General features: G+C 38.7%; 2 protein-coding genes and 1 long non-coding RNA gene across 3 annotated transcripts; all 3 read left to right on the top strand.

The window, feature by feature from the left end:
• Nucleotides 1-44,372: 44,372 nt before the first annotated feature.
• On the top strand, nucleotides 44,373-127,099 carry LOC149265410 (protein kinase STUNTED-like). The gene is made up of 6 exons (XM_089403729.1): nucleotides 44,373-44,465; nucleotides 125,457-125,883; nucleotides 126,012-126,260; nucleotides 126,432-126,592; nucleotides 126,745-126,821; nucleotides 126,913-127,099. Exons 1-6 carry the CDS (start codon nucleotides 44,373-44,375, stop codon nucleotides 127,082-127,084), a joined length of 1,179 nt encoding a protein of 392 aa, XP_089259855.1. The 3' UTR covers nucleotides 127,085-127,099.
• Nucleotides 127,100-127,185: 86 nt separating this feature from the next.
• Nucleotides 127,186-127,610, top strand: LOC149265409 (uncharacterized). Its single transcript, XR_016251250.1, has 2 exons — nucleotides 127,186-127,312; nucleotides 127,519-127,610. It is a non-coding gene; the product is annotated as an uncharacterized LOC149265409 (long non-coding RNA).
• A 250-nt stretch (nucleotides 127,611-127,860) lies between these two features.
• On the top strand, nucleotides 127,861-129,739 carry LOC149265408 (protein kinase STUNTED-like). Its single transcript, XM_089403722.1, has 7 exons — nucleotides 127,861-127,939; nucleotides 128,083-128,208; nucleotides 128,380-128,540; nucleotides 128,693-128,769; nucleotides 128,861-129,008; nucleotides 129,111-129,260; nucleotides 129,467-129,739. Exons 1-7 carry the CDS (start codon nucleotides 127,861-127,863, stop codon nucleotides 129,737-129,739), a joined length of 1,014 nt encoding a protein of 337 aa, XP_089259848.1.
• Nucleotides 129,740-144,179: the final 14,440 nt, after the last annotated feature.

Genomic DNA, 144,179 nt, shown 5'->3' with positions numbered 1-144,179 from the left:
TCTAACATTGGCTCCAATGGGGATGGTAGCTCATGGGAGGTGCCAAGAACGACAGATATCTGGGAGAGATAGACAGTGCCTTCATCCATTGGGCTATGGAGTCCATTATTTTGACAAATTAACACAAGACTCTTGACTTATTTATTGACTGAAACTTGACTGAAACCGACTCAATTATGAAACCAAAATGACTGAAAGACTGACTCGACAAACTGAACCCAAAACTAAAATCTTTCTTTAGAATTATAGCCTTCACTTTGGGCCCCAAACTGAAGAAAAGACCACAACAGACACTTGCAATGAAACTGAAATCAAATGGTATTTACGGTGACAATATAAACAACAGAAACAACTCAGAAATGATATCGCTTGAGCAGCCGACCATTGACCGGCCCTCCTAGACAATCTTCCCCGTTCATCTCCTTCAAAAGAAAGGCATTCTGACCCCGATACCCTGCAATCTTAAAGGGACCTTTCTAGAGATTTTCAAACTTATTGTGCTTGCCCTTTTCCTCATTCCTTGCATCCCATTTTAGCACCACATCATCCAACTGAAATTTGTCTGCCTTTGCTTTTCTGTCATAAATTTTCTTAATTCTCTCCTGCAGCTTAAACGTGTTTTGAAAAACTTCTTCCCGTGTCTGCTGCAAATGGATCATTTGATTTAGTCTTCTCTGCACCAGATCATCTTAACTACCAGCCTCCTAATGAAGTTTGACTACCGGAGCTGCGAGAGAGGTAGGAAACACTGTATCAACACCATAAACTAGCTCAAAGGGGGACATACCAATTGATTTCTTCTGACTCACTTGATCTGCCCAAAGTGCATGGACCAACTTCTTATGCCAACTCTTCTTGTTTATTTCCAACACCTTTTTAATGATGTTAACCAAATATTTGTTGGAAGACTCCGCCAATCCATTGCCTTGTGGATGATAAGTGGTTGAGTGCCCCAAAGTAATGTGATATTTATGACAAAAATCAACCATCATTTTTGATTTGAAAGCTGCTGCATTATCAATGACTAACTTATTTGGGCAACCAAAACGAGACAAAATATTATTCTCAAGAAATGAAATTATTACCGCATCCGTAGCTTGTTTGGTGGGAATTGCTTCGATCCATTTCGTGAAATAATCTGTCGTCGTGAGGATTCAGCTATGCTGACCTGAAGAAGCAGGATGGATTTCACCAATGAAATCCAAACCCCACTGCTAAAAAGGGGCACTCACCTCAATGGGCTTAAACGGAAATGGCTGTAATTTCCGCCTTCCTTCAAAAATTTGACAGTTATGACAACTCTTGACAACCTTAAATACATCAGCAAACAATGTTGGCCAATAGTATCCCACTCTCAAAATTTTATTTGCCGTAGTTTTTCAAAAAAGGTGATTGCCACAATCTCCTTTATGGAAATCCTCCATGACCTGCTTCGCTTCTTCTTCCACCAAACAATTCAACAAAACACCATCGGGATCTTTCCAATAAAGTGCAGAATTCAAAATACAAAACTTAGCAGCCTTTAACTTAAGAGTTCTAGCTTTGTTTCTAGCCATACCAGGTGGTGGGGACAAATTCTAAAGCACATATATGATATCTGAATACCATGGAGAAAGAAAAAATATCTCAGATACCTGAAGTGACGAACCTTCCTCATTCTCATCGGACATAGCAGCAATCAGATTTATGTCTAAGACATGCAAATTCGATTCAGCCATTAACTTTGCCAATCCCTGTCCTTTAACAAGCTTTGTGGGCTTTATCTCCACATCATACTCCAGCAAAGCTGCAATCCACTTGCCTCGTCTTCCTTCTGGATCTGTTTGTACCAAAATATCTTTGACAACAGTGTTAGGAACATAAGCCAAAATATGAGAATGCAGAATATATACCCGAAAATCTTTCAATGCTTTTACAAGTGCAAGGGCTTGCTTTTCAATGATGTTGTACTTCAAGGCTGCATCTCTTATAGTTCGGCTGAAAAAAGCAATTGGTCTTTCGTGCTCATCTTTTTTCTGCATTAATACAGCTGCCATAGTATGCTCCAAAGCAAATGAAAACAGTATAAAATCCTGAGTGTAATCCGGGCTGATTAGAACCGGAGCTGAAGAAAGAGCCAATTTTACTAGATTGAAAGATTTTACAGCCTCTTCGGTCCACTTTACTTGGCTGTCCTTTTTAAGCATGTTTGTAATCTCTCTTAGGTGTTTAGCAAGATTAGGCACAAAGTGGCGTAAAAAATTCATCTTACCATTAAAAGATTGAATCTCCTTCTTGTTCCGGGGAAGGTCAATTTGCTGAATCGCTTCTACACGTGCTGGATCAATACGAATGCCATCTTTTGAGATAATGTGTCCAAGAAGTTTTCCCTCATCCATGACAAACAAGCTCTTCTTCGGATTTAGCGACACACCATATTTTATGCACTTTTGAAAGAAAATTTTCAAATGATACATGTGTTCTTCATCTGAATTAGAAAACACCGTCAAATCATCAAGGTACACAACCAAGAAGACATCCTTCTCATTTGCGAAAGCCATATCCATTGCCCGCTGAAATGTGGCACCTGCGTTCTTCAAACCGAAAGGCATTTTAGCGTAATGAAAAGTCCCCCACGGAGTGGTGAACGCTGTTTTGTCTCGGTCGTCTTCATGGACCAAAATTTGGTTATATCCAGAATAACCATCGAGTAGTGACATACGAGATGCTCCAACTACTCGCTGAAGTATGCGATCCATTTTTGGCAGCGGATAATTGTCCTTCAATGAAACTTTATTGAGATTCCTAAAATCAATGCACAAACGAATCTCACCTATCTTCTTTCATACGAGCACCAAATTAGATATCAAATCAGAAAATCTGATGGGAACGATGATATCTGATTTGTACAACCTGTTTACCTCCTTCTCAATTGATGGCAGTAGTTTTGGATTTAGTCTTCTCAACTTCTGTCTGAAAGGTTTCTGGTTAGGCTTAATAGGAATAGTGTGCTGAATTATATTGGTATCATATGTCTTCAAGTCAGAATAGTCCCAAGCAAACACATCAACAAAGGATGACAACAAACTGATATATTTGGCCTTTAACTTTTGTGGCAATGCTTTGGACAGCTTTACCATCTTTGGATGTTTAGCTATTCCAATATTCACCTCTTCAACTCCCTTCTCTGTTGGCTGCAATGTTGGTTTGCGGGCTATGTCATCATGATCAAAGAGTTCCTCTAAAGGTATCAAGCCTTTTGGAATAATATTATCCTTAAGCTGCAACACTTCCATTTGATTGATCTGCACATCATCTTTACCATCATCATAATCTACATCAATTGAGGTATCTTTAAACTTACCCTTGTTTTGCAGAAAATCATCAATCTCCTCGTCATCTTGGAAGACTTGCCAATATCTCTGATTGTCTGGGATAGTTGGACGATGTTTCACATGGATTTTGAATTTATTACTTGAGTTCATAGGAATCTTCAAATTATTCGCTGCCTTAGCAAGTGCATCTGCAATACTATTTTGAATACGAGTCACACACGTCAAGGTATAATCTGAAAACAACTTTAGGATATCTAGAGCAGCATTTCGGTATGCCCGCATCCGAGGATGCTTTGCTTGATATTCACCTTTGACTTGCTTAATCACCAATTTGGAGTCACCATATACAACAATCCTCTTAGCATTCAGCTTTCTTAGAATTTTTAGGCCAATAATCAAAGCTTCGTACTCAGCCTCATTGTTTGAACAATCAAAAGAAAGCTTGTAAGAACATACCCGCACATTACTAGGCACTTTGTTCGGAGCAGAAAAAGGACTGTGTACCCAAATACCAATTCCAACACCATCATTTCCCACTGCTCCATCGAAATCCATGGTCCACAGACCATCTTCCTCTTCTTCTAAGTGCTGAAACTCTGTTTGCTGTATTTTTTCTGCTTGCTGTCCATTATCTCTATCTGATTGTTGAATAGTATTTTCCTGCTCTTGTCCTTCTTTCTTCAAAACTTCTCTGAAATTCTTTGCTATTTCTAAAATATCATCTGGTACAACTAACTGACTATCAATATCATTGATGCTATCTGAATACAAAACAAAAGACTCTAAATCTGTATGTACATAATTAATCGGATGATTAATTGGTTTCTCCTTGCTTGTAATCATGTATTTCATTTTTTGTTCCCGATACAGTTTTCTCATTTGGCCAAACATAGGAATTGTTGCATAGGAGAAATCTAGTTGTAATGTCCCTTGCAATTTTGCTCCCCAGGACCTGGAAAGAAGCATACCAAACCTGGGAGGAATGTCTGCCACAACAATATCCATCAAGACATTCTTTGTTGGAATTTGATCCAAACTTACAACCAAGTCTTTAATGAGCCCAATACATCTCACCCTGCTAGAATCAAATGAATAAAGATCATGGTATTTCCTAGTGATGTCCAAACCCAACTTCTCCATGATAGCCTTCGACATAAGATTGTGGGAAGCGCCAGAATCAAACATAGCATTATGCAACACAAACTCATGCAATCTCAGACTGATATAAAAAGGAGGCACATCACTGTCTAGAGACTCACCATTTAATGCTGGTCCAAAAATCAGTTCAAGTTGATCATCTTCCACACTCACCATATCAGACATTGGGTCAAAATTCAAAATTTTAGAGACTTGACCTCTATAGCTGCTGTTCCTCATTAGTTCAGTCAAGGGAATGGATACCTTCAATTTAGAAATTTCATTTTCTAAACTAAAAGCAGAAGTCTTTTCTACCTCTTTGGCTGGAACATCTTTCCTTTCAGCTTTATCTTTTGATACAATTGGCTGATTTACTCTTTCATTTGCTGGTGGAGACTTTCTAGTAGTAGGATCAGCAATTTCCTTTCCTTTATTTGGTACAACAGGTGGCTCATTCTTAGATGCTGGAACTTCCTTTCTCTTCTGGATTGGATTGATGGGGACATTTCTGTTTCTAAGTGAATACTGACATTGCTGGGTGGACAAAGCATTCATATAACCTCTCTGATACTCATCCGACTCCTCTTCAAGAGCTGTGTCATTTGCCAAGATAAAATCTGCATCCTTCTATACAGCTGAATTTTCTACATACTCATCATCTTCAGTGATAAAGGTGGGCATATCATCAGGAGTAAAGAAGTGATTTTCTTCTCCTATTACATTGTCTTCATCATTAGATTCAGGACCAACAAAATTCTGCTGAAGAGGGATCTTTACTTGTTGTTGTTGTGATGCCGGTTCTTGTGCTCGCTGCTCATGCTGTTTGATCATGAATTGAGGTTGCTGCTGGCCACGAAAATTAGGATTCCGAATCTGCAGTTCAGGCTTATCAAGTGTTAACCTTTCAATCATCTTTTCTACCTTGCGGAGCACTTGGTCTGAGGTAGAAGCTTCTTCCTTTATTGAGACTCTCTTCTCGGCTTTCAATCTAGCTCTCTTGTCATTCAGATTTGCCTCAACACTAACGGCAATTTTCTGCATTTCTTCTAAGGTAGCCAGATCTCTCTCTCTTAATTGATAAGCCATGTTCAGATCAAAACCATCTGGGAACTTAAGCAAAGCTGACTTTCTAGATGGCCTTAAATCATCAGGAATTGCATTATAAACCGCATTGAATCTAATACAATAGTCTTGCACAGACTCACCAACATTCCGCTTGATCTTGGTATATTCAGAAGTGATTTGAAGAGGATCTTTCTTTACTTCCCAGCGATCCAAGAACTGTCTTTGAAGCTCTTCTAATGTGGGAATACTTCTAGCTGCCAAAGCTCTGAACCATTTTCTTACCTCACTGCCGAAAGTTTGCACAAATAATCTCATGGTCACGTTTTCTGCATCAATCTCATGAAGATCGAAGAAATCTGTCATTCTTTCCACATGTTGCTGAGCTGTGGTACCATGAGGAGTGCCATCAAACAAAGGAATTTTACTCTGATAATCTGCGGGCATGTCATCCAAAACTTGAGGCAGCGTGAGAGGTGAAAAATGAGCAGCCATTGCTCTTGATGGATTTGCAATCGGTCTTGGTGAAGTTAGGGGAATGGGTGCAGCTGATGTGTGAGGTGTATGAGGAGGTGTATGCGGAGGTGAAACAATCTTGGGTATTTTAGGAGTAGAAGGAGTAGATGGAGGTGATACGACTGCATATTTTTGATCAGAAATAGTAGGCTACGGGGGAAGGGTAGGAATGAAAGGAGGTTCGGTGGGAATTCTTGAACTAGACACAATTGCAGATGACCCAAGGGTTGCAGAAGCAGTCTCTAAGAAATTAGCAATATTAGAAGCCGTAATTGAAGTCTGGAGCTGGTTCAAAATGTAATCATCAATGGATTTATTAGCCCTTTCAGTTTCAAGATTTCGAACAAACTCAGGATTTAAGACAGTGGAAGCGACAACGCTTTCAGATTTGGTTTCAAACAAAGACAACTCAAACTGCTCATCAAATTCTTGATCCTCAAGATACTCAAAATCAATAGGACATGACTGAGCTTTGAACACGGGAATGATAGAACTTCCTTGGCGAATGATTCTTGGAATAAGGTTAGGATTTTCGTAGATAGGAGGGGGATCAGGATCCAGATTTGCTCTGGTATGTCTTCTGGAAGCCAGTGTGTTTTTATTTCAAGAAATCAAAGGGACATAAACAAATTGTTCAGCCTATCAAATTCTAAACTTATCATCCAAAAGCTTAGAATTATTAGATATACTAGGGTGATATGTAAGTTAGACACTCCGTTTATGGACTAGACCAGAGATTGACTGAAGTAGTGTTTATCTACTTGCGCTAATGCAAAACAAAAGCGTTTCGAAGGCTACCTGGCTAATCTTCAGGCTCCATCTGTAGTTTATAGAATGAAGAATACCAACAAACAAATAATTTAAGTCCCCAGTATGGTCGCCACTATGTTAGAGCCTAGATTTTCATCAGGCTGAAAAGGCAAGGTTCTAGGTCCACATCAAACCACGCTCAGCCTCGTAGCTAGCCATACGAGGACAGGAGAGGGCTCTCTCCGGGTCAATCTCAGCAAAATATAATCAGATGCGGCTTGAGATGACTGATTTAACAATTAATCTTAGGCTAGGTATGAAGTGCAAGGTTTTGATTTGATTTTTTAGAAGTTTTGTTGGAAAAAGGGAAAGGCAAATTTGGGTCCGGGGATGAGGCCAATTTTTTGCAGAGTTCTGGTTGGGGCAGGGTAGGCAGTAGTTTTGATGCTTGAGATTAAATGAATGGACAAAAAATACTGCTGAGGAGCTGAAGAGGGCAAGAGGATACTGAGAATCCTCTTCAAACTGAAGAAAACATTGAAAATTAAACAAATTTTAAGGCAGAGCACAAGAAGCTAATGGATTCTACCTTTTGTCACTCATTTGTTTAATTTCAGAAGCAAAGAGAAGGGAAATGGCATACATGAAACATCAATGAACTTACAAGTGCATGAAGAAAAACACCATCAAAACACACAGCCATAAGGATCCCAACAAGTGCTGCAAAACCCTGGTCTTTCTTTTGCCAAAAATGCAGAAATCAGATGTACAATGGAGTGCCAAGCAATCCCAAGTGTCCAACCCTGAAAATGACTCAAAAAATACATGATGTAGACTAGCTCAACCCATTCCCATGCCTCTAGGGGTCAAGATCATCATTCTAGGAGGTGTTTCAACCAATTCTAAACAAAGCACTGAAATCTAGGCAATCAAACAACTTGCCTCTATATGGTAGGAAACTGATTCATTCATTTAATTTTGACTTTTTAGTGAATGAATCCTCTAGAACAAGTAGATATGTACCAAAATTACATCATGGTTATGAAATTAGATCATGGTGGATCAAGAGTTACATGAAAAAGTGAAACTAGTCAAAACTGGGCGAATTTCTGAGTTGTACAGTGAAAAATAGGCAAAAATCCTCTATGCGCTGCGCCTGATTCTCTATGCCTTGCACCAGTTTGGAGCTGAATTTGAGGCCCTTCCTGAAGTTCAAATTGAGCTCATGATAGCTGGTTGGAAATCCTTGCCTATCTACTTTCCAACCCATGTGGAAGTTTTCAATTTTGAGTCCATTTGCTTCTCCAAAAATCAAATCTCCTAAGATTGCTTCCGGTGTGTCAAAATAGGGGCAGTGAGGTCATTTTTTTGGGTGTTTTTGGCCTCTTGAGGGCTCAAAACCTGCCCAATTTTCCTGGCCATGCACAAGAAACCAAATTTTTTCATGCCAAATCCAAAAATGTAAAGTTTTTGAGATTTAGAGCCCTCTATCAAAAGCGAGCGCCACGTGGTGCGGCGCATAGGGAGGCAAAACTTGTTTTTTAGTGCAAAAAATTTCAAAATGCCAAAAATTTCTCCAAATTTCTTGAAATTTGGGCTGGAACTTCTCTATCAAGTGTCATGCTAGGCTAAAGAGGCTTTGGCCAATATCTAAAGACGATCATGCTCCTTTTGCCTCTTTTGCTTCCTTATTGCCTTCTTTAATTTTTCCTTTAGATTCCTTATTCGTGCCTTGCAAACCTTGTTCCGTGCCATGTAGTGGAAAGCCATGTGTCTCAACAATGATTTGTCCCTATCGGCCTTGTCCAGCAGTCTCTCTAAGTGGATGTTGACTCTTTCGAGCCAAGACTCCCGATCATCATTAATCTCTTGCTCTAATGAAGTGAATTCAATCCTCCTCCTTTGGGCATGTTGATGATTCTCCCTGATGTTTTGTAATTCCATAATCACCTGCTGATCTTCAAGCTTCTTATTCCTTTGCTCCAAGTATTTTATAGTCCAGTTATCCCTCTCCAAGTTGAGGGACAAGGCTTTGATCTCTGCCTGCTGCTCCTGGATGATATCTCTAAGGTTGGAACTTTGCGGGCCCATGTCTGTATCGTCATCCTGAATGAGAATGAAGTCAGTCTCTCGTTCACCTGAAGGCCCCTCATCCTGCATTGGCCTCTTGCCTTTTTCTTGTACCTGTGGTGCTGATGTCGGAAGTGAGGCCCCTTCCACACTGGGTGGAGATAACACTTGCTTTGCTGCCACAAACAACTACCTGGTACCCTTCTGATAAGTAATGAAAACCGGTATAGTAGCAGTGTGTGGATCATGGCCTTCATGCTGATGAGAAGGTCCACCTGTCTCATGCCCAGCCTCTGAAGGTCCCTGTGAAGCTCTGAAGAAGTCACGAGAGATGAAATCATCCCAAGTGATGCCCTGTAATCCAAGCTGATGAACCACCAAAATTTTGATGAGAGCAAAATGGCAAATACTGTTGAACTGCTGCTGAGGGGTCTTGTGCTGCACAAGGGTGGTCATCCTCTCTATGTTTCGGCATATGAAATAAGGAATGTTCATCATACATACCTGGGTGAAATGCATGAACAACGTGATGTGATAAGCATATAAATGAGAGAACCAGCCTTCACAACTGAAATACTTCATGATTAATTTCATTAGTGGAGCATATTCATCTTTAAGATATCAGAATGGAAACACCCTCTTGAGCTGCCTCAAGAAATCGGGTTTAATATATGGCTCATAATGCTGCCGGTCAATCTTCTGCCTCTTGTTCCATGGTTCTCCAATGTTTGGTATGCCAGTTGCTAATGAAATGGAATCTGGTGTTAGTGTAAAAGTGACACCAACTAAAGTGGCTTGATCACCATGTAAATGCAGTACAAACAAACGAGCCAACTCGTGATGAAATTGAACATTAGCAACCTTCTCACAAAACTCATAACATGACTGATGCTGAAAACAGGAGATGGCAAGAGGGCAGGCCTGTAATTCAGTAAGGGTGGTTGGTTCTTCTCTGATATGTCTGCCACCTCTATGAGGCCTCCTGGGTGCATGTCCCTCCGTGGGTGAGTCACTTTGGGTCTCCACTCCATAATCAGATGAATGACTGGATGACATAACTGCTGCTATACAAATTGACTTAGAGAAATAGATGCTGGTGTATGAAACTGTGTTGGACTGCTCTTTAGTGATGTGCTTAACCTCTGTCACCAAGGGGAAAATAGTGAAACAAGGGACTACAAAGGGAGGGGAAAACAGTGAGGGATTAGGGACTGTTGGGATAAAATGAGTTAGGGAAATATGGGAGAGTTTGGGAATTTATGCATAGGGTTAGGAATTTTTGTATAGGGTTAGGGTTTGAGGTTTTGGGTTTAAGAATTTGGGAAAGGGAATTTGGGAGAAGGAATTAATGAGCTTAAGGGGATAGGGAAACTTAGGAAATGATGAAAACAAGGGACCAATGGGATGAGGGAGTGAATTTTTGTGACAAAACAGTGATTTTGAAACATAACAACAAGTTTCCTTGAGGTAATTTAAGAGTTAGGGTTTGATGTTTTTGTTTAACCATTACCATCCATCAACCATCATACCCTATCACAAAATTGGATGAAACACAAAGATGGAGGCTCTACCTGGTAAATCTGTGTAAATTGTTGGAAATTTGGAACATTTCTTAACAGTTTCGGGCCTTCAGCTGTGTGCGCCGCGCATCCCCATTGCGCTGCACCTGTGTAAAAATGCACTGAATGGTCGTGGCCAGTGCACCGCGCCTCCTGCTCAGTGCGCTGCGCTTCCAATGTGCAGTGATTTTTTTCCCAATATCCTTACTTGTTCACAAAAACTAATTTGAATTGCCTCCTATTTTCTCTTGGAATGAAAATGAGCCTTTAACACTGGAGACATGTTTTATACATGAGCTTTTCAAATTCATTTTGCCAAAACCCACTTTCATAAAGTTTTGCAAATAACTTTTATTTCAACCTCTGTTTTTGGACTCTTTATTTCTTTTGGAATTTTTGATGAACTTAATAACTTGAGCTTTGCTTGATTTTGCAGGTGTTAGAGCTTCTTAGGCTAAGGAAAGAAACCAGGGTGCAGATGAAGAAATTTGCAATGAAGAAAACAAAATTTACATGATTTTGTACAATAAATGCTAAATACTCTGTTTTTTTCCTCAAAATAGAGTTTTGAGGAAAAACACATTTGCGAACACTTGGCGATGAAATTTATTGATGTTGAAACATCCTCATGGCTTGCTGGCAATTATTGAACACTCTGACACATTTTTGACAAAACCCTAATACAACCCTAGACCTAAGTGACCATGAAACCCTAAAGACAACTTTTGCAGTTTTCAAGATAAAAAGACTGTATATGTTATTTTTTTTAAATGAACACACACACATGAGCCAGCAGGCAGATAACATGAGGGGAATAAGTGACAAGGCCCTTCCGTCAGACTATGGCATGCCCCCTAACGAAATGCAGATGAATGAATTGTATGAGACACCTAAAAAATGAAATTCAATAAGAGAAATGATCTCTGACGGAGGGATGTAAAGACTGACTCTAACACCATGTTTCATTGCTTAAGAAGTATGTTAAAGGTGTTGATCACGTGATTGACTGGTTTGCATTATAGGTGGAACCAGATGGATAATTCCAGCTGGAGCCTCAATGTATATTGCAGAAAAAGGTACTCATGCTCCGGAGCTAAGAAATCGATCAAGTTAAGCTGTAATGGAAGCACTTTGGCCCTGATGAAGCCACATGGGAGATGGTAGATCAGATGCAGGCTATGTATCCTTCCTTTTTTTTCAGTTGAGGTAAAGCAATTTTGCCGTGGTTTTTTGGTATGTCTTGGTATATGTTTTGGTACATGTTTGATGATGTTTTGGTATATGAACATATGTATATGGATGTAAATACTGCCATGAGCTATGTTATAAAGCTCCAATAAGTGGTATGGGTGTCATGTCATTATGATGTTATGCCTATTATGTTGGTTGCTTCTCAGTAGGTTGATCATTGTAAATACTGCATCGAGCTAAGTTATAAAGCTCCATCGACATTATATTTTGCTTACAATATTTTTGTGGTTATAGGTGTTGTTGAACACCGATGATGGTGTTCCCCCAAGGGGGAGGGTTCTGTAATAGCCCTAGTGAAAATTCCATGTAATAAAATTAATACAAGAAAAATAATAACCACGGTTGATGGGACACTTATTCCGAGTTGAATATTAGGCAAGACATCCTAGTGTGGGTGTTCATTTGGTTATTAATGGCTAAGGAAATTAGTAAGGCAATGACTAAGGCTTTGGAAAGGAAAAATGACATTTTTGGCACATTTATTTATGAAAATAATGGAAATTAGGAGAAAAGGGAGGTGAAAGTTCACTTGTTGCATGCGAGGAGGAAATTGAAGGAAAATAATGGAAAATGAAGAAAATAAAGGCCTCACTCATAAAAAGGCTTATGAGGATTAGTTGGTAACCTTTTGTCAAATCAATTTTGGAGCTCTCTCATTATTCTCTGTCTCTCTCATACTCTTTAATACTTATAGGTTTCTTGGAGCACTTTTGGATCAAGAAGGCAAAGGAATATTAAGAAAGCCCAAAAGGACATAAGGATCAACAACTACAACAAGATTTACTTGCAGGTACCAAGTTGCATGTGTGTTTTTCTCACTAGTTTTGGAATGCATGACATATGCATGTGGATTATTGGTAATGATTTGTCACTAGCATGGAGGATTGCCTGGATTGACAGTGGATTTCCTAGCCTTGCCATTTCCTGGATAGCCATGGAGATTATGGGTTTATTTTCCTTGTTTCTTTTGGTTTGTTCTCATGTTTCCTTAGCTTGGGTTGAGTTATTAATTCCTGGAAGCCCTGGTTGGACAAACGCTCTAGAAGTCTTGTAATAGCTTGGGTTGAGTTACTAGTCCTGGAAGCTTTGATTGGAAAAATGCTTTGGAAGCCCTTGGTGGGTTGAGTTACTAGTCCTGGAAGCCTTGGTTGGACAAATTCTCTAGAATCCTAGTGACAACTAAGGGTTGAATTACTAGTCTTGGAAGCCTTGGTTAGAACAAACACTCTGGAATCCCTAGAAGGCTTGGATATAGATGAATCTGATGATGGGTTTGTGATGTCTAACCGTGAGGTGGAATCATTGTTTGATGGGTTAAGGTGGATGGCCTCCGGAAGCCCTGGATGGTTTTGGATTGATATGTTCTATGATATCCCACATTCATGCTTGGAATATGGCACGGGGGTGAATGGATGAAGAGGGATTTGGCTCAACCATTCTATGGTCAGGTGGAACGTGGAAGTCCCATCCTGAGTTTGGAGTTTTCATCATCAATATGAGGTTGTTTATTTTTGTATTTCCCTGAGTATTATACTAGTTTATTTGTGGATCATATGGCTATGATTTCATTGGTATTTCTATTGCTATTATGCTGGTTATATATATGCTTTATGAAAATAGCTATGTATGGATCTCATCACGTTTTTACTTTTAAATGAATGAAAAAATGTATCAATGAACTAATGGATGAAATGGAAGTCAATGTGTTGAGTCATCAATGTCTCTTAGCGATTCTCAGCTAAGTATAAGACCCCTATGCTCAGATATTCTATTTACACATGTAGATTACATATTCATGATATGTTTAATAAAATGTCTATCATGGCTATTAGGGGTCCAGTCAAGGTCTTATTCAATTAAATAATTTTGCATTGTCATTTCTGTGTTATCTTATTTTTATGAAGATGTCATTATATTCTAGGAAGTTACCTGGGTTATCGACTTGAAAAAGTGGTTCAAATCCCGAGAATGCTGGCATAACACTGTGCAAAAAAAGTCCTTGGATGTTCGCTAGTAGGCATGTGAGAGCATCTAGAGGTCCCTAGACACTGACATGCCCATAGCATGAGAGCGTCCTAAGTTCAAGTGGTCCAAAAGCTCAGTGGGACCCATGGGTTGGTTGGTAGAAAGGTTGGATTGGTTATTGAGGGTCTTAATGCTGATATTGAATGTTTGTATGGTGTGTTTCCATCGGTTCCACTTACCTAACATGAATTAGGAGGTCAAATCATATCATAGTGGCCTCTTGTCGCATGTTTACCTTAACTGTTCGGTTGCTTGGGTAGATGTGGGAGGAGGGTGTTACATGAATGTTTTCTTTTCTTGATGAATTCTCAGGTTAGAATCAGGTTCTAGTAGTAGAACTTGACAGATTGAAAACTACATTCCGAACAAAGTGGCAGACATTCACATTTTGATGAAAACCATTTGTGTTGGTCAATGCTGGTGCAACATTCCAACATGCAATGGACATTGCCTTCCACAAACTTATTGGATAGAGCATAGTGAGCTACCTCGATGACGTGAAAATATTTTCTAAATAGAAGTCATAACACTTGTGCCATTTGAAGAATATTTTTGAGCGATGTCAAAAATATGGGATATCCTTGAATCCCAAGAAGAGTATCTTTGTAGTGCTCAAGGGTAATATCCTAGGACACATCATTGCAAAAAGTGGGATCAAGGTAGATCCAGATAGGGTTCAGACCATCACGCAGATACCCCACCCAGTGAAGAAGAAAGTCATGCAATATTTCTTGGGGAAGATCAACTTCCTCCGAAAGTTCATCTCTGACTATGCTCAGATTGTTAAACCAATACAAGAGATGATCAAGAAAGATGCAATCTATAAATGTGATAAAAGGGAAAAGGATGCGTTGATTTGTATTAAGAAATCTATATAAGAAGCACCCATGTTGTACAACCCAGACTTCAACAAATAATTCTTGCTCTACACATTCACTTTTGATACCTCTCTTGCTACTGTGCTCACTTAGAAGGATGAGTTGAACAAAAAATGACCTATCTCCTTCATGAGTGCAATCCTGTAGGGACCAGAGCTCAATAACCCCACCGTGGATAACCAAGCTTATGCAGTGCATAAGGCAGTAAAGCACTTTAGACCCTATCTATTGAAGAACCATTATATTATATTTTTTCCACACCCAACAGTCAAGTCACTGCTTATTCAGCAAGAGTTGGGTGAAAGAAGGGAAAATTGGATGGTTGGATTATAGGAATATGATCTTGAAATCAAGCCAATTCACACCATAAAGGGTCATGGTATTTTCAAGTTAGCAATAGAAGTAGTTGATGCAAAAGAGGAAGAAGAAGAATTCACAGGGTGGGAGTGAGAGATCGAAATGTACAATGTTGAGCGAGTCTTCCCCTATTCAGACATAAAATATTTGTACGCAAATGTGCGCCAATACCTTGAGAATGGTACTGTGCCCTCTCACTTCTCTATGCGACAAAAAAAGGCACTCTGACTTAAAGCATTGTCATATTCGTTGGTGCATGGGGTGCTGTTCAGGAAGCAACACAATGGGATATTTCTCAGATGTTTGGAGGCACATGATTCATAAAAGGTGTTACGTGATCTACACGATGGACCAGATGGGGGACACTTCGTAGGAAACATTGCAATGCACAAGGTCATGTGGGCTGGTTTCTACTAGCCTACATTATTCAAGGATTCTCATGCCTATGCGCGCAAGTTTTCAGTTTGTCAAAGGTGTGCCGACATAAATCAAAGGTCAACAACCCCACTATAGCCCGTTGCAGTGGAAGAAACTTTCCAAAAGTGGGACTTGGATATCATTGGGGATATTTTACCTCACTCATCAAAGAAACCCCACTATATATTAGATGCTACAGATTATTTAACGCGATGGAAAGAGGAAGTTCCGCTAAAACAGGTGAACGATCAGGAAGTCATCAACTTTTTGCAACATAATATTATCTCCAGGTTTGGCATTCCTATGTCACTTGTTTTTGACAATGCAACATACTTTTCCTCATTAAATATTTATGATTTTGCATTGGAAAATGTTATCATATTGAAACATTTTGCTAATTATTATCTGTAGGGAAATGGTCTTGTTGAATCCATGAACAAGAACTTGATCCCTATTATAAAAAAGACCATATTATCTAAACAACGAAACTGGCACTTTTGTTTGGTGAATGCCTTATGGGCTGACCGTGTCATGCCTAAGCCTTCTATGAATACCTCCCCTTACTTCCTAGTGTATGGAAAGAAGCCACCCCCCTACCAAACATCTACTTGCTCACTCTCCAATTGTCACAAGAATCCCAAGGAAAACCATGTATTCTAGATCAACGTAGGATGGAAACTTTTCACAAGCTAAAAGAAGAAAGGATGAAAGGAAAAGAATTTTTTTCACTTCACCAGAGTCATATCAAGAGATGGTTTGATATAAAGTATGCAGGGAAGAATAACTTCAGTGTGGGTGACTTAATCTTAAAGTGGGACAAATCCCATGATGACAAAGGAAAACACACTAAGTTTCCATCCTTGTGGATTGGTCCTTACATAACCCACGGAAATATTGGCTAACACACGTATCGTCTTTAATAACTTGATGGGAATATTGAATCTCTCCTTATCAATGTCCAAGACTTAAAACAATACTTTCAATGAAAATCTGGGGCTGTGCCATGCACTATGTACATAGTATTTTGTTATTTTCTATTTACATTTTTGATTCAATTTTGTGTTGTTTTGGTCATGTAAATAAGTGTTATGCCTTATTACATTGTGGCTTTCAAGTATGTGTGTGGTTGAAGTTCAAAGAGTCTTGTGACACTATAGCACTTGGCTAGTCTTCTGTCCATCTTCCTTGTGTTGGTTGTATCTTTTGGCTGATGAATTTCTAATAAAAAATACTATCCTTCCGTAAGGAAATTTTTGGTCCAACCTTGAACTTGTGTCAAGTTTGGAAACTTCATGCCTATACTCAATTTTATTCTTTGGTGTTTTCAAGCCCATCCAACTAGTAGAAAGGGATAAGGGGAAAAATCTAAATAGGAAAACCTAAATCATAGGTATTTATATGATTATCTAAAGGAGAAACCTCTTATACTCTCAATAAGTTAGAATCCATATAGAAATTACCTTCATACGAATTCTAAAACACAAAAAATAAACAATAGCGAGAGAATAACACATAAAACAAATATACATAGAGATTTTCCCTTGGATCCCAAAACTGGGACTACCAGATTGATTTTTCATTATTTACCTTTCAATGTTACAATACATATATATACATGCCGAAGCATCCAATACCATGGACTGAAAACCATCATGCCTAAAACCATGTGTGAAAACCATGCACAAAACCATAGGTAGGTCCACCCACCTAAGCTAGTCATGGAAAGAATATAACACAACCCAAAATTCTCCCACTTGTTGTTTTCTTTCCACAGGGGGCCATAAGAGAGCTTAGTCATTTATCCAGCCTAGCAACACCCATTGTTTCTCTACACCAAGAGAACTTCTCAGAGCTCATAGATTTTGTCAATGCATCTGTAGTATTCTTCAAAGTGTCCACCTTTACCAGCAACACCTTTTTGTATTCTATCATATCCCTCACAAAGTGATAATGAACATCAATGTGCTTTGTCTTTGAATGATATGTAGGGTTCTTTGCCAAGAAAACTACACTTTTGTTGTCATAGTCTATCCTTATAGCTCCGTGTACTAACCCCATACTTGAACACAATCTCTGCAACCAAACTGCTTCCTTGCTTGCATGAGTATGTTGGAAATAATACTGGGGGGGGGTGAATTAGTATTAGCAATTTAACAATATTTCATTTCCATAAACAGATTTATATATGCTACTTCTGTTAATGAAACCTGCGTGTATACGCAACTGTGTTTATAACAACCAGCGTATACCTTGCAATCTTATAATTTAGTTAGTTGATATTTAATTTGTGTATTAGAACCATATAACTACTAATCAGATGCAGTAAACAGAACAAGCAATCACACACATGAACACAAGATATAAGGTGGAAAACCAATGTGGGTGAAAACCACCTGTTGCAATCGTCTCAATCTTTCTTTAATAAGAAACTTCTTTTACAAATTTTGTACTGGTGCAGCCTTATACCAGTACGCAGGCTTCTACCTGCAGAAGGCTACAACCTTCTCTCATTCTCCAGCTTTTCCTAGAAGGGAGCTACAACCCCCTTAGCTCTTGTACTAGCTGATGTGTTTACTAGTACGTAGGTGATGATCTACAGAAGGCTACAACCTTCTCTTTTCTTCCAGGGACCACATTTCATAAATTTTCAGACTGGATCCATCAATAACATCAATCAAATATATCTACATCAATCAATCTCCTTTTCACCAACCAAAACTGAGTCAAATAATCACTTTTTTGAACGCTGTAACCAGAACACAGTAACAGTAACCAGTACCCAATGTAGAACCCAGAACACTGCAATAGCAAGCAAAGGTAGCTAAAACATATTTTATGAGACATACACTACTTCAATGTGTCAAACTTTCATTCATACACTGTTATCTGAAGGTAGATCTGCGTATACACTGTTTTGAATTGCTGAACCAGCGTGTAAACGCTCCTTTGCTATACTAAACTTGCGTACAGATCTATAAAACATGATTTAAACTTTACAACTATTTAGACATTAGTTATACCCAGATCATCAAATTTACAGATTACGACATGTGCCAATTATAAAATATAAAAACCACACAAATATACTTCTCTTCAAGCTTAAAGATCTTGACCCATCAATAGAACTTATCCCTCTTCAAGTGCTTAGGTTCCTCCTTGATTCGGATCCAGCTATGCGTCATAACCCAATGACCAATATTCTATATCTTGCTCTTCATTAGATATTCAATACTTGAGTGCCTTTGCCTAATGATCTCCTCCTCCTTTTATAGTCTTAGGCCTTACTTAATACCATGGTCCAAAACCACTTTAAAATCAATACCTTGGACCAAATATATATATATCTATCTATATATATATCTTGGGGTCAATACTTCAGACAAGATACCTTGGACCAGTACCATGGGTTAGAATACCAAGGACCAAATACCACGGACCAAAACCAAGTTTTCCAACATGTACGCGCTTTTCCTTACGTGAAAGTGCGTGTATATGCATACGCGCCTTTTGGTTTGTGAACTCCCGTGTATACGCAGTTTGGGGAACCTGCTTATATCTCTTTTTCCTTCATTTTGTGAGCTTGAACTGTGATCTGTCATCTGAGTGAGTTGCCATCAAGGACAACAAAAGTGTCATAGCGCCAAACCTGTGTCATAATGCTAACAATCTCCCCCTTTGGACTTGATGGAAACCCCAAGTCACTCTCCCCCTTTTTCACCAAGGGCAAAGGGTTATGCTCCCCCTGAGTACATGCTGAATTCTCTGATATGCTGAAGTGTGCTGTTCATGCTCCCCCTGACTGTAAGAAAGGTCTGCAAAAAGATGTTCTACAAGAAGAACATGACTCTATACATCATAAATAACCTTCCTATCACCAAAGAATCATACGTACATCCAGCTCCCACCCAAGTGGGGATATGCCAAGATTGACTCATCTGCCTAACCAAGTGGGGATACATCAAAATTTTATACATGATAAAACAAGAACATTAAATCATCCATCCCAGGCATAGTGAGGAAACAATATAGGTCATTACATGACCATAACATAGAGACAAAAGATATAAAATAAGACTATGATAGTCATCAACAACTATCATCAACAGCATCTGTCAATCACCATCTAGACCAACAACCATGATCTTCCTCTGCATCTATTCCACCTGAATAAAAAAAAAACTGTGAAATTATACCAAGATCTTCTAAGGTAATGCCAACAATGCATTATTAGAAGTATATGCACCCCCTGAACCTGTGCCAGATGATCACTGTCAGAGCCATATCAGACTCTTTTCATCATGAGTCTGGCCCACTGATATTCTTCAAACCAACATATACATGGCTGTATCCACAACAACCAACGTATGTACGTGGATACGCTTCATGAAACTCGCGTACAACCACTGTTCTCTGAAACAGATAAGTGTCAACAAAAAGATGATGCAACAACTACTCCCAACTTCTGTTTGAGGTATTCAAATGTCTCTCCGGGCAGTGGTTTGGTGAATATATCACCAATTTGTTCCTTGGAGGGAACATACTCCAATTTGACCTTTTGTTCAAGCACTTGTTCCTAGAAAAAATGATATTTGATAGGTATGTGCTTGGTCTTGGAATGCATGACTAGATTCTTTGAAAGACTGATTGCACTTGTATTATCACATAGAATGGAGATGGGTGGAGTACATGTGATCTGAATGTCTTGCAATGTTTGCATCATCCAAAGGAGTTGTGTGCAACAAGATGCAGTAGCCACATATTCTACTCAAGCTATAGATAATGCAATTGAACTTTTTTTCTTGCTAAACCAAGACACTAATCTGGAACCCATATAGAATGCACCACCACTAGTGCTTTTTCTATCATCCACGCTTCCTGCCCAATCTGCATCTGTGTATGCATGAAGTGTAAGATTTGTGTCCCTAGGATACCATAAGCCAAAATTTTGAGTTCCTTGAAGATATTTGAAGATCCTTTTGACTGCTTGTAGGTGTGATTCCTTTGGATTTGCTTGGAATCTTCCAACTATTCCCACTGCATGCATGATGTCTGGTCGAGTACCTGTTAGATATAGCGACTACCAATCATGGATCTGTAGGTTGGTTGATGTACTGCTGCTAATTCATCATTTGCGCTGAGGTTGCATCCTATTACCATAGGGGTACATACTGGTTTAGAATCTTCCATGCCATATTTCTTCAAGATCTGCTTGAGGTACTTGGTTTGCGATAAAAAAAATACCATCTTTTCTTTTGTTGAACTTGTAAGCCAAGAAAATATGTGAGCTCACCAAGCAGGGACATTTCAAATTCTTTCTGCATTACCAAGGCAAAGTTTTGACTCATGGCTTCTTCATTGCTACCAAAAATGATATCATGAACATACACAACAAGTATTAGCAATTTATCATTGTCAATTTTTATATATTGATTGCTATCAACTGATCCTTTTGAAAAACCTTGTTGATGAAGGTATTTGTCAAGATGATAATACCAAGCCCTTAGAGCTTGTTTTAGACCATAGAGAGCCTTTCTAAGTCTGCATACGAGTTTTGGATCATTTCCAAGGATGAAACCATCTGGTTTCTCAATATACAGTTCTTCTTCTAGGTCTCCATTAATAAAGGCATATTTTACATACATTTGATATACTTTGAACTTCTGAAAACTACAAAAGAGAAAGGAACATTCTTATGGCTTCAAGTCGAGAAACAGGTGCAAAAGTTTCTTTAATGTCTATACCTTCTTGTTGAGCATACCCTTTACAAACAAGTCTGGCCTTGTTTCTTATAACTTCTCCATTTTCATTCAGCTTGTTTTTGAATATCCATTTGGTTCCTATGACATTCTTATCATTAGGTCTAGGAACCAATTCCCAAGTATTATTCTTTTCAATCTGCTTAAGTTCTTCATTCATGGCCTTGACCAAACATTCATCTTTGCATGCTTCATTTACATTTTACAGTTCAACGGAGGAAAGCAATGCTAGATAGCTTGAAGCTTCTGTAATAGTTCTTCTTGTCTGCACTCCTGCCTCTTTCTACCACAAAATTTGAGTCTCTAGATGATTCTTCTGAACATACCTAGATGGAGTCTTTTCTTCTACCCTTATTTGTTCTTCTGGTGCCTCATTGGTTTCTTCTTCAGAATTTGTCTGATTTGATGTGGAAGGATAGTCCTCATCTTCTTCATAATCTTTGGTTTTTACCTGCTTTGGATTTTTTCCTGCTTCATCAACCACAACATCAATACTTTCAACAATTTTCCCAAGTCTTTTATTATAACACTTGTATCCTTTACTTCTGGAAGAGTAACCAAGGAGAATGCCTTCATCTGCTCTAGGTTCAAACTTGCCAAGTTTTTCATCAGTCCTTTTGATGTAACATTTGCTTCCAAAAACTTTGAATTATTTTACAGTAGGAGTCTTACCATACCAAAGTTCATGTGGAGTTTGAGTGCTATTTACCAGACGTTTGTTTTGTTGAGAATAATGATGGTAGAAAATCTAGCTTCTTCCCAGAAGGTTGCAGGAGTTCCAGACTCATCTAGCATAGCACAAGCCATTTGTTGAACAGTTCTGTTCATCCTTTCTACCACTCCATTTTATTGAGGAGTTCTTGCTGTAGAGAATTCCCTTCTTATTCCATGTTCTTCACAGAAGTCGAAGAATTCATCCAAGGTAAATTCCCCTCCTCGATCAAACCCGAGGCATTTGATTTTGCGATCTGATTCATTTTCAACCAAAGCTTCGAAGGCTTTGAACTTTTCAAAAGCTTCGTCTTTATGCTTTAGAAGTCCTATCCAGCACATTCTGGTAAAGTTGTCAATGAAAAATATGAAGTATTCTTCTCCACGAGGTGACTTTTTCCTAGATGGACCACATAAATCAGTGTGAACAAGTTCAAGAGGCTTACTAGTTGATCCTTCCTTCTCAGGGAAATGTGCTCTGGTTTGCTTACCAAATTGACATGATTTGCATATTGTGTTTTCTGGAATGCTGATATCTGGAAGATCACAAACAACCTTGTATCTGCATGCTTTTCTTATTTGAGGGAAGCTTAGATGCCCCAATCTTCTATGCCATAGCCAGTGTTCATCATTTTTGCTTAGGTAGCACTGTTGTTGTCCCCCCTTGAGTATGTACAGGTTGTTTGGAGTTCTTACACCTTTGATCACTGTTTCTCCTATATCAAGCTCATGAACAACACATCCAAATGATCGAAATACTACCTCATTTCCTTGATCACACATTTGACTGACACTCAATAGCTTATGCTTTAGACCATCTACATACATAACACTCCCAACTTTAACCTTTTCTTTTAAGAGACCATAGCCTTTACCTTTTATGACTGTAGGAGTGTCATTACCAAATGAGACCTTCTTTTCCTTTTCTAAGGTATTATATGACTGAAGTTTTTCTTTATCACCTGTCATGTGTTTTGAGCATCCACTGTTGATATACCACTGATTTTCTTGTCCTTCTGCATATAAGGCTATTCCACATCTTTCTATTTGCGGTTCTTTCTTTCTCCATGTTTTGGGACCCAATGAAGCTTGCTCCTTCTGAGATGTTTGCCAAAATTTACTCCTGCATTCAGAATCTTCATGACCGAAGTTGTTACAGATAGAGCATTCTATTTCATTTTCAAGAGCAGAAAAGTTATTGTAGGTCCTTTTCATGATCCCAGTCACATTCCTTTGATTTCGTGCTTCTCTAGTCATGATGGTCTTGTAAGCAACACATTGAGCAACTTTGTGTCCAAAGTTATGCCATGAAAAACATTGGCCATTAAATAAATTCCTGCGATTATCAAATCTACTAACCTGATGATTATAGTTTCCATTGACATTCATTCTTGAAGCAAATTGAGACTGATTTACCTATGGTTGGTTATAGCTTCTGTTCATCCTTGAAGTAGATTGAACCTGATTTACCTGATGATTTTCTTTATGCCTTCGCTGACGATTGTCAACCTGTTCACTTCTCCTTGTTGCATCAAGATAGATTTTGGAGGTTGATGGCTTCTGTGCTTGTGATGCTTATTCTGTATATCCAAGACCTGTCTTTATCAAAGGAGAATGCTGCACTTTGATGATTTCATCTAAAGTTTCTGATCCTTTAGCAAATCTAAGATTGAGAGCTTTTGTTTTCTCAATATCTTTTCTTAGACCCACAATTTCACATTCTAACTTTTCATTGTGTTTTTCCCTTTCAACAAGTTGGAATGTCAGAGTATCTATAATCATACTCTTTTCTTCTAAATAGATTTTAAGTTTAGAAATTTCTTCATTAAGACCATCTTCATCTAAAGCATCCAAGAAATCATCATCTTCAAAAGCCATCAAAAGTCTATAATCATTACCATGTTCATCTTCATCACTATTTGATAAGCCATTGCTATCTTCATGTGTATAATATCTCTTCTTACTTACATTCTGTTATCTATTCCATTTTTCCAGTTCCTTACCTTTATCCAGCTTATCTTTATGAGGACATTTGGTTGTATAATGACCGACTCTTCCACACGCAAAGCATTTGAAAGGTAGTTTACCTCTGAATCTTCCAGAACCCCATTGAAGGTTCTTGAAAAAGTTTGCTTCTTCCTCTCCTTCTGAAATGTGTCCCGATTCATTGAACTCTTCTCTTCCAGAAGCCTTGAATGCGGCTTCTCTCATATATGATGGACCCCCTTTTCTCATTTCGAAAGCAATTAGGATTTGGTGTAGCTGTGTCATAGTAATACTGCGAAGATTCTGCTTTTCTTCTATGGCAGAAACTTTTGATTCAAACTTAGAAGACAGGGATCTCAAAACCTTTTCAACTACAATAACTTCTTTTATCTCTTCACCCAAGTTTTTCATGCAATTAACAATCTCATCTATACGTAAGAAGTAATTAGCTATACTTTCATCATTGTGCATTTTGAGAGTTTCATATTGAATTATGAGAGATTGTAGTTTTGCACGTTTTACCTGATTGTCTCCTTCATAGCTTAGAACAATCTTGTCCCATATTTCTTTGGCGGTTTTGATCTGCATAACCTTGAAAAATTCTAATTGTGACAAACTCTCCAATAGTGTGTTGACAACCTTGGAATTTGTTTCATACTACTTTGTACCTGTAGTATCTGTAGGAATTGCTGATGGAAATGTGTATCCTCCTTCCACGATTTCCCAAACTTCTGTTCCATGAGATTGAAGATAGGCTGTGGTTCTTACCTTCCAATAGACAAAGTTGCTCCCATCGAAGATTGGTGGTCTAATGGATCCCTCTCTTTCGTAGGTACTCATGATGATAGATCTTCCTTCAAGCGACTAAGCTTTTCTTAAAGGACCTGCTCTGATACCAATTGTTGGAAATAATACTGGTGGGGGGGGTGAATTAGTATTAGCAATTTAACAACATTTCATTTCCATAAACAGATTTATATATGCTACTTCGGTTAATGAAACCTGCGTGTATACGCAACTGTGTTTAGAGAAACCAGCGTATACCTTGCAATCTTATACTTTAGTTATTTGAACTTTAATCTATGTATTAGAACCATATAACCAGTAATCAAATGCAGTAAACAGAACAAGCAATCACACATATGAACACAAGATATAAGGTGGAAAACCAATGTGGGTGAAAACCACCTGCTGTAATCGTCTCAATCTTTCTTTAATAAGAAACTTATTTTACAAATTTTGTACTGGTGCAACCTTATACCAGTACGCAGGCTTCTACCTGCAGAAGGCTACAACATTCTCTCATTCTGCAGCTTTTCCTAGAAGGGAGCTACAACCCCCTTAGCTCTTGTACTAGCTGATGTGTTTACTAGTACATAGGTTCTGACCTACACAAGGCTACAACCTTCTCTTTTCTTCTAAGGACCACGTTTCATAAATTTTAGATTGGATCCATCAATAACATCAATCAAATATATTTGCATCAATCAATCTCCTTTGCACCAATCAAAATTGAGTCAAACAATCACTTTTATGAATGCTGTAACCAAAACACACTAACAGTAACCAGTACCCAATGCAGAAACCAAAACACTGCAATAACAAGCAGAAGTAGCTAAAACATATTTTATGAAACATACGCTACTTCAATGTGTCGAACCTGCGTTCATACACTGTTATCTGAAGATAGATCTGTGTATACGCTGTTTTGAATTGCCGAACCAACGTGTATACGCGCCTTTGCTATACTGAACCTATGTACAGATCTGTAAAAGATGATTTAACCTTTACAACTATTCAGACATCAATTATACCCAGATTATCAGATTTATAGATTACGACATGCGCCAATTATAAAAGATCAAAACCACACAAAGATACTTCTCTTCAAGCTTAAATATCTTGACCCATCAATAGAACTTATCCTTCTTCAAGCACTCAGGTTCCTCCTTGATTCAGATCCAGCTATGCATCATAACCCAATGACCAGTATTCTAGATCTTGCTCTTCATTAGATATTCAATACTTGAGTGCCTTTGCCTAATGATATCCTCCTCCTTTTATAGTCTTAGGCCTTACTCAATACCATGGTCCAAAACCACTTTAGAATCAATACCTTGGGCCAAATACTTGGGGTTAATACTTCGAACAAGATACCTTGGACCAATACCATGGGTCAGAATACCAAGGACCAAATACCATGGACCAAAACCAAGTTTTCCAACATGTACACTCTTTTCCTTGTGTGAAAGTGCGTGTATACACATACATGCCTTTTGGTCTGCGAACTCGCGTGTATACGTAGTTTGGTCAAGGGGAACTTGTGTATATCTCTTTTTCCTTCGTTCTGTGAGCTTGAACTATGATCTATCATCTGAGTGAGTTTCCATTAAGGACAACACCTGTGTCATAGTGCCAAGCCTGTGTCATAATGCCAACAGAGTGGCTGCCATGTATTCTGCCTCTGTAGTTGATAGTGCCACTACATATTCTTTCTTACTCATCCAATTGATTGCACCTCAAAATAGGTTAAACACATACCCACTTGTAGATCTTCTCTGATTCGGATCTCTAGCCCAGTCTGCATCAAAAAATGCACGGATATTGAACACTCTGTCCAATCCTGGTCTTCCTTGGTAGCACAAACCATAATCACTAGTGCCACACAAATACCTAACCTGCTTCACTGCTGTCCAGTGCACCTTCCCTGGTTTTGATATAAACCTGCTCAATACTCCCACTGCATGTGCAATGTCTGGTCTAGTATAGACCATCACATACATCAAGCTACCGAATGCACTTATATATGGAACACGGGACATGTCCTATTCCTCTTCTTATGTCTTTGGACACTGTTCAACATATAACTTCACACCTATAGGAATAGGAACCTTCACCAGTTTACTATCCTGCATATTAAAACTCTGTAGTATTGTCTCAACATACTTCCTCTGGTTTAACTAGAGCTTCCTCTTTGCCTGATCTCTTTTAATTTCCATGCCCAAAATATCGTTTGCAGCACCAAGATATTTCATGTCAAATTTGGAGGAAAATTGGGTCTTCAAATCTTCGATAATTTCTTTGTCATTTCTAACCGAAACATATCATCCACATACAAGACCAGATAAATAATATGGTCACCAATTAATTTAAAATACACACAGTGATTTGATTTTCTTCTGGTGAAGCCAAGTCCTCATATAAATGTATCAAATTTCTGATACCACATCCTTGGTCACTGTTTTTATCCATACAAAGACTTCTTTAACTTGCATACTAGCTCTTTCTTACCCTTCACTGCAAATCCTTCAGGTTGCTTCATGTAGATCTCTTCTTCTAGATCCCCATGAAGAAATTTTGTCTTCACATCCATCTGTTCCACCTCAAAATCAAAAGCAACAACAACAGATGAAAGTAATCTAATAGAAGCTACCTTGGAAACATGAGAAAAAATATCACCAAAATCAATTCCCAGCACCTAGGAATGACCTTCTGCTACCAACTGAGCTTTGTATTTGTCCACCTTTCCTTCTGCATTTTCCTTCTTATTGAACACCCATTTTCTGCCAATGGGTTTCCTTCGAGCTGGCAACTCCACCAGATCCCAGGCCTCATTTTTGTGCAAAGATGCCATTTCATCAACCATGGCCTCTTTCTAGAGTTTTCCATCCTCTGAATCTATTTCTTCCTTCATAGTTTTGGGATCATCATTATTAATAGATAAAGAAAAATTTGAACAAAAATCAGATGGACTATACCTTTCTGGTTGCCTTCTTTCTTGAACTGATCTTCTTACAACTGGAGTTTGTGGATGTTCATCTTCTGATTCCTCTTTTGTTGTAGAGACTGATTCTTCCTCCTTTAGCTCAAACTCTATCTTCTTAGGTTCCTTTCGTTGGACTTCATGTTTAATAACATCTTTATCCTCTCTAAACACCATATCTCGGCTGTACATAACCTTCCTTGTCACTGGGTTCCAAAGTTTATAATCCTTTAAACCATCCTTATACCCAATAAAGATGCACTTTCAGATTTACTATCCAACTTTGTTCTTTTCTCCTTTGGAACATGTACATATGCATCACATCCAAATACCTTCATATGTGAAAGAGAGGGTTTCTTACTAGTCCATACCTATTGTGGAGTCTTATCTTCCAACACTGATGAAGGTGATCTGTTGACCAGGTAACATGCAGTCTCCACCGCCTCTGCCCAGAATTCCTGTCCTAACCCGACACCACTGAGCATGCTTCTTTCCCTTTCCATCAATGTCTTGTTCATTATTTTTGCAACTCCATTTCTCTTAGGTGTGTATGGAGTATTCTTCTACCATGCTATACCACACTTCTTATAGAATTCTTCAAATTCCTTCTTGCAAAACTCTCCATCATTATTTGTCCTCAGTACCTTTATCTTCTTCTCTGTCTGGTTTTCCACCAGAGCCTTAAAATCTTTAAGCCTGTCAAAGACTTCAGATTTCTTCTTAAGGAAATATATCCATGTATTCCTTGAGAAGTCATCTATATATGATACATAGTACACAAACTTACCCAATGATGAAACCTTCATAGGTCCAAACACATCACTGTGCACAAGCTCTAATATCAGTTTCACCCTCTTACAACCAAAGGGGAAACTTACCCGATTCTGCTTCCCATATACACAATTTTCACAGAAATCAAAATCCAGAGAGCTATTAGTCATACCTTCTACCATACCTTTACCATGAAGTATTCAAAGGCCCTTCTCTCCAATATGTCCAAGCCTTTGATGCCATAGCATGATCTTTTCTCCAGAGACCACTATATTTTCTGCTCCACTTTCAGGAACCATAAAACTGTTGCACCTATAAACAACAGTGCTACCTTGCAGCTTGTACAAAGTTCCAATCCAAACTCCCCACATCAATACTAGTGCTCCCTAAACCATCTTGAAGGTATCCTTCTCGAACACTGTTTTTAAACCTACATCATCCAACTTGCTTACAAAAATCAGATTTTTGGCCAATGCAAGAATATGCAGAACACTCGGAAGTGTTCTAATCCTTCCACCTTGCAAATTCAACTTAACTTTTCTACGACCAATGATTTTAGCCTTACTGTCATCCCCCAAGAAGACATCACCACCATCATATTTCTCATACTCACAGAACCACTCTCTATGGGGAGTGAAGTGAAAGGATGCACCGGAGTCAATCAACCATGCCTCATGATCTACATGTGTACTTGAAGAAGCCAAGTACACATTTCCACCTTCATCTGAGGTGGTTTTCACTTCTGCAGAAGGAGCATCATCAGATCCCTTTCCTTTGTTAGGAGCTTTAGATTTACAGTCCCTTTTGTAGTGCCCTTCCTTTCCATATTTCCAGCACACCTTTATAGGTTTTCCTGGAGATTTAGATCTCCCACTCGATGACTTATTTTTGTTTCTGTTCTGGGACCTTCCTCATACATACAAGGCATCACCATTCTGGCTCTCCATATTTTTCTATCTCATCTCCTCCATTAGTAAGTATGAGACTATTTCACCAAAATACAAGGCAGTTGCATTGCTACCTATTGCAATAACCAGACTATACCACGAATCTGGTAGAGAACACAACAAATTGACGCACTTATCTTCATATGAAATTTTAATATCAACAGATAATAACTGACTTAACACAATATTAAATGCGTTCATATGCTTTGTCACCGAGTCTCCATCTTTCATCCTCATGTTATACAAGTTTTTCTGTAGGAACAGTTTATTCACCAGAGACTTAGATTGGTAAAAAGTCCCTAACTTGTCCCACAAATCCTTAGTCATAGATTCCCCTGATACATTCAATAAAACTGAATTTGAGACACACAATCATTTTGTTCTCTTTACCTTCTGATCCAAATTCTTCCATTCTTCATCGGACACTCCCGTTGGTTTAGTACTCGGATCTACCACGATCCACTAATCTTTATCTACCAACATATCCTCCATCTTAAGTTTCCATAACTCAAAAATTTGACCATTAAATTTCTCGATCTCTATCTTCTTACTTCTTGCCATCTTCTTTCACTGCCATAATTTATCCCGCAGATCTCCCACTAAACAGGGTCTACCACAGGCCCGAGAGAAACCCCTCAGCAACAAAGGTGTCCCCTTGAAGCTAAAACAACTCTAATACCAAATGTAGGTTTTAACCTCGTACAAAAATTGCCTGCATATGAATTCTAAAACACAAAAAATAAACAATAGTGAGGGCATAACACATAAAACAAATATACATAGAGATTTCCCCCTGGATCCAAAAACCAGGACTACTAGGTTGATTTTTCATCATTTTCCTTTCAATGTTACAATACATATATATACATGCTGAAGCATCCAATACCATGGACTGAAAACCATCTCACCCAAAACCATGTGCGGAAACCATGCACAAAACCATAGGTAGTTCTGCCCACCTAAGCTATTCGTGGAAAGAATATAACACAACCCAACACTTCCACCCCAAAATAAATAAGTGCCTATGCACAGTTCTCTTTAAATAAATTAATAAAGGCAAAAGAAGAGAAAGGCTTCCTACACAAAGAGGTGAAGCAAGAATCTCCACTAGGGTACTGTAGGAATTTACAGGGTAAGTTCCACAGAAAGAATACCAAAAGGACACCGCTCACAACCAGATCTCAAATCAATACACCAGTATTTTTGACGTGGTTAAAACCCTCAGAGTGCAAGGAGGGAAACAGTCCACGACCTGTCCCAACGTGGGTACTACAGGAAATTTATTAATCAAAGAATGAAAATTTACATAAGCTTCTCTCATGCACGGATTACCCGAACAATGACCCTCCATGCGCTTTAAATAGAACTCATGGACCAATCGGGTGTCAAGCCACGGATCAAGTGTCGGTAATACCGAGGTGAGAGTGAACCGTCGGATCACTACATATCGTGACCGTCGGATTGTAAGTTACAAAATGTACAACGGTAAAGAAACACACTTTACCTAACTCTAACCTAACTCTATACTAGACCAAGTTGAACTTAACTATATCCTATGTGTCGGAATATCCTAACATCCCCCCTTAAGAACAACTTGGGATAGGATTGAAGGATTTACAAATATGACACAATAGGAGAAGGAAGGAGGCACTAGAGCCTATCCCCCCTTAGTGACAACTTCCTGAACTCCAAGCATATATCGAAGTTTAGTGAACTTCGCCTCTGTGAGAGCCTTTGTGAAGATGTCTGCAACCTGATCATCTGTTGGACAATATTGCACTTCAAGAACATGGTCATGAATGAGCTTTCTGATGAAGTGCATGTGTAGTTCAATGTGTTTGCTGCGCTGATGCTGGACTGGATCTTTGCATAGCTGAATGGCACTTTGATTATCACACCAAAGTGTGGTTGGATGCTGCTGCTCAAAGCCAAACTCTGATAGGATCTGACGAAGCCACAAGGCTTCCTTACTAGCTTCCACGACACCACGATACTCTGCTTTTGCTGACGAAAGAGAAATGGCAGCCTGTTTCTTACAAGCCCATGTAATAGGTCCTGAACCAAGAGTGAAGACATAACCGGCAGTAGACTTCCGATCATCAGGGTCACCAGCCCAATCAGAATCAGTGAAACCAACTAACAGAGGAGCTGCTTTGGCACTGTAATGAATCCCAAACTGTACTGTACCTCGAACATAACGAAGTATTCTTTTAGCTGCTTTCCAATGACTTTCACGGGGGTTTTGCATAAAACGAGCAACAAGGCCAACAACAAAGGAAAGATCAGGACGAGTATGGGTTAAATACAAGAGTTTTCCGACAAGTTGACGGTATAAGGTAGCATCAACTTCAGGAGAAGTACAAGAGACTGAAAGTTTGACTCCAGACTGAAAGGGAGAAGGGGCTGGCTTACAGTCTTCCATGTGAAAATGACGAAGAATATCACAAGCATACTTGGACTGGGAAAGGAAAATACCCTCTTGGGATTGCAAGACTTGAAGACCGAGAAAATAGTGTAAATGTCCTAAGTCTGTCATTTCAAATTTCTTTTTAAGGCTGGACTTCACATGGTTTATAAGGTTGGGATCACTACCAGTAAGAATAAGATCATCAACATAAAGAACAAGGATGATAAGAGAGTTGCCCACTTTCTTGGTGTAGACAGTATTGTCAGAATGACACCTAGAAAAGCCAGATTCTAAAAGAAAGCTATCCATTTTGGCATACCAAGCCCGAGGAGCTTGCTTGAGGCCATAAAGGGATTTCTTAAGTCGACAAACAAGGCTGGAGTCTGTTTGTATGAAGCCAATGGGTTGTTCCATATAGATTTCTTCCTGCAAGTCCCCATGCAAGAAGGCAGATTTAACATCCATCTGATGGACTTCCCATTTTAAAGAGGCAGCAAGGGAAAGAACAAGGCGGATAGAGTTCATTTTGGCAACAGGGGAGAAGGTTTCAGTGTAGTCAATGCCTTCAACCTGTGAAAAGCCCTTAGCAACGAGACGAGCTTTATGTTTATCAACTTTCCCATCTGGTCCATACTTGGTTCTGTAAACCCATTTACATCTAACAAGTTTGCGTCCCTTTGGTAGAGGAACAAGATCCCATGTATCATTTGTCATTAATGAATGATATTCTTCATTCATAGCTGCTTCCCAATGTGGATGGCCTGAAGCTTCTGCAAAAGTGTCAGGATCATGATTTACTGGAGCTTGAGCCAGTAAAGAAGAGGCTCTTTCAAACTGAGAACGTGTACGTCGCTGATCTGTAGGATCACCGGCAAGATCACCTGCTGCATCCCGAGTAGCACGGACCCATCTTGGAAGTTGAGGATCCTGAGAAGGTGGGGGAGGATTATCATCCTCGCTTTCATCATCTGAAGAAGAAATGTTTTCAAAAGTAGAAGAGATAGGAAGAGGTGGCACATCCGCCGGACTAGGCTCGCAGGCCGATTTATTTTCATCAAATTTTACATCTCTTCTAATGATAACATTTTTGGACTTAAATGGAATAAGTCTATAACCTTTTACATCTTCAGAATATCCAACAAAAGTACATTTCTCACTCTTAGGTTCTAAAGCTTTATGCTTTTCATCTGGAATATGGGCCCATGCTTCACTTCCAAACACACGAAAGTGACTTACATCTGGTTTAATGGAACTCCAAGCTTCTTCTGGAGTGATATTCTCTAGAACCTTAGTAGGAGTGCGATTGATTATATAATTTGCACAATTAATTGCTTCGGCCCAAAAACTAAGACTGAGTCCTTTAGATTGCAGCATACAATTAGCCATTTCCTTTAAGGTGCGATTTTTCCTTTCAGCTACACCATTTTGTTGTGGAGTGTATGGAACAGTATGTTGCATTTGAATTCCATTTTCGGTGCAAAAGTTGATGAATGTGTTTTTAACATATTCTCCACCATTATCAGTTCTTAGCTTAAGAATTTGATGTCCAGATTGTTTTTCAACAAAGGCTTTGAAGGCCAAAAAAGTGTTAAATACTTCGCTCTTGAGTTTTAAGAAGTATACCCAAGTGCGTCTGGAGAAATCATCAATGAAAGTTAAGAAGTACTTGCAGCCAGAGAATGAAGCAACAGGAAGAGGACCACATAAATCACTGTGCACAAGCTGTAAAGGGGCTGAGGCGTGCCAAGAGGCACGTTTGTCAAAACTGTCCCGATGATGTTTTCCGAGTACACATCCGGAACAAACACCATCTCTGCAAGATACCATAGGAAGACCTGTCACCATATTTTCTTTACATAGATGCTGAAGGGAGCGATAGTTTAAGTGACCAAATCGCTCATGCCAAAGTTTGCTCACTTCATCATTATGAGCAACAAATACTGAGGGAAGATTGGATGACCCAAAGTTGTGAAACTTATACAACCTTTTGGAATCATCAGCAAGACCAGTAGCTAGAATCTGTTTAGGATCTTTTAGATCCTTGATTACAACATCATGAGGTGAAAATTCAACAATTTTACCTTCACCTGAATGAGTTATCTGATAGACAGATAGAAGGTTGCAGGATAAGGTTGGAACACATAATACATCATTAAACTGACCATTGTCTAGATGAACAGTTCCAGTCCCTACAACATTAAGAGATCTATCATCACCAATATATATATTTTTGGTGTTACAATCATTTAAAGAAGAAAACATGGCTTGGTTTTTGGCCATGTGACAAGAGGCTCCAGAATCAATGAGCCACTCATGAGAATGAGAAGAAGAAGAAGATACATTTAATGCATAACCAGACTGAGATGATTGACAATGACATGCAGAAAGTGCCATTCCGGAAGTTGAAGTTGAAGTAGGCTCCACATGGATGTTATGTTTCTTCATTGCGGCTTCCAAGGCTTCCATCTTCTTAAAGCATTTAGATTCTAAGTGGCCATCTCGATTACAAAAGTTACAATGTCTATCAGTCTTCTTCCATTTGTTTTTATTGGTCTTATCATTTTGCTGAAATGATCTTTCATTTTGAGGCTGAGATGGTTTAGGACCATTCTTTTGAGGATATGACTTCTTAGGATTCTTTGAATTTGGTTGCTGCTGGGCGGCTAACGCTTTCGTGGAAGAGTTTCCAAGATTAAGAAGACCAAGGTGTAAGAGTTTTTCTTGTTCTCTTATTAAGGAATCACAAAAGGAGTCAAAGGAAGGGGCCTTGTAGTCTTGTCCTTGACAAATGAAAGCTTCCCTTGTAGAATGGAAAGTGGAAACAAATACAGAGTAGGCTGGTCCCAACTTAGTAAGGATGGAATAAATAAGGTTACCATCTTCTTTCTTAACTTTAACACCTTCCAAGAGATATCTAAGGGTCTTGAATTTGGACAAGAAATCTTCAATGCAAGAAAAATTATTAGGATCCAAAGTAAGCAGCTCATTTTCAAGTTGATGGGCTCTAATTTCATTTTTAATCCCAAAAACTTTAGCAAGTTTTTCTAATGCTTCATGAGGAGTCTCAAGTCCTGCAATGTGGAATCTAAGATCAGGAGAAATAGACATCCCTATCAAACCACGTGCTTGATCTTGTCTATTTTCCCATTTTGCCGCCTTGTCTTCATCTTTTGGTTTCTTCTCTTGGTTTGTGGCTATTCTGAAGAGACCTTTACTTCTAAGTAAATCTTCCATGTATTCTACCCATTGGAAGTAGTTAGTGCTGTCAAGAATGACTTGGCATGGACTTTCCATTTAAAAAAAAAACTGAAGCTGAAGATGCTGAAAGTAAGTGTTCCAACGGATAGATCTCGAAAAAATAGGCGGTTTTAAAAAAAACGGCTCTGAAAAAGGCTTCCGGATGAAGAAGTTATGGCTTTTTGAAAAACATTGTTGACATTGCCGGCAAAGTGCGCGAATGTGCGGGAATGAAAAAAATCCGCCCCCACAAAATGAAGACTTGAACCCAAGACCTCTACTCTCTTAAAATAGCTTTGAACCAATTGATCTATACAAAAAATTTGAGAGAGAGAGAGAGAGAGAGAGAGAGAGAGGGGGGGGGGGGCCTTGGTTTGCGTGCTTGCCTTGAGAAAGCTCTTTTTCCCTACAAAACACAAAACACAAAACCCAACACGAATATGCAAAGAAAAACGAACCTTGCGGCTCGAAGTTAGCTTTAGCCAAAAAACTAGAAATTTAAAAAAAAAAATCTCAAAGTTAACTTTAGCCGAAAAACTAAATATTTTTCTCAATGTTTCTGATTTTCCGAGATCACACTAAGGTGCAGGGAAAAGAGCATACGCATGAGAAAAATCCTTCCTTTCTGTTTCTGATTTGCCCAGATCGCACAGAGTCGCAGGGCAAAGAGCATACGCAGAAATGAAAGGTATAGATTCGGTTAAAAAAAAAGGATAAACTGAGACCGAAATAAGTAGAGAGAAAATAACAGTAAACTGCAAAAGAAACACTGTATACCTCCCGATCTGAAAAATGACGCAGCTAGGGCTACCGGAAACCTTTTCGCGTGAAACGAAAGGGGTTCCTCACTGGAACAGATGCTCCGAACGCAACAGAGCAGTCCTCTCGGCCCGAAAGCAGTCAGAAACATCAGATCTAGGAAACGACAACCGCATGCAGTTCTACCGGCTTCAGATTTGGATCACCAACGGACGCGGCCCTCAAATAGCTCCGATACCATGTAGGAATTTACAGGGTAAGTTCCACAGAAAGAATACCAAAAGGACACCGCTCACAACCAGATCTCAAATCAATACACCAGTATTTTTGACGTGGTTAAAACCCTCAGAGTGCAAGGAGGGAAACAGTCCACGGCCTGTCCCAACGTGGGTACTACAGGCAATTTATTAATCAAAGAATGAAAATTTACATAAGCTTCTCTCATGCACGGATTACCCGAACAATGACCCTCCATGCGCTTTAAATAGAACTCATGGACCAATCGGGTGTCAAGCCACGGATCAAGTGTCGGTAATACCGAGGTGAGAGCGAACCGTCGGATCACTACATATCGTGACCGTCAGATTGTAAGTTACAAAATGTACAACGGTAAAGAAACACACTTTACCTAACTCTAACCTAACTCTATACTAGACCAAGTTGAACTTAACTATATCCTATGTTTCGGAATATCCTAACAGGTACTGCCCAGGCTTGCTGGCACTATGGTTATGTTTGTGTTCCTGCATGACTTCGTTGGGGTATTTTCTAGGCGGGCTGGCAGTGGAAAAACACCAGAGAAGAAAAACCATACTTTGAAAATTTTAATCTCGCAAGCTAAACATCCCTTCCCAATTCAAAGCACTATGATTTTGTTGAATCTTATATTGTGTCCAACTGATAAGGTATAGAGGGGACCATTTCTACCCATGGGGTAAGTGGGGAAGCCAAAGTAATATGCATGATGAATCAATACTTCGTGAAGGACTAAGGCCCTACACATAAGTAACTAACCAAGATAGAGAAGCTGTAATTCAACCAATGTGTCGCCAAGTGTTGTAGCGACTGCAACACCCTCCAAATTTTTGGCTTGCATTCAAATTTAAAGGCCTTCCTTGGTCTGTCCCTTGATTTTTACAAACAATTAAGATCATTTCATGATATTTCCTAAAGGATTTTGTTGCCTTTTGATTGGTGGATCAGCTGTTGTCTTTTGGCATGTTTGACTATTTTTCCATGCTTGTGAATCCTTTCTGGAAATTTTGAAGGTTAATCTTTGTGTATACGAGTTTTCCTAGCTATGTAAACACCCATCACACTCATACACAAAGTTTTGAGCAATGTCTCACAAGTGTCGTCACAGTCGTCCTAAAGCCTATCTCAAGTGTCACACTTGTCGCTTCTTGTTATGAGATAGTCACATAGAGGGAAGTGCTTCCATGTTTCTCTGGTGGTCTATGTTGTCATGTCATCAAAGTATGCTAAGTGTATGATCACAAGTTCAAGTTCATCACAAGTCTATCTTCCTCCTACACTTAGCCATTCTTCCAAAAAAATCTTCTCAACTGGACAACTCAGTCTCACTGGACCCCAACTGAATTGCACACTGCGTAGTATTAACGCTCAGTGTTGTAACCTTGCTGCATGGAACTGTACAGTGCACAGTCACTATCCTCTAGGGCAGTTGTACTACGCAATTCCAAAGCTTATCAACCTTCCTTGACCCCCAGAATTGCACAACGGTTCCTCCTAGTCTGACTTGAACTGCACACTTCACACTTCCAGTCCTCAAGCTCTTCCCCTTGCCTGCTGGAACCCTGCAATGTGCAGAGAATCAAACCTCCCTTGGCCTCCAAAATTGCGCAAATGTCCTCCCTCAGCCTAAGCTCACTGACCTCAAGAACTGTGTAGATTTTTCCTCCATGTGTATCAGCTGCCCAGTCCTCCTTACCTTTGAAAACTGCGCAAATCTATCTCCCAAGATCCCATCCTACATCACCCACTATCTACCTAAACTGTGTAATCCTCACTCCCAGTGTCCACTATGCAATTTTCCTCCTCAGTGAGGACTGTGCTAAGAATCCTTAGTCAACCTTGAGCTGCGCTTTACATAGTCCTAGTGATAAACCCCTCTCCTTGTCACTTGGAACTGTGCAATGCACAATTACTGGGCCCTCTCTCCCAGTCTGTCACCTTTACCGAGCTCAGTTCATGGATAACAATGTATCATATTAGATTAGGGAGTTTTCAGATTGATGTCGTCCCATCATGAGTGAATTGTAGGAACAAGTACACTGTCAAATCATGGCGAGATGATGAAAAAGGAGAAGATGGAGGAAGCATGCCTAAAGACTCACTTGTAGCTGAATAGAAAAATGTACCTACTAAGACCAAGCAAAAGGAACACAAGTGTGAAACCAGCGTCCAAGACCAAATATCATTGAAGACCCCACATCATTAAGCTATGCGGAAGAGAAGATAAAGAATATCCAAGAACACATCCATCACTCAACAACAACGACTTGACATTGCCACATTATCAAGCTAGTCCATGTCAGCAGTGTCATGTCGAGTCGTGTCATAAGTGTCATATTCCACATGACTATTATGGGCCATGTATATTGTAAATCAAAAGTATTGTAAAGTGGAAGTCCAATGGACACTCTTGAATATGAAGAGTCATGTAAGTTGAAAAGTCATTGGAAGTTGAACAGTCATGAGGGTAGTCAAAGAGACAAGGGATAAGCATCACCCATTGTTTATATATACTCCCTCATTGTATGAGAAAAGGATTTTTTACCTTGGCTCCTCCAGCAAATCATTAGAGAGATCAGTTAGTTCTTTGAGGAGAAAGGAGTGGCTCCAACATCCCACTATTGGGGCTAGTGATGTACACTGTAAATATGTGCCTTGGAACTTTTTCTTAATTACAAAACCCTTTTTAGGCGAACATGTTTTCATGCATGAATTATGAATGTTTGTAAGACTATTTCGTGAAAGTTTGTATTTCATGTTTTCTTTCACATGTACTAATATAGTTGAACTATTTTGGTTATTTTAGTGCTTATCTTGTTGGGAATGTGCTGTAATGGTTGTCACTGTTGTCTCATCCTTGTGGACTATTCCGTGGGATACTATATAGAACTTTCCTTTCTTATCAGTTATAATGACCGTCACATCCACTATGGATTATTCCGTTCGATTTTAGATGAATCTTCCCTTGTTCATTGGTTGTAATGATTGTGGCATCTGTTGTGGACTATTTCGCTGGAGGTTGGACAAGAATTTCTGGTTCATGTGTGTCTTTTCCTGGGTGGTACTATTACCTCTCACTTAAGGGCTCACTTTTCTTCCCTCTTTTAAATTGAGAGAACATAGACATAGTTGTGTTGCACACTCACTAGGCACACTCACTTTGATTTTCAAAGCTACCATTGCATCACTCTCTTGTGCTGACATCTAGAGCCGAGGAAAATCTTTAAGTATTTGGCAACCAAAACTTTATACTAGATGGGACTCCTACACCAAATGATGTGATGTCTGATTGGGACTTCATATCAGGGAGATCCCCTGAATGTTGGTGGGTCCAACACCATCAACAGGTACCAAAGGAAGAGTTTTTAAATCAAATTCATGGATAATGAGCTAATTTTGATAGGAAGTGACCTGCCGCAAGAGGGCCTTGATGTATCCCCCATTAACAAAATGAAATCGGTATCATGATTCAAGACATAATGAATTTGATGTGGAACTAGTTCAAGAACATAGACATGGAATGAAGGCTTAAGAGTATCATAACTGAATGAATTCTCTTGAACACACCGATAACATTGAATGGAGTTGGCAACATTGACCCAAAACCAAAAATGGAGGCTCTGAAATGGTATGATGAACCAAAAGACAGGCATATTTCCCAACCCAAAAACCATGGAGATGAAATAGTAGGGTTTCATGTTCAAGAGTGGCTCACTTCCATAATAGGTGGAGTATCCCATTTTCCCAATTTCCCGAACCATTGCTGGTCAATACCTTTTTATTTTTTAACAATCTTGAGGAGGATAACATATGCTTGATTTGTAGGTTGATCCTTGACATGAATCCCTCTGAGTATGTTTAATGAACCTTGAGAAGGAGTGGTTCAGTCCCGTCATGTTCGATAAGTCCATCACTATTTGATGTTTTTATGAGCCCAACGACGGTTCAACTTGACATGTTTTTCATGTTTAGAGAGTTTGAAAAAGAGGCAAAAAAGAAAAATCCAAAGGTTCCTTTTCGTAGATAGTATCTTGAGTTCGAAAAGGCAGAAAAAATACTCAGGAGAACCTCTTATCCATGTTTGACTAAGGTATTCTTTTTTCATAGTTAGTGTATCTCACTCCAGAAAAGGGTTAAACTTATACTAAGTAGACATCTTTTCATTTACTTTAACAAGTTCGAAAAGGTAAGTGTTTGGAAATATTTTCATGATTAGGGAGTCTAAAAAGAGTTGAAAGAGGAAACCAAGGGGGTTCCTTTTTCTTAGGTTTACAGAGCCTGAAAAGGTGATAAAAATATGCTCTTTGGTCAAAATTACTTGTTTCAATCCAGACATCGTCAAATATGTTAAAATAGTTGTCACCTTGCTCAAAACACCACCAAAAGATTAAAAATACATGTTTCATGATAAAAATGAGTCATATTTAGGTCAAAACACTAATAAATTAATAAATTAATGATGAAAATGACCATAAAATAGGCAAAAGGTAACTCATTTTTACCATTTCACATTTACCTCTTGGAGAGTGAGTTTTGAGTGTTTTTGCCCCAAATCTTCTGCAACTGATTGTGACCAATCCAGTGGATCATTTCAAGTGTTGTCACTTCTAGGTAGGAGCTAGAACCTTTCTCTTCCTTTTCATGGTTCCATTTTGTGATTTCATGCACATTTTTCAAGGTTTTGAGGCCCCTAGGGCTCTAATTTCTCTCCCTAGGTACAAAACACCCTAGAAGGTCGATAAGTGTGTTGATGAGGAGGGAAATACAAAGGGGGAAACACTATAATGCACTATTTTCCCTTAGGAGGGTGCGTTGGGCACAATAATAAACTTGGTTTTGCTTGTTTGCCTCAAAATTTCACTGGTTTTTTGCATGAAATTCATCCTAATGATTATCCTTGTGATGTTGCAGGTGTTTATCAACACAAAATGGCCTAGATATGGAGGGAAAGAGAACATGAAGAAAAATATTTGACTGCAGGTAATGACCCCACTATAATCCAAGCTTTAAGAGATTGTGGACTCTTAAAATTCTTCGAGCTTCCTGGTATGAGGCAACACATAGAGTTATTGAGGTATCTTGTTCATGCATGGGATGTTCAAGCGCAAGAATTCAGACTTGGTGCATAAATACAATAGAAATACAGGTAGAAGATATATATTTCTTGATTGGTATGTCAAGGCGAGGTTCCCCCATCTCTTTGTTTGGTTCAAGCAGTGGTGGAGAAACAATCAAATATTATGTCAGTGCACGTTATCGAACGAGATCCCAACCAACTAAGGATGGAAAATTTGACATTAAGGATGTAGTGCCTTTTCCTTTAAGAATGATCTTATATATTATTGTTAGATTCGATGGTAGTGAATCTATTCATGTGGAAAATAAGTCACATATGTAGTATGCTCTAGAATTTCTGGAGTTGATGGTATTCAACTGGAGTGAAGGGGTACTGGTAAACATGAAAGAGAAATTGACTAAAGAAAAGGATGGGCGGATAATTTTTTTTGGCTATGGTTCGATTCTGATTTCTTTTCCATTAGAGCGGATTCCATTGCTTAGGCCACACCATATCGTTCTCAAGCCCTTAGATCCAAGAGTCCCATGAATGAGGAGATGGGTGGATCTCATGTCTAGGCATGCAGGTCCTTCATCAATGAGTTTCACACCTATCTTCTTTAGCTAGTTGCACATGCAACTCATTATGATAGAAGACTATCCATATGCAGGGATGGAATTCTGTAGAGACCCGAAGCTTACACTTCATGATGGCAAGCGATGGGGTGCCATAGGTAAGACATTTTGACCATTTTTTGTATTTTTAAGTTTTACAATTTTTTGTGATTTTTGATGTATCCAAGACTAAAATATTGGTTTGTACACATGCAAGTATTGGACCCATTTAACAAGTGGGATATTCTTGTCTTCATCGTGAAGGAGACCCATAACAGGAACCAGTAGCAATACATGTTGCTGCAGTAGGATGAGAGGTACTGTGGGATATCAATGGGGCTGAGACCTTAGCAGAGGTTGAGAATCATATGGAGGGGTTGACCCATGGCATTGATGAGACTAGGGTTGACGAGCTCCCTATGAGACTGCAACGACACACTATTGTCATGCCTAGTCGTATTAGTCAGCTACTATGCAAGATGGCTTGCGCATGGACATGCTACCATGAACACTATGATTATCTACTAGGAGGCTTATAGCTATATTTCGACTGAATGTACATTTTAGGCCATGCAATGACATGTGTCTTAGGCACAAATTTTGTAAAACCAAAAATTTGATATATATATATATATAGATATATAGATATATATATATATATATATATCTTCAATGTTTCTTATGGTTCTATTATTTAGTTTCAACCTGATGTGATGTGTATTGAATTAATTTACATGTGTCACAAATGTCTATCTAAAACATGATTAGCAAGTGCATCTGTCAATGTATTTAGATTTCTAGAAATATGTTGATATTGGATGAAATCAAAATATATTTCTAGAAGGAAAACCCTCATGAACATGCAAAACATAGTTGGTCTTCTAACTGAATATGCATTAGTCAATTATAGTACTACAAGCTATGAGTCAAGTATGATGATTATATGATGAATACCATGAGAAATAGTGTCAGAAAATAGTTCGATCACTGCACTATACTCAACTATTTTATTTGTAAAGCAATTGATAGAAATGCCTTGGAAACTCACTAATTCACCATTTGGAGTATATATAGCCCATGTTGCAGAAGAGAGGTTCCAGGTACTACGATTAAAACCATCAGCATAACCAACGTATGGTTTGAGGGATGCCGACATATGAAAACCAAATATAAACAAGATTAATAGAAACCTAGGAAACTCTGAAGGGAACACACTGCAAACACACTCAATCACACCTATATACAATATGTACACAATGCACTACACAAAAACTCAAGCATAGTATTTCTTTAAGTACAACCCATTTCTAGGTTGTGCTAAGGGAAATCCATCAAAATAAACTAGCTCATAGGCCCCTTTTGAAACAACACATTTGACAATATATGGACCCAACCACATTGGATCAAACTTCCCTGATCCTAATTTATCGAACTATTGATTGTATAAATGAACAAGGTCTCCTTCCGAGAAGACACAAGGCTTGACACTCTTGTCATATTGTGCCTTGATATGTTTCTTATGGGCTTCATTAGCCATATCAACATCTTGCTGGGTTTCATCTAAGTGAGTCAGATGTAAGAGAAGTTCATCTTCCGCGAAAGTGGTAGGAAGGAGTTTGATTGCAATTTTGAGGGATGGAATTTCACATTCAATTGGAAGGATTGATTCCAGACCATAGACCAATTGGAATTGTGTAAATATAGTAGCAACCATAACAGAAGTTCGGTATGCCCACAAGGACGCATAAAGAATGAGATTCCAGTATGATATATGGACCCATATCATACAATGAAGCATCAATTTGAGAAATTTATTAATTGCCTCAAGTTATCCGTTTCCCTGAGGGTAGTAGGGAGTGGAAATTTCATGGGAAAATCCCACCTTGGAAATCAGTTCATACATCATGTGATTGCAAAAATGTTTTAATGGTCTATAACTACAGCTTGCAGAACACCAATTCGTGCAATGACATGGTTGAAGAAAAATAAAGCAGATGTTTCGCCGGTATTGTTATATACAACCACCGCCTCGCCAACTTGGTGAAATAATAAACCGCTACGATGATATAGCCATGCCCCCCGATTGAGTGAAGTTTACATGTCATTAAATCAATGAACCATTTCACAAAAGGACCAATGGCAATAATAGGATGCAAAGGAGTGAGTGAAGCACAAATATTTCAATAAAAAATATGGCATGCATGACACTTTTGGACAACTAGGATACAATCACAAAATATGGTGGGCCAAAAGTAACTGGCACTTAAGATATTTTGTGCAGTGGCATATCCAGATAAATGATCACCACATGCTCCCAAATGGTATTCATTTTAGACTTTATCAGCCTCCTCATAGGTGAGGCACCTTCGAAAAACCATCGATATTGCAACAATAGAGAGTGCCACCGATTATAATATAATGTTTTTCTTGATATTGGATATGTCACTGGTCGGAGTGAGAAGTATTCGACTAGAAAGTCTGGGTCTAGAGATATATGAGAATGTATCCATACCATGGGTTAAATGACGAGATTAGAAACAATGACTCATTGGAATATAATCACTAGATGTCTTTTTAATTTCAGATTTGGGAAGGTCGCAAATTAACTCAGCAAAAAATAGGGATTTCTTCGATTTGGATTTGACGAATTCCAAATCGAACACTTGTAGGATGACAATACACTTATATTATTTCCCCCCTAGTAACTATCATGAGAGGATGCACATCATGGGATTGTAATATGAAACAAACATACTTTTTCAGAGCAGGATGTAATGGCGAAATCTCTGGACAACTTCAACAATTTCCAAAGCTTACTACTTGACATGGGTGTAGTTGACTTCAATATCATTGAGATTCTGATTCAAGTAATAAATAGGATGTTCAGTTCCTTCATCATCCTCTTGAACCAATACCATATAAATGGTAGTACATGCCACAACGAGGTACGAGAAATAATTGCATTGGTAATCAGGGGGGTATAACAAAGATGCCCGAATTAGTACATCTTTCAAGGCATCAAACACCTTTTGAGTAGTCACCCCAATGGAAGGGGACCCATTTGTTTAGCAAGCAAGTAAATCCTTTGGTTAGTTTGGCATAATATGGAATGAACCTCAGAAGAAATTTAGAGTTCCCTTGGAGTCATTGAATCTGGAGAAGGGAAGAAGGAGTAGGCAAATCAATGATCGCTTGAACTTTCAAGGGATCAATACGAAGTCCTTGTTTTGATATAAAAAATATGAGAAGATGACCGAAGCTTACGCAAAACATGCATTTGTGCAGATTGAGTCGAATGTTATAATGTCTACATCATAAAAATATGGCGCTAAGGTGCATTAGGTGATCAACCCAATGTTGTGGATGAATAGGAAAATCATCCAAATAAGGTTGCAACATATGTTTGATGTCATGAAAAGCATAATACATGATCCTCTAGAATGTATCCCCAACATTCTTAATCGAAAAGGGAGTTTTTTATACACATATGCCGTAGGGACAAATGAATGTAGTTTTATGTTGGTCTACCGGGAGAATATTGGTTTAATTATAGCCATAGAAACAATCCATAAACGAAAATATCTCGTAACCAACACAATAATCAACGATATGGTCAATGAATGGGGTGGGATAGTTGTCCTTTGGATAAGCATGATTGATGTCCCCATAATCGACACACACGCAGATCATTCTTTGCTTTTTCATAACATGAACAATATTAAACAATGAGTCAGTTAAAGGTACGAGATAGATGAAACCAACTCGTAGAAGTTTTTCAACTTCGACATCGATAGCAGTGACCTTATTTCGATGAACAGGGCAAAGGAGTTGCTGCAATGGTTTAGCATCAGGATACATTTTAATTTTGTGCAAAACGATGTTTGGATTGATACCAGGCAAAAAAATCTTTGAATTCCTAGAATAGGGCTATATAAGTCTTGACTTGATCGAGAGAAAGACTCATTGATATGTATATTTTTGATACTACCAAGGTTAATTGAAATTTTGAGATAGATAGTCTCTTCAATGTTCAACAAGTTCTTCTCAGAATAAACATCGTAAATAGATGCATAATTCGTAGATAACTCAATGACATTAGGTTGATAAAGCTCAATAAGATTGTCTTCAAAGGAATCCAGCAAGGAGGAATGATGATGATGATGATCCCATGGTGTATCATCCAACATCATGATCTCCATGATGTTCTCGTTGGTGGAAAATTTATGAGAGAAAGAATAAGACGACGTACCATAATCTAAAGAATGATCAACCCAATTAATCAAAGAGGAAAGATCAGAATGAGCCACGCAAGCTAAATGGATGGCTTCATAATCTAGACCAACAAGGCTGAGTGCAAACAGACACCAAAAATATCAATATTAGATGAATCTTGTACTACCCATGGATCAAATGGAGTAGTATAAGAAGATATCATATTAATATAGGAAACTAAAGTAGATTTTTGAGGCAGTGGGGGAGGAGGAAGTAAAAATTTTCCCATGAGAGAGGAATCCTTAAGGAGTTTAACTCCAACAAGATAATATGGGTGAGGGGTTTCCCGCATAAGAGGGACACTTCTAGTAACTGATGAATCAATGGAAAATAAAGTGAGTTGATCAATGGCTACGATACCTCCTTTATGAGTAAAAGAATAAATCCATGCATGACTGAGTAGAAGATTATAATATAGAGGTTGTCGATAACTTCGACTTCTACTAATATAGTATTTCCACCTAATTATACATGTAGGGAATTCAAAATCCCACATGGTTTATAAGTTCTTCCATCAAAATCTTTCAAAGTGGCTGGTGATTGGCTTAATTGGGGAGAACCAATAGCCTTCCAGTGAGACATGGACATAATATAGGTTGAAGCACATTTGTCCACAATGGAACGATGAATATTCTTACCATAAACAACAACTTGGATCATGAAGACTAATTGAGTTGGAAGTCGAGGTGCATGGTTCTCATGGTTAAAGACTACTAGGTTGGAATCTGAAGGATCAATACATCTAAATTTTGAGAACAAAGCCCTCTTTTGGGCAGGGAAATTTTGTAACACCTCAAGAGTAGACATAGCTGATGGACCCTGAGCCAAGTCCTCAACTATTTTATAATTTTGAGCAGCTCTTGCATAATGGTTGAATGTCAATTTATGGATAACACCCTTGGGAAGATTAATCATTAATTTAGTAGGTACAACATTTGGAGTAAGTTCTAGTGGAGATGCATGTTATCGGGAAAACTAGTGTCCATTTAGAGCTGCTAGTCCCACTAAGATGGGTAGCTATCTTAGAAACAAAAAAACTAAAGTCACTTGTGTTTTCCTTTATGAGAGATAGATGAGAGAGAAGCAGAGAGTACCAACCGCAGTCTTTCACTAGTCTCCTTGCTCGTTTCCTCTCTCCCTTGATAGAGATTTCGCCACTCCTTTCTCACTTGTCCTGCTTCAAAGAACACATGTAGAGTAAAAGTAGCAAAATACCATCAAAGCATAGAGATATATAACCATAAACAATGTAGGATCAGATGTACATTAACCATAAATGCATATACAAATACAAGGTTTAGAGATATACAAGCATATGGAGGAAAACTCAAATAGCTTTATTGATAAAACTAGTAGAAGAGAGGATTACAACTAGGCTGTCTGATCCAGCATCATCCTCCCAGCATGAAAGCCCTCTTCACCTCATACAAAGCAAGATCACCCAACAATGTCTTCAAAGAGAAAACAACAACACTTCATTGCAAATTACAAAATTCCAGCCCTTTGGATCTCTAGGATGAGGGATCCATATATAGATGTTTACAGGAGAGTGAGTCAGCTTCTGTGATTTTTATTAGTGTCATTTCGCTGATAGTTCTTGGTTCCACTTGGAGATTTCATGGTCTCTTACTCATCCCTAGGAGAATTCAGAGAGGCAAGTGTCAAATGAGCAGTTTCTATAAGATTCTTTGACTTTCCACCTAGCAAACTGCTTCTGTCATTTATCTGCTCTCGCTCATCGCACCCTACAGAAGGGATTTCCAGTATGCATCACACCCCCGTGTGTAATAGGTGAGATGCACCGCACCTATGCATGGAGCAGTCTATATGGTCCAGTTTTGACCAGTTATGAGTAGTTTTTCATGGAGAACTTCTAGGAGATGATGTAATCAGCTGACCTTGTTCCTTTAGGGTGTGAAACAACACTTTTAGGGGTTTAGAAGCCCTTGGTTTATGGACATATGTGATTGGGTTGCAGTGCCCAAATATGTCTATAACAGTTGCCCCCTAAAGCATGAGGTCATAAATCTTTTGATGTCGGGTGAAATGCTTTATAATGAGGATCCAAGGTTTTTCGAACTGGAAGGTGACCTGTAATAAGATACAATACAATATATTATCTTCACAATATTTTCATGATCTAGCTGAGGCGGGCATTCCCATGCTCATCTTTATAAATTCATATTCATGTACATAAGACAGACAATTGTCTGTGTGCCGGATTGATGATTCTGGTAGAGCCATCATCCTTTAGTTTGGATGATTATCTGTGCAACTGTGATGTACATTTGATGTCTTTATTTTCCTGAATATATCGTAGCCCAGATGGATGAAACTAGATCCAGGGTCTTCAAACTCGTTCAATCTTCGCCCGAAGTACAAGTCGATCCATGTGAAAAGATGTTCTGATGTCGAACATGGAAAGACATCGCCTGATTACCAACCAATGATGTAAGTTGTTAACAGGCACGAGAGGAATCACCGATAATGATAATGACCCTCAATGTACTGTAGTACAATTCACGTGGTGTGAATACATGAGTTGATGTCAAACACCATGCAAAATCTTTTGTTCGAAGGCCATTGATGTAAACCTGTCGTCGGAAGTGAGAAACTTGCCATTGAGGCATGCAAGCTTCAAAAAAATGAAAGGGTTGTTCCTAGGTCGACTTCTTGGATAATGTGCTGATGTCGACAAGAAGTGACCCGTCGTAGGAGGGCCTTAATGAATCCCACATCTACGACCCAGAATAGAGAAAATGATTTTGTGGAGGTGAAAATGATATGATGATAGAAGGTTTAGGGTGGTGGTCATGAAAAATGGAGAGTGAAGGTATTGCAGTGGATGAGGCGTTAGCTAGGTTGGTGAATTCTCTGAGTGACTTCTCTTGAACAGACCAGCAACACTGAAATGGATTGGTAGCATTAACCCCAAGGTGGATGGTATGAAAGACTAATGGTGATATGACCGGTGAATGGAATAACCCAACCTGACTCAATCATGGTGATGAAGTGAAAGTGTCATGTTCAAGAGTGACTTGCTACCAATGAAGCTATTCAAGTTTTCTTCCCCTTTTTCCCTAGTCATTGCTGACCAGTACCTCTTTATTTTTGTCAAGCTTAAGGAGGATAACATATGCTTTTTCTATAATTTTCCCTTCGGGCAACCCTGTCACTATGTTTTAACGAGCCTAGCGACAGCGAAACTCGCTCTTGTCTGCGTGGACAAGTTTGTCACTATTGTTTTAACGAGTTTAACGATAATGATAACTTGGTCCTTTTCAATTTTAGAGAGTCTAAAAGGGACGTAAAGGCAACTCCGGTAGTCCTTTTTTGTAATGTAATCCCTTAAGTCCAAAAAAGTATAAAATAATATGAAAGGGATGACTTTTTTATAGTTTTAACGAGCCGAACAAGACAAGCGCTCGATCTTTTTGTGTAATGATCCCTTAGGTCCAAAAAGATTAAAATCTAGAGGAGGGATGGCACTTCCAGTTGCTTTAACGAGCTGGAGAGGCCAATTGCTCGGCAATATTTTCATATTTTATGAGTCATATGAAAAGAGCTTAAAGGAGACTAGTTTTTTGAGGAACAAGTGATGTTTTTTGGATTGCAACTGGTTCTAGGTAAGGTTTGGAACTTTTCAATCATGGCAGTGTAAAGAAGGTGGCTACTAGAATCACTCATCGCAACTGTTCCTCAAAAGGGTAAACAATCAAATGGAGGCGTATGATCGGTTAAAAAAGAGTGGAGGTGATGGTAAGAGCACGACCAAGGTTCAAAAGCTGATAATTGTGTGATCGCAAAGATTATTTACTGAAGGTGGGTTGATTTTTTAATAAGCTTAAACTTTGGGGGAACATTTGCTCATTGCTAGGTTTATTTTTTAACGAGCTTCAACTTCATGTAAAACTGCTCATGGCTAGGTTTATTTTTTAACGAGCTTGAACTTTGCGTAAAACTGCTCGTGCCAGTCGTATAATAAGGATGTCTCATTGATAGGTTCATTTTTTAGGGGGCTTGCCCCATTCGAAACTTTTCTCCTGAGCCTTTCATTATGCAAGCTAGGAATGACCAACCTATGAGTTTAAAGGGTTAAGAGTCTACAATCTAAGAAAATAAATGGTCACTTTTCACTTGCATTCAAAAAGGTTTGCATGCCCCCAAGTATAAAGTAGAGTTTCCAGGTCACCATATGGAAGTTCTTGCATTAGCAAGATTGTTCCATCCGTGTCGCAGACAAAACACTTCCTTGACAATGTCCATCAAAATGGACAAAGGTGACTATTGTCAGTGCCAATCACATAACCTTTGACAAGGGAATCTTTTTCCAGCCTGATCCATTTTCCTGAATGGACATGATTGTCAAACTAGTCATATTCCTATGCGGAAACCTACCTTATATCTAGGGTTTTCCTATCGAAGTAGACCAGGGCGCATGCCTCCTGGATTTCATTCACAATCACCGAATCACTTGTGATCATTAGGTGGATGGATTGGAGATTGATGAGAAATTCCTTGTGCTAAAAGACTAGTTAGGGATGGCATTTGACTAATAGCTATGTTTGAACCAGGGAACGAAAGCTGGTCTACAAGCTGGACCAATCTGCCTTCATGTGGAAAACACATCACTCAAAAGAGTGAGGAAAAGATAGCTCCCATGCTATAAATGTAGTCACGCCCAAGGAGTAGATTGTAATCTAGAGGTCCTTGGACTACCATCACGTTTAGATGAACTATTTTCCTTCTCAAAGTTATAGGCAAATTTGGAAGGATCCCTAACGGTCGATGGGTTCTTTTGTTGAAGCCTGTCAGGTTTTGAATCTCAGGTAGAAGCGATGGTGAACCAAGCGCTTTCCAAGAAGTTGAGGAAAGGATACTCACAAAAGCCCCTTCATTTACGATAGTACCAACCATGATCATTTTGTAAGCTTGTACTATGATTCGGAATGGTACATTAGATGGTAGGTGGGGTCTGCCTAGTAGATTCCAATCGAAGGAAACGACTAGATTGCTTGGAGGTGGGACCGAATAAATGGCCGGATAAACCTCTGACGAACTTCCTTCCTATGGTAAAGGAATGGGTAGATTTCACCCATGTTCATCGGAGTCTATGTTTACGAAAAGAATTTGAACGGTGTTGTTCTCATTCTCTTTGGTGACATTATCATCTGAAGGTGGACCCTCTAAAGACAAGATTGGATCGACTGCCATCTCAACCTGTTGAATTTGGTCCGGTGTGGACTCAGAGGGTTTACCTTCAATGATATGTGCTTCGACCGACAAAAACGGTGTGCCAGTCAGATTTTCAACTAGCGATGGACTCGGCAAGAGTTTCTTGTATCCAAGAGGAAGTCACTGCAGTGACGCAGGACCGTTATCCAAGACTCTTTTAGCTTCATCTAGAAAAGGACAACGGTGGAGGACATGATCACCTTCACACAGTCTACAAGGAAATTTAGATATTCCTTTCTTTCTGTTGGCTTCATTTTTGCTAGTTGATGGTGTGCTTTCAACATGATCATCAGCGGTTGAAGACACCAGATTGTGCAAGTGGGGAGACCAGTCTCTCTGGATCCATGGGATGTAGGGACAATCTTGATGATAGTGGTCTCCCTTGCAAATGACACATGGAGATTTAGGTTTGGAAGGTGCAGTGTGTGGATTTTCTCCAGACGATGCATGGTTGCCCCCTTTTGTCGTTGGATTCTTCTTCTTCTTCTCCTTCCCTTTCTTCTTCTTAGTTACTTGGTTTTTAGCGTTACTAGCTTCACTAAGTAAAGAGGAAGAAGGAGAGGGAGAAACAAATGAAGTAGAAGGTGGAGGAGCAACTTCATCTGGTGGCTGATTGGATTGCTGAGGAATTGTGGCGTTTTGAATGACAGAGGTCGAGAAAAGCCATACTGGCAGGCCAATTGTGAGTCCTGGAAGGGACAATGTGGCCATGTGTGGAGCACCAACATCTCCCCAAGAGGAGAAGGGACTAGGATTTCCCCCAAGGGGAAATCCTTGATTGGTAGACTCCATTTTCTCAACCTAAGATCAACGAGGGAACATTGACATTATTTCGATTAAAATAAATTTTATGACGCTTTGACACAACTTGATTTTTCAATTTTTAAGAGTCGAGAAAAAGCTAAAGATGACTCTAGTCGCCTTCGATTTTTAATAAGCCTGAAGTAACAAGTGCTCAGATGGACCTTTTCTTTTAAGGAGTCTGAAAAGGAACGAAAGTGACTACTCTGAAAATCTAGATAGAGGGATTACCAAACCAATCGCAAAACTGCAGAATACTTTTTATGGTACGGCAATCAATTTTCCCGAATGCTGTGTTCAGTGCATTGCGATCGATAGGGTGGCGGACACGGCTTCCTAAGGATAAAGAATGTAGCCTATTGTGGTCTCCCAATATATACTCGATGGCACATGGGAGCACAAGTCTGTACTGGCACTTGTCGTCTCAAAGAGGAGGAATCACCCAACCTATGATGAAAGCAATAGCTACCAGGCTTTACGACGTCAGAATATTTCTCTAGCCTAGACTTCTAAATGTTGTGCGTTAGGTTCCAAAGAGTTTTTATGTTCATTGAGGTTTATTTTACAATTGATCTTTCTTAAGAAGTTTACCTTTAAGGTTCACCACGTGATGTAGATATACAATTCCTAAATATGCAATCTAAGATGATAAATAGTCGTTTACTTTCTTATTGCAATGAAAATCCTAGCTACTAAGGAAAGAGAAATGAAATTCTTTCAACATAGAGCAGAGAGCACACACTAGATGCACTTTTCCTAAATCAACTTTAGCATGCAGTCTTAATGTAAATGCACATGCATGTATTGTTTTTTAGTTTCCTTAATGTGAGAATGATAAAATAAATCTAAGTATAGATCTGAGCTATCTTCTTTCAAAGTGACAATACTAACACTTTTATTTTCAAAAAACGAAAGTAAGGCCAAGACGACACTTTGCAATTTCAAATTTAAAATTGCTTTTGACACTTGAAATACTATTATTTCAAATCAAATACAATAGCAAAAGTGTAATCGACTATATAAAAGAGGAATGCATTGCGACACTCTTTTTCTTGACTAAAAACGACACTTGCGACACTTTCAAATCAAAAGACGACAGTTCGATTAAGCTACTATTTGCAAAGGAGAACTGTAAATGATGAAAAATACATAAAAAACATTCACAATTCCTTCTAATGGAGGCTGAATAATGCAAAGGAAGATGGTTTCAACAGAGATATACTGATCATAGACAGTAAAAATACTGAATAAAGCTGAAGACAATGAAGAAAAAACCAAAATGTAGAGGTAGAAACAGTCTCATTCAATCATCGCACTTGTAACACAGGGAAACAGGGATGCATCTCACCTGAAACACACAAGAGGTGCGATGCATCCAGATTTCCAAGAAGAGACAGTGTGATGGTCTAGGGATGAGACTGAGCTTGGTTTTCACTCACAGTTTGCAGCTAAGTTAGGGGTTTAGGATGAGCTAATGATTGTTAGTAAACAGAAAGTATAGGGACTGATCTAATGAGGTTATTTGAGCTACCACTAGGGAAATTAGGATGTTTGCAAGCTAGATGTTCAGTTCATAAACGAACCCAGAGGTTGATTGAAGCAACATTGATCTACTTTGTAGTTGCATAACAAAAGCAATTCGAAGGCTAACTGGCTTGACTTCAGGCTCCGTCTGTGGTTTATAAAGAAAACAATAGTAACAAACAAACAAACTATTCGCTCCCCAATGGAGTCACCATTTTGTTATTGGGAAAACTAGTGTCCATTCAAAGTTGCTAGTCCCACTAAGACGGGTAGCTATCTTAGAAACAAACAAACTAAAGTCACTTGTGTTTTCCTTTATGAGAGATAGATGAGAGAGAAGCAGAGAGTACCAACCACAGTTTTTCACTAGTCTCCCTGCTCGTTTCCTCTCTCCCTTGATAGAGCTTTCACCACTCATTTCTCACTTGTCCTACTTCAAAGAACACCTGTAGAGTCAAAGCAGCAAAATACCATCAAAGGATAGAGATCTATAACCATAAACAATGTAGGATCAGATGTACATTAACCATATAAATGCATATACAAATACAAGATTCAGAGATATACAGGCATATGGAGGAAAACTAAAATAGCTTTATTGATAGAACTAGTAGAAGAGAGGATTACAACCAGGTTGTCTGATCTAGCATCATCCTCCCAGCATGAAAGCCCTCTTCACCTCATAAAAAGCAAGATCACCCAACAATGTCTTCAAAGAGAAACCAACAACACTTCCTTGCAAATTACAAAATTCCATCCTTTTGGATCTCTGGGATGAGGGATCCATATATAGATGTTTATATGAGAGAGAGTCAGCTTTTGGGATTTTGATTAGTGTCATTTCAATGATAGTTCTTGGTTTCACTTGGAGATTTCATGGTCTCTTACTCATCCCTGGGTGAATTCAGAGAGGCAAGTGTCAAATGAGCAGTTTCTAGAAGATTCTTTGAGTTTCCACATAGAAAACTGCTTCTGCCATTTGTCTACTCTCGCTCATTGCACCCTACAGAAGGGCTTTCCAGTATGCATTGCACCCCCTTTGTGTAATAGGTGAGATGCATCGTACCCTATGCATGGAGCAGTCTGTATGGTCCAGTTTTGACCAGTTCTGAGTAGTTTTTCATGGATAACTTCTGGGAGATGATGTAATCAGCTGACCTTGTTCCTTTAGGGTGTGAAACAAAAATTTTAGGGGTTTAGAATCCCTTGTTTTATGGACATATGTGATTGGGGTTATAGTGGCCAAATATGTCTATAACAATGCGGTCGAATTAGTAGTTTGATTAGTAGCCTTACTATTTAAAGGATTCACATTACCGTAGTCCTTACTTTGGGTAGCCACCAAAATATTGTTCTTAGGCTTAGTTGAGGAAAGAATTAAAACCAAGTTAGAGGAAGTAGGGTCCCGAGCAACCAAATTGGTCTCTTGATTTGAAAATGGGTCTGTAAACACAACGGGTGTAAGGGACGATTTAAGGAATTGATTCACCTCATCCCATTATGGAAAATCACAAGTGAAATGCTCCTCATTACAGATTAGAAATGGGTAACGATATTTCCTCTTATCTTCAAGAGAATAATTGTTTTGTTTATCCTATGGAGCATTTTCTTTATTCCTCTTGCATTTTCCTTTCTTCTTACTTCCTAATTGCATATATTTTCCTTTAGATGCTTGAACGACATTGATCTCGGAAGTAGAAGCCACAGGAGTGGAAGGAGGGTTTTGAGTAGTGACAAAAAGTGTTGAACTATATGGTTTACTCATCGGCTGCTGGATGCTTGAACCAATCACACCATAAAAAAATGTGATTCTTTAACAGGAGTTTGAGAAACAATGTAGGTAGTTCGTAGAGCATCTGGTATCTTATCATATAGTGTGCTAGATTGGGTATAAATGAGACCCAAGTATTGGGCATGAGCGAAAACCTTTTCTTCAGTTATGACTCCACCTTTGGCTACATCTTTTTTGATAGATGGAAATAGAGAATTAAAGAACCATTCAACTAAAAATTGGTCAGGAACAAAAGTCTTAACCAAATTATAACAACGATGCCACTCATGAATATGATTATAGATGTGAGTAGCCTTATTTTGTTTGAAATTGATTAAGAGTTTGGCTCTAGTCTCATATGTGATGGGTAACTGGAAATGTGTTAGTAATGTAGTAAGAAAGGTGCTAAAGTTATGAAACGAAGCTCAAGGTAATTCTATGTACCATTTAGCTTCTGTACTAGTGAATGTACGCTAGAAAATATGCAAACAAACAAAATCATCATTTAGAGAGTTTGAATAACACCATAAATGATAAGTCATTATGTGTATGGATGGGTCTTCTCCGGGATTTCCATTGAATTTAGGAATATCAGAAGGAAACTTGGTAGGAATAACCGACCACCAAGGAGAATGATCATTGGGATCATTGGTGAGCCTGGTGGAGGATATCCTGGATAAGAAGGGATATCCTAAGAAAAATGTATCTATGCCCCAGGATACAGAGGATTTTGATATCTAGTAGACACATAACCCTGATGTCTAATTCCAAGATGACCTTGCAAAGGTTGAAACGATCGACTTTGGACTTGCTGATCGCAGCGTATATGAAGGATACCTTGATATGGTGGATATGGTTTCTCTATGGGATTTTGCATCATCCCAATGTAAGGTGGATTTGGTTGTGGTTGTGTCTATGTCATACCATACACATTCTGACCTAGCTGAGATTGAGGAATGGCTTGCCCAAACTGTTGCGATTGTAAGTTGCCTTGAAGAGGTTGGGTATATATGGATTGAGATGCACCATATACTAGTGGAATGGGTTGAGTTAAAGGTAAAACCTAAAAATGTTGGCTCACATTCATTTGAGTTTGAACATGTTGATACATGGGTTGTTGAACATAAATATGAGGGGTAGATGGAACAGGTTGAGAGGCTAAAGATGAAGCCACAATTGAAATAGGTTGAATAGCAAAAGTAGGTTTGAAAAAATTAACATCCATTCTTGAATAAGGAGGACTATTTTGAGGATTATCACTAATTAGAGGAGATGGAAATAAACCTACAATATGTTTCCCCCCAATCGAAAGAGGAGGGTAATACAAAGGCAACTGCCCCCCCAAGAGGAGGGTTCCTAATAGGAGATGGATTGGGATGTTATAAATAACCATGTCCACTAAAATAAGGGTTATTATGCTTCTAAACTATAGGTGTAGATGAAGAAAGAGGAGAAAAATATGTAGCACTCATTAATAGAGTGCCAAACGACATTCCAGATGTAGATTTCATGGGAGAGGTCCATGGACTAGATGTTGCACCAGAGAAGGTACCAAACAAGGATTGGTAACCAGGTGGGATAAACGAGCCACCACACAAATGTGCCTCTCGTGTCATTACAAAAATGGATTAGGTTGCAACTTGGGTTTTCTCAACCATGGTAGCAAATGCATGCTGGGAAACCAAGGCAGACCTAGTCATGGTTAATCCCAAAGACAATTTCCAAAGGAAACTTAAAGGTGAGTTGAAAGGAGAAGAATCAGATAAAGGAGAATGAAAAGGAGTATGACGAGACGGAAAAGGATGAGATTGATAAAAATGAGTCCCTACTCGAATGGGAGAGGAGGGTTGAGGCTCTTCCTATGGAATCTCTTCGATACTTACAAGACCAGGTGGAAGGGGTTCACTGTTAGGTCCAAGATATAAAGTTTATGGTCGTGTCTGAGGTAGTGGAAGAGAATGAGAAGGTCTTGAAGTGATATATGTAGATGGCTAAGGTACCTCAAGCTGTATAACCTTAGGTTTAGCTATATCTGACTCAGGAAAGCCGGGTTCAATAACCTTAGGTAAATATATTTAAGGTGTTTCAGTTTCAATTGTGTCAGATTCACTAGCCAATGGAGGGGAAATATAAAGCTATGTACTTACAAGAAAAGATGATTCTACTAGATATATCTTAGATGAAGGACAAGAAGTAATAGCCCTTGAAGTACTACATTCAGTAGTCTACATTTTCTTATGCTTATGACGATAGTCAGGAGTTGTTGCTCGTGGAAGAGGAGGCTTATTTTTCATTCTATGCGAATGATGGGGTAAAGGCTCACGTTCTTCCACGTTGGATTAATAAATTTTAAAAAATAACATAAAAAATAAATCAAAGAGGTAATATAGGCATAAATGTTTACCAAGCAACAATGAACTATAATATACAACCTTGGAAAACCAAGGATTTAGATATGGGCAAGCAATCTCCCCAAATTTTGTGTTCGGTGTATCACAATGTTCAAGGCAACTGACTCGGTTACCTATGGTGAGGATATTAACCTATGGTGGAATTCCAAAATATACTCAATGGTACGTGGAAGTGCAGTTCGTGTTAGTGTTGTCTAATACATAACCATGTGATGAGAGAGTTCATATATACTTTTCATGCGTGGAGTGCCATCCAATATACCCGGAGGTACTTGGAGAATGGTCCGATACACTTACGTACATGGAACAAGATTCCACCCCTGGAATACAACGCTGGAAAAAATGACAACTCCTATGTTTATAGATGCTAAAACACGTCTCTAGCCTAGACCTATATATGTTTTCATTAATGTTACAAATTCTCCTTAGGTTGATTCAGTAAATTTTAAAGTTTATCTTGATTTAAGTTTCGGTTTTCAAGGCTCACCATGAATTTCACCTGAATATCCTAAAATGAAAACTAGCATGATAAAATGAAACTTTTCATTTCAATGAAAATATATATATGGGAGGGAAGAGAACAAAGAATATGCAACATACAAGATGCAACAAACAATATTGTTAAGAAATTCCCCTAATGAAATTGTTTCTAACTAAAATTTTCACTCACAAAACCCTAGATCTAATGCATGATGCATAAGATTTTTCTTTTCAGTTCCACTTAATTTTCTGATGAAAACTAAGATATTTTCCTAATCACTAATAAAAAATTATTTTTAGAACAATGACTGAAACACCAATTCATCCAAGCAATCCAATGATCAAGAAATCAGTTTGCTAATGACCTAATGACAAGAAGAAAGTAAAACATAAACAAATTCTTATGGAAGGCACTCTAAACCAAAAACAAACAAGATGAAGGATTATGAGAGGGATAAACATACTTAGGGAGACAAGGAAAACCAACTGGAATCATGTCAATTAGAGAGAAAAAACACAAAAAAATGATTTTTTGTATGAAATAGGAGTCAGTGTAGGTGGAAAGAGGCTAGCAGTGCTTTGCAACACAGATATAAAGAAGGCCAGGGTGCTTTGCAACGATCTTTCAGCAAACCAGGGGGTGCACTGATAAAGGAAAAACGATTTTTCTGACACAAAAATCAAATTTAGTTCAATGACAGGTCTTCTTACTGTTAATTCAAGTTGAGTGATACACCAGAGGTCTGTTCAAGAGGTGTAACAAGGGAAAAAGTGAAGGAAACCACTAAGGGAATGAATTGATCCCTAATAAAGTCACCAATTTTTTATATGAAATCTATGACTGCAGACATAAGTATCTTCCCTAGACCTAGTGGCTTGGTCTAGAAAAACACTAATCAAAGACTATAAAGTTTTTCTTAGAAGAATTGGAGAATGGAAAGATGCTTACTTGTGATCCAACTGTATCTCTAATCACTATAATTAGAATCTACATAAACAAACACCACAAGCCAAATATCTACGACATCTATGTAGCATTATCCAATAATTTTGTTCAATGGATCAACATAGCATTAAAATACATGTACATAATCATAACATAACACATGTAGGAAATAAATATACTCTTTGTATTAATATGAAAGGGAGCGAGAGTTTACAACAAAAAATGGAAGCTGATCTTGTAGAGATCCTCCCAAGTTGACTTGTCCTTCCTTGCCATAATGTACACCTCAAAGCCACCCAAACGCATATGAATGCTAACTCTCTTATGATCAAAGAAACGACATAAGGGTATGATCTCTAAAAATGGAACCTCTAGCTTGTGTATGGCAGTAAATATATAAAATAGGATGGTATTTTACGAATTAATATCCATTTACCAATCTAGGCTTGAGATCCACTCTTGATGGGAGGATGAGCTCAAGGGATAAGAGGTGAAAACTCCAAGATAGGGGAGATAGGATTCAAAGTTCTTATCCAAGGTAAATGGTTGTAACAACTCTCGAAAGCTTCTGGAAGAGGAATCTTCAAGATTCTTTTTAGTTTTCCTGAATTTCTAGAATCATTGCACCCTCTCCAAGGGCAAACATTCTCTGATAAGAGCAGGTGCAGAACTGAGCAACATGATCCTGAACATAGGTCCATAAAGGGACAGGGTGCACTGGGCCTTAAACGAACTAGAATGAAGTAGTCAAGGTCAAAAACTCAGGGATTTGAGAGAGTCATGCTTAGCGATTTATGTAGGGATGATGACAAGGTGTTCATGGATGTTGATTGATCCAGTTTTTAGGCATATTGACTAGATGTGACAAAATGGTATATAATAGTGGGTACCCCTAGTTTCAGTGGTAGTACTAGTGATAATTACATTGGACATCATGAAAGTAGGAGAGAACATAGGAGAATCCTGAATTGAAGCTTCAACAAAGGATACAACCAACTGATCATCCCCAAGTAGGGGATTAACATTGAAACTAGAAGTATATGGGATATATTTGACCTAAACCTGATTTATAATATCCTATGAATATAATGCAAATAGAGTTTAGATAGGGACACAACTTCTAATATCACAAAGAAACCCTTTAGTTTCAAGTTCCTATTCTAATGGTTATCCCTCCAAAGGAGGGTTCATTTCCTATGTATCAAGTCTAATTGGTTTCAATGATAAAATATTACATAGCCTATGCCTCTAAGGTGACGGATCCACAATTTCAAGAGAAAGTATGTGAATCCTTCTTTATCCATGATTTGATATATTAGCCACCTTGGAAATGTAAAATCATAAAGGCTAAAATATCTTAAGGAAAGACAAGAGCACATAAAAATAAACCAAAAATTCCTAGAGCAGCAACCAAGCAAACAACTCTTTGATATTTCCACTCTAGGTGATTAGTATGGGACACCAAAATATAAAAGAGTGGATATAGGGTCTTCTGGAGGAAATCTTGGGATGATCAGGGTCCAAGTCCTACTAGAAAATATATGAGAGGCAATTATGATTCCCTATTGATATAGCCTTTATTGGTGTAAGTACTAAATACATTTTTTTTGCGAGGAGCCCTTTAGGAGCACTATAGCAGTGATACAATGTTTGCCTCAAGTACCAAAAGTGTTTCCCCATGCAATCACCTAGGTGGTACCTAGGAAAGATAACTAATTTTCCAACTCATAATTAGATCCAAGAGGGATAGTCATGGGTAGGCTTTCATACAAGTAGGATAGGGGGTATCTCTCTTTCCTTATCCTCACACAACCTAGTATGTAAGTCCTATGTTACAGAGCATCATTGGCAACCTATACAACACTAGACTTTGCACTAGTAAATCAAATTCTATGTTTGGTTCGAGTGGTATTGGAGAGTTAACTCTACACACCTATTCCAAGGCCCTAATTAAACCTATACCAATTGGTTTTCTAAGAAAAATAAAAAGGTATAATATATTTTAATTATGTGTTGCTTTTATTTGACAATTACTACTCAAGGGTAAATGAAATATAACTAGTGGCGCTTTAGACTCAACATAAGAAATAAAAGTAAGAAAATACTAGCTATATGCAGGCATTAGTTCTATTTATTCAATGGAAATCTTGATTGTATTCAATAAATGTAAATTCTACAAAATACAATGCAAGTTTTTCAAATTACAATGTAATTTTTAAAAACTAGAATGCAAGTTTTTCAAACTACAATGCAAGCTTCACAACCTACAATAAGAGTTTTTCTTTTTCTGTAACTTTTGATGAAAAAAAAAAGAACATTTTTAAACAATCATGATCAATAAACTAAAAGTATGATTCATAATACCATAAAAATCAACTTTCCCTAAATGTAACTAAAAAGGGATGGGGATGCAACAAGTGCAATACAATGCAAGAATTGCAATAAATATGCAACAACTGCAATAATAGTGCAATAAATGCAAGCACATGAAATAAGTTCAACCAAGCTGCAAGAAGTACAATTTTATTTGCAAATGAAAAGGATATTGAGAAAAAGTCAATGATTAATTCAAATCAAATGCCAAGAGTGCAAAATACTTGTAAACCAAAGGAACCTAAAATGCTCAACAAGAATTACAAAATCTCTAATTGTTTTTCAATGTAATGGCATGAAAATGCTCAATAAATTTCTCTTTTTAATTTATTCAATTGAAATTTAATGAACTAAAAGTGAAAAGGAAACTACGAACAATAAAAAAGTAAGATTTTTATTTTTTAAGTTTTAGTCAAAACAAGAACAAAGAAAAATTTAAAAGTACAGGGTAAATAAACAACCAATAAACAAGGGAAAAGGTATAAAGTATCACCGAGAGATCAATCAACTAAAACCAAAGGTATATTTGGCTAGAAACACAACCAAATCTAGCAATAGCCAATCAAGAAACCTAATGAAAGAAACAAAACCTTAAGGGTAAATAGAAGCCCAAACCCTAGGTTGATATCAAAACAACTTGTAAACACAAAGGAAAAAGATCCAAAATTTGACTTTATAGAATAGAAAGTAATAAATTCACATAGAAAAAGACTCAACCAAAATCAATAATTTCTCTGGAAACCATTGAATAGACAAGAAAGTGAAAAATTTCTTCACCTTTAGGAGGGATACATGACTGCTTCTCAAGTAAAGTGCATGAATACACAACTTTTATTGAAACAACACATTTACATACATGGATGTTTCCAAAAGAAGTAGCCTATACCTATTGTAAAAGGAAAAAAATAAAAAGAGAAATCCTAGTTATGAAATATTAGGTTATGTTAGAGGCTAAATAAAAATACAAATGATTTATAAATAAAAAAGAAAACTTGAGCAAAACCCTAAGAGTGTCAAACAACCCTACGAGAGAAACTATAAGAAGTTTCTTCCCAATGGAGTCACCATTTCCATTGAGGGAAATCTTCCCTTAATGTTAGGGTTTAGAACCTTAGTAGAGAAAACAATAGAACATCAGGAAAAAAACCCAAAAACACATGCAAAAAATGAAATTGACAATAAACTACTAAATAGAATACATAGGAGCTTTGATGTTTTTAGTACATCCTTTTTCCTTTTCTTCTTCCACCGCCCTTGATCTTCAGGTTTACAACCAACATAGGTGGAAAATAACCAAATGAAGAATAATCAAAGTATAAATGTATTCATAATGTTATTTCAATCAAATATTAATGCATAAAATGGAAATTAACCACATATAACAATGTAATAGGAACAAGAAGATGCGTTTCTCTATTATCTATAAGTAGCAATGGTACAAACACATGTACCTGTTATTGGATGCACAAACTACATGGAATTTCCCTCCAAATTCACCCTACTTGGGAAAAATAAGGTCTCTTGTTCTAGTCTTGTGCATTAAAGAGTGATGAAGGATTGATCACAATATAGGGGAGATATGAGGAAGACTAGGAAGCTAAGGTTTCCCAAGGGAAATGGCTTATAAGCATAGAGAGATGGACTCATATCATAAGGAATTTGTCTATAGATGGGATATTATAGAAACCAATGGTTTTTATCATCCCAAAGGAATCCTTTTATATCACAAAAAAATGGTTGGGGTGATTAAGGCACGAGTTGTAGCAAGTGGCTTCCGGTTTAACCATAAACCATGAGAAAAAATGCATGCGCATTTTTTTTTTCATTTTGTAGGCATATGCAAGTTTGTTTAGAGGAGTTGTGAATATAAGCAACTTTCTTTGATGATAATTTTAGACATATGCATGATTCCAGAGGAATAAGTGCATATGAATTTTAGAAAGTATTTTTCAATGACTTTTCATAGAAATTCAAGTTTGACATAAGTAAAAAGGGTAATAAATAGGCCAATATTGCATCTCAAAGAAAGGTGTGACAAACTATCCTATAACAATGTTGATTGGATTTCTCTATGAGGATCATTCCATCCTTTTCCAACAAACACATGTCTGTGCCTTAGTGCTCTAGAAATATTGGGAAAATATCAAATATCCCCTACAACTAGTACTTTAGTTTCCACAATGACCAGTAATGTTTTTTAGAAAAGAGTCGAAGGAATTGGAGGTTAGTATCCCCATCATGGTTAGGACTAAATTTTTCATCTTTATAAATTGGGAAACAAATTTATAACACAATACGACAAATACTTCACATATTTGATGTGATTTCCTTAGGATTATTAACATACAAAGATATAAAAATAAACTTCCACTTCAATGGAATATAGAGGCCCATTAATTAGAATAGTACCTATTCTTCTGAGTTTCTACTCATTTCTTAACAATCTTCATCATTGGCTTTACTAATTGGAAAGTTGAATGAGATAATAGGTCAACATTCTGTACCACTGACGTGGCAAGTGACTAGGCATGGTCAATGATGGTCAACGACAGATCACAGAAAGATAAGTGGCATTGTTTGGTTGGGTTATACAGGTGGTGTGTTGGCACAATATGATTGGTTTATTTTTGGACCAATGGAAGAATGCCACGTGGAAAGCTCGAAGTTTTCCACATGGCACTTCCCAACAACCTAGGTAGGCTTCAACACAGTGGAGAAAATTTTTAGTTGGAGGTCGGGTCGAACCCGGGACCTCAGGCATACCATCCACAAGTCCTAACCAACTCTGCTATCATCGTGGTTCTTACCCCATATGCTTTCCACATCCATTTAAAGTTTGGAAATGTTAGAGTGAGTGGTTAGGAGGGCCAGCCCATAGGCCAGCCCTCAACATGTGATCACAACAACATAAACCACGTAGTCACAGTTACAGTTAACTCCGGCAGACAATTCCAAAAATGCTAACATTTGTTGTTACCCATGTGAACGCAATTGTTATAAACCCAAACGGTCAACCACTCCAATGGCTCCGGCTCTAGGAGTTAATGCAACATTAACTCCACATTTGAACACCACGATGTAGTTAATGTTACAGTTTATTTGATGGTTTCGGTGAACTCCAAAACAATTAGCATGTGTCTAGTTCCAACGGTAGTTAAGGTTACGGTTAACCTAATCTGTGTGATTAGCACTAAACCATAAATTAAACTCGACATTAACACTAATTAGATACAGTTTAAAATGACAGAGGTTTTGGTAGTGCCCCAAATTTCGGGCATGCCTCCATATTTAGCGTGCTAATTGGAGTCATTCCATATTTATCGGAACTTTTCTAGGAAAAGACTGACTGAGTCACGGAGAAGGCAATTTTTGACCAAATTGAGCTCAGGAAGAGGTGTTCTTGGCTAATTTGGACATTATGAACACATTGGTGTAGGTATCAAGATCCATAGAGATCTTTAAAACAACATTTTTCCATATTGAGCTAATATAGGGGCCCAAGCCATGGAAGCTGGACCAAGGAGATATAGCCCAGGAGGGGTGAAATCCTTCATCAAAACACTGTATTAAAGTGTCCCTTCAATGGTTTGATATACTTTGAATGTATTTTATTCAATATTTTTTTTGAAGCTATTTTTCTCATGAATGTCATTTTAAACTTAAGTAAATTTACCTGTTTACATGCACAAACCACTAAGGAAACCCCAGCACAAGAAGCAATAAGCAAGCACATGTTTAGATATCTATAATTGATATTAGCACAACAAAAAATAATCATTCAAAAATAGATCAAGTTGGTATCAAAGGAAAGGTTGAATTTCTTGATTGCTTGAGTTTGTGCAATTAGGGTTTTGATGGTTGCAAAATTGTGATTCTTACAAGGTTAAAGTTGCAAAAAGGAGAAGGGAACCTATTGGTTGCAACTCCCGAGGTAATGCCCAGAAGAAGGAGAGCCACAAGGCCACACTCTCCACCACCCAAAGTTCCAATTCCAACTGCACTTGAAACTCCTCAAGTTTTGCCTTCAACTGAGATTGAAGAGGTACAAGCAGTACCAATTTCTGAGCCTGAAACCACATCCATTATGTCTAGATAAAGAGAGGCTTAAGGTCCTTCTTCAGAAGAGGAATAATTCAAGAAATATTTCTTCACTTTAACTAATATAGTTAAAGTCTTCTATGAAGAGAGGAACACTAGAATGGTTGGAGAGAGTTTGAAACCTCCACATGGAGAAGGAAGCTCAGAGGATAAAAAATATGAGAAGAAGGATTCAAAAGGGAATGGTGGAAATCCACCTCTATCTCCCCCATCCTCATCATCTTCATCATCTCACACAACATCATCTTCTACTACCACTACTAAAACTACCCATACTCATTCAAACACCCCAAAAGGAAAGACTCCCTTACTTAAATTGGACATAAAATTCAAACTTCCCATGTACAATGGAGAGGTGAATGCAAAAAAGTTGAAAAAATGGATTCGATAGTTGGAGGCATACTGCATAATTTAGAACCTTCAAGAAGACAACATAAAAATCTAGTTGGCTTCATTGAGGGTAGAAGGAGCATCATTAGTCTGGTGGGAAGCAAAGACTCAAGAGGAAATGTGAATCCACAGTAAGATATCCATTACTTGGGTTGAATTTGTTTCTGTATTTAAAAGATAGTTTTATCCTTTACCCTATATGCAAAAAACCATTATGAGTTGGAATAATTTTAGGCAACTCAAAGGCCAAACAATTCAAGATTATACACATGAGTTTAGGAAAATGGATTTTTTGTTAGGAGTGAATCTGAATTCCCAGGATACACTGCTGAAATATATTGGGGGTTTACATTCCTATTTGAAACATACTATCCTTATGTTCAATCCAAACAATTTAGATGAGGTATGTGTGCAAGCCATGCACCTTGAATCTAGAGGAAAGAACATTCAAGAAGAGGGTAGTAAGAGGAAGCCATTCAAGGGTAAATAGAAAGACAAGGGTGGAAAATGGAAGGGAAAGAAGAATGCAAGTGTGATGAAAGAAGGGGAAAAAATCACATGCAAACATTATTCCAAAGAGGGGCATGGTGAAGCCCACTGTTGGAAATTACATCCCGAATTAAGGCCTAAGAAACAAAAAAATAAGGGAAAACAAAAGATGACCGCTACCACACAACATGACCTTGGTTCAGTCTCTGGTGATGAGACCAAGATTTAAACCATGGTTACAAAAGGAAAAGAAACTATTGCAAGCACTAGTTCCTCACATAGTCAAAACAACACTCGAAATGAAGAATCAAGAATAGAGTTGTTTCATGTAAGAGTGATTTAAAATCATATAAATATTGATGCATTATTTGATAGTGAGTCACAATCAAACTTGATTTCAAAAGACTTGGTTAAGAAACTAAACCTTGAAACTTTACCTCATCATAAGCCATATCCATTGGGTTGGATAGTTAACAATGCAAACTTACAGGTTGCAAAGAATTGTTTATTCAAGTTCGCCATTACTGAAAAGTTCATTGATGAAGTTGAGTTAGATGTGGTTCCACTTGACATCTCAGGAATCATTTTGGGTAGTCCTTATTTGTATGATAGGAAAGAACTATTTTATCACCATGACAAGAAATACATATTTCTCAAGAATGGGTGGAGTACATTATGAGAGCGCATCACGAAAAGCTGAACATTTCTTTTGTTAATGCAGGGCAAATGAAAAGACTAGTAAATGCAAGTAAACATTTTGTGCTTCTTGTGATCAAGAAAAAGAATTATATTTATTATGAATCTTTTGAAGGTGTGATCATAAATTGAAATCTGATTTGTTTGATGTGGTAAGCAAGCATGGCGAGATGTTTAAGGAACCAAAGGGGTTACCTCCCAAGAGGGGAACTCAGCATGAGATTCAGTTGCAACATGACGTTCCACTTCCAAACATTGACATGTATTGCATGTCGATTATGGAGAGAATGGAAATCAAAAATAAAATTCAAGAATTGTTGAGCAAAGGTATCATATGCACATCTACTTCGCCATGTGGTTCACCCATTGTCTTGGTGCCAAAGAAGGATGGAACTTGGCACATGTGTGTGGGTTTCCATGCATTGAACAAAATCATGGTAAATAATCATTATGCACTCCCAAGAATTGATGATTTTCTTGATCAGTTGAGGTATGAAGAGTATTTCACTAAGTTAGACTTACGAAGTGGTTATCATCAAGTTAGGATAGCTGAAGAAGACATTTGGAAAACCACATTTAGAACCAAACAAGGACAATTTGAGTGGCTTGATATGCCTTTCGGTCTTACAAATGCTCCAGCTACTTTCATGAGGGTAATGAATGATGTATTAAGACCATTTTTATATGATTTTTTCCTTTTCTACTTAGATGATATTCTCATATTCAACAAATCCATAGATGAACATGTCATGCATGTAAACAAGGTACTAGACGTCTTGAGAAAAGAACAATTGTGTCTAAAGATGTCGAAGTGTGAATTTGGCAAGACTTCTTTAGTTTATTTGGGACAAAATGTTAGGGGAGGTGAGTTGAAGATCAACCCCTCTAAGGTTAAGGTCATTCTGAATTGGCCCAAGCCTAATACAGTTACAAAGGAAAGAAGATTTTTAGGGGCAACACAACATTGGAGAAAGTTTATTGCTAATTTTTCTTCCATTGCAACTCCATTACATGCATTGACAAGTGTCAAGAAAGTATTCCATTGGGGAGATGTACAAAAAAAATAATTTTATGCTTCGACGAAAAAGATAAGTACAGCACCGGTATTGGCTCTTCAAGATCTTAGACAACCATTCAAGATTCAAACAGATGTAAGAAATTATGCCATGGGAGCAGTTCTATTGCAACATGGTAAACCCATTTCATTTCATTATGAAATATTTAATGGAGCTGTAACTAACTATCCCACCTATGACAAATAACTTTATGCATTGGTACAAAGTGTTAAGAAATGGAAGCACTATTTGATGGGGAAGGAGAACATCATCCATACAGACCATCAACCATTGCAGTATTTACAATCATAGTCAAAGTTGCATTAGTCACGACATTTCAGATGGATTGATTTTCTACAACAATTTCATTTGGTTATCAGGTATGCGAGGCACACACTTCATTGATTGCTGGACACTTTGGTGTAGGCAAGACAGTAGTGAATCTTCAAAGGTATTGTTATTGGCCACGCATGTTGGATAATGTTTCTCATTTCATAAGAGGATGTTCTTTATGTGCTACAAGTAAGCCTAGCAATAGGAAACTTGGTTTATAGACTCCACTTCTGGTACCTTCACATCCATGGGAGAGTATCTCAATGGATTTTGTAGGAGGTCTTCCCTTGTCAGGGAAAGGTCATGATTACTTGTATGTAGTTGTAGATAGGTTCAACAAGATGTGCATACTAACACCATGTAAAAAGCAAATTACAATTGAACAAATGACTCATATTTTCTTCCAAAACATTTGGGTTCATTTTGGTCTTCCTACTTCTATTGTAAGTGATTGAGATTCTCGATTTGTTGGGAATTTTTGGTCAAATTTGTGGGACATGATGGACACAAGGTTGAAGAAGAGTACAACCTTTCATCTACAAATAGATGGAAAAACTGAGGTGGCCAACATAACAGTTATTAATCTTCTTAGAGGATATTGCAGCGAACATCCCAAGTTGTGGGATGAACAATTGCATTACATACAACATGCATACAATAGGGAAAAGCATTCTTCCACAAATACATCTCCATTTGAGGCATGTTATGGGTACTTGACAAGATTTCCATTGGACTTCATCTCTAAAAAATATTTCGCCATCGATGGTCATAGTGACATTGATAAGGCAAGGAAGTTCATAGAGAAAATTCAGTTGATACATCATGCAGTGCAGGAACAACTTGAGAAAAGTTAGAGAAATTAAAAAGCAAGGCATGACAAACACCAGGTTGATCATAAATTTCAAGTTGGCGATGAAGTTTGGTTATATATTAGCAAAGAGTGAATTCAAGGGGAAGGTAAAAATCTTAAACCAATTCGTTATGGTCCTTTAAAAATTCTGGAAAAGATTGGTAACAATGCATTTAAGCTTGATTTGCCTCCTTATATGAAAATATACTCTGTTGTTGATGTTGAGAATTTGATATTATTTGAGCCTCCTCCTTTGATTTATGATCAAGGAGAGCATGTTCAGCTGCCATCAATAGATGATTTCTCACCAGAATATATATATGAGCTTCATCAAGATCTCATACTTGACAAAAGAATTAGGACTCTGAAGACAGGGGATGTCGAATACCTTAGAATGAGACTCAAGGGACAAAGGCCTTCTCAAGCCAAATGGTTACAGATCGAGAAGGTGAGGGAGATGTACCCTCACATGTTGAACAATTGATAGTATCTGCTGGGGTCAAAAAGGCTTCTAGTGGGGAGGAATGATCAGGTGCTCAGTATTTAGCTCAAAAATCAAAGTTCTCATAATGTCTCTAAACTTGAACAACCGCGTCCATATTGGAAAAATTATCCCAACACAACTTGTTTCATAAAAAACTGAGTTCGTATGAGAAAGTTATTATGTTCTGATCACTTTCCTAAACAGCCGAAATTTAAAAAAAAATTCCCAGTCACTGTACGGTCAGCAGTAAATATTACTAACATGGCAAGTGACTAGGAATGGTCAATGACAAATCACAAAAGGACAAGTGGCATCGTTTGATTGGGTTATACAGGTGGTGTGTTGGATTAATCTGATTGATTTATTTTTGGACCAATGGAAGAATGCCACGTGGCAAACCTGGAGGCCGCCACGTGGCAAGCCTAGAGGCCGCCACGTGGCACCTGCCAATTGCCTGGGCAGGACTCAACACAGTGGAGAAAAATTTTGGTTGGAGGTTTGGTCGAACCCGCGACCTTTGACATATCATCCGCAAGTCCTAACTAACTCCGCTACCACCATGGTTCTTACCCCATATGCTTTCCGCATCCATTTAAAGTTTTGCAATGTTAGAGCAGGTGGTTAGGAGGGCCAACCCGCAGGCCAACTCTCCACATGTAATCACAACAACACAAACCACACAGTCATAGTTACAGTTAACTCCAGTGGATAGTTCCAAAAACACTAACGTTTGTTGTTACCAATGTGAACGCAATTGCTATAACCCCAAATGGTTAACCACTCTGTCAGCTCTAGCTCTGACAGTTAATGTGACATTAACTCCACATGTGAACATGATGATACAGTTAATGTTACGATTTATCTGACAATTCCGACAAACTCCAAAACAATTAGCATGTGTCCAGTTCTGCCAACAGTTAAGGTTACGATTAGCCTAATTCGCGTGATTAGCGCTAAACCATAAATTAAAATTGACATTAACACTAATTAAATGCAGTTTAAAATGGTGGAGGTTTTGGCGGTGCCCCCAATTTCAAGCTTACCTCCACATTTAGCACACTAACTAGAGTCATTCTAGATTTAGCAGAACTTTTCTAGGAAAAGGCTGACTGAGTCATGGAGAAGGAAATTTTCGACCAAATTGAGCTCAGGAAGAGGTGTTCTTGGCTAATTTGGACATTCTGAACACATTGGTGCAAGTATCAGGAGCCATAGAGCTTTGTAAAACAACATTTTTCGATATTGAGCTAATACAGAGGCCCAAGCCATGGAAGCTGTACCAAGGAGATGTATCCCAAGAGGGGTGAACTCCTTCATCAAAACATTGTGTTAAAGTGTCTCTTTGATGGTTTGCTATACTTTGATGTCTATTGTTCAGTATTTTTTTTTGAAGATATTTTTCTCATGAATGCCATTTTAAACTTAAGGAAATTTACCTATTTACATGCACAAACTACTAAGGAAACCCCAGTACAAGAAGCAATAAGCAAGCACATGTTTAGAAATACATAATTTATATTAGCACAAAAAAAAATAATCATTCAAAAATATATCAGGACCATAGGAGTAACCAAGAGTTTCAAGGGTGTCAAAAGTAGCAAGTTTGTAATGGTCTTTGGTAGGATTAAATTTGATTTCTACTAAGCTAACTTGTCAAGTGCTTCAACCCCTTGCTCATATTCTGTGCCACTTAACCGAAATTTTGTCCCCATATGCACTTAATTAATCATTAATCAACCTCATAAAGTGCATGGTTCAATGGAATTGGTGTTGTGTTCTATGGTGGTATTTGTATGTCATGTTGTGTAAAATATATTTTTGTAGCATAGTGTATAAAGGAACATGTAATTATTAAATGGGCTGAATGAAAGGGATAGACTGAGCTGTAAACTAGTATTGGTCTCGGGGTGGGGATTTAAAACTTGAGTAAAGTTAGGGTGGAGACAATATCTCTGGAATCCCTGTTTCCTAGAGAGCGGAGACATTGATCTTTGGAATTCCTATCGCATAAAGGGTGGAGACATTGACCTTTGGAGCCCCTTTCTAATTAAAGGGTGGAGACATCGATCTCTAGAGTCCCTTACTAATTAATTTGTGGGGGGGGTATACATCTATGACGTCCCTCAACAGTGATTGGGTGGATGAGATTGCCTCTTGAATCTTAGTAAAGTTCTAAAACGTTCTATAGGGTAGAGGTAGTATAAACCTCCAGAATCCCTGGTTTGGTCCCAATATCGGGGGTGACAACTTCATTATCCAAAAAATTTCAAAGGATGGGAGGAGAACTAGGGACATTATGCTCATGGGATCAAACACCTTAAGATCAAGGTCATGTTAAGAGAAGTAATTTTCTATTGGGTGGGGCTATGGGTAAATTTGTATAATGGTAATTTGACATAATTTAACTTATGTTTTGGGTGATCTAGTAACACTTATATTATGTGTTTATAATGGGTTCTTGAGAAATGGACTTCTATGCTTACAAATTTAATTTCTTTGCATATAGACAAGTAAGCTAGAAAGTGAATCTTACAGCCTTAAAATTCTGAAGCCATCCACTTGTGTCACACAGTCTCTATATATAATCTTTGGATGAGTTCCTGTTGTAATAAGAATTTCACATGGGATGCTACTATCTCCCCTTTACCCATAGTCTCAACGTATGCTAGTCACTTACTAATATGAAAGTGGCTAATGAAAAAATGTTGCTCTTCCCTTATAATATATATAGAACTACCAATATGGGCTATGCTCAATTCCTATAACAATTGCAAAAAAATTTACCATGGATGAATTTTTATTTTTCTTAAGTTTCTCCTTGTGTAGTGACAGAGCTTAAGAGAATGCCTTTGTACTAGTTAACGATCTCTAGTGTCACTTTAGGGATGAAATTTGGAGTGTATAGTATGTGGTGTAAACATGTTATAGCTGTATGGGTGGACCATATTATCCTCACTATCATCGGAATTCCATCATGGGTAAAGTTGCTCGATAAGCCTATATATGGTGGAGGCCATTACCTTCATTACTTTTGGCCTCCTTGGACATAAGTTATACATAGTTTGTAGATGATGAAAATTTGTCGACATAGAGTGTGACCCCCTCTTGTTGAGTTATTGTAGCAAGTAATGAAAATGATGAGGACTGGAGTCCAAGAAAGGCCTATCAGGTTTCTCCACTGCATGATTTTGAATCTATTAACCATTTAATTCACCACATAATTTCTTATAAAGACCTTATACTCTTGTGAAGACCAAATCTGGTCACACTGATAATGGTTCCTAAGAATGAGACCGTATGAATAAGATAGATACTACTTAATAATGCTCACATCTTAAGGGGATCTGTATTTGTAATGATTTAGGTGATTTATTTCTTCATTGATTAAAATGCTAGTGTTGTTAAACTCAACTAAATACTAAGATTTAGGATCTTGTTGGTCTGAAAATGGATGGTGAGGGTCTGAACAATTTCTTGGTCGATTCCCATGGTGACATGAAGACAATCTGTAACAAAGTCCTCGCAATGCTTAGATATGCGGTGAACCCAACCATGATGATTCTATAGGCCCTAGTGTGCATTTATTTAGATGATACGAGAAATGGTATATATACATTTGGGAGCTAAGACATGCTTGTCATTTTCTTTTGAACTCCCTTCGTTTTGTTTTGACTTCAGACAAGGTGTTGTTGGAGATGGAAAACGACTCAGAATATTAATACTGCATGGAAATATAAACTCAAAATTGAGGTTGAATCCTGGATAAGTATTTTCGTGCATGTGAATTTCTACAGATCTTGGTTGCAAAGTTTCGAAGGAATTTAAGGATGACAACATTTTTGAGCTAGTCTTTCACATTTTCTATCACTCAGAGTTTTTTGAGCTCTGCCATGCACTTCAAATCAGTCCCAAGACACATTTTCTGTCACCTAGAGTTTTTTGAGCTATGTCATGCACTTCAAATCGCTCGCAAGATACTAGGTTGGTGGATATATTATTTATTTATTTATTTATTAATTAATTTATTTTTATTTTTATTATTTATTTATTTATTTATTTTTATTTTTTATTTTTTATCTTTTGTTTTTTATTTTTTATTTTTTATATTTTATTTTATTTTATTTATTTATTTATTATTATTATTATTATTATTATTTATTTATTTATTTATTTTTTCAGTCGACCTCTAGGTTCAATTTGGTTTTTGTATTTCGGAAAGGTTTTCTTAAGGTTCCATTGTTGGTTCTTACTATATAAAATTAGGAAATTCACTATTTTGTGGGCTTTCATGTGTGTTTTCCCATTTTTCTATGTGTACTGGTTTGTTTGAGTCATTATTTGTTCTGAAGCAATATTCTGTTTTGTTTTCATTGAGGCTTCTCAGTTTCTACCATATTTTTAGATCTTACACCTCATGGGTGGTAATTTTATCTGTTGGCCAAATTGACACAACTATCTCTTTAGGGGGTTGAGACCTCGGTTGAGGTCTCCAAAGCTAGATTTTCTTCATATTTGTCATAGTTATCATCAAATGTAGAGGTAATAATTTCATCATTACGAAATATAAAGGTAGAATTAAGCCCTCATCAAACGATTGATCTGCTATGCTACCTTTAACAATTGCTTAATTATCCTCTTCATAAAAAAACCTGTCATTCTCCACCTTGGGGTTGGATTGATTGCACATCACATAAGCTATGTTGACATTGAGTAATGGGAAAAGAAAACAACTCACAGATGAATTTGAGAAATGTTATTAAATGTCATTTGTATGCTCATATTCATCATACATAGGACTGGATTCAAAACACACAACATATGATATTCCTTTGCTTTGCGCAACTAATGAATCTGGATCAAGTCTGTATCAGGGCTACTCTGTTATTCTTATTCTAGATTTATAGTCGGCTAGTAGCCTCTTAAATTATGCCAACAGTGATAACTTCCTCAAATTTTGAGCTCAACACTTTATTCATATCAATAGAAACATCATCACAATATAGATATCCACCATCTAAATTGTCTTCCTTATCTATATTATCATAATGTTGAAGGAGATGAGGAAGATCTTCTTCTTACAATACCTTTTCATCTTCATCCATTTCTTCGCTTAACACCATAGTGTGTTCTTCCTCCAAAAAAGCTCACGGATGCCATCATTTCCTACAAAAAGATAAAGGTGGCCTTCCTAGTGCAAGGCTACCAACAAGTGTTGGTCATGATCATCAAATTTCTGAAATCTTGGGTGACAATGTTTGAGGAAGCTTTCAAGTTTCAAATAGATTTTTGAGATAATGTATGCTATTTGGGTTGCAAGAATGTTTGAGCCAACCATGACCAATGTTCCATGGGGACACGCACCCCAAGGTGGGGACGCGCTTCCTCGCTACCCCAAACTCCCAGGATGGGGAAACTCATGGGGAAACTTTTCTTGACGTCCCCTTTTTTGAGGAAACTTGGGGAAACCGTGGGGGGAATTTTTTCTAATGACGAAGAGTGTCCCCCCAAATTGTTTTTCTAATAACAATTAAAAACATAAAAATAAAAAAAATTACAAATTTTAACATAATTAAAATAAAAACAAAAGATAAAAACTAAAGGATAAATTAAAACTTTAAAACATAATCATTCACATCTCTCATTCATTTGTCATTAACCCTACGATTTTACCTTGCCACTTGACATTTTCCTTCTATTGTTGGTCAACAATTTAGGTTGCTGCCCGAGATTTTCTTACTATCACCACTCAACATTTTCCATCTGCAATTTGTTGTGATTCATATTTACCATCGACAGGGGGCCTGAAAAATTTGGAGTTGCGATTTTCATTTTGTGACTTGGAGCTGCCAGATTGGAGCTTTGATTTATTGTTTAGTACTTTTTGAGAAATTTACTAATATTTCATTTCTTTCTATGTTTACTTTTAGTTTAGTATTGTATGGCTATTTTAGACTTCAACATAATTTCATTGTCATATGATGAATTTACTTTTCGATGTGCATTGTGTAATTTAAATTGTGGAATGATTAATTTAATTTAGATGTACCTTGGATAACATTAATGCCCATTGCTAAATGATTAATTTAGATGGAACATTGCATAATGTCAAATGATGGATTAAATTTAGTAATTTAATTTTAGATTTCCAATTTAACATTGATGATTGCAGAAATGTCAAATGATATTTTTGATTCATAATAGTCTAATGCCAAATGATTATCATATTTAGATGTACATTTCATAGTTACTAAGCTTTTTAATTTACTAACTTAGTTATTAACATATTTTTGGGATTTTATTTTTTATTTTTATATATTAAAATTTTAATAATTCATAATTTTCATGAATCTGACGTTGCCCCGTTTCCCCAAAATTCCCCTAAATTTAGGGGTTGCTTATATACGTCCCCCCTGTGTTTATCCTCGCTCCCACGTTTCCCCATCCGAGAAACTTGGTGGAACATTGGCCATTACGTTATTATCCCAAAGAAAGTATAAATAATATGATCATACATCTTCACGTCTTTCTTCGAATTCTGAGATATACCTTATAAATGCCAGGACATGTGAAACACCATTAAAAGTGTTCCCTCCAAACTCCTGAAGATCCTTTCCAGAGTTAGGATGCTTCCTATTTAGGTGTCCTAGCATATTTTCAATATCCAAAATTGGAAATCCTTGATCATTTATGATTTCTCTTCTTTCCCATTATATCATATGTGTCATTGAGGAGTGAGGAGGAGTGCAAAGAAGTGGTATTATCGAATTTGCAGAGTTGATCTCTGTTTTATCAGATTTTTGGATGTATTTTTGATGTTGGTAATGCTTAGATATCCCTGTGGTTATCAATTTAAATGTTTTATGTTGAGCATGTGACATTATGGTGCTCTTCTTATTATTTACTTGTCATTATTATTTTCATATTCATCTGCAAGAATAGAACTTAATAAGTTTGCATAGCATATTTCCACTCTCTTTTCTCCATCAGTCCAATCCATGAAGGCACCAGTCCACATAGGTGATAGGAGAGTGTTTACCACTTTATCACATCTTCTATCATTTCCTTGTTTAGTATAATCAATTCATATATGCAACAGACCATTGCAAATTTAAACTTCCTTGTAACATATTTAAATGAGAACTCAGTTCATCAGATTTACCTTAGTGTTTGTCTGCAACCTAGCTTGATGATTTTAATTTCCTAATTAGAAACATCAATGACTTATTTCATTAATCTAAGGTCTAATTTATGAACAACAATGTGTATCTAAGAGTTAGAACCCCTAGCAAACCCTCCCCAATGTTGGAAAATGACCAACCCATAGTGAGATGAAACAACCAAGGTGACAGTGTGAGTAGATTTCCTAATGTTACATTAAGTTTATTTGTTTATTTTGTTACAAAACACTTGGTCAATTTCAAGTGCTAATAGATATATATCTCATATTAGCAATAAAACAATGACTTGGAGAGTTTTCATGGTGTTTCTGGTCAATTTTTTTAGTTGTTCTACAACTTTTGTTGGAAATAATACTGAGAGGGGGGGGGGGGGGGGGGGGGGGGGGGGGGGGGGGGGCGCGGTGGTGAATCAATATTAGCAAGTCAATAAATTTTCATTTCCATAATCAGATTTATATACACTACTTCAGTTAAGGGAACTCGTGTGTACACGCAACTGTGTTTAAGGCAACCAACGTATATCAAGGAATCTTATGATTCAGTTAATTCATCATATATGTTTATCTTTAATCAATGCATAAGTACTTCATTAACCATATAAACAGTAACCATGTGCAGTATTATCAGAACAAACCATCACACATAAGAAACACACATGAACACCAAGATATAAGGTGGAAACCCAAAGGGAGTTAATAGCAAATTTGTGAATTTTTTGTGTTATTTTGACATGTCTAATCACTATAAAGTTTGTTATCACTGATTTGAAGAGAAAAAATGCAAATTTTGAAAATATTGTTGCAAATCAACAAGTTTTATTGCATATTTGGGTTGCCAATTTCCCTTGGGAATTCAAAGTTGAAGCCTTGAAGCATCCAGGGAGACTCCCCTCAAATTGATATCACCAATTATGAATTCATAGGAAGCTTCATCAGTTAGAGGGACTTAGTTCCTAATATTTATCCAGATAACTTTGGTTTCTTTCATTGAAATATGAAAAGTATTTCCAAGTGATAATATGTAGAAATGGATGAAATTGTGGAAATCACAGTGTTTAATGTGGATGCCAACCCATTCACTTTAGTTGAACTATCTGCACTAACTACAATTTTTTTTTTGTGGTTGTTACCATTACATTTTCTAAATACTTTCTTATTTGAGCATTCATTAGCATAGTATTGTTTCTTTTTCCTAGAACCAGAGTCAAGGGAAGATGCCCTAGTCTTATTTTTCATATTTCTTCTTCTTCCATCATTTCTTCATCTTCCTGATGAGAACATAGTCTCACACATTTTTTATTTTTGGGAAACAACTTATTCTTATCTTGTTCCTTCTTGGGAAAATACATCCTAAAGCCTCTCATAAGTTGGGAGGGTACCCCACGTGCAAAAACATTGAACAAAGGCTTCCCAAACAGGGAAAAGCCATTTAGTGCAATAGACACTTCTATCTTCATGCCAATGGCAAAGTGATGATCTCTAAACTTCGTAATATTCAAGATGTAACTTGTCACAATGACTGAATCACTTTCATGTTTGTGACAACTTATTCTTCAAAAACATCTCCTAGAAATGTTGACACTTCACTAAAGAGAAAGTCAACATTTCTAGGAATATGTTTTTGTACCATTTCAACTAGCCCCCTATGATTGTTTACACTCCCTAAGACCTAACATGACAATGTTAGCCATACCTACAATGCCTTGAATCAAAACTTGTTTTGAACAACAGTTGCATGGTAGATTTATTTGCTTCACCAATAAGAGTTTTGTGTCACATGTTTCCAGACTCCTCCCTTGTCCTACCAAAGGTAATTGTGAGTGTTCTAAATAGTAGCACCAATGTTATTGGACTAGACTAGTAGTGAGGTCATTTTCAGTGCCAAACAATTCTGACCAGTGGCTCTGAACTGGAAAAGGTCGGTTCAGTGACAAACTAGGTTTTTTTCAATGAACGAGACATTCTGTAGAACTTCCTACAATGTGACTTGTTTTATAGAGAAATAATTTATGAGTGGGGAAACGTAATAATCAACCCTAAGACCCTACAAATGTTATATAATTAAAGGTAATATTAAATTCTTCAAGAAATTACTCAAATTTTTAACATTTAAAATATGCTACCATAGCCATCAAAGCATCCTCCATTGCAGGCACACTGTTGGCTTAGGTGCTCTTGACCTAGGTTTAGAGTTAGTTGTGCCAACCAACAAAACCCTACATTTTTGGCCCTTTCGGAAACAACCTACATAACGCAGGCTATAGTCTCACTTGAAACAATATTAGAGGATGAAAGAACTAAATTTATGCATCCAGAGACTAATGTGATGTATTTCAGTTCCTTAGATCTTCTTCCATGTAGATCGACAATCTTCTAGGGCTATTTTACTGTAACTAGGCTAACCGGCTTCCTGACCTTTGCGAAGGCCTATGATCAGCAATTGCGGGACTAAAACAATCGATTTATCTACTTTCACAAATCAACAAGCAGCGCTAGGTCGATTTTCGCATAGATCTACTTAATTCGTCAGAAAAGATAAATGAAATAGTTTCTAACTTCGCGGAACTCGACAATTGTTCATAACATGCATTAATAAGACAAATCTAGTACATTTGCATAATATTCAATCATTATTTCATAAACATATCTTTCAATTATTGAAATACAACATAAACAGATTTCATGGAAATAAACAATAATTCTTCAACAAGCCTTCTTTATTGATCTTTAGTTCACTGATTACAGACTCTTCTTACCCTGCGCACACAGCTACAAGGGTACGTGCACTTAGTTGCAAACTCTACCTAGGCCCCCTATATACACATCTGCAGGAGCCTCCCTTTCTCTACCTAAGTGCAAGAAAAAGAGCCTTCCAGCCTTAGCTCTTTCTCAAGACAACAAAGCTCTTCAACGTACCCCAATCTCTATCCCCAAATTATCTCTAAGACTCACTAAGAATTAATTATTTACAGATTTTCTAATACAATACTGTGGCCCCTAACTCATGGGTAAGTCTTCAAAACTGACCAAAGCAAGGGGCTAAGACCTCTTTGATTCCTATCTGTCTGCATGCTCCACATCCACATTTCGCGAAGACTTTACATCTTTTACAAAATTGACTAGTTTATTCAATTCTACCCCTGGGGACCCCATCCTAATAGGCCCCCAACATAATGATCGTGACTCACCCTTGAGTCACCCAGCTGGTTGTTCCACTTTCTGGCGGAGTTCACTGAATACCCGAAGCTCCGTGGTACTCTGTTTTTCTACTTTATGTACCTCCTGGATGAGTTTTTTAGTGGTTGGCCCCTCTACTAGAAATTGCGTATTCCTTTGGGTCTGCTGCATGTCCTTCAACTTCTCATGAATGTTCTATGAAAGCTGGCAGGCTTCCTTTGTCCAAGGCTAAAGCTAGTCTCTTAGCAAGGACTATTTTTTCTGCTACTCCTAGATTTGTATCAAGTTTTCCTTGCTTTCCTACAAGTGAACGAAGCACTGGGCTAGCACCAATGTCCGTGCCATCGTACTGATCTCATCATACTTCTACTGCACTTCCTTTATCTTTGTGTTTAACCGTTTCAGTGTAGGATCCTCCTGTAGTGGATACCATAGGCTCATTGCCTGAGTGAATAGCTGGTTGCAACCCTATATTGCGATATCTTATTGACCCATGGGCTCCTTTATAGTTACGCCTCTTTGTTCCCGAACTTCTGGTGATGTGGCCGGTTGAATTTTGAGCTTGAGTTCGGATATATGCATCTAGAAATTAAAAGTGACTCACCCAACCTCATTTTTTCTATCACGCACTGCGACAGCTAACTTCCTGACTTTCGTTTCGGCCTATGCATCGTCTGGGATATGCAATTCTGGAACTGTTTGACAGGCTTTCTTAATTACTGTGTCTAGGTGTGTGCTTCATGCTTGCATCTCCTCTTTCTCCTTCAAGACCTGTGTCTTTTCCTCGTACCTCTGTGCATTGTTGACTTTTCATTCACCGAGGGCCACAAGGATGCGCTGCTCCTTGATATGAAACTCATCTCAGATCCCCTGATGCAATGCTGGAGGGTCGGGAGCAACAACGTGACCACATTGATTCCCATATCCTTGATCATTTTGAGCATGGCACGATCATCCTCGTTATCTATTCGCAAGGATCCTTCTAGTAAGGGAATGACCCTTAAGTCCATGGTCTGTTCCACTTTTGGAACATGCACACTCACTTGAGTCTGGCTTGCTTGCACCATGCTCGCTTGCCCCATGCTCACCTGGATCCTACTGGCCTAGATCTACAGCTCGCACAGATCCTTTTGGACACTGCCTAGTGTCTACATATATTGTTGTTCGAAGTGTGTCCATAGTTCAGATGTGGTATTGCGAACCTTGTCACCGATCTCATCTAAATTGCCCTCTATTAGCATGAGAGGGTCCACCTGTGATTTCTTATCTGACTTCCGCTTCTTTCATGGACCTATTTCCACCTCTTTGGTGCACTTCTGGAATTTAAAGGGGGTGGACACCTCTTCATCCCCATTACCGCCCTATGTAGATAGCTCCTTCTCATAAGTGCACTGCGAGGTTGATTTGTTACTCACTTCGGTATCGTGTGTTTCTTTCTCAGCCTGCTCTTTCTCTACAACTCCCTTAGCAACATCTTCTTGTTTCTTCTATTGGGTAACCTTCTCCTGCATGACTGCTTGTTCTTGTTCTACCTTATTTTTCACTGGAGAAGTTTGTGTAGAGGAGATTTCTCTGGCCTTGCTTGTTCCAACATCCAATTGAGTATGCTCACGCCATTCCGTTGGCCATCCACCGAAAACCTCTTGGAAATTTGTGTCAGACACCAAGTATGGCATCTTGTACCAATTCTCTTGAGGGTCCTTCCTTGCGCGGACCTAAACATTGTGAAAGTCTGCCTTAAATTCTGCGGAGGCCCTCAGTTGCTCAAATAGGGTGGGATATAACCTTGGCCTCTAGTTCACAACCATGCATATGTCCATCTCCATGAAGGCCATTTTTTTTTTATTCTGTACTATGTGCCACATATTTTGTCTACCACATCGAAGCAAACTTCACTACTGTCAGGCGGAAAGAGTCGATTGTGCGGACACAACCAACCTCCCTAGGAGCCTAAGACTCTCTAGTGACAAACAAGACAAACAAGAGCAATCCTTCTCTAAACATGCATTTACTATATGGGAAATCAAGTGTTTAGATCCTACCTGTAATCCAACGCTGTTGTAGCAGTCCAGCTCCGCTGATCCGGATGAGCTCCTCCTTCACTTTGAAACCTGCATCCACTAACAATCAAACGATTAAATAGCACTTGATAATCTCATAGAATAAAACATATTTAACACATAGACCAAGGAGTACATGAAACAACTCATAAATAACAAGTTATTGAGAAGAATGGACTCATTTGTATTAATAGGTAACAAAAGGAACAAATACAACCTGAGCCTTGGTGTTGTACAAGTCCCTCCCAGGGTCCATCAAGAGTTCTCCTTTACTTTGACAAAGCTCACCCACTTCCAAATAGAACAAGCAAAGATGGAAATCTCTCCTCACAAGCTTCTAAATGGGAGTCCTAATTCCAGCAACATTTACCCATAGAAATGTATAGCTTCTAACCTCTCCTCCTTCTGGCCCAATGCTTGTATTTATAGTGCTCAAGAGGAGGTTAATCAAGTCCACCATCAATGGGATAATCCCCTCTTTGGATGGGATAGCTCCCTTATTGATGGGATAAGTTCCTCTTTGGTAGGGGTGCATGAACCATTTGGAGGCGCTCAATACATGTCGAATAACCTTCTAGAATGCTCTAGAAATGACCACAAGTAACTTTTTAAAGATGAAACTTGCGCATTTTGACCTTTACAGGGGGACGCACCTGCCCCTTTACATACAGAGCGTCCAAAGATGCAGCTTTTGTGAACATTGGGTGCGTACCCGCAGGTAAGGTTGAGAGAACCTGCGTACCCAGAGATAAATACATTTGTAAAGACTTTCTCTCTTTTTTGGAGTTTGACATGGAGAGTAGAGGCATAAGACTTGCCTAAGAGGGTAGCATGACTGTTGATAGAGCCATACTAACTGTAAATAGTCATGGTGACATTTTTTAGTGTAACAGATTGCCCCCTAAAGTGCGAAGCCTGTAATAGATTAGGGTTTTGTATTATCTAGGAAGGGTGAAGCGCTTTATCATTTCAAGGATTATCTCGTGGAGAACCTGGTCAGAACCTGCAATTTTCAACACAAAATACATGTATAAGATTATATCATCACTGAGGTAGGCATTCCCATACTCAGATCAAAACTTTAACTAATAGACTAACTACTCTGATACAGGAATGATCTTGCAGTACATCATAATCATAGACTTTTGTAGACACAGTATGGGCGCAGCCATCTGTTTATGATTAGTCTACTTAATAATGAATACAAAACTCCTCGCAGCCTGGATGGTGGAAACTAGATCCAGGGTCTTCATTTCTACTTCTCGAATTGGTACGATTCTAGCCATGCGAATAAATGAGTTGATGTCGAACATGGTAGAAACCACTTGATTACCAGTCGATGATGTAAACTGTTAACAAGTGTGAGAGAGACCACCAGTAATGTCAATGGTTCTCAAAGTACCCAGTACAATCCATGAGATGTGAATGAATGAGTTGATGTCGAACATTTCACGGAATCCTTTGATCGAAAGTCAATGATGTAAACTGATGTCAAAGGCGAGAAACCTGCCATTGATGCATGCAGACTTCAAGGTACTGACGATTTCTAAGTCATCTCTCTAGATAATGTGCTGATGTCGATAGAAAGCGACCCGTTGTAGGCAAGCCTACAACACGAAATCATTGTTCAAGTTGAAGAAATGTTGCTGTAAGGACTGACTCAGGGATGGTCAAATGGATGACAAGTATTTTGCAGATGAAAGTTTTGCTTGCAGGCCTCTTGAACACATAACGACATGATAGATGGCTTGGTTATAAACGACTCAAAGTTAATCCCCGGAACCCGGTTGAAGCCTTTCAAAGTGGTTTGATCAACTGTGAGGTAAAGGATTCCCCAACCTAGGTGAATGAAAAGTGTCGTGTTCAAGAGTGGTAATAAAGTTTCTTCTGAGACAAAAGATAACAAATAGGCTCATTCTTCTCTCTTTTCCCCCACCATTTCTGGCAAGTACCTCTTTATTTTTAACAAGCTTGAGGAGGATAACATATGCTTGATTATAAGCTCATCCTTCGGATGAGTCCAACCTAGTTTTGATTCGAACCCTAGGAAGGAGTGGTTCGTTCCTGTTTGTAATTGAACAGGTCCTTTACTGTGAAATGTTTAACGAGCCCAGTATAGGAGAAACTCGGTGTTTTTCAATTTTAGAGAGTCTGAAAAACTTAAGAAGACTCCAAGTTGAACTTTTTCGTAGATTTGTGTCCCTCAAGCCCGAAAAAGTATAAAATAATACCTGGGGGAACCGCTTGATCTTGCGACCAAGGAGTACTTTCATAATTAGTGTCACTGACCTGAAAAGTAAAAAGCGATCAAGGACACGTCGTTTTATTTCCGTATCGAGTTTGAAACGACAAAAACCCGGCAATCTTTTCCTGATTTTACGGTCAGAAAAGAGCTATAAGGGGACCATCTTTTAATTCCGTTTTAACGAGTGTAAAAGAAACGCTCGGCAATCTTTTCATATTTTAGGAGTCAGAAAAGGGCTTAAAAGATGACTCTGATATTTTGGTTCGTGAAAAATGACAATTTTCCCTCTAAATCCCTTTGTCCTGCACAAAAACGACACATTACTCATACCTGTTTAAGATAGGCAAAAATACATTGAAAAATATCCTTTCATGGTGAAAAATGAACAAACCTAGCATTCATTCATCCAAAAAAACCTATAAAAAGACTTTTTACCATGTCATTTTTACCATTTTACTGTTGAGGTTGAAAAAAGGGCTTTTGGCAGAAAACTTCCCGTGGTTGCTGCGGAGAATCCGACCGTCAGAATCGAACGCCGTCTCTTCCAGGTATTTCACAACATCCTCCTCTTCAATTTCATCCGATTAAAATTGTGTTTTAGGTTTTAGTTTTGATTTTTGGGGGGTTTTGGGTTTCAAAGTTCGCTCTGCGGGGTACGCAGGTGCCCTTAGGGTGACCTGCGTCCCCCGACTTTTTCCTATACAGGAAAAAGGTCGGGGGATGCAGCCCACCTTCAGGCCAGCTGCGTCCCGACGCTCTGTGTTCTAAACGCGGGGTGCGTCCCCCGCGAAAGGCGGAAATTGAAACCCCAAACTCCACAAACAACCATTTAAATTTTCCCAAATCAATTCTAATCTTTGTTTCTTGGTGTGTAGGGCACTCACCATGTTGGATTGGAGAGAAAGAGAACACGAGGACGTTGATTTAGCCGCAATTAATCATCAACCTTCCATTGATTCCCTAAAAGCATGCGGACTATATAAATACTGGGCCATACCTGGCATGAGGGCTCAGGTGAGATTCTTGGAGTGGCTGGTTGAGAGATGGAACGTTCAAGAGCAATGCTTTTACATTGGAGGGCACCAGCTCGAGATAGAGCCCTCTGACATATACTTTCTCACTGGCTTGCCAAATAGAGGCGAGCAACTCAATCTAGCCGGGACTAGGCCGGGTGGCCAATCCCTTGCTAGTCTCCGGGCAGATTGGTGCACACCCAATGCACACCATGCGGAAGGCATAGAAATCAAACACATCTCTCTGCGTGAACTCAAGGTTATAGCTTTCACGGTTACCAGAATTTGCAGTGCAGCCGCTTTACATATTGCCACCGGGTCCCAAATGCGGATGGCGATTGACTGTTTCCAAGGCACCATTTTCAACTGGTGTGATGCTGTGTCGGCCAATATGAAGGGCCAACTGACTAGGGCAAAGAACGGACAACTGAAGACCTTTGGATATGGGCCTCTAGTTGTGAGCTTTGCCTTAGAGAGAGTTCCGATGCTGATCCCTCAGCAACTCACTGTTGATATCTTGGGTCCTCGGGAGCCAAAGCTGATACGATGGGTTACGGTGATGGCCCGGCATCCTGACGAGGGCGCGGCGGTTGTTCGATTCCCTGATAGTTATTTTCACTGGTTAGAGGACCAGGTTTTTTCGATCCAGGACTTTCCGTATGCCGGAGTAGATTTTCGAGGTGATCCGGACATGGTTCTTCCACAGGGAGAACAATGGGATGACAGAGGTACTTTATTTTTCACAAGTTTTCAAATTATATATTTTTTTGTTTTTTATATATATCGTCTCAAAACTGACAGTAAAAATTTTCAAAATGCAGATGTTGGTCCACAGCGCCCAGCCAACCTCCGGCCTTTTGAGAGGAGACATCCAGTTGCACCAATACCGGCCCCACAGGACGCGGCTGCAGAGTCACTAGCTGAGTTGGAGCAGGATCTAGAGCGTCTGACGGTGGATATACCTGAGACTACCATAGATGATATTCCTATCAAACTTCAGCGCTATGTAGTCGCAGTCCCTGGGCCGTTTAGGAGATTTTTGTGTAAGGTAGCCCGTGCAGTGGTGTCGTATAGGGAGCACCACCAGTGATTGACTAGTCACTTTGTAGACACATGTGACATTTTGGCTTTTTGTACTTATCATTTTTGCCGATCATAAGGTGTTTTTCAACCTATGATCGAAGACGATGTATATTTTTTGACACACTCCTATCTATATATATATATCACTATTACCGGCTTATCTTGTTTAACATATGTGATGAAATGTTTTTAAATTTACTTGCATGATTATCGTAAATGTCTGTCCAACATTCGAGAAGCAATTGCATCTGCTAATGTATTTAAAGACCTTGGAATATGCTGATATTCAATGTAATCAAATTCACGTTCCAAGAGACGCACTCTAAAAAACAACCTTAATAACACAGGATTTCTAATGGCATATACTCTATTAAGCTGTAATACAACAAGTTCAGAATCTAACCTCACTATCAAACGTCGAATTCCAAATGAAATAGATTCGGATAATAATTCAACCACTGCACTGTATTCTGCAATGTTGTTCGTTGTTTGACCGAGGCTTACCCCATGCATAGAAACTAACTCGTCAGAGGGCGAATAGATAACCCAAGCTGCGGAAGAGATATTCTGTGTACTACGACAAGCACCATCAGCAAATCCAATGTATGTTTGGAGAGGCGTCGACATCTGCAATATCAAGAGTAAAACCAAGATAAGCCAGAATAACGACGAAAAACACACTCTCTAAGCTAAGCACACTAACTAAACTAACAAACACGCTAGCTAGAAAGAAAATCTAACCTAACTAAAAATTCTCCATACCCACCATTTAAGCATAATACCTCTTTAGGTAAAGTCCATTTCTGGGTTTACCCAAAGAGTCCCCATCAAAATCTACCAGCTCATAAGCCCCTTTTGCTAGCTTTCGCTTTACAATGTAGGGTCCATGCCACATAGGAACGAATTTTCCAGCACCTAGCTTATCGTTAGCTTGATCATATAATAGCACTAGGTCTCCCTCCGAAAAACTTCGAGGGGTCACATTTCTATCATACTGAGCTTTCATTCGCTTCGCGTGAGTCTCGATTGCCAATGCAGCGTCACGTCGAGTCTCATCTAATTTAGCTAAGTATAATAAACGTTTCTCCTCTTCGGAAGTAGCTGGGAGTAATTCGACAGCCATTTGAAGTGATGGGATTTCGCATTCAATGGGTAACACAGCTTCCAAGCCATAAACTAGCTGGAAAGGAGTGAACCCTGTTGAAGTTTTCACTGAGGTTCGGTATGCCCATAGCGCTGAAAATAACATGTTGTGCCAATTCGACCGATGAATACCAATGGTTCGTCGGATCATGATAACCAGAACTTTGTTGATAGACTCAACCAAACCGTTGGCTTGCGGATAATAAGGAGTAGAGCTATCGTGGCGCAAACCAAGCTGGCTTGTAAGCTCAGTCATCATGATGTTTCGAAAATGGCTCCCATGGTCAGTAATGATTGCTTGTGGGACACCAAACCTAGTTATAATATGATTGAATACAAAAACTGCAGCTGTTTTGCCGCTTGCGTCGAATGTAGGCATCGCCTCGGCCCATTTAGTAAAATAATCAACCGCGAGGATGATATACGCATGCCCCCCGGCCGAGTGAGGGTTACAAGTAATAAAATCGATACCCCATTTGGCGAATGGACCAACGGAAATTATAGGGTGGAGAGGAGCAGGTGGTGCACGCATCTTGCGATCAAACACTTGACAGTTGTGGCACTTCCGGACTGCAATGATACAATCTTTGAACATGGAGGGCCAGAAGTAGCCAGCGCGCAACACCTTCTGAGCTGTGGCATACCCAGACATATGACCGCCACATGCTCCAGAGTGACAATCATTCAAAACCCTCTCAGCCTCTTCGTGAGTTAAACAACGTCGAAAAACTAAGTCTGCCCCCGGCGATAAAGTGTATCTCCAATAATTTTGTATTGCTGGGATTGAAACCGAATTTTTCGACGTTCCGCCTTTGAAGCTTCAGGCCGAAAGGTTTGGGTTTGGAGATAGATGATTATATCCCCGTACCACGGATCTAAAGTACTGATAAGAAACAAAGATTCGTCCGCAATGGACTCCTCTGCCACAGTCTCTGTGTCAGCATGCGGGAAATCACACATCAATTCCGCAAAAACTAAGGATTTCTTAGACTTGGACTTCTCAAACTCCAAGTCGAACTCTTGCAGGATAACGATCCATTTAGAGTACTTGCCCCCTAGCAGTTGTTTTGTCAAAATATAAATCATAGGGTTGCAATCCGAAATAACTGTAGTTTTACGGAGAAGAATGTAGTGACGAAAACGCTGGACAGCTTGAACGGCTGCCAGGGCCAATTTCTCCACATGCGAATATTTTAGCTCAGTGGGATTTAAGGTCCTACTAAGATAATATATCACATGTTCCGCTCCGAATTCATCTTCTTGAACTAACACCATTCCAATGGTGGAATGCGAAGCTGCGAGGTATAAGAAGTAGTCCTGGTTGTAGTGGGAGGATGCAACAACGGTGCATGGGTCAACGCGTGTTTAAGTGCATCAAAAGATTGTTGGGCAATCTCGTCCCAAAAGAATTGAGCGTTCTGTTTCAACAACCGTGTAAAACCTTTAGTGACCTCGGCGTAGTTTGGAATGAATCGGCGTAAAAAGTTCGCTTTCCCTTGCAAACTTTGGAGTTGGCGCAAACTCGAAGGAGGAGGCAATTTGATGATAGCTTCGACCTTCGAGGGATCGACGCGAATGCCGGCTTTTGAAACAACAAATCCCAGCAATCGACCCGTTTCTATACAGAAAACACACTTGTGGGGATTCAACCGAATTCGATAATGCCTACACCTCATAAAGATTGCTCGTAAGTGGACAAGGTGATCAGCTCGATGTAAAGAATGAGCAGGCAAATCATCGAGGTACGGTTGCACAATGTGCTTGATGTCATGAAATGCATAAGACATCGCCCGTTGAAAAGTGGCCCCGACATTCTTAAGCCCAAAAGGTAATTTGCAATAAGCAAATGTCCCCCATGGACAAATGAATGCCGTTTTTGGTTGGTCGGCAGGTAGAATATTGATTTGATTATAGCCTGAAAAACCATCCATAAAGGAAAACATTTCACTTCCGGCACAATCATCAATAATTTGATCGATATAAGGCGTAGGATAGTTGTCTTTTGGACAAGCTCGATTTATATCCCTATAATCGATACAGATTCTTATTGTTCCTTGTTTCTTGTTGACCGGAACAATATTCGATACCCAATCCGTTAACGGGATCGGATAAATGAAACCTGCTTTCAACAGCTTCTCGACTTCTGCTTTAATCGCAGCCGCTTTCCGAGGGTGAATCTGACGCAACCGTTGCCGGACGGGTTTAGCATCCGGGTAGGTCTTTATTTCATGAACAACAATGGCAGGGTCGATTCCTGGCATTTCCTCGTAAGACCAGGCAAACACATCGCGGAATTCTTGGAATAGGGCCTTGTAAGTTTGGATTTCATCTTCTGTACATGCGGCACCTATATGAATGTTCTCCTCAATTCCGGGCTTCACTGAAATATCAATGGGAATAGTACGAGAAATATTCCCTAAATTCAACTCTGAATCAGAATGTTTCGTTGGATCCTGAGCGTCTTTGACATATTCAGCGGTAAAGATAGATGAAAAATCATTTTCAAAAGCATCATCCTTAGGTAAAAACGAAGATCTGTGATGGAGATCTTCCCATGGTAGATCGTCTACACTTAGGATTTCGCGAAGTTGTTCGTCAGATGACACGACTTCGGGAAACGCTATCCGTTCTAAGGTTGAGGTGAAAAGTGATTCTTCACTGACCACATTCATTTGGTCGACTTGGGTTGAATGCGAGTCGGTAAAAGACACGACGGCTTCATAAGCAATTTCATATGGACTCAAAGGCATAGCATCACCGAATGAGTCTATCTCAGATTCAGATGGAACGATCCAAGGATCATCATAAATAATGTTGTCTGATGTAATCATATGAATTGATGCAAATGAAGGGTCTGCGTTGATTGGAGGGAAAGGAAAAGTTCCCAGTAAACCGGAATCTTTAACTAAACCTACGCCAACGTCCCTATAAGGGATTGTCGTCTTACCGACATGCTGGATACTCTCTGAAGAGGCTGGGTCGGATGAAAAGTATGTCAGCTGATCAATAGTCACGATCTTACCGTTATATGGAAACTTAATTACTCTGAAGACCGATGAAACGACCGCTGTCATAGCATATGACCAACTTCGACCCAAAAGAAGGTTGTAGTCTAGAGGGGCATCAACCACCTCCACATCCAGACTAACGGTTTTACCTTCTACCCCTATAGGTAATTCCTGTAGAATACCAAACGGACGGAACCCACGGCCATCAAAGGCCTTAAGGATGGTCGGGGATTGGTTCAACGAAGGAGAACCAAGCGATCTCCAACATTGAATCGACATAATACACGTAGAAGCTCCCTCATCAATCACAGTCCGATGAATAGGCCTGTTTTTGACTATCACTGGAATTTGGAAAGCCATTTGATGGGGTAGACGCGGTGTACTATTTTCTAGATCGAAGATTATCAGGTTCGGGTCCTGAACATCAACAGCTCCGATAGCCGACAAAAGTAATTTTCGTTGTGCTGGGCATGATTGCAGCACTTCTAAAGCCGACATTGCTGAGGGTGAAACAACTAAGTCCTCAACAATGTTGTAATTCTGGGCCGCTCTCGCATGTGGATTGAAAGCAGACCTTCGAAGTACACCCTTGGAGGGTGGTTTAATTACTAAGTCCGGGTTAGGTTTCTCGATCTGTAGTGGATCGGAACCAGGAGCTGAGGTTGATGGAATAGAATGAGAAGATTCTGCTTCCTTACCATCAACAGGAGCCTTACTACCATAATCTTGCGATCGAGTCGCAATCCTCACATGAGACATCATCAAAATGGGTTCTTCACTGGCATTCGAGGAAGAACCTATCATCTTATTCTCCTACTCTGGAAATGGATTTTTTAACACAGCAGGAGTGGGAGAACCTTTGACTATTTTCACAACCTCGGCCCGATGAGGGCAATCTCTCGTAAAATGATCCTCTTCACAAATAAGACAAGGATATCGAGGTTTGCGCTTTTCGTCATTGGTTTCCGACTTTTCCATTTTCTCCTTCGAAGCCTTGTCTGCTTTAGCCTTCTTCTTTCCTTTCTTCTTTCCACCATTTTTTGATTTGGTCGTAGATGACTCTACAGCGTGAATATCGGCGGTAAGTTCAGGAGAAGACTCTCCTGTCGGGGAATCGGGCAAAGTGATTATAGGAGTAGTTGAAGCCTTGGAAGACTTCTTCTTGCTCTTTGTATTCACGATACCAATCATACCATCAGCGGCATGAGATCCCGAAGGAGCAGCAGTGATTTGATTCGATTTTGGAAGATCCGGAATCTTCTCGTGTAACGTACCCGACTGAGTGTAAACTAAGTCAAGGTATTGCGCCTGAGCAATGACTTGCTCCTCAGTAACTACTCCGGCCTTAGCTACATCTTCAGTAATCTTCGGTAATAATGATTTAACAAACCATTCAGCTAAGATTTGGTCCGGGATAAAAACTTTCACTAACCTTCTTCGACGTCTCCACTCATGAATGTGATCAGAAATATACGTGGACGTCGATTGTTTTAGTGAAGTTAATAACTCCGTGCCGTTATCGTATCTGACCGGCAACTGAAAGTGAGTTAAGAACGAGGTAGCTAACTGGCTAAAATTGTAAAAAGAGGCCCGTGGTAACTCAATGTACCACTTGGCCGCGAGACCAATGAGTGTACGCTGGAAAAGACGTAAGCGGATCGAATCATCCGAGATAGAATTTGAAGCACACCAGAGGTGGTAAGTCATCACATGATTGGACGGATCCTCTCCAGACTTACCTTCGAACTTGGGTATATCACTGGGCAACTTATTTGGCATTGGCGGCCAGAACTGAAGATATTGAATTGGATCGTTCGTTAGGCGCGTCAAGTCTGGTAAATCCAAAGTTGCGATAAACGGTAACTGCCGGTTAGGATCTCTAAAACTCTGGGTCACAAGACCAGTCCCAGGAGGAGGATATCCAGGATAACTAGGAACAGGAGTCGCATTTGGGATATTATATCCTCCTGGAAAACCAGGATTAACCGGACCGTACTGGGGTTGTTGAGGTTGTTGATAAGTGTACCCAGGATACGGTTGATACTGGTAAACTGGCTGTTGGACAGCTTGCCCAGGTTGGTACTGTCCCTGGTACGGTGGTTGAACAAATTGAGGTTGAGTAGTAACAACCGTACTTATACCAGGCTGACCTGTAGGCATCTGGACCGTGGTTTGAATCGTAGATCCAGACAACGGTAAAGATGTCTGAGGCGTGGTCGCAGAGACAGTAGAAACCGGAGCTGTCGATACTCCAGAAGTAAGTATGGTAGATGTGGCGGTAGTTGCAGCAGCCGTTTGAGATGGAGTACTAGGTGCAATTGGCGGCTGAGTAACTACCGAAGTTACAGAAGTTTGAACATTTGACTGGACAGGTTGCGGTTGCTGGGGTGGACCAGAAACTACGGGTTGTCCAGCTTGAGGTACCAACTGCATACTTGGCTGCAACACCTGTTGACCCTGTGATGGATCCCACACTAACATTCCGGGGTATTGACCCGTAACAGGTTGAGGATACTGAGATCCATAACCGGATTGAGGATAGGATTGATAACTGTAAGGTGTAGTTCCCATACTTGGAACATATGACTGACCTTGAGGCGGTTGATAACCTTGACTCGAGTATTGACCTTGAGGTTGATAACCTTGAGGTAAATACGGATACTAGGGTTGACCTTGACCTTGAGGTTGGTACCCTTGAGGTTGATACCCTTGGGGTTGATACCCTTGGGGTTGCCATCCTTGAGGTTGCCATCCTTGAGGTTGATATTGATACTGAGGTTGACCCTGGGGTACATATTGAGGCTGGGGTTGACCTTGAGGCATGTATTGCACCATAGGTGCATACTGACCTTGAGGTTGCCCCCCAGACACGATTTGTGTACCTTGAGGTTGCCCCCCAGGCGTTAACTGAGGCTGCCCCCCAGGCGGTAATTGGCCACCTTGAGGTTGGGAAACGGGAACTGAACCTGACATCATGTAAATGTCTCCTACACCCAATGGTATATTACCACTGTTTCCAGCTAATAACCCATGATCAACGGGTTGAGGAGATGCCCTCGCAAAGGTACCAGAAAGTGATTGATACCCGGTGGGAACAGAAGGACCGCCGTGTAAGAAAGATTCAAGACTTTGAGGAAACACGGACGACTGACCAGACATATTTACAGGAGTATAAATACCTCCAGGTGGAAAAGGAGTACGAGGTGTAGAAAAACCTACCCCTGAGTTGTCTAACAAATTTGTTAACGAAAGGTACCAAGTAGTACTTCTAGGAGGACTGTAAAAGATGGATTCACGCTCCCTTAGATCAATAGTAAGTTGATCTTCAAGGTTAGAGACGCCTATTTCTTCCTCTGGAGCAAGTTCTTCAATAGCAATCAAACCAGTAGGAAGATTTTCGGTGATAACTCTTTCTATTCTCGGTGAATCTGGAACACTAGAAGTCGGAGTAACAGGTTCAGATATTTCAGGTTCTTCGCCTGTATCACTAACAGACGAAAAACTACCAACAAGCTCAGAAACTGTAACAGCTTCGGGATTATAACCTGTCTCTAAGCCTTGGTAATCTGAATGGACTACCAAGGAAGATTCTCCTTCTTCAGGTGAACCTACTCTACTGCCACTAGGAGGAGTTACAAGGACCTTTAAACCTTCTAGATTACCAGGGTCGTCTCGAGGAGGTGATCCCCTAAGTCTACGGGATCTTCTCAACAATTCGGCCACAGAAACAACTTCAGGAGACTGGCCCCGAAGTCTACGGGACTGTCTCGGTAATTCCGCCACAGCTAAAAAATTTTAACTACTACACACGAAAATAAAGTAAAATCTCAAATCAAACCACCTAAAGTCTCTAAAGAACCAAACAAATTTGAATCACACGCCTAAAGAATCTAGGGCGTCAAACCAAGCACAAACAGTAGCCTTCCAGACCGAAAGCGCTAGTTGGTGATGAAGCCCAACATCGCCGGATTCAGTACAGAAGTGGCGGGTGGAACAGTTACCCCGGCAACCTGCTTAATGAATAGACCGGCACAAGTTCCTCCACTTTAACCGTCTCGAGTGAAGTGAACCCCCCGGAAAATCCAAGTGAGTCTAGCCGACGTTTGCTCCAGGTACAGTGGGATCTTCCCTCCACGTCACCTCGGTAGAATCCTAAAGATAATGGTCACTAAGGTTACCAACCGCAACAAATGCACCTGGGGGAACAGTCTACACTCCGACAGCACGCAAGGGCAGAGTATCAAGCTCAATCCCCTTGCCGGTTCCTTGACAATAATCCAAGGTTTACCGACAAGTGACCCCTGGCTCCTTGACAATGGTTAATCCGAGGTTTACCGTTTGTAATACGTGCATGTCTGGCGTCGTTCCCAACGAGGGGGGATTGATCCCCTCACTGGTTCGGACACGAGCTCGTGCTTCTCCTTTAAGAGGAGCTTTCCCAGAGTACAAATGAGACAATTGGATTTATTCTATCACAAGATAAGCTACTTGTTTGGTTTTGTTGTCGTGGAGAGTTAATTACTCACCTACTCCAAGACACTAGCCTGATCTAAATTGGTGTTTCAGAGCCCTAGTAAATAAAAGTTACTACGTTGTTTTACTTTAAGCGTTAATTTTATGGTTTTTCTTAAAGACAAAAGGTAGCGGAAGTGAAACCAATGGTGTGTAGACTTGACTCAAACCACTACAAAGATGCACCTAAGATGATTTACGCTATTGTCTTTTTTTCAATGAAATTCTTAACTAAGAGAGTTGAGAGATGCAAATTTTATAGAAAACAACTTTCTTAGTAAAGACAATCAAAGAAACAATTCTCTTTATCTTTTCAAGCATACAAACATGACCACTCTTTACGTGCACGAAAAACTCTTTTTCTTTCAAAACTCTTCAAAGCTACTTGAAACAAAACTTTTCAAAGGAGATGTTTTTGTATTTTCTCTTTTTTAATAAAGCATATAAATCTATCTTAACGAAAATCAATCTTAAAAGCTATAAAATTTATGAAAACTTCACTCACAAGAAAATCAAAAAGAAATTTATTCTAAGCAAACCTAATGAGGCAAAAGCCTACAAAGATGATTCTAGGTTGTTTTACTTGACCAAAATCAAATCAAGGACCAGCTAATGCAGAATCAAAAGACTAGTCAAAACAAAACTCAAATCTTTTTGTTCTTTTTGTAAAATGGAATTCAAGACTTAATCAACAAGCACTTCGAAATTTGCCCAAGAGACCAATCAAAGGTAAGTTGCTCTCACAGGTAGACTTTATGATAGGTCTGACTTCTAAGAATGCTGACAAAACCAAAGAGATCTAAGGCTTGACAACTTCTACCGCCAATGTCACTACAAGACCTACTCAAAAATCAAACCCTAGGGCTTAAACTTCTATGAAATCCACTAAAACACTCAATGCTATCGAAACAAGTTTAGGTGAAGATCTTTGACAAGAGACTAATGAATCTGGGCAGTAAAAACTAAGAAAAAGCAAAATCTAAGAGAAAAATGCAAAAAATGGAATTTTCTCAAATTTTAGCAGGGGACGCAGGCAACCCGTTAAGACAGGTGCAGGCCCGCTCTGTGCACACAGCGACAGTGCGTCCAGGGACGCACTGTGCAATACTCAGAGGGTGCGTCCTACTGGAAAATTCAAGAAAAACTAAAATGAATCTAACCCTAAGCTAACCCACCCAAAAACAAAGTCACAGAGCCAAAAACCAGAAAAATAAACCAATTTTCTCAGAGCAGAGTTCATACAAAGGAAAAGACTCTCACATCAATGGAGTCCCCAGTGGAGTCGCCAATTTGTCAGGCGGAAAGAGTCGATTGTGCGGACACAACCAACCTCCTTAGGAGCCTAAGACTCTCTAGTGACAAACAAGACAAACAAGAGCAATCCTTCTCTAAACATGCATTTACTATATGGGAAATCAAGTGCTTAGATCCTACCTGTAATCCAACGCTGTTGTAGCAGTCCAGCTCCGCTGATCCGGATGAGCTCCTCCTTCACTTTGAAACCTGCATCCACTAACAATCAAACGATTAAATAACACTTGATAATCTCATAGAATAAAACATATTTAACACATAGACCAAGGAGTACATGAAACAACTCATAAATAACAAGTTATTGAGAAGAATGGACTCATTTGTATTAATAGGTAACAAAAGGAACAAATACAACCTGAGCCTTGGTGTTGTGCAAGTCCCTCCCAGGGTCCATCAAGAGTTCTCCTTTACTTTGACAAAGCTCACCCACTTCCAAATAGAACAAGCAAAGATGGCAATCTCTCCTCACAAGCTTCTAAATGGGAGTCCTAATTCCAACAGCATTTACCCATAGAAATGTATAGCTTCTAACCTCTCCTCCTTCTGGCCCAATGCTTGTATTTATAGTGCTCAAGAGGAGGTTAATCAGGTCCACCATCAATGGGATAATCCCCTCTTTGGATGGGATAGCTCCCTTATTGATGGGATAAGTTCCTCTTTGGTAGGGGTGCATGAACCATCTGGAGGCGCTCAATACACGTCGAATAACCTTCTAGAATGCTCTAGAAATGACCACAAGTAACTTTTTAAAGATGAAACTTGCGCATTTTGACCTTTACAGGGGGACACACCTGCCCCTTTACATACAGAGCGTCCAAAGATGCAGCTTTTGTGAACATTGGGTGCGTACCCGCAGGTAAGGTTGAGAGAACCTGCGTACCCAGAGATAAATACATTTGTAAAGACTTTCTCTCTTTTTTGGAGTTTGACATGGAGAGCAGAGGCATAAGACTTGCCTAAGAGGGTAGCATGACTGTTGATAGAGCCATACTAACTGTAAATAGTCATGGTGACATTTTTTAGTGTAACAACTACCTCAGGGAGGGTCTCCTTCAACGGAGCGAATTGATTGTCATCCGGAAGCCTCCATGCCATCAAAAAAATTAGCAATAGTGTCCAAGCATAGTGGAACGACTGGCTCTTCTCTTGCACCTCACGATAGTTGGCCAAGAATTCCTTATAGAGGTATTAGGCCCATTTATACTCGACCAGAGGTATTAGGCCCAGTTATACTCGACCCTGTTTGCACACTGCGCGGCTAGTGATATGGCTGACGCGGGCACTTCGTCTACACGACACTTCCTCATTATCTTTCCTGTGAGGATCTATGTGGAAAACTGTATCACCTTATCTGTTATGGAGAGGAGCGAATATCCACGCTTTCCCTTTACCACCTCGTACTCAGTCTTTATGCAGTATGCAAGCTATTTTTCTAGGGATTTGCTAACAAACTCCTTTGTCGAGTCCACTCCTTTATATGGCAGCTTAGTAATTCGGTGGATTAACATATTTGTGATGGGGATATGCACACACATAAACACCCATCATGCACTAAGGTCAGAAACTGGAAGACACATTGCATATTGATATTGGATCGGTTAAAATGAGGGACGAATAACATGTGTAAGAGCCTCACTAGGTGAACTTTGCAAACCCATTTCATTGGTTCCAACTTTGTGACCCCTGTGTCTTCATAGTATATGCGAGTCATATACTGATCTATCGCTAAATGTGGAAATTTATCTTGGTTAGCGAGGTCCAAATCTTCCATCTTGAGCGCTGGATATGTGCTAAGAGCATACCCTCAAAGTGAACTTCAGCTGGGAGCAGTGGCATAGAAATTGAATATTTGCTGGAATTGGGGTCTTTGGTCACCTTCTTCTACCCTCTTCGCAAAGGCACATATGAAGGAAGCATAGTGATTGGTTTTGCATCCTTGACATGTAACTCCTCAATTCCCTGTCGAAGTTCCTCTTCATTTAGGTCTAGGGGCACAAATGGTTGCTTCTTCTTATCCATTTTCCCTTCTGTCGCACCTCTTGCGGATGTTTTCGGGGCGAGTGGCACACTGGATCGACGACTGACTTCTTTTGATTTTACTTAGGGTATATTGTTAGGCCTAAGCGACCTTGGTGCCATAGGTATTACTGGTGTAAATTTGATGCCCGCAGTTTCCGAAGCTGGGGCGTCAGATACCGTGACCTTGGATCTCATATGCTCAGATCTCTTGTCCATAGAAACTTGGTACAATGTATTAGAATACTGAAATAGCTCGAGATGATTGAACAAACTCTTCACTCTTCTTGATGCATGCAAGAAATTCTTAAGAAAAAAAGTTTTCCTTTGTAGACCAACAAGACATATTTATAGTGATTTTTGGATTCAAATCTGACTGTTCCCTCCATAATTTGGTCATAAAAGCACCTTTGGAGGCATATTTTCAGATATTTTTTCCTTCAATGACTATTTTTTGCATTGGGTTGCGTGACACCGTCCTCCATCTCGCAACGTTCAAAGCACAACTTCAATTGGTGCACCCTCATCAATTTTTGTGTAGCCTACTTTCTTCCTTGTCCTCCAAATTGGGCAATGTAGTTTATAGTTCCGTGCTCCCTTGCAACTATGTAGAGCACTAAGACTATCCTGCTGTCATATAGTCATTGTGCAGGATCCTCTGTAAATAGCTTTAGCCTACTTCCATTCACTCTTCTCGGGAATGGATTTGCATTTAGCTTCATGAGCTAAACTGCATCACCGTCTGTAATTTCCTTGACAGTATATGGTCCTAACCAATGCATATGGAATTTACCCAGAAATTTTGTGAACTTACTATCATATAACAACACAAGATCATTTACCTTAAATGTTTGAAGCTTGATATGTTGATCATGCCATGCTTTTTCACGTTCCTTCTGTACTTGTTGGTGGAATCCTACCAAAAATTTGTCTTCCTCTAACTCCATTAATTGCGTGACCTGTTCCTCCAAAGCCTCGCGATCCGCCATATCTGTCAAAGTTGCTATGCGCAAGCTAGGTACAATGTACTCCATGGGAATCACTGCTTTGACCCCATAAACCAATCTAAACGGTGTTTGTTTTGTCAGCTTCTTACAAGTTTTCCTATAGGCCCATAATATTTAGGTACGCGCACATCCCAGTCATTTTGTTGCATGTTACATACCTTTATCAATGCATTCTCCAAGACTTAGTTAAAAGCTTCAACAAGCCCATTTGCCTGCGGGTTATATGGTGTACTCTTTTGATGGTAGACCTGGAATTCATCTATCAATGCGCTAATTGTTTCATTTAGAAAGTGTGTTCCCCTATCACTCATAAAAAATTTCAGGCATCCAAACCTTGTTAAGATGTGTTCAAACAAGAATTTTATTGTCATTTCCATTGTACAATCCTTAACTGACTGTGCTTCCACCCATCAGGTCAAATAATCCATCGTAGTGATAATGTAACACACGCTCGTTTTATTTCTAGGTGGCTGAATTTGCCCAATAAAGTCAATCTCCCATTTCTCAAATGCCTATAAAGAGACCTAAGGATGTAGTGGTAGTTCGTCCCTTCGCAATGGTCTAACAGTCCTTTGACATGCATCACACGCCTTACAGTATGCTTTGGAGTCCTTGTGCAATGTTGGCCACCATAATCCTGCGTGCAAAATCTTCAGCGCAGTTGCTTTCTCGGCATAATGGCCTCCCACAACTCTGCCATGAGCTTCAACGAGGATACTATCACGCACAAAATCCAACACATATCTTCGCAATATTTCATCTGCCCCCATTTTGTACAAATGCCCTGCATTGACTAAAAAATCGGTTGCACGAACTGCTAATTATTTCTTCAATTGATTTGTGTATCCTTCAGGCACCATGCCTGTAGTTAAGAAGTGAATAATGTCAGAAAAATGGTCATCAACTACATGTATCACAAAGATTTGCGCATTGGGAAATTCTTCCTCCAATTTAATGGGTTCTTTGCCTGTTTCAATTCTCAACAAATTTTTAGGTCCAACATTCAACTTCCCCTGATTCACAATTACTTCAAAATCATACTCCCGAAATAATAACAACCACCTAAAAATATTCCCCCCAACATAGGCTTTTTGACCAGGTATTTTAAGGCAGAATGATCTGTATACATCTTGAAATTTCCTCCTAACAGATAATGCCTGAATTTTTGCAGCACGTAGACCATGGCCAACCCTCGCGCTTTGTTGTTGAATAATTTTTCTCGGCCTTTGATAACTTCCTACTTGTGAAGGTTATAGGATGGTCTAGTTCTCCTTCGCCTACTTGTGTTAGTACTGCACCTAACGCAATGCAAGAAGCATCCAAATGTACATGAAACTCCTTTTTCCATTTGGAAAATACTAGGATTGGTACAGTCACCATCTTTTCCTTTAACACTGTAGGTTTTAACCCCGTACAAAAATTAGCTTCATACGAATTCTAAAACACAGAAAATAAACAATATCGAGAGCATAACACATAAAACACATATACACAGAGATTTTCCCCTAGATCCCAAAATCGGGACTACCAGCTTGATTTTTCATTATGTTCCTTTCAATGTTATAATACATATTTATACATGCCAAAGCATCCAATACCATGGACCGAAAACCATCATGTCCAAAAGCATGTGTGAAAATCATGCACAAAACCATAGGTGGGTCTGCCCAACCTAACATAGGTTCCAAAACCAAAATTTTCTGGGGCGTTGCCTTGAACCCCATAGTGGGGTTACCTGCACCCCTCAAACCCCATGTGACTACCCCTGCTACGCAATCGGCACAACGAAGGGGGGGATCCACCCCCCTTCTAACCCCTTGGTTAACTACGTGGGTTAGTCGTGGAAAGAATATAACACAACCCAACATTCTCCCACTTGTTGTTTTCTTTCCACAGGGGGCAACAAGAGAGCTTAGTCATTTATCCAACCCTGCAATGCCCATTATTTCTCTACACCAAGGGAACTTCTTAGAGCTCACATATTTTGTCAATGCACCTTCAATATTCTTCAAATTGTCCACCATTACCAGCAACACCTTTTTGTCTTCTATCATATCCATCACAAAGTGATACTGAACATCAATGTTCTTTGTCTTTGAATGATATGCTGAGTTCTTTGTCAAGAAAATTTCACTTTGGCTATCACAGTCTATCCTTATAGCTCCCTGAACTAACCCCATACTTGAACACAATATCTGCAACCAAACTGCTTCCTTGCTTGCATGAGTAGCTGCCATGTATTCTGCCTCTGTAGTTGATAGTGCTACTATAGATTATTTCTTACTCATCCAATTGACTGCACCTCCAAATAGGTTAAACACATACCCACTTATAGATATTCTCTGATCTAGATCTCTAGCCCAGTCCGCATCAACAAAGCCACGTATATCCAAAACTTTGTCTAATCCTGGTCTTCCTTGGTAGCACAAACCATAATCACTAGTGCAATGCAAATACCTGAAAACCCGCTTCACTGTTGTCCAATTCTCCTTACCTAGTTTTGACATAATCCTGCTCAATACTCCCACTGCATGTGCAATGTCTGGTCTAGAACAGGCCATCGCATACATTAGGATATCGAATGCACTTGCATATGGAGCATGAGACATATCCTCTTCCTCTTCTTGTGTCTTGGGACACTATTAAGCAAATAACTTTACACCTATAGGAATAGGAACCTGCACTAATTTACTATCTTGCATATTAAACCTCTGCAATATTATCTTGACATACTTCCTCTGGTTTAACCAGAGCTTCCTCTTTGCCCAATCTCTTTTAATTTCCATGCCCAAAACATAGTTTGCAACACCAAGATCTTTCATGTCGAATTTGGAGGACAATTGGGTCTTCAAATCCTAGATAATTTCTTTATCATTTCCAACCAGCAACATATCATCCACATACAAGACCAAATAAATAACATGGTCACCAATTAATTTAAAATACACACAGTGATCTGCTTTGCTTCTGGTGAAGCCAAGTCCCCGTATAAATGTATCAAATTTTTGATACCACATCCTTGGCGATTGTTTTAACCCATACAAAGACTTCTTTAATTTGCATACCATTTCTTTCTTACCCTTCACCGCAAAGCCTTTAGGTTGCTTCATGTAGATTTTCTCTTCTAGATCCCTGTGAAGAAATGTTGTCTTCACATCCATCTGTTCTACCTCAATATCAAAAGTAGTAGCAACATATAAAAGTAATCTAATAGAAGTTACCTTGGCAATAGGAGAAAAAATATCACCAAAATCAATTCCCGGCACCTGGGAATAACCTTTTGCTACCAACTGAGCTTTGTATTTCTCCACCTTTCCTTCTGCATTTGTCTTCTTCTTGAACACCCATTTGCTTCTAATGGGTTTCCTTCTAGTCGGCAACTCCACCAGATCCCAAGCCTCATTTTTGTGTAAAGATACCATTTCATCAACCATGGCCTCTTTCCAGAGTTTTCCATCCTCTGAATCTACGACTTCCTTCACAGTTCTGGGATCATCATTAGTAATAGATAAAGCAAAATTTTAATAGAAAGTAGATGGACTATACCTTTCTAGATGCCTTATTTCTCGAAATGATCTTCTCACACCCGAAGTTTGTGGCTCTTCATCTTCTGATTCCTCCTCTGCTGTAGAGTTTGATTCTTCCTCCTTTAGCTCAAACCCTATCTACTTAGGTTCCTTTGGTTGGACTTCATGTTTAATAACATTTTTCACCTCTCTGAACAACACATCTTGGCTGTACACAACCTTCCTTGTTACTGGGTTCCAAAACTTATAACCCTTTAAACCATCCTTATACCCAATTAAGATGCACTTTTCAGATTTATTATCCAACTTGGTTTGTTTCTCCTTTGGAACATGTACATATGCATCACATCCAAATACCCTCAGATGTGAAAGAGAGGGTTTCTTACCAGTACATATCTCTTGTGGAGTTTTATCCTCCAGCACTAATGAAGGTGATCTGTTGACCAGGTAACATGCTGTCTCCACCGCCTTTGCCCAGAATACCTATCCTAACCCGACACCATTGAACATGCTTCTTACCCTTTCCATCAACGTCTTGTTCATTCTTTCAACAACTCCATTTTGCTGAGGTGTATATGGAGTAGTCTTATGCTGTTATATACCACACTTCTTACATAATTCTTCAAATTCCTTATTACAAAACTCTCCACTGTTATCTGTCCTCAACACCTTTATCTTCTTATCTGACTGGTTTTCCACCAGAGCCTTGAATTCTTTAAACCTGTAAAGACTTCAGGTTTATTATTAAGGAAATATATCCATGTATTCTTTGAGAAGTCATATATAAATGATACATAGTACACAAACTTACCCAATGATGGAACCTTCACAGGTCCAAACGCATCACTGTGCACAAGCTCTAATATATGTTTCACCCTCTTACCACCAGAGGGTAAACTCACCCGATTCTGCTTCCCATATACACAATTTTCACAGAAATCAAAATCCGAAGAGCTATTACTCATACCTTCTACCATACCTTTACCATTAAGTATTCGAAGGCCCTTCTCTCCAATATGTCCAAGCCTTTGATGCCACAACATGGTCTTCTCTCCAGAGACCACTAGATTTTCTGCTCCACTTTCAAGAACCACAGAACTATTACACCCATCAACATGCATGCTACCTTGCAGCTTGTACAGAGTTCCCATCCGAACTCCCCACATCAATACCAGTGCTCCCCAAACCATCTTGTAGGTATCCTTCTCAAACACTGTTTTTACACCTGCATCATCCAACTTGCTTATAGAAATCAGATTTCTGGCAAATGCAGGAATATGCAAAACACCTAGAAGTTTTCTAACCCTTCCACCTTGCAACTCAACTTTAATTTTCTGCGACCAACGATTCTAGCCTTCCTATCTTCCCCTAAGAAGATATCACCACCATCGTATTTCTCATACTCGCAGAACCACTCTCTATGGGGAGTGAAGTGAAAGGATACACCTGAGTCAATCAACCATGCCTCATGATCTACATGTGTACTTGAAGAAGCCAAGTACACATCCCCACCTTCATCTAAGGTGGTTTTCGCCTCTGCAAAAGGAGCATAATTAGATCCATTTCCTTTATTAGGAGATTTAGATTTACAATCCCTTTTATAGAGCCCTTCCTTTCTGCATTTCCGGCACACCACCTTTATAGGTTTTCCTAGAGATTTAGATCTCCCACTCGATGAATTATTTTTGTTTATGTTCTGGGACCGTCTGTGTACAGACAAGGAATCACCATTCTATCTCTCCATATTTTTCTGTCTCATCTCCTCCGTTAGCAAGGATGAGACTATTTCATCAAACTGCAAGGCAGTTGCATTTCTAAATATTGTAATAACCCGACTATCCCATGAATCTGGTAGAGAACATAACAAACTGATGCACTTATATTCATATGAAATTTTAATATCAATAGATGCTAACTGACTTACCACGGTATTAAATGCGTTCAAATGCTCTGTCACCGAGTCTCCATCTTTCATCCTCATGTTATATAGCTTTTACCGTAGGAACACTTATTCACCAGAGACTTAGATTAGTACAAAGTCCCTAACTTGTTCCACAAAGCCTTCACTGTAGCTTCCCCTATACATTCAACAATACTGAATCTAAGACACACAATCGTATTGTGCTCTTTGCCTTTTGATCCAACTTCTTCCATTCTTCGTCGGACACTCCCGTTGGTTTAGTACTTGAATCCACCATGATCCACTGATCTTTATCCACCAATAGATCCTCCATCTTGAGTTTCCACAACTCAAAAATCTGACCATTAAATTTCTCGATCTCTATCTTTCCACTGCTCGCCATCTTCTTTTACCACTAGAATCGATCTTGCAGATCTCCCACTGAATAGGGTCTACCACAGGCCTGAGCGAAACCTCTCAGCAACAACAGTGTCCCCTTGAAGCCAAAACAACTCTGATACCAAATGTAGGTTTTAACCCCATACAGAAATTAGTTGCATACGAATTCTAAAACATAGAAAATAAACAATAGCGAGAGCATAACACATAAAACACATATACATAGAGATTTTCCCCTGGATCCCAAAATTGGGACTACCAGATTGACTTTTCATTATGTTCCTTTCAATATTATAATACATATTTATACATGCCGAAGCATCCAATACCATGGACTGAAAACCATCACGTCCAAAAACATGTGCAAAAATCATGCACAAAACCATAGTTGGGTTCGCCCAACCTAACATAGGTTCCAAAACCAAAATTTTCTTGGGCACTTCCCCAGACCCCATAGAGTAGGGTTACCTACACCCCTCAAACCCCCTATGACTACCCCCGCTACGCAATCAGCACAGTGAAGAGGGGGCTCTACCCCCCTTCTAATCCCCCGGTTAACTATGTGGGTTAGTCGTGGAAATAATATAACACGACCCAACAAACACATATAATCTGCACTGACATTCCTCATCCCAAGATAATGTTGCATCCTTATTTAGCATTTTTTCCATGGGCATGGTAATTTGAGCGTAAGCTTTAATGAATTTTCTATAGTATCCTGTATGTCCTAGCGTCGCACACAGATGCTTGACGTTCCTATGGTCCTCCAAGTTCACAATCACAACAATCTTTGTAGGGTCCACCATAAAGCCTTGTTTACACACGACATGACCCAACAAGATCCCAAAAGGAACACATAATATACATTTTTTCAAATTCAACGCTATCTGGTACAGTCAACATGTATCCAACATATGCTGCAGACTTGCGACATGGCGCTTCACCAAGACAAACACAATCTAGTCATCGAAGTATACTTCTAGAAACTTATGGATGAATTCTTTGAACGCTGTTATGACTACGTACGAAAATGTTGCAGGCACGTTATTCAATCCAAATGACATAAAAATGTATTGAAAGCACCCCATTTAGTCATGAAGGTGGTTTTTCTCATATCCTCTAGGGTAATCTTAATATGATGATAACCAAAAAACCTGTCAGTAAAGGAATAAGCCTCCTGCCCTCCGAAATTTTCTAACACTTCATTTGTAAATGGTGTCGTAAATGGATCGTGAAGACATTTATCATTAAGCTTCTGCAGATCTACGTAGATCATTATTTTTCCCTTTTGTTTCTTCTCTTGGACTACCATCAGGCTCACCCAATCAGATTCTTCAAGAGGTTCTATAATTCCTGCATCCATCATTTTATCTAGCTCTTAGCGAACCTTTTCCTTATACTTTGGATTAAGGCGATAACGCAGCTTCACATCTGGCTTCAATGTGATCCACATAACACCCAAATCACCAAGTATGCCCTTTAAATCTAAAAATTTAGTGAGGGAAGAGATCCTAATATTCCTAAAGTAATTCAACAACTTTGTCTACTATAGCGTCGTCCCACTAGTCTCCAATCTTCACAATATTTGTTTCTTCTTCAGTGCCAATGTTTACTTGTCTTGTTTGTAAAGATGTGGAGATGTCTGGGTTCTCTACTTGCGGTCCTTATACTTTGTGATGCCATTCTGTTTCTGGGATATTGATATTTCTCGGGTCTTCTTCCTACTCTTCAGCAGTCACATTATAACATTCTAGTGTGTGGCACAACTGGGTACTCTAGTCCAGTGGGTCCATTCCATAGGTTCCTTCAGTGTCCTGAAGATAACCGCTTTAATTTCTTGAAGCGCTTCATCGATGATTGCAAACTCATCCTCGAAACTGAAAGTCAATAAGAACCCTTCCTTCAATACATCCCACTCTGTAGTGCCGAGACGGAGCTCTGTTTCGAGGTACTAGTTCATGGGGATTGTATCCAAGGTATGACAAAATATATGTACCCATTCTGGCTGTGGTTTTGTCCCCCACACCTTAGTCCACTTTGCTAGGTGATCGCGCGGATCATCATTCCCATTATACTTCTCAATCATTCTTGTATTAACATGCCCAAATTATAACTTCATCATTCTCCTGTAATCTCGCCATCCAGCAAAACTATCCTTATGCATACCCCACCATCATGTGGGTGTAGCACACAATGCCAATTCCAATGCTTGAAAATGGTGGTCTTCAGGGACTTCATGCTCAAATTCATCTAGAAACATATCTATGTCAGTCAAACCATCATAATAAGGTAACTTTCTTACCTCCGATGAAATGCAGCATAGTGACTTCATCATCATATTGCATCGCAATGTAGATACTTCATGTAAGCGGTTTTTCCAATGCTCTAATTCTTCATTTGAGTCAGAAGTGCAGGAACTCTCCCAGTCTCACGCGACCTATCCATTTTTCATTGGATTGATCCAATCTTGATCTCGTGCTGTTATCTTGTAGATTTGATCCAGCTCACTGTCACTTTCTACGTAATCATGGGCTGGTTCAGTATAACATGCCCCTTTTGCAGAATCGAGTGGTACTATAACACTTAGAGACTTCCTTTCAAACGACATTGTCCTCTTCTTCAAATTAATGACCCCATTCATATCAATAGCCCAGTTGATTCCTAGGAGCGTAGGGTAGGGATTACTATCATCAACAATTTTGATAACTTCAAAGTATGCTAATGCACTCGCACCTTCAATATCAACCGTTACTCCATATGATCATCCCATGGGGATGGTTTTATGCTCATTTGCCATCCTAACTTGAATTGGATACCACTGCAGCACAGGTCTCCCCATCCTCTCCCATGTATTTTTCAGTAGAAAATTCTCATTAGACCCCAAATCCAAAATGAATTGGTCCATTTCATAATCGCCTATTTGCACTGTTAGTTGCATCTCACGTCTTGTTCGTGCCTTATGCTTACCGATCTTTCTAACCATACGCTTCTTCGAAGGAGTCTTTTCCTGATTGGCACACTTGTCTATTAAGTCCTGCAATCCTTCCATAACCTTTCTGTCACTCAATAACTTCATACAGGTCTCCAAAAATGTAGTGAGTATGGAATGATCAACCTCTTGTGTCGTACTGGTCTCTGGTGTCTTGTCTTGGCTTCCTGAGGTGGAGGCCTCAACGAATCTCTTCTTTGCTTCCATGAATGTTTGCTTACCACAATTAAGGTCAAAGGTAGCTTATTTCTCATGGGCTTTGCGGATCCATCCGTCTTCTTCAGGCTACTTACCCTTATCTGTGCTAGTCGCCACACTGCATCTTAGTACAATATTAATGCTCTGATCCTCCTCGGGGGCTCATCCCTCATCATTTCTAAATTCTGTATAGTATGTTGAGGCTGCGTTTTCTTCTCTTGCATTTTAGCTATTAGCATCAGAAATTCTTCTATGGCATGGTCGAATTTTCTATAGTATTGACACAAAGGATGTGTAGGATTCGCGAAATCTCACACAAAGTGCCCCGACTATCCGTAGTTATAGTAGATAATATGACCATGACCTCTACCAGGTCCTCACCTCAGCCTTGAAAACCACTGCGCACTCCTCCTACGCCTTGATCTGGAGGTCGATTTTTTGCCTACATGTGATAAGTAGGGGTTCTTTCCATCATCAGCTCATAGCTTCGACCGTGGCACTCATCATGGCCCCACAGATTTACAGATATTACATAACAACTACTCAGGTGTCTGAACAAACTTCTAAAGTAAGTGGCAGTTATCCGTCACATGTGGCCCAATGACTTTACAAATGGTGCACCATAGCTCAAATCCTATGCTTGGCCTGATTAGTGCTTCTAGCTTTAGGGGAGGTAGCCCTCCCCCTATAATATAGTTCACGTATACTGGACAATGAACTTTATTATGCCTGTGGCCCTTGCACTTCAAGCACCAAACCTCTGCTTGCACTTCTGGCTTAGTTTCCTTTTCTTTCTTCGAACTCGGTAATTCTAGGTGTAGGGTCACTAACTTTGAGTGGATCTATTGTACCCCTAGGTTCATATCCTAAATAGGTGATGCGTGTAGCCTCATTGTGATCTCTCGGGCTTCTGACTACGTTGCTATCTTCTATTATGACAACGAAATTATTAAATGTGGCAAAAGCGATGCGATAAACAAGTCACGATGCTGGCTATATGATATTTTCATGTTAGCCTATCTGATATGGCACTTCAACCTCTAATAAAAGTCCCAAGGTGTCTCCTTGACTCTCATTAGGATCTCCTTAAATTCAATAACTGACTGTCCCTTAGATTTAGGCTTACTAAATTGTTTGTTCAAAGTTGTTTGAGTCTCTGCTAGCGATGCATGAGGATTGTCAACACAATACTTAATGTACCAGGTTAGCGTGTAATCCTGCAAGGCGTAACCAAGTGTGCCTTATTTATATTATCATCAGTGATTTTCTACATTGTCCATACAACGTTCACAACAAACTAGAACTACTCTGTATTTTCACTTCCTATGCCTTTGAATATTAACATTGTGTTTTCCATGTTGAATGGTGGACGTGGAGGTGGAGGCGTGGGTGAAGGTGTATGCAATGGAGGCAGAGGCGGAGGTGGAGTGGATGGATGATGTATTCTAGGAATACCCTGTGCTATTAGCTGAATAGCACTTCGCGACATAGTCTGCACCGCCCCTTTGTCGTCACTTGAAGGAGGTCCAATCAATGGGCTATATTCTGGTCCTGATTCTTCACGATTTCTAAAGAATATTCCACTTTGTGTAGCTCCGAACATCAAGGTAATGGAATTATCCACTTTTCACACAACAACATCTTAATCCAAGTATTTAATGACCTGGTGTACTTACCTCGCGGTCCTTTGAATAATTTTCATTTCACTTCACTATAGCTAACTGATGTGTCTACTGCAAATTCAGTAACAAATCCTCCCAGAATTCGATCAAGCCAGTGATCGACAACCCACGTGATCTTGTTATCAAATGTCTCTAGTCTTCGCACCAATTCTGGCGTCCACACTATAAGACTATCGAGCTTGCACCTTCCTTGACTGTCTACCAATTTAGTTAACCACTCATATAATTCAATTGGAAAAGTGCTAAAGAAAGTTTCATGTACCTCTGTATACAAATACCTATTCAGCCAATACTCTTTCAACAAGCACGGATTCCTATTTTCTTAAGCTCTAAGTTCATGAATCTTCTGATCTAACCACTTTTCAATCTCTTTCTTAGTCGAATTCCAATGATGTGACATCACACATCTCTTTAAGTAGATCTCGGTCCCGGTGACATAACCATTTTTTGGCTTAGGGGGTCTTGACCCAGGTTCAGAGTTAGTTGCGCCAACCAACAAAACCCTATACTACTGGCCCTTTTGGAAATAACCTACATAGCGCAGGTTGCAGTATCACTTGAAGCAATATTGGGGGATGCAAGAACTAAGTTTCTGCATCCAGAGACTAATGTGATGTCTTTTAGTGCCTTAGATCTGCTTCTGCACAAATCGATAATCTTCTAGGGCTCTTTTAATGTAAATAGGTTAACCGACTTCTTGACCTTCGCGAAGGTCTGTGATCAACAATTGCGGACCTAAAACAATCAATTTATCTACTTTCACACATCAACAAGCAACCCTAGGTTGGATTTCACATAGATCTACTTAATTCGTCAAAAAACATAAAGAAAATAGTTTCTAGCTTTGTAGAACTAGACAATTATTCATAACAAGCATTAATAAGGAAGATCCAATACATTCATGCAATATTCAGTCATTATTTCATAAACATATCATTTAATCAGCGAAATACAACATAAACAGATTTCATGGAAATAAACAATAATTATTCAACCAACCTTCTTTATTGATCTTCAGTTCATCGATTACAGACTCTTATTACCATTTGCACACAACTTTAGGGGTTCGTGCACTCAACTGCAGACTCTACCTAGGCCCCCTATGCACTCAGCTGCAGGAGCCTCCCTTTCTCTACCTAAGCACAGGAAGCAAAGCCTTCCTGCCTTAGCTCTTGCTCAAGATAACAAAGCTCTTCAACGTACCCCAATCTCTATCCCCAAGTTATCTCTAAGACTCGATAAGACTGAATTATTTATAACTTTCCTAATAAAATACCATGGCCCTCGGCTCATGGGTGAGTCTTCAAAACCGACCAAAACAAGGGGCTAAGACCCCTTTGATTCCTATCTATCTACATGCTACGCATCCACAGTTCACGAAGACTTTACATCTTTTACAAAATTGACTAGTTTATTCAACTCTAGCACTGGGGACCCCATCCAAACACACACAAGCCCCCAAGTGACCTCCAAGGTGGGTGAAAAATATTTCAAAATACATGATGAACCCCATAGTGATGATAAGAAAGGGATTTATGATTCTTCGTGTAGCCTCCAAAGCTCTTCAAACGCTAGATTTTTTCCATTGGAATACTAGCACACCTTCAAATCTTTTCCAAGTGAACATTGTAATTGAAGCAACATAACCTTCCAAAATCAATTAGTTGATAACTTGATAAGCTCTATGATCACACCAACAATCCCCTTAAATGTCATGTTTTAAAAAATCAGCCCCCTTCTAGATATATTTCCATACCTACAGGCCGGCTTGACAGACACTTCACACATGGATGTAATAAATAGTAATTACAACAAATTGAGTTGGCTCACTTACATTTAAATTTGACATTGCAAGTCAAGCCCTAGATATACTTTGAAAATTGTTACCATCCAAAGGTCAAACCTTTATAACCCACTTCAATGATCAAATGTATATATATCTCCTTTGTCTCACTCATTTAATTTACTTCTTTCTAAGGTATAATTTAGAGCCCTTATAGGTTAAGGTTGTTTGACCATAAGGACATTCCTCTTCTCACACAATAGGTCTCAATTTGTACCTTTCTCTAGGATTGATGTGAGCACAGATCACTAGTCTCACACTATAACATAATTTGTATGATCCTCTATTCCTTCTTAGATTGCAATCTTCTATTATAAAAGAGAGAAGTATACAACCTTCGAATCCATACATATCTTTATTGTCTTTTGTAATGAATGGGATCAAGCTTGTCTCTTCTTGTTTTCATTATTTTGTCATGAATGTGACCTAATTCTAGCCTAGTCATCCATTGTGATCAATTTTGCACCTTGTCCACTTAATCCAGACTACAATTTACATAATAAAAAGGTAGAAACTTTCATTCCTGGTCTAAAAATGAAAATGAAGAAGCTACCACACCCATTACAGTAGATTATGGTGCCAACAAAAATGGAGTAATCATCTTACAACTTCTAAATTCCATTTTTCTCATAACGATTATATATTAAGGTGTAGTGTAATGTTTTCAGGACCAACAAGGTGCTACTTCATTAATGGCACTGGATGAGGCTGGTCCTCTCACTTATCTTGCAAAGCCAAGAAACTCCTCTCAATGCTTCAACAACCTAGCTAAGCCTGCAACAATCCTTCCTTTCGCTTGTCCTTATATTGTTTGACATCCTTTTAGGTAAATTCATTGTTGAAGTTCCTCAGTTCGATTCATTTAATGGAGTTGAGATCTCCTTTGGTTATGAGCCAAATTTATCCCCTCCAAGGGAATTTGAGTTATCATTCATTCTGTTGCAATATTCAAATTATGATTCAAATTTGAAATTTCACTTTGAACATTATAGAGAAGTTGGTTGAATAAATTGTCATATAAAAATGCTACTTTCTACAACATGAATAGCATGAACATGGTGAACAATGTGAAGTCCATTGTGTAGATTCACATGTACATGTTGAAATTGAAACTAGCTTTGCAGTAATAAAAAATGTGTGGAGAGTGTAGCAAGATTGAAACACCTCAAGTTCACTTTCTTGACAGGGATGCTATATTGGGGATGTGGGTCACATCCAAGGTGTGTCCTGTACTAGATTTGTTAGGGGATGCAGTGTGGTACCTCTGTGTCTGTAATCCCTGTGTACTTGACATGTGGACATACCCTGCAGGATGAGGGATGTCCACACATCCCCTATGTGTGGGTCATGCCCAAGGAAAGAAAAACAAAAAAACAAACCCTAATAACATCACCTTCCATCTACACTATTTAGTAACCACTCTCTAGTCCAATTGACCTATTACTTTCTTATTTCTCGACATTAAAAAAAATATCTTATTATTTTATCCTTATCGGGAATGTCTTTGGAATCTAAAGGAAATGTCTTCGAGGTGAAGTAAATCCAAACCTCGATGGATGAAATCCATGTTGTTCTTCCTTGTACTTGTGCTCCACATATTTTATGGCTATTAATTATACACATCGTTGGTCTCTCATGAGTTTTAGTAGATCCTCTGAGTTTGTAACAAGCACCCAATGGGATTCTTCACTGTTTCCCCAATACCAATTGGTGTGCATTTTATCCACCTTAGCATGGTTTTTTTTCATGGTAATGACTCTTTACCTATCCCAGATAGGTGACCTTGCTTCCTAAAACCATTTTTGAAGGGTATCACATTAGTTTCCTCCCTCTTCTAGTGAGGAAATATTTTATTCAGTGGTTCTGCATAGTAATAAATTGTTACAGTAAGGCCTACAGCCTGCCATGTTACAAATCCTTTTCCTATATGAGTATGATTTGATCATGGCCTGAAGTCCTAAATAGCCTAACAACTACCTTACCAACACTTCAGATAAAAGCTTGAATTCCTGCAGTATTGCCTATGTTGTTTCTCTAAGAACTGTTGGCAAGAGGTTGTGATTTGGTGCATTTCAAATTGTATTTGGAAGCTTGGGCATTCTAGGTTGTATATGGTGGAGTTTACTTTCTATGGTATCCAATGGAGGAACTACTTACCTAATCTAATCAACGGTAAGATGGAAGACTGTGTTATTGCCAAATGTTTCTTTTCTCATTGGTTCCATAGAACTTAATTCTATTTCCACTCCCTTCATGTGCTATAATTGGTGAATTTGTCAACTGTGGCTCAATGATGTTCTTTGTGCCCTAATATATTTGTTAACTGGAAATTCACTTTGATGGAGTCTGTGTAGAGTAGAAATTTATCTCAAGAGTCATTTGGAAGTACTCTAGAATTTAAAGAGAATGAGGTTGCATGATATGAATATTTAGTGCCAAATCCAATCAGGTCAATGCTATTTGGATACTCAATATGAAGCTATAAACCTTAATACAATTTAAAATAGAATTATCAAACTATGACTTTGGATTACTTGCAAAGACTAAAAGTTGTGTTTAAACATAAAAAGGAAAGTGTCTACAGAGTGGAAATTTCACGATTTCAAGAAAAGGGACTTTCCAAGTTAACTGACAAGAAGCTTGAATGTTGTTCTGCACACTTAATCTCACCTGCTTGACATGGTCAAATCCTCTGAGCTGCCACTATAACGCCCAATTTTTACAAGTGAAACCTGCAATCATGCACTTGGGTTAGACAAGATTTGAACTAAGGCGACTGGCATTAACATTATGATTCTTGACCACTTGGTCTATCCCTGAGAAGATTTTTTATATCATATATTATAATTATATAATGATATACTTTTATATGTTGCATCATCCTTGATTATATCTGGTGAAAATGATAAGTATTTTTTCAATTCAACCAGTGTATTTGTCTGTAGTTTCAAAGTTGCACAATGTTTGTTCATTGGGTTAGAAATAACTTTTCAAAGTTTCATGTTTTGTTTTTTTTCAATAATCTTACAAGATTTTCTACAGAGACAATAATTTGACACTGGCCTTATATTTTCATTGTCTATTTTGTTTTGATAGGAATTGATTGCAAATGAAGGTGAAGGGGAGGCACCTCTTGAGGGATCAATTCCATATATGACATCTTTAACTGAGTGAGCAGATTTTTAAAGTTCCACTCTTATAGCAATATGAAGAAAGATTGTAGACTAAAGCTGAATTCTCTGCAAAATATTTATTTAAGATGAAAACAAGCATGATTCCTTGATATTATGACTGCAGCTAGGTTGGAAAATGTTAACGTTAAATAATAATCATAATAATAATCATCTAATTTATAGTAACAACATTGACATGTGAGAGCCCTTTGTTTATAACTACAAATATGCCTATTTTTTTGATAGGTATTACATAATCTTACAAAATATCTACCAAGAGAAGGTTGAGGCATATTTCTTGTCTTTTGAGCGTAGAGTAAAAAGTCTCCTAAAGAATATTGGAAGGGATCCAGATTCCATTCCAAGGGAAAGCATAAAAAGCTTCTAAAGAAATGCAAGAAAAGTAAGAGTATGCTTTCTATTCTGTGGTGGTTCTATAGTTCCTATATGTAGGATTATAACTTTTTTTTATCTTGTTGACTTGGTAATATTCTAAACAATTTTTCTTCTTTATTTGTTTGAGCTGAATCATTTGTTTAATTTTTTATGTCTCAAATACTGATTTATGCGTTAAAATGCAATGAGTGCCAATATGGTGTTTGGGTATATAATGAGGTCACTTTAGTTGCAATAAAACATTGAAATCACAAAATGCCTGTATTACTTACAAAAAAGGTGAAGTGTTGATTTTTCCATGACACTCAAGAATCTGGTTTGAGTCTAATATCATGATCACAAACACACTCAAATGCCACAACAATTCTACTTTTCATAGTGGAATAAAAAATAACAGTGAATCAACTAGTACACAAGACAAGTTTTAACCTAACACCTGTTATATTACAAACTTTAATACACAAATCTTAGGGCTCCCATACTAGGGATTATGGCCCTTACAATCGACCATGATACAAGACAAAAACTAGGGCTTGGTATCAACAACTGTGATAACCAATATGTCCCTGAACAAAGTACACTTGACTTGCTGATGGTGTGCATCCACAGTCTTTTCAGTCCATGTACCTTGAACACATCTCCCATGTACTTTTATTCCTCTTCTATTGATCACACAACTTCTTCTACCTCAAAAGTGTGCATCTTCAGCTCAACAATTTGTCACTATCAACCCTCCTGCTGCTCCAAGAGTGATTGAACTTTGGCTCAAACAAGTTTGTCCACTAGCTTCTCTCCTCTTCCTCCAAGAGTGCCAAATCTTAGGGTCTTAACCATTGTCCACTTCTTTCCTCTCTACTGCTCCAAAGATGACCAGACTTAGGGCTTGAAGCTTCCCTCTTATCTTTGATTTGGCCCACTGTCAACCATAGAACTAGGGCCCAATAACTAGTCCTCTTGACTTCCCTTTTCTCCTCCAAAAGTCAATTTTTAGGGCATAAAATGTACAACACTCTTGTTGTGACAAATCGGCCACTTATCCACAACACTTAGGGCTACCCAAACAACCACTAACAGTCCAATAACTGTACTTAGGCTACTTCAGAACTTTTCAAAATTAGACCTAGAATCCCTAGCAAAACATTAACATGAAAGACATACAACTTACCTCTCTAGGATGCCATCATCTACCCTCAAATGCTCAACCATGTGCACAATATCTTCTAAGATTTTTTTCCATATCTATGTTTTTCTGTAATAGCTACAATGTTTCCCCAACTCGGTCTAAAAATCCTTAAATACCTACGTAAATCATCCTTTAAGAGTGCCAACTCTTAGGGTCTTAACCACTGTCCACTTCTTTCCTCTCTACTACTCCAAAGATGACCAAACATAGGGCTTGGAGCTTCCCTCTTATCTCTCATTAGGCCCACTATCAATCACAGAATTAGGGCCTAATAACCAGTCCTCTTGACTACCCTTCTCTAAAAGTCAATTCTTAGGGAAAACAATGTACAAATCTCTTATTGTGACAAATATGCCACTTGTCCACAACACTTAGGGCTACCAAAACAACCACTAATAGTCCTCTAACTATTGTAATTAGGTTGCTTCAAAACTTTCGAAAACCAGACCTACAAGCCCAAGCAAAACATCAACCTGAAAGACATACAACATACCTCTCTAGGACGTCATCATCTGCCCTCAAATACTCAGCCCTGTGCCCAATATCTTCTAAGTTTTTTGGCCCTATGTAGGGCCTCCTCGAATAGCTACAGTGCTGCCCCAACACGGCCTAACAATCCTCAAACACCTATGCAAATCCTTGTTTAGAAGCCTTATACTCTTGTGCTACAACTCAAGTGTTATATGACAACTATTCTAGGGTTGTGCTGCAATACACATAAGATATTTCAGCCCATTTCACAAAGAAATTACACCTCAACACATGCACAAAATATTCCTCTCCAACTCGGTTAGGCCCAATCCAAACACAAGAAATATGGGCCCATAGCTCTTGAAAACATTTTGGACCAGAACACTGCTTCAAAATGAGTGGGCCCATAACTCTTGAAAACAATGAAACAGAGGAAGGAGGGCCAATGATAGACCATAACAATGCTTCAAAACAAATGAGCCTGCTATTTTTGAAAAAAAATGAAATAGAGGGAGGATTATGGAGGTGATATTAAAGTGTGCATCTACTAAACATACTTCACTTATAGTTGAGTTGTATATTCTATTCAATATGAAGAGATACTTTCTGGAGATTCCATTGGAATTGCATGATTAATCTGCAAGATGCAGCTGAAAAAGAGGAAAAACAAAGACTAATCCCTCAATTGCCACTAACTAGATCTCAAAACTAAGTGTATTTTTCCCTCACACATAATCCAAACATAAAAACCATTTGAGATACAAAATTTAAGTCAAACCAAAATCACATCATAATTATGGAAATGCAAAGTTCTTCTGTTAAAAAAAGGGTCAAACAGGGCCTTTGTAGGCATGTAACCCTAGAAAAATAACAAGATAAATCTTAATGTAAGATCCCATTCTGGGTCTTCTACCAGATTTATATTCTCTAAAATTAAATGTAATAAGAGGCAATAATTTATTTTCTTAAAAGACATTTAAACGATGATAATTTACCATTTAGAATCTAATTCCTAAAATTTAATTAGTGAAAATTTAATTTCAATCACTTACATGAGTAATCTATGCATAGAGGAATACCTGTATCGATGGCCAAGTGGAGATGCCCTTGAGCTGCTGCTCCTACTGGAATGCTCCTCTTGACTACTTACTGGATTTACCTCCCCACCAACTAGGAAGTAATTCCTAGCCCAGGGAACCTCCATAGGTTCCCTAGCCCTTCGAGCCCAAGTCCAACCAGATGTAGTGGGTGTGTCCATGACGAAGATAAACAGTACTCCCTTCCTCTCTCTCAATAATTCCTCCAAAATCACATCCAACCAAAACCAAAAGCAAGACCCAACATCCCCCTTCCTCTCTTCCTCCTTCCCCTTTTATGCCCCCCCTCCTCTCCACCTCAACCACCTCTCATTAATGTCATAACTTCTCCCTCATCCTTACAGTTGGCTTCTCTTCTCCCAAGTAAACATGAGAGGACATTTGGGAATGTGATAAGAATAGAGTACATTTTGGGGATGAGAGATGAATATATAAATTGGTAATTAGTTGGAGAGGAGCATGTCTTCTACCAAGTAAATGTCAGAGTACAATTTGGGGATGAGAGATGAATATATAAATTGATAATTAGTTGGAGAGGACCATGTCTTCTCCCAAGTAAATGTGAGAGTACAATTTGGGGATGAGAGATGAATATATAAATTGGTAATTAGGTGGAGAGGATCATGTATTCTCCCAAGTAAATGTGAGAGTACATTTTGGGAATGTGATATGAGTATTGAAATTGGAATAATGGAAGGAGACCATATCCGATCCAAGATTAAATTTGAGAAGACAAGTTGGGAATTGAATAATACCAATAATAAATTTTATATCAGTAAATAAAATTTACAGTTTCCCAAATTCACCAATATTTCTTGATAATTATAAGTCAATATTTTCAGGTAATGTAAACATTAATAAAATTTCCATGATAAGATTAAGTGGGGCATTACATACACCCCTCCTTAAAAAAATTTCGTCCTGAAGTTAGAGTGAAAAGATACAAGGAGTTCGAAGGCATAACAAAATAGAGAGAGTTATAGTAGTAAAATTTGATAAGTCAGACAATGAAATTATTTCCCATCAAGAGTCTCCAACTGATCTATTTCCTCCTATCCCTCCTGACCTACTTCCATTCCCACCCTATCCATCCTTTGCTGCTATATACGGTGGCATTGGCTATACCAATCTAACCACTCATAAAACCAACATGGCAGAAGCGTTGACTATATCGACCTAACTTCCCCAGTAGGCAACTAGCATTTTTCATCACATGTCTAGGGGAGCGTGTCCACCACTACCCTCCCATGATTCTAGGTTTGGAGGTTACATGGTGGGAAATGCCTCCACCCGTCCTCACAACTAGGGTCAACGCCCTAATATGGACCACACTACAGCGCTGGTTGGACTTGTCATCACATACTCTAGTAAAGTCGTCTTGCCACCTGTCACTTACATTTTACTCATGTCGTAAGAGTGCATATCAAGTAGATACCAAATGTAATAGAACAATGTACATTATACCTTTCCCCATGAGATGTCTCGACCTTAGATCTCGGCTATCATATAGTTCTTTCCCACCTGCGGGTTAGCTCTAATTCATGCATTTATATAACAACAAGACATATAAGTGATTTTTAATCATCATGTTATTAAGTCTAGTATCCACGTGTCAATCTTGTAGTTCATACTGGAAATAAATCATAAATTCACTAAGTCATTTATTTAAACAAATCATATCCACTTGAGCCATATATGAAACAAAATAATTCTGATAAGTCACACATTAGATAATTCATTGCTAAGTGAGTCATACATTTAGGCCATACATCAACCATTTCCATCATCAATACCAAATATATCAATTGATTTATATAAGTAGTTACACGTGTCCAACCAAATGCATCAATATTACACAATGTTCATAAATAAATAACATGGAACTACAAAATAGAACCTTAACATAGGTAGATGTCTAAGTCAAAAATGGGCATCACAGATGCTCAAAAAGTGAAGGGTAGTCATGATGTATAGTCTCTACATCCTCCCAGGTAGCAGATCCTGGGCTATACTTGTCCCAATGGACCTTAACTTGATCCACCGTGTGACGTCTGAGTTGTTGAACCCTACGGTCCAATATGCGTAATGGTTCGACCACTACGGTTCTCATGTCAGAGACCTGCAATTCCCTCCAATCCAGTTTGTGAGATTCATTAGAAACATAATGTCGTAAAATTGATACATGAAAAACATCATGAGTTTTATGAAAACGGGGTGGCAGTACAAGACGATAGGCAATTGGTCCAATCTTCTCCTTGATCCTAAAAGGTCCTACAAACCGAGGTGACAATTTCGTCCCCTTCCCAAACCGAATGGTGCTTTTGTTGGGTCAGATACGGATAAAAGCTTGGTCCCCTACTTCATAACCAAGGTTAATTTTAGGGGCGAATAATCGCCCAAAGGTGAAATTTAAGGCTTTTTATATTTTAATGGGGCGAATTTTTAATTAAAATAATAATTTTTTTTTTATATATAATTAGCCCATATTTTATTTAAAAATTAATTTATTTTTTTATTTTAGCCCAAGGCGGATAAACTAACCGAATCCTATTTGATCAAAATCGCCCCATTTTGATATTTGCGGAATCGTATTTGATCAAAATCGCCCCCATTTTGATTTACAGTTTGGGTTTTCTGGTTTGGGAGTGGTTTGTGAGGGTCGATTTGGTCCCGGGAGTGGTTTGTGAGGGTCGATTTCGTCATGGGATGTTAGATTTATTTTGAAATGGAGGGCGGAGCGAGGGCGGCTCCCTGTTTTGACGGATTCAGCCCGCTGTTTTGGTGTATATGGCTCCCTGGCTCCCTGTATAAAAATGGTTTTGAAATAGGTTTTTTCATCCTAGTTCACAAATCTAGCAGCAGCAGTTTCGGTGGGATATTCTTGCATTTTCAGATTTCAATCCGCTTATTCTTCTCTGGTTTTGGTATCCATTGTTTCTTGGATTTGAACAGCTCATGCCACTGCAGCAGCAACAACAACAGTCGGTACTTGACTGAATTGTTGGCTGAGCGTGAGAAATTAGGCCCCTTTATGCAGGTCCTGCCCATCTGTAGCCGGCTTTTGAACCAGGGTAAGTTGGCTTCATATGTCTTGTTTCTTGTTTTTACAGATTATCAGTTGTTCTGGAAGGCCAAATTAGGTGGATTCATGCCTCTGCAGTTGGAACAGGGGTGATAATCACTTTGCCAGTGAACGTTGAATGCTTCCGTTGGTTTGGAAGCAAATATAACTGTGGCTCCAAATTGTTCTCACAAACCCAGAAATGCAGACTGCTAAAAAATATTAGATTTGTGTTGTCTAAAATGTGGCGTAGTAGTTATTTTTATTGGCAAAAGATAGGGTTGTAGGGCCCTTAAGTATATGGGAAACATACAGCATCTGGACTTATGGAAACATGGAGCCTGGATCTTCCAATAGGTGGATCTGGGAAAAAATAGAAGAATTCTTGATTTCCCTTCCCAAGCAAAAAGTGCGAATGGCTGTTAATAGCCCCTTGCTGTTCCAAACATCATTTTATTTGCTTTACTGAATGGTCTGATTTATATTCCAACCTTTCTTTTTCACTACATGCTCCTTTTTCCAACCAAGATCATGTTACTCCACAGCGTTTAGTCGATGCAAATCATATATATATGGCATTTATTTCATGTATATTGGCAGTTGAACTTTTGCCAATATTTCTACGACAGTTATTATTGCTGATCAGATCTTGATTTAGGCCTAAGCGTATCAGATCTTGCTGATCAGATCTTGTATACATTTAAAAAAAAATACAAACCAGTTACCTACTAGTTCCTTAACCTCTGAGGTCTCAATATCTCAGTTCTTCCTAGCTTTACACTTGGTTGGTACTTCTTTAATATGCTCCAATCCTGTATTCCGTTCTCAATCTCTTTCTCTCCTCACTTTTGGTATATTGCTGACAGTTATTATTGCTGAAAAGTTTTCGAGGCAAGAAATCTGTTGTATTAATATTGTCTGATTTGTAATAGAGAAACTGCTATGAGGTGCTTTGGACTACTTGGGAATGAATTTTTGTCTCAGATGTCGATAGTCTGTACTGTGGTAGACAATAAGATGATTTCTTTTCTCAGGGATTGCAATTGCTTTCCGGAAGATGGGGTATACCTGTTCATGGTACTTCTTTCGACATCAAGTTGATAAACCTTCCCTTAGAATTGAGTTTTGTTTGGTTCTTGTTCGTTGGGTGATGATAAAAAATGTAATATTCATTTGTATTTGTTGATTTTATACTCATGGAACTTGTTTCTTATTGTACTCAGTTCTTTTGATGCAAGAAAGAACAACAGACTAGTTTGAGCTTGAGGTACTTGAAGCGGCAGCAGCTCTCTTCTCAAGCGGTATGTGTTCTAGTTCTCAAGTGTAATATGAGTAAATTTATAATGTACTGCCGTTTGACAATACTTGTAAGCACTTTGAAGCAAATGTGGCTTGAATGCTGTTTGAAACTGGAGATACTGATGACCTCAATGATGTGAAAAATTGGAGATACCGTATGGCCTCAATGGTGTTTGTAATCAAAATCTGGATTGAACACAGTGTTTGTATAGACTGTTGTATAGACTGTAGTCTAATTATGTATAGACTGTTGGTCTTAAGAGCATGCGATCATTGATCAAGCCATCATGACCCATGGCAGCTTTGAAGGGATAAAAGGAAGACGTGTTGAAGCCAATGCTGCCATTGGAGTTTGATTCTTGAATATCATGGAGATTAAGAAGAATTATGTTCCATGCTCAAGGTTAATTACATTAACGTTTTATGTGCTTACTCTACAAATTAATTTGAACAAGTTTTTCATGGAAACCTTTCGAAAAGAGAAAAAAGACCTTGCATTATAGTTTATTGGTGGATTCCTATATTTTCTTGGTTGTTGTTACATGTTGACTATTGGAAGATCTGTTTATATTACTGAGAATCTTTCACCTGAAAATGGAGCAGTAAAGGACATATTAACTGTTATACGCTTTTGATTTTTCTGCCTTTGAGAACCTTGTGAGTTGTATGTCATTGAAGGGTGACTTGGTTTGAATAGTTAGCTTTGGAGAGCAGTTAGAGGAAGAAATAACTCAAACCCAAACTCAACAATGGAATTTTTATCAATGTGTCCATTCCAATAGATTATTATTCTAAACCTGGATGATGTGGCAACAATAATTATATATTTTTTGGAATGTACCTCAGTGAATGATCACCTTTTGTAATATTTTAAGTGCCGCTACATAGAGATGTTATTTCTATGCTTAATTAATTGCATTGATGTGCCATAGAGCAATGCAATGCATCTGGATACTTGAAGTCTTGGAATTGCAGAGCAACATTTGCTTGATTCCTTGGTAGCTGTTTGAAGATCCTAACCAAACTGATGTTTCTTTCAGAATTGTGGTTCTTTGTCATAGTAGTATAGTACGCTGTTCCTGAGATTACCTTTGGTTCTGTTCTGAGATCTGTAGAGAATTGTTGAGCAAGGGGGAGGATAGCTTCATCTTAAAGCATCCCTCTACCCAACGTTAAGCTTGATGGGAAGAATTATCCTATCTTCAAGTGAAGGGTGCTAAACATATAATTGAAGAATTGATTGTTAAGACTTGTGGAGGGTAAGAAGACAAATTGCACTGTTGTTAAAGAATTAGTAAAGCTATAAGACAAATTGCACTGTTATATAGAGTGTCTATACAACAGTCTATATATTACAACTAAGTACAATGAGTCTCTCTTTGTGGTTAATTGTACTATACCTTGGGTGCCAACATTCATAATTCTTGTTGTTGAACCAAGCTCTCCAGTTGCAGCAATAAGCTCGACATCTTTGTCTTATTGATTGCATTCTTTGAACAATGTTACTCAAGCCAATCCTTAAACCTTGGATTGATCAACCGATCTCTAAAGAACATTGCATCATGATGTTGTTCATCCCCTCTTCTACAATTTCCTCTCTTATAGATGCATTCTTTGATTGTTCAAGGCCTCCTCCTTAATGACATTTGAGGGATAATTTTGCCTCCTTCCTTGTCTTAACATAAACTTGGTTTTGTTATCCATCTTTCACATGGCTGCTAGGATCCATGGTCACTTCTGAAAATTGCTTGCAAGGTTATCTTGGCTTCATTATGCATTGTTTTTTCCTTTTGGAAACTCATCCTTCCTTGAGGATTGTCTAGCATCTACTACCTTAATTTGGATTTCTTGGATCAATTTAGTGCTCTCGTTCTCCTTTTGCACCAGTTGTCCATTCTCCTCACATGCAAAGCATGCATTCATATAAAATTCACCAATTTTAAAAATAAAAGGTTACCTAGCCTCTTCTGATGCCTCCAACATCAAATTTTGTCTTCCTTCCATGCTTTAGGAAGGTACTCCTTCTCTTTCTTCTATTCTTATGACAACTATGAATGATTGTCCCTCTTGAAAATCCTTATCATCTGCATCTATACACATAGCATCAGTATCATAATCACCAAGCTCTTTAGCCCCATATGGTATATATGTTACAAGCACTTCTAGCTAACCTCCCATGAGACTTTCATTTATTGTCTCATCGACATCCTCTTTGTGTAGCTCCCTCTACTGTTATGATGCTTTTTCCACCATATCTTCTATCAACAAATCCATATGTTGATTTGAACTCTTTATGCAGTCCATGAGACTCTCTGATAGTCTCTCTTCAACATCTTCCTCATCATCAAGGACTATTCCCTGCTCTGGTTCAAAATAGTGAACTAATTCAACTTTAGGCTCAACAGGTGCTTCATCTTCCTCCCTAGCTTTCTAGCTTTAGGGGTCTTCCTCTTAAAATCTTTTTTCTGACAAGTAATTTGGCCTTCTTCCTTAGGTCCCATCTCTACCTTTGGTATTCTCTTTCAAGCCTCATTTTGACTATGTTGAATCTCTCCTTCAACTCATAAATCTCCTTTTCAATTTCTTCTTTACTCATGCCATTTTCCTTGGCATGCTTCTCCCTTTTGTTATGGCATCCATGAGAACTGGTTAGTAGTGGGTAGTTCTTAACCAAAAGGTTCCCAAAAGGGCGACTTCGGGACTGATTACAGAGAAAGGAGAATCAGTACCTAGATGGCCCCTCTTACGTGGAGCCGATTCACTGACCAAGCTTCCTACTCCACAGTCTACATCAAAACAAACATCTGTAGTTGAATGGACACTACAGTTGCCAAATAGGCTTACACAGGCAACTGGAGAGCTTCATTTGAAAGGACAGATTATGCAGAAGGTTTGCAACTATGAACATGAATCTCGGTCTTCGAATGAGGTAGCACCAATTGAAGCATGCTCTAAAGACGAAGGGTTTCCTTGCAGTCAACAAAATGATTCTGATCGAGAAGAAAATTGTTTGGCAAGGAGATTAGAGTTCCTTTGTCAAAGTAAAACCTGCAGGCATTTTACATATCAGGAGTTGCAATCTGCTACTTCTGGTTTTTCAACAGGTTGCATTTGTAGTTTTCCTCATGGAGTTTTTCATTTCTGTTCTTCTGTTTTGAATGGGAAATTTCCCTTGAAATGTATATTAACCTTGTGAACTCAATTAAATTATGTAACATCCTTATTCTTGCAGGGAATTTTATAGGAAGAGGAGGCTGCAGTAAGGTGTACAGAGGATTTCTTCCTGATGGACAATCGGTGGCAGTGAAAATCTTGAATTCATCATCCAAAATAGAGCAAGAGCTTCTTTCTGAAGTTGAGATTCTTACTCTATTGAAGCACAACCATGTCATTACACTTATCGGTTATTGTGCAGAAGGCCTTAACCGCCTTCTGGTGTATAATTTTGTATCCAGAGGAAACCTTGAAGAGAATCTCCATGGTATATACTCAATAGTATTGCATTTTAAGAATCATGAAATCGTGTAGAAATATTAAGCAGTAGTACGTTTTAAGCATCATAGTGTTATGTATTGTATGGCAGGGTCTTTCATTTTCTCTTTTCTGAGATTTGATTATAGTCCTAGCTATTGACTATGTATATATTTTTCAGGAGGAGAGGAAAAGCCAATACTTCCTTGGAAAGTGCGATTAAAAGTGGCTGTAGGAGTTGCTGAAGCATTAGATTACTTGCATAATGGCTTTTCTCAATCTGTCATTCATGGAGATGTAAAGTCTTCCAATATCTTGCTTTCTGAAGAGTTTGAACCACAGGTATAAATATTTTTACTGCAAGAAGAATCAAGACTAAATTGCACAATTCAGTATTTGAAGAGATCTTAGTGATCTAGACTTGTAAACTGAAACTTGGAATTCTGCACTAATGAAAAATTTCAACAGAATTAATGTGCGTGTTATTATAATAGTTGTCAGATTTTGGGCTAGCAAGGTGGGCACCAACATCTTCATATATCACTTGCAGCGATGTTTTAGGAACATTTGGGTATGTAAGCATCTTCCCAGTTTCGATTGGCCATTTTCAGATTAAAGCTATCCAATTTGTAAATTCACTAATTGTGATTGTAGTTTGACAGGTATCTTGCTCCAGAATACTTTGTTTATGGAAAGGTTAATGAGAAGACGGATGTGTATGCATTTGGTGTGGTCCTTCTTGAGCTAATAACTGGAAGGAATCCAATTGATACAGCAAGTCCCAAGGGTCAAGAAAGCCTGATTATGTGGGTAAGTCCTGGTTTTTACAGTTGACTCTCTTCTTCATGTTTATTTATATTGATTATCCTTATTAGGGGCTCATGTTTAACCTTCTGTAAATGTTGAAACCAGGCAAGACCACTCTTACAGGATGGGAATATGGAAAGTCTTGTTGACAAATGTTTGCAAAATGTTTATGATACAAATGAAATGCATAGAATGATGCTTGCTGCTATGCTTTGTCTAAGGGAAACATCTCATTACCGTCCTTGCATGAGCCGAGTAATTTATCTTCCTCTATTCATTTCTATATGCTTCAGGGGCTTGTTTTTACTACCTCGTGTGTTTTTTGAGGGTATTCTTTACCTGCAAAAATTACTTTAGGGTGCAATTTCTCTTACATTTTCTTTTAGCTATAAAACACTCTATGTTAACCACATCTGTTCATCTCTGCTTACTCTTTAATACCAAGATATGATTAATGGCAGATTTTAAAACTACTACAAGGAGAAGATGAGAGGACTGACTGGGCGTGGTGCCAGAATACAATGATCAAGGATATGGATACTTCAGATGAGGATGACATTGTAGAAAATCAGGGGGGGCATGATATACAAACCCATCTCACCCTTGCCATGCTTGGGGTGGATGATGATACGGTATCACTTAGTAGCACAGATCATAGTGTGGGCATTTTGCCAACAAACAATTCTTTGGAAGATTACGGACTGCGCCGATGTAGCAATTCATCAAGCTTTTAATTGAAGATTAAAAGAAGTGAGTTTTGTTGCTAGTAATACATTTGTTTATGGTTGCTTTATAAGTTTCCCATGGCCACAGTGGTTTCATATTCTTATATGGCCAGGAATGTGACGTATTATGCTAGACCTCAAAGAATAGCTAACGATTGTATGAAAACTAGGGGATTGAACAATAACATTGACTTCGTTAAAGCATTCCTTGAAGTTAGAAGCAAGCTCATGGGCGGAAAGGAAGATCAAGATGTCAGTACTCCATTATCTTGGCTGCAGATCTGAGCAATGTTTGACTAGTTGAGATTCTTACTCTATTGAAGCACAACCATGTCATTACACTTATCGGTTACTGTGCAGAAGGCCTTAACCGCCTTCTGGTGTATAATTTTGTATCCAGAGGAAACCTTGAAGAGAATCTCCATGGTATATACTCAATAGTATTGCATTTTAAGAATCATGAAATCGTGTAGAAATATTAAGCAGTAGTACGTTTTAAGCATCATAGTGTTATGTATTGTATGGCAGGGTCTTTCATTTTCTCTTTTCTGAGATTTGATTATAGTCCTAGCTATTGACTATGTATATATTTTTCAGGAGGAGAGGAAAAGCCAATACTTCCTTGGAAAGTGCGATTAAAAGTGGCTGTAGGAGTTGCTGAAGCATTAGATTACTTGCATAATGGCTTTTCTCAATCTGTCATTCATGGAGATGTAAAGTCTTCCAATATCTTGCTTTCTGAAGAGTTTGAACCACAGGTATAAATATTTTTACTGCAAGAAGAATCAAGACTAAATTGCACAATTCAGTATTTGAAGAGATCTTAGTGATCTAGACTTGTAAACTGAAACTTGGAATTCTGCACTAATGAAAAATTTCAACAGAATTAATGTGCGTGTTATTATAATAGTTGTCAGATTTTGGGCTAGCAAGGTGGGCACCAACATCTTCATATATCACTTGCAGCGATGTTTTAGGAACATTTGGGTATGTAAGCATCTTCCCAGTTTCGATTGGCCATTTTCAGATTAAAGCTATCCAATTTGTAAATTCACTAATTGTGATTGTAGTTTGACAGGTATCTTGCTCCAGAATACTTTGTTTATGGAAAGGTTAATGAGAAGACGGATGTGTATGCATTTGGTGTGGTCCTTCTTGAGCTAATAACTGGAAGGAATCCAATTGATACAGCAAGTCCCAAGGGTCAAGAAAGCCTGATTATGTGGGTAAGTCCTGCTTTTTACAGTTGACTCTCTTCTTCATGTTTATTTATATTGATTATCCTTATTAGGGGCTCATGTTTAACCTTCTGTAAATGTTGAAACCAGGCAAGACCACTCTTACAGGATGGGAATATGGAAAGTCTTGTTGACAAATGTTTGCAAAATGTTTATGATACAAATGAAATGCATAGAATGATGCTTGCTGCTACGCTTTGTCTAAGGGAAACATCTCATTACCGTCCTTGCATGAGCCGAGTAATTTATCTTCCTCTATTCATTTCTATATGCTTCAGGGGCTTGTTTTTACTACCTCGTGTGTTTTTTGAGGGTATTCTTTACCTGCAAAAATTACTTTAGGGTGCAATTTCTCTTACATTTTCTTTTAGCTATAAAACACTCTATGTTAACCACATCTGTTCATCTCTACTTACTCTTTAATACCAAGATATGATTAATGGCAGATTTTAAAACTACTACAAGGAGAAGATGAGAGGACTGACTGGGCGTGGTGCCAGAATACAATGATCAAGGATATGGATACTTCAGATGAGGATGACATTGTAGAAAATCAGGGGGGGCATGATATACAAACCCATCTCACCCTTGCCATGCTTGGGGTGGATGATGATACGGTATCACTTAGTAGCACAGATCATAGTGTGGGCATTTTGCCAACAAACAATTCTTTGGAAGATTACGGATTGCGCAGATGTAGCAATTCATCAAGCTTTTAATTCAAGATTAAAAGAAGTGAGTTTTGTTGCTAGTAATACATTTGTTTATGGTTGCTTTATAAGTTTCCCATGGCCACAGTGGTTTCATATTCTTATATGGCCAGGAATGTGACGTATTATGCTAGACCTCAAAGAATAGCTAACGATAGTATGAAAACTAGGGGATTGAACAATAACATTGACTTCGTTAAAGCATTCCTTGAAGTTAGAAGCAAGCTCATGGGCAGAAAGGAAGATCAAGATGTCAGTACTCCATTATCTTGGCTGCAGATCTGAGCAATGTTTGACTAGTTGGCACCTTTTGTTCGCATGCTGATTTTTTCAGTGTTGTGTCCACATTTCTACTTTTTACTGTCAATCTCATGTAAATAGTGAAAATGGATCTACGGTGTTCATTACACTGCTCTGGGTAGACAAGTACCAAGAAGAGTAACTTTTTGGTAATGCTACTATATTGTCAATTCAGAAGTGGTGGAGAGAACCGTAGAAAGAACTACCCACTACTAACCAGTTCTCATGGATGCCAGGTTGATTGATCAAATGGATCAAATGTGCTGAAGCTTGAGATCCTTCTTTGATGCCCCATAAGGGCCATGCCTGATGCGTTTTTGGTCTAACAAAAGGACCAAGGGTTCAAATAGTTAATGGTTAGCATTTACCAACTATTAAAACAGAGTAGCCATGTCTAATTTTCAAATTTCATTTATAACACTAGCAATTTTTATTGCATAATATCAGGAATGAACAGATGCAGGGTTTTCAAGATTCAGGTTGAATATCACAGAAGACAATGCAAAGGTGTACCGGTGAATACTATGGTATTAATGAGAATCAAAAGTTAAAAGCTACACAGTAGAATGCATTTATTCATTTTCAAGGATATCACAGCACACACCACACTGCATTTTCACTTTTCATCCATAGAAATGTTTCCATCGATGGAAGGATTTATGGTTAACAATAGCAATAAATAAAGACCTTGTCACCATACTAATGTGCATATTCATCACTTATTGTAAAGGACTGAACCTAATTCCTTTTTATTTAATTACCAAGCCATAATCATGACAATATCCACAAAATTCAATAAGAATGGTTTAGGTTGTGTAAAATTCCACCACTATATGTTCGTGGGTCATATTCCTTCCATGGTACCATTTTGCTACATAATAACATGAAGAGACAGGTACCATTCTGCTGACTTAACAACATACTAATCTCATCACTAAAAGAATAATAATTGTAAGAATCTAACAGATTTTGCAAATATATGAGCTCAACTTATAATTATATAGTATTTATATTTTGGCAATTTTTTATTGCCATGAAACGCTGCTTCTCGAGTTCAGGTAATTGCAAAGCTGTTCTATAACATTACACCTTAAAAAATTCAGCCTTCAAATCCAAAACATTAAAACTATCCTACATCTCTAACTTCAAAATTTTTAATGCCTACACCTTTTGTAGGGAAAAAAGAAAAGGCAAGAAATACAATATGAAACCCAAAATTTGTTCAAGAAAATAAAGCTATAATCAATAAAAAAAAATAAAGCGTATGGCATGGTCTGCTGAATCATCTGAGGTGCTCAATTATCCTCAGCAGCTTTGGAAGTCTCAGATGCCTGTAATTCACCATCATTTTCCAGCTTTTGGACCTTATTTGATCGTTCATCTTTGGCAGATCCATCATCCTCTTCAAACCGTCTGTGTTTCTTCTCTATGTTGGTACCATTCCCCTTTGTAAAGGGCTTTCGACTGTTAGATGAGTGCCTGCCTCCTCTACCACGGCCACCTCTGAAATTAAGGGTGAATGGTCCCAAGTAAGTAAGTTATTTTAAAATCAAGTCATCATCAGGGAAAACTCTAAAACTCCTACCATTGAAACCCAATATAGAGACAGTTTTTAGGAAAATATTTTGATGGACAACATTGTGGCATGTCATAAATAAGCATCCACATGGACTTGTTCTAGGGTAGTTTAAAATAACTTCTTGTTTCTTTTGAATAAATCTTCTTGTAATACTAGAGAGGCCACTCAGTTTTGGTGATATTTTCAGTGCTTTGTTTAGTTATGTGAATTCGTTAGATGCAAAACAAGTATTGGTTAATTTCATGAAAACCAATCTGCAGAATTGGAAATGTAAGCATATGTGCATGAATGTAGTAGAGAAAGGGGTATTGTTCTAATTGAAGTGAGAGTGAAAGAGACCTTTTGAAAATGTTATTGTTTCAAGCAGTTGGAACGGTATCAGTAGGAATCAGTATGCAGAAATTAAACAGAATAAATGGGAATCAAGGCGAATCAAGCATTGTATTGCATATCAAATCTAATAAAGTACCAATGATTCTACAGCTCTGGTTAAGTACTCAATAGTGCTTCCAAGGTTGCAAAACTTCAATCTACAGTCATAGATATTGAATGGGTGTTTGCAGTTATATTTTTCCTCTGCCAAGAACTCTGCTCTTTTGGACCTCAATTCCCCTCAAATAAAAATTTTCTGTTTAATTGGAACTTATTTACATCCTAACATGCAGGTCGATTTCTCCAAGAGAATGTACCTAGGCAACAAATGATATCCAAGTTGAAATCTTAACAATGGAATTAACTAATTATTTTCAATCGATTTCCTTCATTGTTGCTAGTTGATTTTTCCTGGGATTATCGACATCTCATTTATTGGGTTCACCTCACCCTGATTTGAACTTCTTTCATTTGAATCAACTTCATCTCTGGTTAGAACATTTTTTGATTGATTTCATTTTCCAACAAATGTGGTATTTAAGTTACTTTCTTCTTGCAAGTCGATTTTACCGTTATTAGTACACTGCTAGTAGATTTGTTTGACATGATCATTTTCTTCAATTTCAGGGTCGACTAGCTTAATGATAGTGTCCTTTTGCTTCAGCTCATGTTCATTCATCAGTTCTCAATTGATTCTCTCTGTGTTCAAAATGGATTCAAGTAGCTTAGGAATTACATCGATTTCCATGTTCATTCATCAGTTCTCAACTGATTCTCTCTGTGTTCAATGGATTCAAGTAGCTTGGAAATGACATCAATTTCCTTTTATATTGTATTAAAATGTACAGGAATGTCATAGTGGAATTGCTTTCCACAACAATACTTCTTTGTAACTATGGACTTTATCTCAACTCAACTGGATTTCATTTCTAACAAGAGATTTCCTTAATAAATTCCTCTTGACAAATTTTTCTGTTATAAAACTTTGCAAAAGCATGCCCTTGGTATAGGTCACTACACAAGAAAATTCATTTTTGAAGCATAATTCTTATACTTGCAACTTTCATTTCTCTGTATAGACTTTCTAGAAAATAAATTGCGTGTAAAGAGTCTATATTCCACTCTTGGATTCATTTTGTTGGAGAGTTATGTGAAGGACTAACGAACCTAGTAGTCACAGGATGAAACAAACCCTGAGGCAGTAAAAATTTGTACATGGGTCCACATTTGCTCCCGTTATGGTCCTTACAGAGAGTGCATTGAAGGTAGGTATGTTGCAGTTGGTAGAATATGACGAATGTGCTCCCTTCATTTTCTCTAAGACGACAACTTACAATTATTTGACAATTTCCTCATCCAAATGATTTTGAATGAGTAATTTCATCTAAATTTAACTGATTTTCAAACTGGGATTTAGTCTTCTTAATTTAACTGATTTTCAAACTGAGATTTAGTTAGTGTTATTGAGGAGTGAAATAGAAACTGATTTTCTCTTGCAGAGAATAACTAGGATTGGTGTGAGCTTATACTCTGCCTTATAGACCTTCAAATACAAATAAGCTCTTGTATCCCTATTTCAATCACATAATTTAAATGAATATAATGTAATTTTATTAGAAAAATGCAATAAGTATGAAATAGATCATCAGAATGGCCACTGTAGCCCAGGCTGGTGAGAACTTGAGTATTTTATATCTGACTAAACACATGCACATGAAAAGAAACATCACCTGACACAGACATGAACAAGATAGAATCTATATATTAGAATTTTGGGGAAAAACAATTGCGCCTTAACAGAGAGCTTCTTATCCTACACCACACATTTCACTCTTTCAAGGTGGAGTTACAAACTGAACATGCAATGACTGAGCTGCATGGTCACCAAAGTTGTAACACACCCAAAAAAACAATGCTTCATATCGGCTTCTCAATTATGTGTGTTTAGCATTAGTGATATAGTCTCTTCTGAACTTTTATTTCAAGTAGAAATTTGATTAAATTTCAGAAGTGCAAGAAATCACAGAAAACCCTCCGGCAGTAAATTGATAGGAGAAATCTTCAAAAAAACCTGGAAGCTGTCCTGTTCATATTGTCCTGGACTTTTCAGCCAAGTTAATATGTCTGTAAAGAATACTATTTTATCCTGAGAAAAGATTGACACTTTGTTTATCACCAGATGAAAATAAATTAGAAGCAAAACATCAGGTTGGTGACAAATCCAAAACAAGTTGCAATACTGTAACCCAATCTGCAAAACATCAAAAAACTGATTGTCCCAGAGTGGGATGCACTATGGGAAGCTGTGCTGTCCCATCTTTTACTAGTGTCAGCTTCATAGCACCTGCTTCCATTTCCAGCAGCTCTGTCTTTAAGAGAGCATCGGCCTCTATCTTGATAGTGTTGTCATCAAGAGATTTGTAGCTGATTTCCATTTTTAATCTTTATGGCAGCTGTTTATAGTCCTGTAGGACTGAAAGTATGGATGTTGCAAAGCTTCATTAGCTGTTAATCTTTTGTTTCCATCCACTTGTAACATTTGTTTTAGCAAATCCACACCTTCTAGACACCCAACATTTTTAACAAATCTTGTGAGGGATGGGAAAGGCTTTCCCGGATTTGGAAATATGATATCCAACTGCTCCTTTACAGATTGCCCACGAAATAGCGGCTCACCGATGAACAATTCTGTCGACATGTTATTTGTTGCTTTTTTCTAGACTAGCTCTCACAAAGCATTTGAGTTGTTCCTGTTCCTGGTTGGTTTTTTTATAATTTTATAGACAAGTTCCATGTCGTGGAAATGTGAAAAAAGATAGTGATATTGCCACCATGTGGCTCTTATCATATATGGTTTTATACTTCTTCAAAAAATTCTCTAAGAGTTCACAATGCTAAAATTCACTAGGACTTTACAAAGTTTTATTATTTAGTGAAAGACTTGCCAAGTTCTTACAAGATTTTATAATTGAGTAAAATATTCGCCATGCCTGGTGAGAGATTCGCCAGAAAATTATATATACATATTATATTATTGATAAAATCGCCTTCCATTTTTCCTATATACCATGGAGATTCGCCCAATTATTATATTTATAAATTTGGGGGGGGGTTCTTAAAATTTTCCCTGTTCATAACAGTGATTGATCCTATGTGAATCAACATAACTCTTATGTCTGTCCCGTGCTTCCTTTAACCTTTGTCGAATCTGCTTTACCTGTTCCTCCATTTCTTGAACTAATTCAGGGCCACCTATTACTTGGTCCTCCAACTTTCCCAACTCAACGGTGTCCTACATGGCCTTCCATATAGAGCTTGATAAGGAGGCATCCCGATTGAACTGTGGTAACTTTTATTATAAGCAAACTCTACCAATGGTAAGTACCTTTCCCACTAAGTCTGATTATCCATGACGTACATCCTAAGAATGTTATCTAGAAATTGATTTACTCTTTCAGTTTTCCCATCTATTTCTGGATGATACGCAGTGCTCAGTTTCAACTGAGTCCCTAGTACTAACTGCAAACTTGTCCAAAACCTAGATGTAAATCAAGAGTATCTATCAGAACTAATCTTTGTGGGCAACCCGTGTAGTCAAATAACTTCATTTACAAACACTCGCGCCACATTCGTAACATCATAAGTGTCTCTTACTAGGATGAAATGGGCACTTTTGGTCAATTTATCAACTGTAACCAATATAGCATTGTGCCTCTATGAAGTGAGTGACAAACCCACAACAAAATCCATGGAAATTACCTCACATTTAGATATAGGGATGTCATGTGGTTGTAGGAGTCCTGTTGGATGGCGATGATCAACCTACACTCATTGACATTCAAGACATTTGGTGACAAACTGGACTATGTCGTGCTTCATGCCTACCCAAAAGAAGATTTTCTTCATGTTTGCGTACATCTTTTTTGCTCCAAGATGTGCACAATAGAGTGCTCTATGTGACTCTTCGAGGATGATTTTCTTATACCCCCTTCCTTAGGTATTTACATTCTCCCTTGAAATCTCAATAGCCCATCTGGTTCAAGGACATATCCCTCAAACTTTGGTTCTATCTACTTCCCACTCTGGATTGCTGAGATGACCTTTAGATACCAACTATCTTCAAAGAGTTTCTCTAACACGCCTTCCCTTAAAGCTACTTTAAGGCTACTAGGGAGAAGGTTCGTGGTCTCCTGCTTAGTGCATCCACCACCACATTCTCCTTACCCTTGATGTATGAGATCTCAAAATCATACTCAATCGTGAATTTGCTCCACCGCCTTTGTTTGGCATTCAAATCCCTTTGAGTGAAGAGGTGCTTCAGGCTTTGATGATCTGCTCTTAACTCAAATCTTCTCCCTGTGAGGTAGTGTCTCCACAGTTTCAAGGCTAACATCACCGCTGCTAATTATAAGTCATGGGTAGCATACAACTCTTCATGTTTCTTCAATTTTCTAGATGCGTAAGCTATTACTCTGCGTTCTTGCATCAATACTGCACCCAAACCTTGCGCGGAAGCTTCGGTGCAGACAGTGAAGTATTTTCCCATATCTGGCACTCGAAGGATCGGTGCACTAGTTAGTAACCTCTTTAGTTCTGTGAATGTAGTGTCACATTCATTTGTCCATTCATACTTGACCCCTTTAGCTGTAATGTGGTGATGGGTTTTGTAATCTTTGAAAACCCTTCCACAACCCTGCGATAATACCCTGCTAGCCCCATAAAACTATCTACCTCATGGGAATTTTTTGGTACTGGCCAATCTATTATTGCCTTCACCTTTTCCGAGTCAACTGAAATCCCTTCTCTTGAAATGATGTGCCCAAGGTAATGAAATTTCTTCTGAAGGAAGGAAGATTTTGACAATTTCCCATACAATTGATTTTCCCTTAAGCAAGTCAATACCACCCTTAGGTGCTTTTCATGCTCCTCTTCATTCTTGGAATACACAAGAATGTCGTTGAGGAAGACTTGCACAAATTGGTCCAAATACTTCTTGAACACACCATTCATGAGGCTCATGAACACTGCTGGCGCATTGGTTAAACCAAATGGAACAACTACGAACTCATAGTGCCAAAACCAAGTTCAAAATGCAGTTTTTGAGATGTCCTCCTCCTTAATCCTCAATTGGTGGTATCTAGATTGTAGATCAATCTTTGAGAAGAACACTGCTCCCTTCATTTGATCAAATAGGTCATCTATTCGAGGTATTGGGTACGTATTCTTTATTGTGGCTCTATTTAAGTCTCTATAATCTATGCATAGCTGCAAGGAACCATCCTTCTTCTTCACAAAAATCACTGGTGCACCCCAAGGTGAAATAGTAGGTCTGATAAATCCCAAGTCTAATATATCTTTTAACTGCATCTGCAACTCACAAATTTATGGGGTTTTCATCCTATAGAGTGTCTTAGATATTGGTTCTGCACTAGGTTTTGGGTCAATTGTGAAATCAATCTCTCTTACAGGAGGTAATCTAGGCAATTCCTCAGGAAAAACATCCTTGAATTCTGACAAAACTAGATGTTGATCTAGGGAGGGTCCTTTCTAGTCACTTACAGCCTCAACCAAATATAGCTTACAACCTTGTCTAAGACAAAGTTTTACCTTCATCATGGATATGAATTGTAGTGACACTCCCTTCTTGATTCTAAAAATCTCAATTGACCTACCTTCGTCATCTAAACATATCACTTTCTTCTTGAAACAGTCCACCAAAGCTCAATGAGCTTCTAGCCAGTCCATTCCAATAATTACATCATACGTCCCCAATGCTGTGACGTATGCCTTCAACTTAGTCATACACACCCCAAGGTTTACCTGACATTGGTCAACACTAGGTCCTACTGCTTGTTTTATCCCAGAAGCCATCTCAACTTGTTTAAAATCTTCGTGCTCATAGGCTGCCAACCCACATTTTTCTAATGCAACTGGTGAAATGAAACTATCTGTAGCACGAAAATCAAACAAAATTTTAACCTTTACTTTTTTTATCCTACCTGAGGTCTCTACCATGGCATACTAGTGTTCAACTTGTTGGTTGTCAACTGCTGCATAGATCCGATGGTGGCTACTTTCCCCCCCACTGGTTCTTTTCCTTCTCTACGGTTGTTACCAGTTTGTAACTCAAGGCAGTCCTGCTGGCAATGAGGTCCTCTGCATCCCCAACAAGTGATGCACGGTGGACCTTGAATTGAATGTTGTGGAGTTCTTTGGAAAGAGCTCCTTCCCCTGGGACCCCTACCCCACTTGTTTCTACTCACGTATGACTTTTATTTGTACGCGCCCTTGAAGTTGCGAGTGAAGCTGCACTAGAAACCATTGAAATCCCCACTGTCGGTGCTCTAGGTACAACCCTGTTTCCATATGGTGGTGGCCTCAGAATTCCTCCCCTTTGGAAGGTACGAGGGGCCTTCCCCATAAACCCTGTTTGGTGTGGAAATATGGCTTTGCCTCCACCCTTTAATTCTAAGTGTTATTCAACATAACGAGTCTGTTCTACAACTTCTACAACTGAGGACGGTTTCCACATCCATACCATTTCCCTAATATTAGCGTTCAATCCATAAATAAAACGATCTGCTTGGTGCTGGTCAATATCCATGTAGAAGACATACTTGATCAATTCCATGAATCAAATTTCATATTCTTCTACTGTACGATTTCCCTGTACTAGGGCATGGAAGGCTCCTACCTGTTGTTCTTCATAATATGCTGGCAGGTACTTTTTCTGAAATCTCTCCTCAAGTAATTCCCAACTGTGTATGGAGTGAGGTGCAGTTGATTCTCCAAGTTACCCCACCAATTCAGAGCACTATATTTGAGTTGGAATATTGCTATTTTAGCTTTTGAATTGGAATTGTAATCCCTTAGTGCGAAGCACCTTCTCATTCCTTCTAACTAGGCTTCTGCACGTTTGTTGACACGATCTCCTACAAACTCTGGGAGCTTATTCTTCTGGAGCTCCCTAGTAATGTCCTCGATTGGAGGTCCTCTATCAGAGTCTCTAGATCCCTTGAGATTCCCTAACCTTGATGGAGGGTGTTCCCCTTCCACTTCATCTGTTTGGCACCCTTTTAAGGTCTCATTAATCACTTCTAGGGAACACATGATGAGATCAAACTCTGGTGAAGGTAATGGGTTATTTGTAGGAGGTCCTTGTGATGACTCTTAGGGACCTTGATTTCTTCGTGTCCTCACCATTTTGAATTGTTCAAAATCTGCATGATATCTAAGACTTATTAGCACAGCTTAGGGCCTTCTCAGTTCTCACTCGGCTCACACATAGTTTGCAATGATAGATGCAAGTTTTCCTTTTTGTTGTACTTGTAAACGACTATTTCTAATACAAAGATGATAACCGTGGTTCTACTAAATCCTCCCCCATTGTTATCTAAGCAAGTGCTACCATGCACTGCCAATCGCCCTCAAGTATCCTTAGGTATCCCTAAACAATCATACTAGATCCATTTTATACGTTTTGAGCATTCACATAATCATTAACCTTCCATTTTTAATCACATTCTTATAACTAGGCCCCTTTTGAAATTTCATCTACAATGTTAGATCAATTTTCAAAGGGGGGTGCCTTTTTGTCTCAATCAACTCAATATTGACATTATTGTTAGGTGTATACTATCTAATTAATGTATATCAAATGGCTAGTGCTACATGCTTGAAGACAATAATCGAATGAACTATTTTTAGATGAGCTATATTCATGGAACCACAACATAAAAGGTGGCCTTGTCTTTAGTGTTGATGGAACATTGAAGGCATATACAAGGAAAACCGCAACCTAGATGTTGTTTGGATAAAATTTACAGTTCTAAGCATTGAGAAATTGTTAAGGAACAAATATCATGACTTATGTGACAAATATACACCCCCACTTGGGCACCATTCTTGTGCATTGTATAAACATTTCTATGTACTTGGGTACAATCTTAATTCATGGTATGGAAACAATTTCCGATTTAGTTAGCATGTGTTCGAATGATACATAGAACTCAAGGCTTTAATTTAGATAGATATGCATTTGATCCAACTAGGATATCGACACATGGATTGGTATACATAATATTATCATAAGCCAAAACCATGGATTTATTGTATCTTCTCAAGGAATTAACACAAGGAAACTTTCATGTGAATGAGAAGTAACCAAAGAAGTAAGATTCTTAGCAATGAATGCAACATGGAAACTGGAACACCTACAGTTTCCTTTACAATTTTGAACACATATAACAACTATCGCATAGTGACATCCTACAAGATGAATAATTAATGATTGTAGACCAACTACTTCCTTGGAGTATTTTAAAAATGTCTGCCTAAAATAGAGATATGGGTCTCTGTGATGAGAGTGTATTTTTATTAAATTTGCTCAATCCCGGAGGTATTTGCAACCTCCGAATTCTTGCTGTGCATTTGAGAACATCAGTTTTCCTTTGAAATTTCAGAGTTGTAATAGATCTGGCGTGTTTCCATTTATTTCTTAAGTCAGGTTAACAGCGAGTCGGCCTTGGGTTTTTAATTCATGCATTGACAGAAATCCTGTCAGCGACATCTGATTTACATTGGAAATTGGCATTTTATTATAAAACCCAGACCTGAAAATTATAGAGGTGGATTTATAACCCTATTGGGTCCGTGAGCCTAATCACATCGGAGCTTTTAAGTGTTATAGCAGTGGCCTTGAAATCCTCCGATTTGCAATATTGCGATGGGCGGACGAGCTATTTAATTGCGACCATTGGATTGGAGATTAATTAGGACCGTTGGATTGACAATAATATCGCATCACTTGTTATTAAAGGGACGGAAGGAAACAGACCCGAGAGCATTGTGATTGCGATATGTGATCGAGGATCGCTATCGCATCACTTCAAAAGGAGGCTTTGTTTTATTGCGATTGTGATTGTGCGATCAAACGAGGACCGTCGGATCAGAGCCAGGATCGACGGTCACGATTTGATTGCTGATCGGAGGTCAGGGCGGTTAAGGACTATGACACGACGATACGCCGATGGTTGATTTAGCGCTGACCATTAGATCTGTGAAGTAATGGATGGTCATGATTTGATCACTGATCGGAGGTCGGGGCGGTTTATGGTCGGAAAGGATCAGATAGGCCAGACCCGACGACAATTATGGATGCAGGTTTATAGTTTTTGAAGTCTGGCCTTAGGCTTCCGAAGCAGGGTTTTTTTTTTCCGTGTATCCCGTGTATTCTGATTATTGTTATCCCAGGGTTTTGAAGGCTTAAGGCCTCGAATAACGCTTCCGATAGGTTATTGAATATGGACTAGGGTCTGATGTTGTTGTGGGAAATGTGCCTGTCACAGTATATGCCAAATGTGAGCATATCAGGGGTGCAGAAATGGTATTTGAGACGATGAATGCACCCGATTTGGTTTCATGGAATGCCATGATTGTAGGCTATGCCCAACATGGGCATGGTGAAGGGGCTTTAAAATTTTACTGTCAAATGCAACATTCTTGCACAAGGCAAGACAAGTTTTTCCTTTTCCAGTGTCTTGAGGGCATGTGCAAGCCTAGTAGCTTTAGAACAGGGTAAGCAGGTTTATGAACATGAAATGTGAAATAGAGCATGACGCTATACGAGGATTGAACATGAGAGATCCATTCTTATAGCTTCAAAAAATGATTTAAATGCAGGGATTACACATCAAATAGCAAATTTTAAGCTGTCAATGATGGTAGACTCGGACTTCAAAATAAGGATTCATGACTCTGGGCTAAAGTGCACAGGCCTTCACAAGGGAAAGTTTGAGAGGGTATCCATTTAAAGCTCATGACCTGAAAACAGACTGACAAATGCCAAACAGACCGCATTTGAAGTACATTGGGCTTTAAAGGATATATATTGTTAAAATTGGCAACCAGGGAAAAACTTCATGTGGGTCATCTTATTCATGGCTAATAATATTTTTATTAGATTCCTCTCGTCGAGAGGTGTAGGATTGATATAAATATCATCCAATTCTGATAAGTATTCATGAAGATATGAATTTATTTTGATTATGGAATTATTATCAAGCCGACCTACAACTCATGTAGGCTCAGAAGCCCAACAGTCGCATCTACTCACCCACCAACGTTGTGTATAAATATAAGAGGACTTTTCCTCATTTGGACTCACTCATCTCATCACATCTCTCTCTCTCTACTGCGCAGATATGAGTCTCTTCTCTACTGCGCTGAAATGGGTCTCTCTCTCTCACACATGTGAAGCCGGAAGCTGTTGAATTTGAAGCTGCAACTGCAGAAGTAAAGATTGACTTGCGTGGACTAGAATATCTCCTCTTTGGAACTACACTATAGGTTTATTTGAACCTCCTTTGAAAGCTGCAACTTTTGGTGGTGGAATGAAGTCAATCCGACATACAGTTTGCAAGATATCGACTGCCCTAGTTTGAAGCTGGAAACTGCTGAAACTGAAGCTGCAACTGCAGAAGTAAAGACTGACTTGCGTGGCCTAGAAGATCTCCTCATCTGAACTGCACTGTAGGTTCATCTGAACCTCCTCTGGAAGCCGAAAGTTTTGGTGGTGGAATGAAGTCAATCCGACTATCGGTTTGTGAGATATGGTCTGCCCTAGTTTGATAATGAAGCCGCTAATGCTGATGCTACTGATCTAGGGTTTGCTACTGCTGATATGAATCAGATTTATTGTATTATTTCTCTCTGCTGAATTATTGAAGATAAAAGAAGATTTGATCAAATGGTTTCCCCACACATTGTGGGGTTTGTCCCTGGCTAGCCACCACATCTTGTGTCTCTTGTCTTGGCTTGTTTTCTGTCGATCGTTTAATGTTCTATCTGCACTTTACTTTATGTACATGTGATTGCTAATCGGTGGAATATAATAAGAAAAAGAAGTAAACTGTTATAAGCATAGAACATACCATAACTTAACATGGTATCAGAGCTGAGGTGAAGACAAAGCCCAAGCAAGAGCAAGAGCAATCATTGAAGAGAAGATTGGCAAGGCTATCCTAAAAGAACTATGGGGTCCTCAACACTCTTTCCTGCCGAAGACAAGCTCCATGAGAAAGCTGACTATCACGGATGGAAGATGTCTATCGATCTAACCCTTGAAGATCAAGGAGTGCTGGACCATGTAAGAGGCAATATTGTTGAGCCTTCATCAAATGCATCTGCTGCTGCCTGGAACAAATGGAAAAATGGAGAAGTCAAAACAAAGAAGATCATCCGGGACTCTATCGACAAGCGCTTGGTGGCCTACATCTCTGATCTAGACACCTCCAAGGAAATCTATGACAGACTGGTGAGTTTATTTAAAGTTAACGATGCAAATCAAGTTTTTGTTTCTTAGAAATAAGTTGAGGGAAATCAAGAAGGGTAAAGATGAAAGTATGCAAGCATACTTCTTAAGAATCACCGAGATCAAGAACGATCTCCTATCTATTGGGGAAACCATTACTGATAGAGAAATGGCACTCACAACTCTCGGAGGATTACCATCTGAATGGTATGTGTTCAAGACTACTCTTCTGAACAATAATGTAATTCCTAGTTTCGAGGAATTAATGGCTAGATGCATTCAAGAAAAAACAAGGGTAGAAGAGCAGGAAATGCCCTTGCCTAAAGGTCCTCCTGCTGCTTTTTCTTCTCATGCTAAGAAAAGAAATAATTCTGGGTCTAAATTGAAAAGAAAGGCTGGATTTAAGGGTGGAAGAAAAGGACGATGTTTCATTTTCAATAAAGTAGGTCACTATGCAAGGGAATGCCCTGATAGAAAGGACTCTCACCGTGACGATGATCAAAATCCCTCTCCTGGTAATCGAAGGAATGGAAAATTCAACAACAAAGGAAAATGGAATGCGGGAAATTAAGGAAGAGGGCAACCATTCAAGAAGGCTAGAAATTCCAGGTATGAATCTAACAGGGTTGACGATAAGCAGGCTGAATATTATCTACCAGCTGCTCTATCTACCTCTGCTCGTTCAGACTCAATGGGAATTTGGCTCATTGATAGTGGTGCCTCAAGACACTTCACTGGTTACAAAGAAGTACTCTATAATCTGGTAGAGAAAGAAACTAACCTGGAAATTGTCCTTGGAGATGACATGAAATACCCAGCGAAAGGTGTAGGCAATGTTTCTCTTAAACTGAATCAAGGTAATACAATTCACTTACAAGATGTATTAT

The sequence above is a fragment of the Pinus tabuliformis genome, chromosome 6 (genome assembly GCF_031772625.1).
Source record: "Pinus tabuliformis cultivar Carrire ecotype Pingquan chromosome 6, CPIR1, whole genome shotgun sequence".
NCBI classification, from domain to species: Eukaryota; Viridiplantae; Streptophyta; class Pinopsida; order Pinales; family Pinaceae; genus Pinus; species Pinus tabuliformis.
Note: the sequence above shows the minus strand (reverse complement) of the source record. Positions and strands in the feature narration are given on the sequence as shown.

Coding starts and splice junctions, on each gene's coding strand:
- LOC149265410 (XM_089403729.1), top strand. CDS start 44,373: ATGGCGAAATCTCTGGACAACTTCAACAATTTCCAAAGCTTACTACTT. Junction 44,466..125,456: donor TCATTGAGATTCTGATTCAA/GTAATAAATAGG, acceptor CTTAACCAAAAG/GTTCCCAAAAGGGCGACTTC. Junction 126,261..126,431: donor CCTTGAAGAGAATCTCCATG/GTATATACTCAA, acceptor TATATTTTTCAG/GAGGAGAGGAAAAGCCAATA.
- LOC149265408 (XM_089403722.1), top strand. CDS start 127,861: ATGGCCACAGTGGTTTCATATTCTTATATGGCCAGGAATGTGACGTAT. Junction 128,209..128,379: donor CCTTGAAGAGAATCTCCATG/GTATATACTCAA, acceptor TATATTTTTCAG/GAGGAGAGGAAAAGCCAATA. Junction 129,261..129,466: donor ACCGTCCTTGCATGAGCCGA/GTAATTTATCTT, acceptor GATTAATGGCAG/ATTTTAAAACTACTACAAGG.